Source organism: Tenrec ecaudatus, chromosome 8 (assembly GCF_050624435.1).
Source record: "Tenrec ecaudatus isolate mTenEca1 chromosome 8, mTenEca1.hap1, whole genome shotgun sequence".
Lineage (NCBI taxonomy): Eukaryota > Metazoa > Chordata > Mammalia > Afrosoricida > Tenrecidae > Tenrec > Tenrec ecaudatus.
Genome location: NC_134537.1, coordinates 58,271,442 through 58,413,712, shown reverse-complemented (window position 1 = coordinate 58,413,712; position 142,271 = coordinate 58,271,442). Strand labels below are relative to the sequence as shown.

General features: G+C 40.4%; 1 pseudogene; it reads right to left on the bottom strand.

Annotated features, from left to right (window-relative positions):
• Positions 1 to 33,626: 33,626 nt before the first annotated feature.
• On the bottom strand, positions 33,627 to 59,832 carry LOC142455408 (NEDD8-conjugating enzyme UBE2F pseudogene; annotated as a pseudogene).
• Positions 59,833 to 142,271: the final 82,439 nt, after the last annotated feature.

Below are 142,271 nucleotides of genomic sequence, written 5' to 3'. Positions count from 1 at the left end.
TTGTTCCTATGCATGGGCCCAATGTTGCAGCCACTGTGTTAATGCATCTTGATGAGAACCTTTATCTTTTTCACTGCCTTGCTACTTTAACAAACAGCACGTCCTTCTCCAGGGCCTTGTGTCTCATGACAACACGACTGTGTTAGGCTGGATTGACTACAGAAACAAATCCCTCATATGTGTATAAGAGAGTTTTATGTCAAGAAGTAATTATATACTTGTCCCAGCCCAGCCCAAATAGTTCATAACTCCCTTTTCAGACTCAGGAACTCACATGAAATGATGCAAAATGCAGGCATATTATAGGGTGGTGGGTGCAAAGCTATGTGGATACAATGGCAGTGCTAATATCACAGGGCTCTGGCAGCTCTCAGAGTGGCTGGGAAGCAGGAAGTTGAAGGGAGGGGGAAAGATAGATAGATAGATAGATAGATAGATAGATAGATAGAGACTTCCAGAGAGCTATATATCTCATTTTCACCTCCAAGTGAGGACATCAGGCTGGGATCTGATTAACAGGCTAAAATCCACCCCTACAATTTTATGTATCTTTAATTTGACATGAAACTATGTAACTACCACACAGTACTTTGGACAAATTCTTGTCATGCTTGCCTCTAAGGGGCACTCTAGCCAAATTCTTCCAAGAGTGATTTGTTTATGATTTTAGCAGTCCACGGTATTTCAGTATTCTTTAAAAAAATCATTTTATTGGGGGCTTATACAATTCTTATCACTATCCATACATACATCCATTGTGTCAAGTGCATATGTACATTTGCTGCCATCATCATTCTCAAAACATTTGCCTTCTACTTGAGCCTTTAATATATGCTGCTCATTTTACCCCTCGCTCCCCACTCCCTCTATCTCATGAACCCTTCAAAATTCATGAATTATTATTATTTTGTCATGTTACACTGTCTGATGTCTCCCCCTGACCTCTTCTCTGCTATCCATCCCCTGGGGAGGAGGCTATACATAGATTCTTGTAATCAGTTCCCCCTTTCTACCCCAAATTCCCTCCACCCTCCAGGCATCACCACTCTCACCACTGGCCCTGAAGGAGTCATCTGTCCTGGATTCCTTGTGTTTCCAGTTGCGATCTGTACCAATGTACATCCTCTGGTCTAGCCAGATTTGTAAGGTAGAATTGGGATAATGATAGTGGGGGGTGTGGAGGAAGTATTTAAGAATTAGAAGGAAGTTATATGTTTCATTGTTGCTACCTTGCACCCTGACTGGCTCAGCTCCTCCTCAAAACCCTTCAGTAAGAGGGTGTCCGGTTGGCTGCTGATGGGCTTTGATTCTCCACTCTGCACTCATACATTTGAAATGATATGATTTTTATTTCCTTGATGCTTGATACCCGATCCCTTCGACACCTCATGGTCACACAGGCTGTGTGTTTATTCCATGTGGGCTTTGTTGCTTCTGAACTAGATGGCCACTTGTTTATCTTTCAGCATCCAAGACCCATATGCTATATCTTTTGATAGCCGTGGACCATCAGCTTTAGTCACCACATTTGCTTATGCACACGTTTGTCTTCAGTGATCATATCAGGAAGTTGGGCACCCACTAATATGATTTTTAGTTCTTTGATGTCTGAGAACTGGTCCCTTCTACATCTTGTGGTCAGACAGGCTGGTGTGCTTCTTCCATGTGGGCTTTGATGCTTCTCAGCTAGATGGCCGCGTGTTTATCTTCAAGCCTTTAAGACCCCAGACACTATATCTTTTGATAGGTGGGCACCATCAACTTTCTTCCCCACATTTGCTTATTCACACATTTTCTTCAGCAATTATGTAGGGAAGGAGTGCATCCTGGAATGCCAATGTAATAGAACAACGTGTTCTTGCATTGAGTAAGTGCTTGAGTGGAGGCCCAATGTCCATCTGCTGCCTTAATACTAAACCTATAAATATATGCACAAAGAGCTGTTTCCCAAAACTCTTATATAAATATATTTACATATGTACATTCCAGTCTTTAGACCTCTGTAAATACCCTTTGTCACCTAGTTCTTTTCTCTATTTCCTTTTACTTTCCTCTTGTCCCACTATCATGCTCAGCCTTCATTTGGGTTTCAGTAATTTCTCTCATTTACCTTGCCCTTGATGAATCCCTAGCAGGCCTCTCATACCCTCCTTGCCACTGATTTTGGATCACTTGTTGCTCCCCTGTCCCTAAGTTGGTCAGCACCACCTCCTTACTCACTCCTCCCCCTCTCCCGTGTACCGCCAGAACCATTGGTCCCATTGTTTCCTCCCCAGACTATTCATCCAGTTTATCTTATCTAGATAGCTCTGTAGAGATAATAATATGCACCAAAAATCAAGCCATAGCAAGATAGGTGATGGGTGAGAACACAGCGATGACAACAATAAAGGAAACCAGTTACCCATAGAAGAATAAATTAATTAAAAGAAAATAAAATGTAAAAAGAAAGAAAAAACTGTAAATATATGAAGGTCTGATTTTTGCTCTGTCGCACACTTTCAGTGGTTTGCCTCAGTGTGACAGGGTTAGTCTGGGCAAGTCCCGGCCATGAGTCTCCAGTGTTGTTCCCCTTAGGGCCCTGGGACATCAAGGGATGGCGTATCTCCTAGTGGGATCAGCCATATTGTTCACTCTGTCCATTGACTATTCAGAGCGGGGATTTCATCCTCCAGGCATGATGGGCCAGGCTATGCTCCAATCTCTCTTCCTTCACCTTCATTTTCTCCCATTTGCTCTGATCAAACATGCCCCTCTCCCCTAGCTCGAGCTTCAGTGCCGTCCTCTCAAGTAAATTCTTCTGGGGTGAGGGCCGGTTGTCCATGTTGTTGGTATGGGGACCAAGCCCTCAGGCCCCTCCACTGTCTCCCTACTCCTTGCCAGCACACTGCATTCATCTGGCACTGGCTTTATATCTGGTCCCTCTTTCCCCGTGGAGACACAAACAATACCCTCCCTTTGGGTGGGTCAGTGTCCTATTCCCCCACGACACATCTTTTTTTTTTCTTTCCCCTTTCCTCCCTCCACCCCCTTTTTAGTTTTCTACCACACGTACCCCTGGATTTGGTTTGGACCTCACACCTGGAGTGTTTGTATACAGTGGCTTTTTCTCTGTGCCCCTTTTGCATTTATCTTTGTGTTCACTGTCTCTCTGTCTCTCTGTCTCTCTCTCTCTCTCTCTCTCTCTATATATATATATATATACACACACATATGTGTATGTATACACACACACCCGCATACCTCAGCAGACTCCTGTTATACTTGTACTTTTGTGCTTGACTTACTTCACTTAGCAAAATTTCCTCCAGTTCTTCCCATGCAGTGAGATGTTTCATGCGTTTATCACTGCTTTTTAACGGTGCATAGTACTCCATTGTATGTATGTACCACAGTTTTTTTAATCCATTCGTCTGTTGATGGGTTATTTCCAACTCATTGCAATTGTGAACTGTGCCACAATGAACTTTGGAGCACAGATGGCTGGCCATGGTTTTTTTCTTGCCTCTTCTGGGTATATGTCCAATAGAGGGATTGCTGGGTCATATGGTAACTCAATTTCCATCTGTTTGAGAAATCGCCAAATCAATTTCCATAGTGGCAGTACATACCTACAGGTCCACCAGCAGTGGATAAGTGTTCCTATCTCAAAACAGCCCCTCCAACACTTGTTGCTTTCTGGTTTTTTTAATTGGGCTACCTTTGAGGGTGTTAGTTGGTATCTCATAGTTGTTTTGATTTGCATTTTTCTGATTGCTAATGATTGGGAACATTTTCTCATATGTTTAGTGGCCATTTGGATTTCAGATTCTGTGAAACTTCTGTTCAGATCCTTTTCCCACCTCCTCAGTGGGCAATTAGATTTTCTCTTATTGTAAGCTTGCAAAGTATTGTAGATTTTAATAATAAGGCCTTTGTCTGATGTGTCATTGCTAAAGATGTTTTCCCAGTTGGTGGACTCTCTTATTACTCTCTTGGTGAATTATTTTGATGGACACAGGTGTCTTATCTTCAGTATATCCCTTGTCTATTTGTGACTCCTCTGTATTTGTACCCGTCCCTATTTTTGATAGCCTATGTATTCCCTGTGCCAAGGTTCTCAGGTTTGTCCCAATTCCCTCATTAATGACCCTAATTGTTTGGGGTTTTAGCTCAAAGTCTGTGATCCACGTTGAGTTTATTCTTATGCATGCAGTGAGGTAAGGTTCTTGCTTCATTTTTCTGCAGGTAGATATCCATTTTTTCCAGCACCATTTATTGAAGATGGCATCTGCTTCCCATTTAACATTTTTTGGGCCCTTATCAAAGATCAGTTGCCTGTATGCTGATGTTTTTATTTCTGGGTCTTCAGCTCTTTTCCATTGGTCTGAATATCTGTCATTATACCAGTACCACACTCTTGAATACTGTGGCCGTATAGTACGTGCTAAAATCAGGTAGAGCTGGCCCTCACACTTTGTCCTTCTTCTTGAGGAGTTCTCTGCTAATTCTGGGCTTCTTCCCTCTCCATATGAAGTTGGTAATCTGTTTTTCCAATTCTTTGAAGAAGAATGTTGTTATTCGTATAGGGATAGCATTGAACTTATATAGTGCCTTGGGCAGAACTGACACCTTTACTATATTCAGTGTGCCAATCCACAAGCTTGGGATATTCTTCCATTTGTTGAGGTCACTGTTGATTTCTTGAAGTAGTGTTTTATAAGTTTCCTCATACAAATATTTTGATTTTTTAGTGAGATATATCCCTAGGTATTTCAATTTGTGCTTGGCTATTGTAAAGGGTACTACGTTTTTAATCATCTCTCCTGTGGTCTTGTCTGATGTTTGGAGCAGTCCAACAAACCTGTTTGTTGATTTTGTATCCTGCCACTCCTCCATATTCCTCTATTGCTTCCAACACTCCCCTTGTGGAGTTTAAGTTTAAGGGATCTTCAATATGTAGAATCATATTGTCTGCAAATAATGATAATTATTTCACCTCTTCCTTCCCCAGCTGAATGCCTTTAATATCTTTCCTGTGTCTTATGTTGTTAGCTAGGACTTCCAGTACGATGTTAAATAAGAGTGGGGACAAGTGGCATCCTGGTCTGGTCCCCTTTTTGAGTAGAATTGTTTTCATTTATTCTCCATCAACTATCACAGTAGCTGTTGTTTTTTCATGTATGGCTTGTATAATATTGAGGAATTTTCCTTGTATTTCTATCTTCTTAAGTGTCTTAAACAGGAATGCGTGTTGGGTGTTGTCGAATACTTTTTCTGCATCTACCAATAATGTCATGTAGTTCTTATCATTTTTCATGCCAATGTGGTGACTAATGCTGATGGTCTTTCGTATGTTGAACCATCCCTGCATCTCTGGTATGAATCCCACTTGGTTATGATGAATTTTTTTAAAATATGCTTTTGTATTCTATTGGCCAGTATTTTGTTAAGGATTGCTGCATCGATATTCATTAGGTATATTGGTCTATTGTTCTCGATTCTTGTGGCATCTTTACCTGCTTACATTATCAAAGTTATACTAGCTTCATAGAAAGAGTTTGGGAGTTTTCCGTCTTTTTCTATGTTGTGGAAGTGTTTGTATAGGTGTCAGTTCTTCCCTGAATGCTTGGTAGAATTCTCCTGTGTAGCCATCTGGCCTGAGGAATTTTTTGTTGGTAATCCCTTGATTATGTTGTCTATTTCATTCATTGCTATGGGTCTGCTGAGGTTGTTGACATCCCTCTGGGATAGTCTGGGGAGGGATTGTGTTTCCAAATATTTGTCCATGTCTTCAAAATTGTTGAATTCATTAGAATATAGACCTTCATAGTATGGTGTAATTATCCTTTTGATTTCATTGGGGTCCGTTGTAATATGCCCTGTTCCATCTCTCATTCTTGCAAATGTTGTTTGTTCCTCCCTTTGGTTAGGTTTACCAGAGGTCTATCAATTCTGTTAATTCTTTCCAATAACCAACTTTTAGCGGCATTATTACTTTCCATTAATACTTTTCTTGTTTTCCCTCTCCTGTATTTGGCTTTGAATTTTATTATGTCTAGCCTCTTGCTCTTGGTAGGGTTGTTCTGTTGACTCTGCTCTCTAATTGGTGTAAGTTTTGTGTCCGCATATAATCCATGAGTCTCTCTTCTTTTTTAATGTGTACATTTATTGCTACCTGCCTTTCTCTGATAAATGCCTTTGCTGTATACCACGGGTTTTGGTATGTTGTATTTTCATTCTCATTGATTTCTAGAAATTTCCTGCTTTCACCTCTGATCTAGATCAATATCCACTCCTTTTGCAATAGGAAATTGTTCATCCTCCAATTGTTTACCCTTGTTTTCTTCAGTGTCCTTCTGTTAATTTCCAGCTTTATGGCGCAGTGATTGGAGAGATATGTCTGTATAACCTCTATGTGCTTGAATTTACTCAAGTTCAACTTGTGTCCCAGCATGTCGTCTATTTTTGATTATGTGCCAATTGGCCTTGAAAAGAATTTGAATTTCTTTACATGTGGGTGGAAAACTGAAAATATCTATCAAGTTAAATCCTCCAATTGTGATATTTAGATTTGTAGTCTCCTTGTTGAGTTTCTTTCCCAGTGGTCTTTCTTTTTCAGAGAGTGGTGTATTAAAGTCACCAACTGTGATAGTTGAGTCTATGATTCTTTTTTCATCTTTTGGAGTGTTTCATTTATGAATTTTGCAGGTCTCTCATTAGGTGCATATATGTTTACTATGCTCACTGGTTCTTGGTCTATTGTTCCCTTGAGCATTATATAGTGCCCCTCCATGTCTTTTGTTATGGCCTTTATCTTGACGTCAATTTGGTCAGATATTAAGATTGCTACCCCTGCTTGTTTGCACTACCATTTGCTTGGTATATTTATCTCCAGCCTTTAATTCTCAAACTGTTTTTGTCTGTAAGCTTGAGATGAGTCTCCTGGATGCAGCAGATCGATGGTTTATGTTTCCTGAGCCAGTCTGTTAGCCTCTGCCATTTAATGCCTGAGTTCAGGCCATTGATATTCAGTGTTATTATATCCATCTGTGGACTTGTGATGTCATTTTCTAACTTTTGTGTTGGATATTTTCCTATCTACCTATCTTATCCACTTTTTTTGTATGTGAGTTTTGTTTTCCTTCTTTCCACTGTTGAGCTGACCCTATCCTGGGCACTGTTTCCTCTTTGTCACCTTATGGGTGGAGTTGTTCTATGTGATGGTCTCTTATTTGCCCTCGGTGTGTGTTGATCTTGTGTTCATACTGGATTGGCAAGGATCTTTTATAGGACTGGGTTTCTTTTTATGTATTCATTGAGGTTGTCTCTGTCTGGGAAAACTCTTACTTCTTCATCTATCTTAATACATAATTTGGCTCGGTAAAGTATTCTTGGGTTTGTATTGTTTTCCTTCGATTTTTGGAATATGTTACTCCATTCCTTCCTCTTGTTCATCATTTCCGCTGATAGATGTGAATATACTCTATTGAGGTACCTTTATATGTGACTGTTTGCTTCTCCCTAGCTGCATTTATGATCTTCTCTTTTTCCTCATAGTTGGATAATTTGACAATTATGTGTCCTGGTGACTTCTTCTTGGGGTTCAGTGTGGCTGGTGTTCTCTCAGTATATTGAATGGTTGCCTGATTTCATTTATTCAGCTGGGGAAGTTTTCTTCTAAGAATTCCCTTGCTATTTTTGCTGTTGACTTCTTTGTTGCATCTTGTTCTGGTAGTCCAATTATTCTAATACTGTTTCATTTCATAGCGTCATACATGGCTCTCAGGTTTTCTTTAGTTTCTTTGATTGTCTTATTTGACAGTTTTCCAGTTTGCTGGGGTCTGCTTTGTTATCCTCTATGTCACTGGTGCGATTCTCTGCTTTCTCAATCCTATTGGCAAGGTCTGTCAATTTGTAAATTGATTTTGTTATTTCATTTCTTAGCTCTTGTATTTCCCTTTGGTGCGTTGTCTTTATCTCCTCTATCATTTCATCTTTTTTTCTGCATTGCTTCCCTCATATCCTTGATGAGTTCAAGCATCATTTTGAAAATTCATTTTTGTAGCAGGTCAATATCTGCTTCTTCTATACCTATAATTAGGTTCATGACTTCTTCCGACAATGACTTCTGTTTCTCCAGTATTCTTGTTGAAACTGTTAGAACTGGTTGCTGTTTATGTGCTGTTTTAGAGGAGCCTGGAGCCATCTTCCTGAGTCGAAGATCCCTGGACTCTCTCTTGGGGGGGTTCCTATGAGTACTTGTATGAACTACCTACCGGTAGCTTTACTGAGGGGTCAGGCTATTGTTATATCTTCCTGTGGTTTCATTCCCATCCTAGCTGTCCAGTATTCTGTTACTTGGAATGTGTGTTGGATCTTCCAATCATGTGACACTGTTAGGGTTGTTGTGGGTCCACTAGGTTGCCGCTTCCCTGGCCTATCTCTAAATAAGCTTCACCATTCTTGGAGCACCTCAGCTGGTCTGTGGTGTTTTTCTGTGCAACTGTAGTGCTGAAGAGTGTGTGTGGGTATACCCTCCTTTGTGTAGAGCTCTGTAACTGGCAGGGGAATTACCGTAGACAGAGAGATCATCTTGGAGGTTGGGTGGATGTTCCGCATTAGCATGGAGTCCCACAAGTGGTGTTCAGGCATTTCCCCCAGTCACTTGCAGGGCCTCAGGATTTAGGCAGGGTACACCCCCACTTTTTGTAGGGGAGAACCCCCTGATGTTTGGTGTGTGGAAGAGAACTGGCATGAATTTTCCAGCTGCTTGCCAAGTCAATAAATACGGGTGGTAACTCCTGCAGTTGGGTCTTTAGAGTTTCCCTAGGCAGAGGGGAATGACCTTGAAGCAGCTAGTAGCTTGTGACAGGAAAGAGAGTGAAAGGAGAGGAAAGAGAGAGAAAGTGGGAGACACAGACTGGAACAGTAATACCAAGTACGCTGACACCCATTCTCATACACACAACTAAAATGCGGAGTAAACAAAAGTGAAAACAGTAAAAAAAGAAAACAACTAAAAAGGAGAAGTAAATTTGCTGGGGCTGTGGTAGGAAATAGAGAAGATCTAGAAGAAGAGGAGAAAAGAAGAAATGTGAAAGAACATAGAAAAAAAAGAAGAAAAAAGGAAGATGAAAGATAGAGAATTTAAAAAATATTTAAAGAAAGAGCTGACCCTGTGCTGTGCTGTGTGTAGCACTGACTGTTCCTGTGTGCTGCAGTGTCTTAGGGGTCAGGCTGCCCACTTGGAGGATCGGTTGCCCTAGCCAGAGTGTAGGGGGTCTGGGAACCAGCAGTGGCATGTGAAAAGAATGAGGGGGAGCAGAGAGAATCATACAAGCAGAGAGAGAAGTGAAGAGAACAAAGTCATAATGGAAATAAAAAAAAGAATAAAGAGAAAGTAGGGTTAAAAAACTCATCTGTGTTGACTAATATTGGCTGTGATGGTAAAGAGGGAGGAGAGAGAGTAAGAGGAAATAAAGAATAAAGAGATAGGTGATCCTTGGTTGCTTGAATGTGCAGCCATAGCGGTTTAGACCCTGCCTCACAATGGTATGTTTTTGTGCCCTTTTAATGCTGGGAACCAGTGTTTCTGGTCAGAATTGCCCAAGTTGAAGAGATCGCCTTAGAGGTCTGCCGGAGTTTTCATCAGCAGCATAGCGCGGTGTAGGTGTTTGTTCCAGATGACTTGTGTGGTGTACAGCACTCCCACGGAGGGCAGACTGGTGTTTCTCCTGCTATTTGGGTTGATATGTTGTAAGCAGAGGGTAGTGACCTGGAATCCAGTAGTGGTATATGATAGGAGAGAATAGGAGAGAACAGGAGAAATAGGGAAAAAGAAAAAAAAGAGGGAAAAATAAGAGAGAAAAAAATCCAACACTAATATTAGCTCGATGAAATTAACTGCGGTGGGAAAGATATAAGAGCTAGTGAATAGTGTGAGAAGAAATAGAGTAGTGAGTAAGGAGTTAACTATGACTTGATCACCTGTCCGTGAGGCTGGGGGAGTTCCAAATCTTCCTCAAGGTAGCGGGGTGGTGTACCCATTTAAAAGGGTTCCACAGATGCTGTGTGGGATTACTTCAAAGGCAAGATCACACCCATGACCAGGAGTCAGATGAGTTCTAGATTTCGCTGGTGTACCTTCCTTGTGTTGTATGTAGCACTTCAGCAGGGGAAGCAGGGCTGGGGTGTTCCCACAGCCCTGTCTAGGGCCCCAGGACAGGGAGGGCCTCTGCAGCTATGAGTAGAATCACTGAGAGGGGAGCTGGTCTTATTGTCCTGTCTAGTCTGCTGGTGCTTAATAGATCAGAGGATTTTATTTATTGTTTTTATCCCCTTGGCCAGCTAGAATAAAATCAAATGAAATTGTCTGCCACAGTCTCTGGGCTGCAGCACCATGTTGTTTAAAGCTGACACTTGCTACAGCAGGTTTTTGTTATGCAAAAAGCCACCAGGCCCTCTAGCTGCGTTCTGGCAATCCTTAGCTGGTTTCTTCTTATGCTAATTTATGTTAAGGGGATCCTACCTATGTGCTCCTTGGAGCTTAGCAACCATACTTGGGTTTGAGTTTTAAGCCCTTTTTATATATAGCTTGTGATGTGCTCTTCATGTTCTTCTCCATTTATCATGATGTTATTCATTGGTCCAGTTGGGAGGAATATGGTCTTTATATTGAGTGAAAATCCATACTTAAGACTTAATATTTAACTCATACTCAAGGCAATTCTTAATCTTTATCAGCAAGTGATTCAACTTTCAACAAGTTCTCACTTTCAACAAGCAAGGTTGTGTCATCTGTATATGACAGGATTTTAATAAGCCTTCCTCCAATCATGATGCCTCATTCTTCTTCCAGCTTCTTTGATGATTTGCTCATCATGCAGATTGAATAAATATGATGAAAGGATACAATGCTTTTGAATGCCTTTCTTTGTTTTAAGTCAGGCAGTATCGCCTTGTTCTGTTAACATAACAGCCTCTTGATCCATGTACAAGTTTAGCATGGGTGTAGTTAGGTGTTCTGGAATTTCCATTTTTTCAGGATATCCATGGCTTGTTATGATCCATACAGTTAAATGTCTTGGCATAGTCAATAAAACACAAATAAACATCTTTCTGGCATTATCTAGTATTTTAGCTAAGGTCCATCTGACCTCAGCAATCACATCCCTTGTTCACATCTTCTGGATCATGCCTGAAACTGTGGAAGCTCCCTGTCAAAGTATAGCTACAACTCTTTGATGATTTTTGGCAAAATTTTACTTATATGTGATATCAAGGATATTGCTATATAACTTGACCATTCTGTTACCAAACCTTATGTTAGGCCTGGTTTACTAGAGTAAGAAATCCAGTGACTCATGTAGAAGAAAGGACTTTTCATAAAGAAGTAACTGAAAAGTCTTTTTAAGCATTAAGATGGAGTAACACATACCAGAGGACTCCGCAGAATTCAGCCCAGGAGAGTTGCTTAGAGGGAAATTCAACACTGCTGGAATACAAGAGGAGCACCATAAAGATAAGTAGGAACAGACATGGGGTTTTGAGGGTCTGGGGGCCTTTGGTTAACGTCAGTTGAGACCAGCTGGGGCTTGACCTTGGCCCCGCCACTGTATCTACTGGAGCCTGGGACCATCTGGAGCTTGTAGGGTGGCTTGGTCTCAATGCAGCCACAGTTTGTCACCACTTGCCTCAGGTCAAGGACTGGACCCTTGCACCTCCTCTCTGCCACCCTCCCCCCTTGGTGTTGGAGGGCTGCACAGGGGCCTCTTCTCAACACAGTCACACCTTTCTGCTGCCGCCTAGAAACAGGGACTAAACCCTTGCAGCTCCACTGGTGGGGATCAAGACTCAGCTACATTGTTGCTTTTTTTCCATCTCTTCACTATATCCCCCTCCCCGCAACCCCCACAGACTCAACGGGCTTGTTTTTACCTTTTTTTCCCTCCTCTTTGTCTCTTTCTTGGTCTCTCTCACACTACTGCTAACCTCCAGACCACTCCCCTTATCCTAGGGCGTTTACACCTGCGCTACACCCAGCTAGGTGAGCAACACCCTGTGTAGCTAGTCCGAGGTTTGAAAAGGCCCTGCCGACCCCCACCAGGGGATACTCTGTTCAACATCTTACAGGGGAAGTCCTGCCTGTGTGCCTGGCCAACACTCCTCAACATTCCAAGCTAATGTAGGAACCTCTGCCCAACCTCTGCAACACCAATGCAGGCAACCCACCAGCCTTCTGTGTCACGCCCCTGAGAGGGGAGGCACAGGAAGATAAAGTGGTAGGTTAATTCCATAATGAAATAAGCTATAGGCAGTTTGAAGAAGCACTCCTACAAATCTCCCAGAGAGAGCCAGTTGTCTTTGACTCCCTGGCAAATGGCACCTGGCTCCTCTAAAACAACACAATGCAAACAGCCATCAACCCCAACGACCTCAACCAAAAAAATGGGAGAAACAAAAGGCAATGACAGAAGATGTCCTGAACATAATGACATGCTTAGAAAAAGCAGACATTGAGCTGCCACAGAAATTTTCTAAATGCTACTTTGAGTCATACAGGATATGAGGGAAACAATAAAGAAAAAGGATGAAATGATAGAAGAGGTAAAAGCCATAAACCAAAGAGAAATACAGGTGCTTAAGGGAGAAGATAACAAAAACCAGTAGCAGATTCACAGACCTCAAGAAGTGATTGGTGGAATCAGAGAACCACATCGGTGACTTGGAGGACAGCCAAGCAGACTTAGCAAATGTGAACAATAATCTAATAAGATCATAAGAGAAGCTGAAGATAACTTACGAGCTATGTCTGATGCTAGCAGATCATTAGAAGTATTGGCTTACAGGAGGAAGACACAACAAAGAGGTCATCTGCAACAATAGTGAGAGAATTCTTGGAGGAAAGCTTCCCCAGCTTAATGAATGAAAACCAGGCAACCATTGAGGAGACTGAAAGCAAACCAGCTAGACTAAATTCCAAGAAGAAGTCACCAAGGCACTTAATAGTTTAATTATCCAAGTTTGAGGAAAAGGAGACAATCATGAGAGCAGCTAGGGAAAAACAAGCAATCACAATAAAGGTTCCCAAATAAGAATATGCTGAGACCTATCAGCAGAAACTATGAAGAAGAGGAGAGAGTAGAGTAACATATTCCAAAAACTGAAGGAAAACAATGCAAACCCAAGAATATTCTACCCAGCCAAATTGTCAATCAAGATAGATGGAGAAATGAGAGCCTTCCCAGACAAGGAAAAACTTAAAGAATATGTTACAAGAAACCCAGCCCTACAAAAGATCCTTGCTGACCCACTATGGGCAGAAGAACAACACTCACCAAGCATAAATAACAGACCACCACATAGAACAACCTCACCCAGAGGGGAAAAAAAGAGAAAACAGACCTCAAGATAGCATAGACTTAAATATAAAAAGACTTCAAAGGCTGCTGAGGTAAGCTTTTTTTAAAAAGGCGAAAGGGGCATAGGGGAAAAGGTACGGTATACAAACATTCCTGAGGTAAGGACCAGGTAATTTGGCATGGACCACACCAAATACAGGGATACACATGGTGCACAACTAAAAAGGATGTGGTGAAACGAAAGAAAAATAATAAAAAAGAAAAGGGTAGCAGGGGCACAGGGCACTAACCCACCTAAAGGGAGGGTATTGTTTGGGTCTCCACAGGGAAAGAAGGACCAGGCTTAATTAAACCTGGTGCTCCAAGATGTGAATGCAACATGTGGCTTGGATTTGGTAACCAGTGGAGAGGTCTGGGGGGCCGCCCCCAACTCCAACTACTAAGTGGAAACCTGCCCCTCCCCTCAGAAGAATTTATTTCCAAGGACGGCACTGAATCTACAGTTCCGGAAGAGGGATATATCTGATTGGAGCACATGGGAGCAGATGATGGGGGAGGAGGAGAGGGTGGAGCATATCATGGCACACCAGGCCAGGAGGTCAATGTTCCCAATTTGAGTAGCCAGTCGACAGAGAGGACCACGTGGCCGGCCCCACTATGAGACATGATGTCCCTCAAAGCCCGACCCATAGCCCTACAGGGGACAACACCGAAGACACAGTGTGGGAATTACACCCAATCGGATCCCGCCACACTGAGGCAAAACATTAAGGGGGTGCAACAGAACAGCCAGGGAATGGAGCAACTAGGTCCCCAGGGAATGCTGAAGGTATACTTTGGGGCCAGGGCATGGTGCCCCAACAGACTGTACTGGAAAATACTCCTAACAACAAACAATCCTTGAACTAACTAAAAGCTTTTCTTTCTTGCTGTGTACCGTTTTGTTTTTGTCATTGTTGTTTTGTTTTTGTGTATGTTACTATCTCCGCAGGTCTGTCGGAATAAAATAGGCTGGATGATCAAGTGGAGGAGAAAGCAACGGGACCGATAGTTCCGTGGAGACATGGGAGAGGGGGAGGTAGGGAGAAAAATAGTGGTGTTAATAAACCCAGGGAAAAGGGAACAACAAGTTATCCAAATCGGTGGTGAGGAGGGTGTGGGAGGCCTGGTTGGGCATGATCAAGGGTAATGTAACTAAGAGGAATTGGTGAAACCCTGGTGGGTCTGAGCATGATAGTGGGACAGGAGGGAAGTCAAAGGAAATAGAGGAAAGAGCTGTGAGGCAAAGGGCACTTATAGAGGTCTAGATAAAGACATGGACATATGCAAATATATTTATACATGAGCATGGGGAAATAGATCTATGTGCATATATTTATAGATTTAGTATTAAGGTAGCAGAAGGACATTGGGCCTCCACTCACGTACTCCCTCAATGAAGGAATACTTTCGTCTATTAAATTGGCATTCTACGATGCTCACCTTCCCAACACAAACGTTGAAGACAAAGAGGGTGAACAAACAAATGTGGTGAAGAAAGCTGATGGTGCCCGGCTATCAAAAGATATAGCATCTGGGGTTTTAAAGGCTTGAGGTTAAACAAGCAGCCATCTGGCTCAGAAGCAATAGAGTCCACATGGAAAGAGCACACCAGCCTGTGTGACCACGAGGTGCTGAAGGGATAAGTTATCAGGCATCAAAGAACAAAAATATCATATCATTGTGTGCTCACCTCCATGATATGATCACTGAAGACAAATGGGTACAAAAGCAAATGTGGCAAAGAAAGCTGATGGTGCCCAGCTATCAAAAGAGATAGCGTCTGGAGTCTTAAAGGCTTGAAGGTAAACAAGCAGCCATCTAGCTCAGAAGCAACAAAACCCAAATGGAAGAAGCACACCTGCCTGTGCGATCACGAGGTGTCAAAGGGATCAGGTGTCAGGCATCATCAGAACAAAAAAATCTTACCACAATGAATGAGGGGGGTAGTGCATAGTGGAGACCCAAAGCCCATTTGTAGGCCACTGGACATCCCCTTACAGAGGGATCTTGGGGAGGAGGTGAGCCAGTTAGGGTGCAATGTAGCAATGATGAAACATACAACTTTCCTCTAGTTCCTAAATGCTTCCTCCTCCCCCACTATCATGATGCCAATTCTACCTTACAAATCTGGCTAGACCAGAGGATGTACACGAGTATAGATGGGAGCTGGAAACACAGGGAATCCAGTGAGGATGATCCTTTTAGGACCAGTGGTATGAGTGGCGATGCCGGGAGGGTGGAGGGTGGGTGGTTTGGAAGGGAGAAACAGATTACAAGGATCTACATATAGCCTCCTCCCTGGGGGGTGGATAACAGAGGGGTGGGGGAAGGGAGATGGATAACAGAGGGGTGGGGCAAGATATGACAAAATAATAATTTATAAATTATCAAGGGTTCATGAGGAAGAGGGGAGCGGGAAGGAGGGCAGAAATGAGGAGCTGATGTCAGGGGCTTAGGTGGAGAGCAAATGTTTTGAGAATGATGAGGTAAATGAATGTACAAATGTGCTTTACACAACTGATGTATGTATGGATTGTGATAAGAGTTGTATGAGCCCCTAATAAACTGATTTGAAAAGACCCTCTGCAAGGGCTTCCTGAAGGGAAACATTTCTCACCAACTGGCTGCTGCTGGAAGCAGTACTGTGTGTCCCAGCCTGTGTGCACACCCCACCCACTAAACAAATGAAGCAATGTCTTTCAGAAGAAAAAAAATCCAATCAATAAAACTACTACTGAAATTTATACACTAATCACATGCTAGCGATGAAGAAGTTCTACCAAACTCTTCTTTAAAAAATTGATTCAATTTGAAATCAATATATATTGAGAATTATTGGTGATTTGAAAGCAAAAATTGGAAACAAAGAAGAAGGAACAATAAGTGGATAATGTGGTCTTGGTGATAGAAGGAATATGGAGATTGCATGATTGATTTTTTGCAAGATCAATGACTTGTTTATAGCAAATACCCTTTTCAACAATATAAAAGGTGGCTATCCACATAGACTTCTCCACATGAAATACACAGAATCCAATTTACTACATCTGTAGGGAGAGACAATGAAACTCAGTTTCAGCAGCTAAAACCAGACCAGTGGCTGACTCTGTAATAAACCATCAAATGCTTGTGTATCAGTCGAGGTCAAAGTTGAAGAAAATGAAAATAAGTCCAGGAGAGACAAAATATGGCCTTTAGTTTATCCCACCATAAGTTCTCAAACATCGCACGGACAAATTTGACACATTGAACACTAATATAAAACTATCTGGTGACCTGTGGGAGGACATCATTCATGAAGAACATAAAAGATCACTGAAAAGACAGGAAAGAAATAAAATAGCAGCATGGATATCAGAAGAGACTCTGAAACTTGCTCTTCATTGGGGAGTAGCTAAGGCAAAAGGGAAAGATAATGAATTCCACGAGATGCATTTAAAAACTTAAAGCTCAGGAAGACAGCCAAAAATTATAATGAAATGCGAGAAGATGTATAGTAAGAAATCTAAAAATGAAGAACACACCATAACTGAAAGAACTCAAGAAAAAATTCAAGCCTTGAGTTGTGATATTGAAAGATTTGATGGGCAAAATATTAAGTGGTGCATGATGCTTCAAAAAGAGTTGGAAAGAATACACAGAGTTATTGTACCAAAAATAATGCACCTGCATTCCACCAACTCAGGAGATAGCATGTGAGAAAGAGCTCACGGATGTAAAGAAAGAAGCTCATGCTGCACTGAAAACATAAACCCCAAACAAGGATCTATGAATTGATGGAATATCAATCGAAATACCGACAGAATGCACAAGTTATAGAACAATACCATTGATAACACATGCAAGTAAAATTTTGCTGAAGATCATTCAAAAATGGTTGCAACAGTACATCCATTATCATATTTTAAATATTATTTTTTCCATTTTGTTTGCTGATTATAACATATTCAAAGAAAAACATATTCTATGGAGTTGCACATCCTACCTCACGAAATCAGGGACAATATAGAATTAAAAATTAAATGCAGTTAAACTTAGAGAGCAACAATTAAAAAGAGAGAGAGAGAGAGAGAGAAGCATCCCAGCCTTAGGTACCCTTCAGATTTCTTACCCATCAGACTGGTCTGAGCAGCTATACAAGGAGGAAAAGTAAAAGTGAAACTGACTTAATTTATTTTATGACACATAGGCAAGTTTCAATCAATCAAATAAACAAGTAAAAATAAATAAGAGAAGAAGTAAGAGGTGCAGAGATAGAGGCTAGAGCTATTTCCTTGAGGCAAATAGGTATGTTAGAGCCATAACCAGGGATTGCAAAGACAAAAGCAAGCAAGCAACACCTCAGCATTGTATGCATGGAGAAAGATCACTTCAAGTAGAATTATGGTATTTAAAATGTAAATAGTGATAAATACAGGTAAAGGAGTTTGTGATGCTTTCAGACCTAATTTAGGGCAGTCAGTACAGTGGCAGTGGGAGAAAAAAGGAAAAAGGAAATCGGTCCTGTGGGATCTACCATTCTCTAGGTCAGGCATTAATGGATGCATTTTATTGCTCTCATTAAAGTTCATGATAAAAGAAAAAGGATGGTAGGATGATGGAGTTGGGAGCTTACTAGGACTGTGGTTTAATTCCTGATTTCCATTGCTGGAGAACCTGATTCAATTCTTTAAAAAAAAATAATTTTATTAGGGGCTCATACAACTCTTAACACAATCCATACATACATCAATCGTGTAAAGCACATTTGAACATCATTGCCCTCATCATTCTCGAAACATTTGTTCTCCACCTAAGCCTCTGGAATCAGCTCCTCATTTCTGCCTCCTCCCTGCTCCCCTCTCCCTCATGAACCCTTGATAATATATAAATTATTATTTTGTCATATCTTGCCTTGCCCGACGTCTCCCTTCCCTCACCACTCTGTCATCCATCCTCCAGGGAGGAGGCTATATATGTAGATCGTTGTAATCAGTTTCCCCCTTCCAAACCACCCACATTCCACCCTCCCAGCATCGCCACTCACACCACTGGTCCGGAAAGGATCATCTTCCCTAGATTCCCTATGTTTCCGGCTCCCATCTGTACTAGTGTACATCCTCTGGTCTAGCCAGATTTGTAAGGTAGATTTGGCACTATGATAGTCAGGGAGGAGGAAGCATTTAGGAACTAGAGGAAAGTTGTATGTTTCATCATTGCTACATTGCACCATGAGTGGCTCTCTCCTTCCTGAGACCCTTCTGTAAGGGGATGTTCAGTGGCCTACAAATGGCCACTTTGGGTCTCCACTCTGCATCTGCCGCTCATTTTGTCCTGATGATGCCTGATACCTGATCCTTTCGACACCTCTTCATCACACAGGTTGGTGTGCTTCTTCCATTTGGGCTTTGTTGCTTCTGAGCTAGATGTCTGCTTGTTTACCTTCAAGCCTTTAAGACCCCAGATGCTATCACTTTTGATAGCCGGGCATCATCAGCTTTCTTCGCCACATTTGCTTATTCATCCACTTTTTATTTAGCGACCATATCATGGAGGTGAGCTCACAATTATATGATTTTTGTTCCTTGATGTCTGATAACTGATCCCTTTGGCACCTTGTTATCCCTCAGGCTGGTGTGCCTTTTTTACGTGGTCTTGTTGATTCAATTATTAAAAAAAATCATTTTATTGATGGCTCTTACAGCTCTTAAAGCATTCCATATATCAATTGTATCAAACATATTTGTACATATATTGCTATCAATTTTCAAAACATTTTCTACTTAAGCCCTTTGTATACGCTTCCCCCACCCCTCATGAGTCCTTGATCAATTACATGTTGTTATTTTTTGCATCTTACATTGTCCATTGTCTCCCTTCACCAACATTTCTGTTATTTGTCTCTTTGAGGGTGAACTATATATCCAATCTTGTGATGGGTTCCTAGCTTCCTCCCTTTTCCCCCTCCCTGACCATTTCCCAGCCCTCATAATATTGCTGTTCTGAGGGATTAATCTGTCCTGAATTCCATGTCTTGAGAGCTCTTATCTGTACCAATGTGTGTTTTCCAGTCTAGCCAGATTTGTAAGGTAGGATTGGGTCATGGTAGTGTGGGGTGCCGGCGGGGGGTGGGTAGGGGAGGGAGGATTTGCTTCATCAGTGGCAGACTGCACCTTGGTTGAATCATACCTACCTTATAACCCTTCTGTGTGGGGATATTCAATCGTCTACAGATGGAATTTTGAGCTCCACTCCAACCCCCTGTTCACATCAATATAGTTGCTTTGGATCTTTTGATACCTGAGACTTGATCCTGTTAACACCTCATGATCATACAGGCTGGTGTGCTTCTTCCATGTGGGCTTATTTGCTTCCCTGCTGGATGACTGCTTGTTTAACTTCAAACATTTAAGACCCAGATGCTATATCTTTTGATAGCTGGGCACCATGCACTATCTTCATCATATTTGCTTATGCATCAATTTGTCTTTAGCTATCATGTTGGGAAGTGGAATCCTGATTCAATTCTTGGCCAATACAACTTTTATACATAGTAATGATTTTGAAAATGTAATGATGATGAAAATGTTTCAGTGGCCCTTCCAAACTAAGCAAATGAGAAAGATATGCCTGATGTTCTACAACTGAGAATTAGCCAATGAAAACATTATAGAGCTCACCAGTCATGGGAATGGTTTGCACGACCAAGAACTGCAGAAAGAATCTCTCTTAATAATAGAGTTGCTAGCCATGACTCTGATTTAGACCTGTGTTTGTGACTGCAAGAAGAAACAGAATATATATGAATTCAACCCATAGGATATGTGTTAGTCTGGATAGACTAGAGAAACAAATCCAGAGGCAGACATATGTGTATAAGAAAGACGTCTTTATACAAGAGCAATTGAATATTGAGAAAACATCACAGTCCAGTTCAGATCAAGTTCAAAAGTCTGATATTAACCCATATGTCTGATACCAATCTATAAAATCTTCTTCAGACTTACAAAACACATGTAATGATGCCGAATACAGGAAGATCACAGGCCAGTGGCTGGGAAGTGTTCTGGATCCTGTGGCATTGTAAACATCTCAGCACTGGCAGGGGTTTCCACATGGCTCCTTCAGTTTCCAGGGATGGGATCTATCAGTGTAGTGCTGTACGTCTTGTCAGTAGAGCATTTCTCATGGAGTGAGCCGAGAGGGAGAATGCCTCTCACGTCCAAGGAAGAAATACAGGAATTCCCAGAATCCTCAGGGGAAGGTCATGCCCCCCCCCACAGGTCTCATTGGCTATCACCTGATTAACAGGCCAAACTCCACCCCTTCACTCTTAATCCTGAAATTGACAAACGTTTTTATAACTAGCACATGAGCTTAATAATTTTTATTAGGAATATTGTCAATTGTGATTTGGGATTCTCAAACATGTACATGCCTTAATGTAAGTTCCTTCTTGGTAATATTAAACTTCTTTTTATAAATCCTGTATTTTTGTGCCCATCTATGTCAAAAAACAAAACAAAACAAGTTTGACCACTAGAAATCCAAAAGGCAATCTTAAAACATCTAGGAGATGCTTTCTAACTCAAGCTCATTTTAATATTACATACTTCATAATGAAAGGAAAATATCATGTTCCTATAACAACAACCACCTCTTTGCATATTTTATTTTCTTCCTGAGCCTACTTATTTAGGTTTCAGGGGTTTCTCATAAGCTATATTTGATATGAATATTAGGAGGAATCAATCTAACTTATCATCTGCTTTAAAATCCCTTTCTATTGCATGAAGCAAGTTAAGAATTTTCCTTGAGTACGGTAATCAAGACAATGAAATTTTATAAAGGAAAAAACTGCATTGGGAGGGTGGGGTAGAAAAAGGGAACCGATTATAAGGATCTACATATAGCTTCCTCTCTGGGGGATGGAAAACAGAAACGTGGGTGAAAGGAGGGAGATGTTGGACAGTGTAAGACATGACAAAATAATGATAATTTATAAAGTATTAAGGATTCATTAGGGAGGTGGGAGCAGGGAGGGAGGGGGAAATGAGAAGCTAATACCAAGGATTTAAGTGCAAGGCAGATGTTCTGAGAATGATGAGGGTGACAAATGTACAAATGTGCTTGACATACAATGGATGCTTGTATGGATTTTGATAAGCATTGTATGAGCCGCCAATAAAATGATTTTTTAAAAAACATCTGCGAAGATGTCTTTTCTCAGGAGACAAATTACTTTCCTTATATGATGAGAACATTCCCGGATGCAGGCTGCATTAGTTTTGTACAGAAAATCTATGTATTTTTGAAAGGGAAGAATAATATTATCCCTCAAAGCCAACAACACTAAAACACTTGGTTATTTATAAGATCGTAAATCTTGTTATTTCAACAGCATCATAAAATATAAGGCAGTATTGCTACTTATGTTAAAAATGGTGCATGAAGTAGCAATCATAGGGATTGTCTGAGGATATCAGATGTATGACATCTGTTTCCTTTTAAAAATCAAATTCCATATATGTAAATATTTCAAATGAATAAAATATAAAAATGACTCATATGTCAAGGTGAATGGTCTCTGTTGACTAAAGATGCTTCCTTTTCCATTGAAATTGTGGTTCTTGGTTTTTTTTTCTGTAAACTTTCTCTTCATAATTTGATATATGGATATTTTATAGTTCAGTTTCATTTACCTATGTTCAATTTTACTGATCTGTGACATATTTATATGATCACAGATTATTGGTGTCATTTTTGTATTACTTACGTTTCTATAAATTAAGGCCCTTATTATCAAAGATGGCCCCTGACAATAAGGTGTGGTAGTTGGAAATAGCATTTAATATTTCCTCAACCTTGATGAATTCTCTATGGATTTCATCCTGATGCACTCTCAGAAACCATTGTCTTTGCTGGAAATAATAATAATAAGTCACTCATGAAAAAAAATTTCAGGACTATTTGCAGGCACTTGTTTTTAATCTTCCTAATGATAGCCCTGACAATAAATAGATGGGAGAGGTAATACATGGTTGAGAATAATCACAAACCATAATTTTATCCCTCCCTACTGCATGCGATTAGCCTCTAGCACAGATTTGCCTCATGCATTTTAAATCTTCCCTTTAACTTTGTACAGGAGTATGGTATCTCCACTAAATGATTCTTAAGCAAGGGTTTTATGACAGACATGGTACCTGAGAAGCTTTATCTCCAATAAAACAATCAAACATAATTTACACCAATAAAACAATCAAACATAATTGGTGGCTTTGACATGAAACAGTTTATTTGTGATTCTGGTATACTGCATATCAAAAGTAAGACTCAGTAATTGGGATAGAAAAGACAAAAGGGGAATGATTGTCTCAAACTGGTTTAAAAAATTATTTTACTAGAACCAATCTGGCAGTAAATGCAAGCTGGAACATGGCTTGAATTTGTTTTTCTCTCATCCTACTTTGGTCAAATTATGCAATCTCACTGGTTCTTAACTTTTCAACGAAAAGCTTAATTTATAACTTTTAACTGCTGTTGCTGCAAGATTGCACTGAATTGGCTTATGACTTATGACAGCCCAATACACAATGGAGCAAAACATTGCCTGACCCTCAAGTTAGTCCTATGCTGAGTTAGGAGTCAGAACTTTGTGATCGGCAGGATTTTCCATGGCTACTTTTCAGACGCAGAGTTCCAGTTCTTTATTCTTAGATTGCCTTGGTTCAGAAGCTGTGCTAAATTCTGGTCTACATAATAGACACATGTAAGCCTTCATTGACAAATAGAAGGTAGTTGTGTCTGAGATGTTTGGCCAGGAAATGAACCAATGTTTCCTTCATCGAGAGCAAAAATTCCACTAGTAGGACACTGATTAATTTAAATGTAATTAAAAGGAATCAAACTAAGATTTCCAAACCACACAACCACAACTCATTTATCACTTTATCATACCACGGAGGCTGGCATATTACTGTGATGTGATAATCACAAATTAAAAACCAAACTCACTAGCACGGAGTGGATTCTGACTCAGAGCGACCTTATAGGATAGGGCAGAACTACCTCTGTGGTTAGCAAGCCTATAAGCTCCATCACTCCGGTGGAGTGGCTGGTGATTTTGAACTGCTGACTTTGCAGTTATCAGTCCTAAAAGTAACCACTATCCCACCAGTATTTCAAATACCAGCCAGGTCACCCATGATGAGGTTTCAGAGATGTATCCATGTTTAGACAAAATATGAGTTAGAAGAAGGTAGCTTTTGTCTGGGGTGTGTGGGAGGGAAGCCACTGAAACCTTATCAATAGCAATGCAACACTGCCTGATGTAGTTCTAGAAAAGGAGCCCTTAAAAATACCACTGCTTCTCCAAACTAGAGTCAACCTTCATAACATGGGCCCAGAAAAGCTTCAAAATCTTCACTTGTTTGTTTGGTACTACTTAAAAGTAGAAGAAATAGCTGCAAACATCCATTAAGACTGGAATGAAAAATTCCAGTCTAGTAAAATTGAAAGCTGTCAAAAGTGAAGTGGACGTAGAAAGATCAATATCCTAGGCATTTGTGAGATGAAATGGATTGATATGGGTAATTTAAAATCTGACAATCATATGATCTACTATATCAGAAAAGTCATATTGGAAAGGAATGACATTAGATTCATCTTTGGAAAGAATATATATATATTTTTTATCTTTTTTTTTTTTTAACAATTTATTGGGGCTGATACAATTCTTTTCACAGTTCATACATATACATACAGCAATTGTATAAAGCACATCTGTACAGTCTTTGCCCTAATCATTTTTTTCTCTTTTCTTCTTTTACATTTTATTAGGGACTCCAACAACTCTTACCACAATCCATACATATACATACATCAATTGTATAAAGCACATCCATACATTCCCTGCCCCAATCATTCTCAAGGCATTTGCTCTCCACTTAAGCCCCTTGCATCAGGTCCTCTTTTTTTCCCCCCCCTCCCTCCCCTTTCCCCCCTCCCTCATATGCCCTTGGTAATTTATACCTCGTTATTTTGTCATATCTTGCCCTATCCGGGGTCTCCCTTCCCCCCTTCTCTGCTGTCCCTCTCCCAGGGAAGAGGTCACATGTGGCTCCTTGTAATCAGTTCCCCCTTTCCAACCCACTCACCCTCCACTCTCCCAGCATCGTCCCTCACACCCTTGGTCCTGAAGTTATCATCCACCCTGGATTCCCTGTACCTCCAACCCTCATATGTACCAGTGTACAGCCTCTGTCCTATCCAGCCCTGCAAGGTAGAATTAGGATCATGGTAGTTGGGGGGAGGAAGCATCCAGGATCTGGGGGAAAGCTGTGTTCTTCATCGATACTACCTCACACCCTAATTAACCCATCTCCTCTCCTAAGCCCCTCTATGAGGGGATCTCCATTGGCCGACACTTGGGCCTTGGGTCTCCACTCTGCACTTCCCCCTTCATTTAATATGATATATATATACATATATATACATACATATATACATATACACATATATACACATACATACACACACTTATATCTTTTTTTTTTGCATGATGCCTTATATCTGGTCCCTTGGGCACCTCGTGATCGCACTGGCTGGTGTGCTTCTTCCATGTGGGCTTATTTGTTTCTGAGCGAGATGGCCGCTTGTTCACCTTCAAGCCTTTAAGACCCCAGACACTATCTCTTTTGATAGCCGGGCACCATCAGCTTTCTTCACCACATTTGCTTGTGCACCCATTTGTCTTCAGCGATCCTATCATGGAGGTGTGCAGTCAATGATATGATTTTTTGTTCTTTGATGCCTGGTAACTGATCCCTTTGGGACCACTCGATCACACAGGCTGGTGTGTTCTTCCATGTGGACTTTGTTGCTTCTGAGCTAGATGGCCGCTTGTTTATCTTCAAGCCTTTAAGACCCCAGTCACTATCTCTTTTAATAGCCGGGCACCATCAGCTTTCTTCACCACATTTACTTGTTCACCCACTTTGGCTCCAGCCGTTGTGTCGGGAGAGTGAGCATCATAGAGTTCCAATTTAATAAAAGAAGGTATTCATGCATTGAGGGAGTGTTTGAGTAGAGGCCCAAGGTCCTTCCACCACCTTAATACTTGACCTATAAATATCGACACAAAGATCTATTTCCCCAACCTCCTATATATTTTTGCATGTACATGTCTTTGTCTAGACCTCCATGAATGCCCTTTGACTCCTAGCTCTTTCCTCCATCTCCCTTGACCTTCCTCCTGCCCTACTACCATGCTTCATCGCCACCTGGGCTAGAGTATACCTCTTCTCTAAGCAACCTTACCCTTGATCATTTCCCACCAGGCCTGCCACTCCCCCTTCTCTACCCTTTGGGGTCCCATGTTTTTCCCTTGTCCCTGGGTTTGTTAACACCACTTCCTTACCCCCCCTACCCCCCACCCCAAGTCCCCCCGGAACTGTCGGTCCCGTTGTTTTTCCTCCAGATAGTTCATCCAGCCTGTCCTATTCAGACAGACCTGTGGAGTCACTAACATGCACGAAAACTAGACAGAGGAACACAAAGCAACAGTATACAACCAGACAACAAAACAACCAAAACAAACCACTGAAAAAGAACAGAACAAAACAGTTCACAGGAGAAAAGCTTGTAGTTAGTTCAGGGATCGTTTGCTGGCCCTTAGGAGCGTTTTCCAGTCCAGTCTGTTGGGGCACCACGCCCTGGCCCCAAAGTCCACTTTCAGCATTCCCTGGGGACCTTGCCACTCCATTCCCTTGCTGTTCCGCTGCACTCCCCCAGTGATTTGCCTCGGTGTGGTGGGATCAGGTCAGGTGCAATTCCCACACTGTGTCTCCGGTGCTGTCCCCTGTATCGCCCTTAGTCACTGAGGGGCATCATGTCTGATAGTGGGGCCAGCCATGTTGTTCTCTCTGTGGACTGGCTGCTCTACTCAGGAACATCATCATCACGGCCTGGTGGGCCAGGCTGTGCTCCACTCTCTCCTCCTGCCCCTTCATCTGCTCCCGTGTGCTCTGATCAAATATGTCCATCTCCCATAGCTGCAGGGTCAATGTCGTCCTTTGGAACAAGTTCTTTTTGGGGGAGGGGCAGGAATCCACTTAATTTATGGTGCTGGGGCCAGCCTCCCAGACCTCTCCACCGGTTCCGTCCTCCACGCCGGGATATTGCATTCACACCTTGCGACACTGGGTTGAAGTCTGGTCCCACTTTCCCTGTGGAGATATAAACCATACCCTCCCCTTGGGTGGATTAATGCCCCATTTCTGTCATGCTGATTGTAGTTACCTCAGGGGACTCATGTTGTACCAGTCCCTTTGGGTCTGGCTTACCTCGCTTAACATAATTCCTTCCAGCTCTTCCCATGAAATAACGTGTTTCATGTGCTCATCGGTGCTTTTCAGTGCTGCATAATACTCCATTGTGTGTATGTGCCAAAGTTTGCTAATCCACTCGTCTATCGATGGAAACTTAGGCTGTTTCCAAATCTTTGCTATTGTGAATTGTGCCACAATAAACATTGGAGCGCATATGACTGGTCGTGTTTTATTTGCTGCTTCAACCGGGTATATGCCCAGTAGAGGGATGGCTGGGTCGTAAGGTAGATCAATTTCCATTTTCTTTAGGTATCGCCAGATTGCTTTCCACAGTGTCTGTACAAATCTGCACGACCACCAGCAGTGGAGGAGGGTTCCTATTTCACCACAGCCCCTCCAACACTTGTTGCTCTCTGATTTACTGATCTGGGCTAGCCTCAGGGGTGTTAGGTGGTATCTCATGGTTGTTTTGATTTGCATTTCTCTTATGGCAAGGGACTTTGAGCACTTTCTCATATATTTATTGGCCATATTGATCTCCTCTCTAGTGAAAGTTCTTCTCATTTCTTTTGCCCACTTCCTTAGGGGGTTAACTGTTTTCCTCTTTTTGCAGGTCATGATGGTGTTGTAGATTTTAGTAATGAGCCCTTTGTCTGACGTGTCATTACTAAAAATTTTCTCCCAGTCTGTGGGTTGCCTTGTCACCCTCTTGGCAAAGTCTTTCGAGGTGCACAGGTGTTTTATTCTTATTAGATCCCATTTGTTGATTTCCAGATCACCTGTGTGTGTCCCCTTCCCTGTTGCAGTGAGCCTATGTGCTCCCTGGGCCAGTGCTCTGAGATTAGTCCCAATTCCCTCCTTAATGGTCCTGATGGTTTGGGGTTTGACTTCTAGATCTGTGATCCACCTTGAGTGTATTCTTGTGCATGGGGTGAGGTAGATGTCTTGTTTCATCTTTCTACATGTGGATATCCATTGTTTCCAGCACCACTTATTAAAGAGGGCATCTGCTTCCCACTTGACGTTTTTGGGACCCTTGTCGAAGATCAGTTGTCTATATGCTGATGATTTTACTCCTGGGCTTTCTATTCTTTTCCACTGGTCTGAGTGTCTATCATTGTGCCAGTACCATGCTGTTTTGACCACTGTAGCTGTGTATTAGGCATTAAAATCAGGTAGGGCGAGTCCTCCAATTGTGTCCTTCTTCTTGAGGAGTTCTCTGCTAATTCTGGGTTTCTTCCCTCTCCATATGAAGTTGGTGGTCAGTTTTTCCAATTCTTTGAAGAAGGTTGATGGTAATTGGATTGGTATAGCATTGAACTTGTAGAGTGCTTTAGGAAGAACTGTCATCTTTACTATGTTCAGCCTACCTAACCATGAGCAGGGGAGCTTCATCCATTTGTGAAGGTCACTTTTGGTTTCCTGTAATAGGGTTTTATAATTATGCTTATAAAGGTCTTTAGTATTTTTTGTTAAGTATATTCCTAGGTATTTCAGTTTGTTCTTGGCTACTGTGAAGGGTACTTCCCTCTTAATCGCCTCTTCCATGGCCCTGTCCGATGTGTATAGAAACCCTACCGACTTCTGTTTATTGATCTTGTATCCTGCTACTCTTCCGTATTCCTCTATTGCTGTAAGTATTCCAACTGTGGAGTTTTGGGGGTCTTCAATGTATAGGATCATGTCATCTGCAAATAACGATAGTTTCACCTCCTCCTCTCCCAACTGGATCCCTTTGATGTCCTTCCTCTGTCTTATGTTGTTAGCCAGAACCTCCAAAACGATATTGAATAGAAGAGGGGACAGGGGGCATCCTTGTCTTGTACCCTTTTTCAGTGGTATTGTTCTTGTCTTTTCTCCATTGACTATGATGTTGGCTGTTGGTCTTTCATAGATAGCTTGTATGAGCTTGAGGAACTTACCTTCCAATCCTATCTTCATGAGTGTTTTGATTAGGAATGGATGCTGGATGTTGTCAAATGCTTTTTCTGCATCTATGGATATTATCATATGGTTTTTATCCTTTTTCTTCTCGATGTGGTGTATGATATTGATGGATTTTCGGATGTTAAACCATCCCTGCATCGCTGGGATGAATCCTACTTGGTCGTGGTGAATGATATGTTTGATGTTCCTTTGTATTCTATTGGCCAATATTTTGTTAAGGATTTTTGCATCTATGTTCATTAGAGATATTGGTCTATAATTCTCTACACTTGTGGGGTCTTTTCCCTGTTTGGGTATCAAAGTAATGCTGGCTTCATAAAATGAGTTTGGGAGCTTGCCGTTCTTTTCTATGTTATGGAATACTTTGTGGAGGATCGGTGTCAGCTCTTCCCTGAATGTTTGGTAAAATTCTGCTGTGTAGCCATCTGGCCCTGGGGCCTTTTTCCTTGGTAGGTTTTTGATGACACTCTCTATTTCTTCCTTCGCTATGGGTTTGTTGAGGTTCTTGATCTCTGTCTCAGATAATCTAGGGATAGATTGTTTTTCTAAATATTTATCCATGTCTTCCAGGTTTCTGAATTCATTAGAATACAAACCTTCATAGTACTTTGTGATTATCCTTTTTATCTCGTTGGGGTCTGTTGTTATTGCCCCCGATTCATCCCTCATCCTGGCTATTGATGATTGTTCCTTTCTATCTTTGGTAAGCTTTGCCAGGGGAGTGTCAATTTTATTAATTCGTTCATAAAACCAGCTTCTAGTTGCGTTAATCCTTTGCATTGTTCTTTTGTCTTCCCACTGGTTTAACTCCGCCCTGATTTTTATTATTTCTTTTCTCTTGCTATTGGAGGGGTAGTTCTGTTGACTCTGTTCTAGTTGTTGGAGGTTTTGTGTTAACATATCTGTCATACGCCTTTCTTCTTTTTTCATGTATGCATTCAGTGATATCAAGCTACCTCTGATAACTGCCTTTGCAGTGTCCCATAAGTTTTGATATGTTGTATGCTCGTTCTCATTAGTTTCTAGAAATTTCCTGATATCCTCTCTGATCTGGACCTTAACCCATTCATGTCGCAGGAGAGCGTTGTTTATTCTCCAATTGGTGGCCCTTGCTTTTCTGGGTGCCCTCCTATTAATCTCCAGCTTTATGGCATGGTGGTCTGAGAAAGACGTCTGGATAATATCTATGTGTTTGAATTTACTCAGGCTGGCCTTGTGCCCCAGCATGTGATCTATTCTTGAGAAAGATCCGTGTGGATTGGAGAAGAATGTGAAACCTTTTGCTTTTGGATGAAAGGCTCTATAGATGTCTATCAGGCCCTGTTGCCTAATTACATTGTTTAGCTCTCTGGCCTCTTTGCTGAGCTTCTTTCCCTGTGACCTGTCTTTCTCTGATAGTGGAGTGTTGAAGTCCCCCACTATTATTGTTGTTTCCGTGATTTCTTCTGTCATTTTTTTAATAGTTTGTTTGACGAAGTTTGCCGCACCATTATTAGGTGCGTAAATATTCAGTATGCTTATTGCTTCCTGGTTTACTGAGCCTTTGAGCATTATGTAATGTCCCTCTTTGTCTCTTTTTATGTTTTGGATCTTGAGATCCATTTTGTCGGAGATTAAGATAGCCACTCCTGCCTTCCTGGAGTTACCATTTGCTTGGTAAACTTTCTGCCAGCCCTTTATTCTCAGCATATACTTGTCTGCTTGCTTAAGGTGTGTCTCTTGCAGGCAGCAGATTGATGGGTTATGTTTTCTAATCCAATCCTCCAGCCTCTTTCTTTTAACATATGAATTGAGCCCATTTGTATTCAGAGTGATTATTACAATCTCTGGCTTCATGGTTGCCATATTCTGTTTTGTGTTTTGGGTCTTTGCCTATCTTCCTTCATATCAGTGTACTGCGTTTGAGTGGAGGGTTTCTATCCTGTCCTCTTTTCCATCTGAGACCGTGTTGTCCTGGTACGTGTTGCTGGCATGTTGGCTTCTAGATGGAGATGGGCTATATGGTGGTCTCCTGGTGGTTCTAGTTGGAGCTTGATCTTCTGGCCATAGTGAGTCAGCCAGTATGTTCTGCAGGGTCGGGTGACTTGCAGTATATTTTTTGAGTTCTTCCTTGTCCTGGAAGACCCTTATCTTACCCTCTATCTTAATGGATAACTTGGCAGGGTATAGGATTCTGGGGGAGGCATTTTTCTCTTTCAGTTTTTGGAAGATGTTGCTCCATTCTCTCCTCCTCTTCATGGTTTCTGCTGATAAGTCTGAGCATATCCTTACCTGCGCTCCTTTGTATGTGACTGTCTTCCTTTCTCTTGATGCTCGTAGAATTTTCTCTTTTTCCTCTAAGTTGGATAATTTTACAATTATATGCCTTGGCGTGTTCTTCTTGGTGTTTAGCTTAGCCGGCGTCCTCTCTGCTTCCTGTATGAGAGTCGGATTCTCCTTTGTTAGGTTGGGGAAATTTTCTTCCAGGAATTCCTTTGCTATCTTGGCGGTCGATTTGTGTGTTATGTTGTGTTCCGGTAGACCGATTATTCGAATATTATTCCTCTTCATAGCATCTGTCATTGATCTCAGGCTGTCTTCTGTTTCTTTAATTTTCCTATCTGATTGTTTTTCTCGCTTGCTTCGTTTGGTTTGAGCGTCCTCGAGTTCACTGATACGGTTCTCAGCCTCCTCAAGCCTAGATATAGCTTCTGTGACCTTTTGTGTGGCCTCTGCTACCTCCTCTGTTAGTTTCTGCAGTTCCTTTTGGTGGATAGTATTCATCCCCTCTATTGTGGACTTCATCCCCTCTATTGTGCATTTCATCCCTTCTATCGTTGCATCCTTATTTTGGTTTGCTTCTCTTAGCTCCTGTATTACTGCAAGCAGAGTTCTGAAGATTTCCTTTTGTGGCTGATCTATATCTGTTTCTTCTATGAGTGACGTTAGGTCTGTTAAAGTGCCTCGTTTCTCTGATTTTTTTTGTTGGGAGTGATGTGGTCTGTTGATTTTTCCTTGATCCTTTAATAGGCCCCATGCTTCTGGGAGACAGGAGTAACCTTATTGTGTGGAGGCTCAGGCCACTGTGCCGTCTCCTGGGGTGGCTGGGGCGGGCTGCGGCAGGCTTAGGGCTGGCACTGGGGACCCAACAGGGCCCCAGGTGGTGAGAGCTGACTGGAGCTCACTGACGGCTCCTCAGGGACTGCAAAGCCGAGGCCCAGGCTCCACTGCAGGTGGAGTGTTTGATCTGCCCGGGCTGTGAGCGGGCGCGGGGAGGCCCCTTGGATAGCTGCGCAGGCAGCTGCGGGACACTGCAGGGAACAATAGTGTTCGCTCTCCGCCCTTTTGGCGCGAAACCGCAGGGGGTAATGGCACTGGCAAAGGAGGCTTGGCGCGAAACCGCAGGGGGCAATGGCGCCCTTCCTCAGCTCAGGCTGAATCGCGGCCGCCGGGGTCCCCGCAGCACCCTGGGGAGGGCACCTACTCTTGTGCCTTGCGCAGGGGGGGGCCCTTGGTGGGCAGACTCAGCAGCGCGGGCCGCAGTGCTCCGCGGAAGCTCAGGGTCCGGGACAGGCGCGGGTTGGGCTATGGCTCCTGTTGGCGGGAAGTGCTCAGCGCAGGGTCCCCGCCAGGAGTGGAGCTGGCGCTAGGCTGCCAGGGGCTGGCGGGGGTGGGCGGGGGTGGGAGGCCAGCGCACAGAGGGCAGGTGGAGAGGTCCGCGGCAGCGGTGCGGGTGAATGGTCCCCTGTGGGGGTCGCCAGACAACCCGCGGGTCCGCTCCCCTGAGCTTGGATGAATGGAGGGAGGGACGTGGGCCCGAGGGCAGATCGCTGCCCTGCGGGGAGAGGGGAACTGCGGGAGAGGAAAGCTTCTCTCCCAGTGGGGATCCGCGAGTGGGGAGTGGGGAGTGGGCCGCTGGAGTAGGCAGGGCAGGCAAGCGGCTCTGGGCTGGCGTCCGGTTTGGGGATGGAGCCTAAGTCGGTCGCCAGTGAGCTCACGACAGCTTAGTGGCCAGAGATGTCCCACTAGTCCGGTCCTCTTTCACCTAGACCCCTGCTCCGGACAAATACGTGGGGTAGGACTGGGGTGCTGTCCCAGGGGGATATTTCACTCACCAGACTCTTACTATTCAGCTACCTGGTCACCAATCCCGCTTTGTTTGGAGGAGCTCTCAGAGTATGCGGGTGTCCCTGTCGGCCATCTTCCCCCTCCCATCTGGAAAGAATATTTGAAGATCTATCCTGAAGTTCAGTATGTTTGCTGTCTGTGACCAGATAATATAAATACACCTGCAAAGAAGTCGAGTTAATGATAATTATTCAAATTTACTCATCAACCACTAAGGTAAAGTTAAGATAATGGAAGAATCCCACCAATTTCTGCAAAATTCTAACAGGACACATGAACAATTATTAGTGATTGCAAATTTGGAAACAAACAGGAATACCTATTTTTCTTTTTTTCTGTTCCAAAATATAATACAGTAAATAAAATAAAAACAAACCAAAGCAAACCAAACCAAAGCATCTCAGGAAGGTAAACAATAAATGACTCTATGCCTTTCTGGTGAGCCTAACGACTTGTGAGCAAGGTCCCAGCACAAGAGGGGGAACGGCTTGGAGGCTCTGCATCCAAGCAGAGTCTGGGCAGCGGGTTCTTGCTGTCACTCTGTGGGTCACACGGTACACACCATTAGGGTCACTGGCGCAGGGCGGTTTTCTGGTAAGGGGTCAGCAAGCTCTAGCAGACTATTGGCAGGGATTCCACCAGCAGCCTGTGCGGTATAGGTTCAAACCAAACCCACGTTCAGATTAAAAAGCAGATGATTCTTTAGAACCCAAGACATTCCTTGCTGATTTTATGTTGCGTTCTCCATCTAACTCAAGCAGGTGGAAGCTATTCTTAGGACGAATGTGTCGCTGGCTAGTCCAGCCCCATGGGACAGAGAGGGGCCGTGAGGGGGACGGAAGGAAGCGTACAATCCCGGCTCTGCAGGCCTCCTGTATCATCTGGTGTACTGCTTCATGTAGTCCACTTTATTCCGGAAGTCCTCCTGTTACAAACTCACCTTGTCCCGCAAATGCTATTCTGCAGCTTCAATATTTAGTGGCTCATCAAAATTCAACAGATCAGTAAATATGAAGTTTAATCCCCTAACGACATCCTTTGGCGTCCTTGTGGGAGCCCAGCCAGAGCCTTCAATTGAATGTTTTCTCAGTAAACTCAGACAGATGTCCCCCGTCTCTGTGATGTTGGGGTGCCATATTCTAGTCAAGCACTTCACCTAAGGGACACCATGTTGTAGGCTACAGGAGCTTCAGTTTCAAAATGAAAATTTCCACCTTGGTAGTAACCTTCATCTGGGGTTATGGTTACCTGGAAGCAATGGAGCTTGCTGGGATCAGGACAGTGCACCTTACAGGCACTAGGCAAATTTGCTTCAAGTTCTGCAACCTCTGGGCTCCCTGAGAGCTAACTGGGCTGAGAGGCGACTTTGAGAAGCCGCCCTCCTGGTGGCATCGGCTCACGGCGGCAGACCGGAAGTCCACATTGCTCAACTCTCTATATTAGAGATTTAATGCTAGTATTTTTCAAGACTTCTTTATTGCAAGACTACTTTTTTGCAAATACTTTTCCCCCCAACAATATAAATGGGTATCATATACCATATTAAATGCACAGGAATAAAATCAATCAATCTATGAAAAGAGATGATGGAGAAGCTCATTATCAACAGGCAGAGCAAAACCAGATGGAAGCCAACTGTGCAAAAGACAGTTTCTCTTAAATCAGCAGCTGTTATACAAGTTAAGGTTGAAACTGAAAAAAATTAAAGCAAATTCACAAGAATAAAAGTATGATCTTGGGCATCTTCCACAAGAATTTAGAAACCATATCAAGAATACATTTGATTTATTGAACATTAAAACCAGTGATCAGACAAGCTATGGGGTAACATCAAGTATATCATAAATTAGAAAACAAAAATTACTAAAAAATAGGGGGGGCGGAATAACAAACCGAGTGTCACATAAATTCTGATACTTGCTCTTGAACTTGATGTAGCTAAGGCAAATGGAAAAAAAATGGTAGAATAAAAGAGCAGAACATAAGCTTCATAAGGTGATTCCACAAGACAACTTAAATTATTATAACAAAGTGTTCAAGTCCTAGAGTTAGGTAACCAAAGAAGAAGAATACAATTGGTATTTTTCAAGCTAATAACTGAAGAAAAGTTTAACACCTTGAGGTGTAATATTGAAGAATTCTACAGACAAAATAGTGAATAATTTGATGCAAGAAGCATCAAAAGAAGAAAGAAAGGATACATGAAGACACGGTACCAAAAATAATTGGTTGATATTTACAGGGGTAGCTGAAAATTAAGAATTGATGGCATTGAGGGAAAAATTCTAAACTACACTGATGACACTGGTACAAATCAAGGTTCCAAGTATTGGAAGAATGTCAATTGAAATGCTCAATAAATTGATGGAGGTACTCACTCATCTATGCTATGAACTTTGGACAGGAGCTAATGGGCCAGCTAATTAGAAGGGATCCATATTTTTGCCTACTCCAAAGAAAGACAACCTAGCTAAAGAGTGAAAATATTGAACAATATCATTCATACCATAGTCAAGTAAAATTTTGCTGAAGATAATTTTTAAATGCTTGTAGCTGTACATGAAAAGAAATTTCCAGGAATTTAAATCAGATTCAGAAGGAAAGAGGAATATAATTGCTGGCAGATGGATCATGGTTGAAAGTGGAGAATAATAGAAACATGTTTCTTTGCATTTCATTGACTATGCAAAGGCTTTTGATTATGTACATCATAAACTATTGATGACATTGCAAAGGAGGGAAATTTCAGAATCCTTTATTGTACTCATGGGAAACCTGTACATACACGAAGGGAATGTCATGGGAGCAGGATAAGCAAGTTTGTGTCAGGGTTGTATACCTTTAACCATATTTATGAGATCTCTATGTTGAGCAACTAGTGTTAGCAAGTGCACTATATGAAGAGAATCGGGTTGGAGGAAGGCTTATGATATGCACATGACACACTATTGCCTGCTGAAAGTGAAGAATGCTTGAATCACTTACAAAAGAAGATACAAACTATCAGAATTCAGAAAGATTATACCTCACTCAAAGAAAACATAATCCTGAAAACAGGACCAATAAACAAGCTCTTGATCCATAGTAAAAACATTGAAGTTTCCAAGGGTTTCATTTTACATGGATCTACAATCAACATCAATGGAAGCAGCAGTCAAAAATGAAAACATCTTGCATTGGGAAAATACGCTACAAAAGACCTTTGCAAAATGATAAAGAGCATAGATATCACTTTGAGGATTAGGGTGCTACATCGCTCCCAAGTCACAGTACTTCAAAAGCCTTAAACACATGTGAAAGCTTGATAATAAGGAAAAGAGAAGAGGAAATTGTGCCTTTGAATTATGATGTTGGTGATGTTGTCATGGATTGCCTGAGGAACAAACAAATTTGACTTCAACTAGTACAGAAGAAAGGATGGCAGATCTCATTTCCTGGACATGCAATCAGGAGAGCAGTCCCTAGAGAAGAACTATGGAAAGCAGTCAGTGAAAAAGAGGAAGATTTTCAAAGAGATGAATTTACAATGAGCTCATATATTGGAAAATTTTGAGATTGTTTTAGGATTTAGAAATGTTTTCTTTCATCATACACAGGGTCTCTATGTGTCATAACTAACTGGACAGTATTTGCCAACTTCAACAAAAAGTACGGATTGGCTCATCTTTCATCTAGCACATTGTAACCTTATGTGAAAGTTATAATCTTTGAGAGGACTTCCTGGAAGATGGCGCCGATGTAGAGTCCTCTGCCTAGATCTCCCCTTGTGGGGCACAGAGACCAATAGGTGAGGAGATCAATTTTTGGAATTTAGACATGAGACTCTAGACCAGTGGTTCTCAACCTTCTTATTGCCGTGATCCTTTAATACAATTACTCATGTTGTGGTGATGCCAACCATAAAATTATTTTTGTTGCTACTTCATAACTATAATTTTGCTACTGTTATGAATCATAATGTAAATACTTGATATGCAGGAAGTATTTTCATGGTTATAAATTGAACATAATTAAAATAATTATAGCATAGTGATTAATTACAAAACAATATATAATTATATATGTGAAATATTTATGCATTTTCCTATAGTCTCAGGCGCCTCCTGTGAAAGGGTCTTTTGAACCCCAAAGGGTCTTAACCCACAGGTTGAGAAACCCTGCTCTAAACTCTCTGCAGGCCAATTCCTGGAATTTAGACGCAAGACCTAGAATCAGACCTCCCTCTCCGATTTTCACCCACAAAGTATGCAGTGGTGCTCCTTGTGGTGTCTCTTCTCCCTGGGCAGGTGGTTTCTCTGCGTCCATGATGTAGCAGGGTGGTAAATGCCAACCTCCTTCCCCTCTCCCCTAGTTCTGTGGCTATCAGCCTTCAGGGGATATCCCAAGCCAGACCATCCACCAAATGCAGCCCATGGTCCATGCTGTTGTGGACCTCTGGGAGCCATGGATGCTAGTGCTTGCGGTGGCTTACTGAAAAGAGCTTGCATAGCTTCACTGCCTTACTGCAGTCCCACTCCTCCCCTCCTTGGAAGTGTTAGGGGAGGGGAAGAGAAAGGAACAGGAGGTAAAGAAATGGGAGGGTTTGGGTAGTGTTATTTGGTAGGTTAAAGGAATAGAGATTTGACCCCCCAAAATGCCTCATTTGCAATGATTGGGGAATGGGTACAAAAAGTTGATAGAAAACAAGCCTAAAATCAGAGTCTGTACCAGGCTGTACCTAAGGGATGGTGTGTTAGTTTTGCTGTGTTGGGCTGGAAATACCTGGTCTTGTAACAAGTCAGTCTATTTATTATTTATGCCCACTCCAGGCTCCCATATAGTCTAGCAGTTCTCAACCTGGGGGTCGTGACCCATTTGGGAGTTGAATGACCCTTTCACAGGGGTCATCCAATTCATAACAGTAGCAAAATTGCAGTTATAAAGTAGCAGTGAAAATTATTTTATGATTGGGGAGTCACGACAACATGGGGAACTGTATTAAAGGATTGTGGCATTAGGAAGGTTGAAAATCACTGCTATGAACTTTCTACATGAGCTTCACTCATAGGAGGGTTAGGCTATAGGTGTTCAGGAGTAGATTTTGGGTGTTGATATTAATCATAGGAAGCAATCCTGTCAAGTATAGTTATTTTTTTTATGATTTGGACAAGAGGGTTATAAAAGTTGTGTTGTTACTTGTAGTTTATAAGAGAATTTACTGTGTTTCACTGAGGTGGGAAAAGTGAGATCTTGCCATAATGATGGTTGGGGTAGATGAGAGGTATATTAAGCAGGGTCATTTATCAACCCTGTGTATTATGTAGGGAGAGTGCATACCTTCTATATCATGCAAGGCCCATTTAGTGTGAGTTTTGCACAACTCAGTACTAACCGTTTTCACATGTGGTCCCAGAGTGGAAATAGGCTATTGGAGTAGGTGGAAGGGAGGGGGCACTTCCAATCAGGAGGCAGTCTTGCTAAGGACAGTGTGTCCCCGTCCTCAGCCAGATGCCTATATAGGGGAGGAGGAGCCAGCAAGAAACCTGGGAATGCTGTATTCTGGTTCCTCTGGCAGTAAAAGGAAATTTGTGGTTTTCTTTCTCAAAAAAAAGGGAACAAATCTAATGTATTCTTGAAGCCTGCAGAGGGTTCAAGTTAAGCTCCTGTCTTACCAGAACAGGTCCCTTTCAAGTTAGCTGCTAGTATTCACCTGAACATACATGCACCCAATGAAAGACCCTCAGAAAACATCAATCAAATCCTCATAGAACTGAAAAAGGATATAGACACCTTGACAATAATAACAGGATACTTTAATATACCACACTTGGGGAAAGACAGAACATCAAGAAAAAACTCAACAAAGACACACAAAAGCTAAATAACATAATCAACACAAATGAAAGTTATGATATTTGACAAGGAAACAAGTGGTTAGACTTGTCTACGTAAGGCTTGCAGTTTATATTTCCTATTTGTCACAAACACAATTATTTTCTAAAAAAGACACTTCTGACTGACCCATCTCCTCTCCTAAACCCCTCTATGAGGGGATCTCCAGTGGTCGACACTTGGGCCTCAGGTCTCCACGCTGCACACGCTGCACTTCCCCCTTAGCAAATACACACACACACACACACACACACACACACACACACACACACACACACATATATATATTATTTTTGCATGATGCCTTATACCTGGTCCCTTTGGCACTGCGTGCTTCTTCCATGTGGGCTTTATTGCTTCTGAGCTAGATGGCCGCTTGTTCATCTTCAAGCCTTTAAGACCCCAGACACTATCTCTTTTGATAGCCGGGCACCATCAGCTTTCTTCGCCACATTTGCTTATTCACCCGTTTGTCTTTGGCGATCGTATTATGGAGGTGTACAGCCAATAATATGATTTTTTGTTCTTTGATGCCTGATAACTGATCCCTTCGGGACCACATGATCACACAGGTTGGTGTGTTCTTCCATGTGGGCTTTGTTGCTTCTGAGCTAGATGGCTGCTTGTTTATCTTCAAGCCATTAAGACTCCAGACACTATCTCTTTTGATAGCCAGCACCATCCGCTTTCTTCACCACATTTACTTGTTCACCCACTTTGGCTTCAGCAGTTGTGTCGGGAGGGTGAGCATCATAGAGTGCCAATTTAATAAAAGAAAGTATTCATGCATTGAGGGAGTGCTTAAGTAGAGGCCCAAGGTCCTTCTGCCACCTTAATACTAAACCTATAAATATAGACACATAGATCTATTTCCCCATCCTCATATATATGTTTGCATGTACATGTCTTTGTCTAGACCTCCATAAATGCCCCTTGACTCCCAGCTCCTTCCTCCACATCCCTTGACTTTCCTGGAGATCCCCTCATAGAGGGGTTTAGGAGAGGAGATGGGTCAGTCAGGGTGCGAGGTAGTACCGATGAAGAACACAGCTTTCCCCCAGATCCTGGATGCTTCCTCCCCCCAACTACCATGATCCGAATTCTACCTTGCAGGACTGCATAGGGCAGAGGTTGTACACTGGTGCATATGGGAGCTGGAGGCAAAGGGAACCCAGGGTGGACGATACCTTCAGGACAAGGGGTGTGAGGGGCGATGCTGGGAGAGTGGAGGGCGAGTGGGTTGGAAAGGGGGAACTGATTACAAGGATCCACATGTGACCTCCTCCCTGGGGGAGGGACGGCAGAGAAGGTGGGGAAAGGAGACTCCGGATAGGGCAAGATATGGCAAAATAACAATCTGTGGATTATCAAGGGCTCATGAGGAAGGGGGGAGCAGGGAGGGAGGGGAAAAAAAAAAGAGGACCTGATGGAGAGGACTTAAGTGGAGAGCAAAGGCTTTGAGAGTGATTAGGGCAAAGAATGTACGGATGTGCTTAATACAATTGATGTATGTTTATGTGTGGATTGTGATAAGCGTTGTATGAGCCCCTAATAAAATGTAAAAAGAGAAAAGAAAAGAAAAAAGAAAATGAATAGGGCAAAGAATGTACAGATGTGCTTTATACAATTGATGTATGTCTATGTATGGATTGTGATAAGAGTTGTATGAGCCCATAATAAAATGTTTTTTTTAATATTGTATACTTTATTTATTTATTTTCGTACTCATTATTTATTTATTTATTTATTTATTTACATTTTATTAGGGGCTCATACAACTCTTATCACAATCCATGCATATACATATACATACATCAATTGTATAAAGCACATCCGTACATTCTTTGCCCTAATCATTTTCTTTCTTTCTTTTTTTTTTTTTAATCTTTTTATTGGGGCTCATAAGGCTCTTATCACAATCTGTGCATACATCAAATGAGCAAAGCACCCTTATACATTCGTTGCACTCGTCACTCTCATAATTCACCTTCCACTTGGGTTCCTGGAATCAGCTCGGTTTCCCTTTTTTTCCCCCATCCCCCTCCCTCCCCGATCCCACCCCTGGTCCCTTGATAGTTTATAAATAATTATTATATCTTATCTTACACTCCCCGGCGTCTCCCCTCACCTGCCTCCCCCTTGCCAATCTCCCAGAGAGGAGGTTACACATAGATCTCCGAGATCGGTTCTCCCTTTCTACATGCCCTTCCCTCCTGGTGTCGCCTCTCCCACCCCTGGTGTTGAAGGGTTCGTCTGTCCTAGATTCCCTGTGCCTCCAGATCCCCATTGCACCGCTGTATATCCTCTGGTACAACCAGGTCCGCAAGGCAAGGTAGGATTGGGGTCATGATGATTGGGAGGGGAGGAAGCGTTCAGGAACTAGAGGAAGGTTTTGAGTTTCATTGTTGTTACACTGAACCCTGTGTGGCCCATCTCCTCCTCACTACCCCTCTGGAAGGGGTGTTCAGCTCTCTACAGGTGGGCATTGGGTCCCCATCATGCACTCCCCATCTTTCACGGTGATGTGATTCTCACCACCACCCCACCTTTGATGTTGGAGACCTGGTCTCCTCTGTCCTTCATGGTCACCTATGTTGGTGTGCTGCTTCCGTGTGGGCTCGGTTGCTTCTGGGCTAGATGGCCGCTTGTTTGCTTTCAAGCCTTTAAGTCCCCAGACGCTATATCTCTCAGTAGCCGGGCACCATCCGCCTTCTTCACCACACTTGCTTATGCACACTTTCGTCTTCAGCCATTATGTGAGGAAGATGATCACACAATGATTGTTTTTGTTCCTTTGTATCTGCTACATGGTCCATTCAACACCTTGTGTTCGCTTAGGCCGTGTGCTTCTTCTCTGTGGGCTTTGTTGCTTCTGAGCTAGATGGCCGCTTATTTGCCTTCAAGCCTTTAAGACCCCAGACGCTATATCTTTTTTTGATAGCCGGGCACCATCAGCTTTCTTCACCACATTTGCTTACACACACGGCTGTCTTCAGTGATCATGTCGGGAAGATGGGTATCCTGCAATGGCTGCTTAGCAGGGCGAGGTGCTATTGTATTGGGGGATTATGCATGAGGAGGCCCAATGTCCATCTGCTACCCTACTACTGAACCTATAAATATATGCATATAAATCTATTGCCCCCATAAACATAAATATATTTACATATGTACATGTCTGTATTTAGGCTTCTCTGTATGCACTTTGCCTCCTACTCCTTTCCTCTATTTCCTTTCGCTTTCCTCCCAACCCATTACCATGTTTGGCCTTCATTCTGGATTCAGTAGTTCCTCTCAGTTACCTTGCTCTTGGTCCCTCCCTTCCAGTTCTCCCCTCCCCTCCCTCCTCTGGTTTAGAACCATTCGCTGTTCCCTTGTTTCTGTGTTGGGCGACACCTCCTCCCTTCCCCTACCTCCCAAGCTCTCATGTCCCTCCAGGACCGTTGGTCCTGTTATTTTCTTCTCACATTATTTGTCCAGCCTATCTTGTCTAGGTGGACCTGCTGACATAGTAATATGTGCATACAAATGGATATGACTTTGACTGTACCCAAGTGGCCCATAAGAACATGCCTTTGACAGAAGCAACATCGACACGCTGATAAGCAGAAAAGCCACTAACATACAAAATTTACAAGGTAAAAAACAAAACAAATTAAAAAAGACTAAGCAAAAAGATAGCAAATATTAAAAGAAAAATTGCTAGTAGTTCAAGGTCCTTTCGGTGGCCTGTACACCATCCTTTATATTCCCTCGGGCTCCCTTTGCTCTGCTTCCTCCACTGCTCCATTGCACGCCCCCAGTGTTTGCCTCAGTGGCAAACACTTTTTAAAAAAAAAAGAAAAATGTAATAAAAAAAAGAAAGAGGTAAAGGAAAAAAGTCCACGCAGGAAGTATTTGAAATAAATGTGTGTACTTCAAAAAAAAAGAAAAGACACTTCTATTTTTATTGTGTGTACTTCTCTTATTCATGTGTAGCTACTTAATCAATTTTTGATAAACAGCAACACAACATGATAATGAATATTGTAAGCGGCATAACTCTAAACAAGGGAAAATCTCAATGTAATGTATTAAATTAAGAAACTCCATATGTCATTAAATGTACTTTTGTTCACAATACAGTTTTGGTAGCAAATGAGCCAAACTTCTCTGTTTCAAAATCCTCCACCTCAGTTATTTACTTATTTGTTTTAACAGTTTCATTAGCATTTAATTCACAAACCATATAATTCAATATTTCAGTCATATCCTGAAAAGTTGTATAATCATCGTTATAATCAATTTTAGAGAATTTTCTTCATTCTTATACTGCATTAGTTCTCCATTCCTCCTCAGTCTCTCCTGCAGTACATCCAAGGAATCGTTAATCCATTTAGTGTCTGTAGATTTACCCATTCTGGATTTCGTATACAAAAACACATTTTAAAAAGAAAACAACAAAACCCTAACAACAATAACAAAGCAAAACAGAGAAAAACTTCAATAGAAAAGAAAACAGAAAATATTAAAAATTAGAACAAATTTAAATAGGCCAAAAGGGACACAAGTGATCAAGTGTAAAATTTTGACCTAACACATCTGTTATGATCTGCTTTCCTCAATGAAGGAAGGGCTGGGAATTGTAAAAGCGATTTAAGACTGAGGGAGACAGTGAAGCAGGCGCAAATATGAAGTGTTTGGGGAATAAGATATGACTCCCCTCAAATCCCAGTTCTCCCCTTACGAACCTTCCAAAAACTAAACCAAACTCAATGCGTTAGAGTTGATGCTGACTCTATAAGACAGGAGAGAACTGCCTCTGGGAAGTTTTTTTCTAACTTTTTACAGGGACTTTACATGACAGAGTGGAACTGCCTCTGTGAGTTTTTAAGCTTTTATGAGAGTAGAAAGCGCTGTCTTTCTCCCTGAGAGCTGCTGGTGGTTTTGAACTGCCGACCTTGTAACTACCAGGGTTTTTCTTTAAGCCTTATGACCTTAGAAATGTGACTTAAATTTTCAAGCCTTGGATCCTTTATTTAGTAAATGAGAATAGTAGTACTGAATGTAGCATGAGCACATTTAGAGTAGACACCTTACCCAATTCCATGCCTGTAAATGCTGACCATTTTACTGGGTTGCCCCCAGCCCCCCACTCCCAAGATCCCTCATATGGCAAAGGTTCTTTAGTTACATAAGGTTAAAAAGGAAATAATACTTCACTGAGAATAAACAGAACAGCCCCTAAAATATTAGCAATCTTAGTATTATCAGGACTTTTTACTTTGTTTCCTCCTACCCTTCATTCCATTCTAGAATTGGCTATCTCAGTGGTGCTTCAGACACAGTGAACAGAATGACATAAAGGAAGGGAAGTCAGTTTGAGGAGCCACAAAAAGGGCTAAGATTTTCATTTGTGAATTAGAAGAGAAAAATCTGTGTTAAAAATATATCTGAACGTATTCATTGAAACTGGAAACTCCTGCTGTAGAAACAATGGCAGAACCCTGGTGGTGTAGTAGTTATGCATTCGGCCATTATCTGCGTGGTCAACAGTTCAAAATCCAAACCAGTGCTTTTCAGGAGAAATACTGGACTTTTTACGTTCATAAACAGTTACAGCCTTGGAAACCCATAGGAGGTCACAATGAATTAGCATTGACTCAATGGCAGTGAGTTTGGTTGTTGGTTTTAAAAAATCCTCTATTTAAAAAAAACTCCATTAGACTGTTTTATTTTTCTTTACAATCTAAGATTTCTTTCTATTTTAGATGGTAAATTGAGATGTGCTAGAATTTAACCCTCTGGAATATAAATTAGTATCTACACAGCAGAAACTAGAAGAAAAATGTGTAAAGATATCCTACAATTTGCCTTTAAGGGTAAATTTTAGAAGGGTCGATATGTTTATTGTGCCAAGTAGACCTCCATAGGAACATGTGTTCAGAGTTTAATGAGGTTGCAGCTTGGTTGGAGGGTGACTGAGATAAATGCTTTCTGAGGCCAGCATCCCATGTCTCTTTCTCCCTGGTGATAGGACCTGCATGCTCTTGCTTGAGGCAGTACTTTGCCTCAATCTTGTCCTGCACTACCTGGACCAAGGCAACCTGCGGATTGTGTCATTTTGCCGTGCATCATTAGAGCTTGAGCTCAGCTCCTTGGAGACCTGCTTTGTCATGCTGCTGGTGGATCATGTTACGGTGTGTGTACATTGCTAGAGCTCAAGATCCCTTTGGGGTCTGCTTCGCTGTGCTCCCTGCTACTGACTGTTGCTGACCCACTCTGCTGTCTGCTGCCTGTGGGCTGACTCTGCTGTCTCTCTGAAGTGTGCTTCCATGACCTTGGACACACAGCCTGTGTGAGTTGAAGGACCTTCAGTATATTAACTGCTCCATGAAAGTGAGTTGAACTGAACCCTTTGTATGCTGTGTGGATTAATTAGCCTTTATATTCTTTCTCGCTGTATAAACCTATCCTTTTATATACATATAATCATAAGTGTCCTGGTTTTGTTTCTCTAGAGAACACTGCCTAACACAATAAATAAGTCAGAAATGAAAAGATGATTAATTTAGTAAGTCCATTCCTTTTCATAAATCACCATTCTTTTAATAATATTTTTCCATGAGAATTTATTTTTAAAATCTGATGCGGATTTTGAATTGTGAGTACACTCAGAGCTTCATGGATTCTTGTGGGTTAAATGGAAATGCAAGAACATCTAGTGAGTGAGGGCTTAGGGGCAAACCATCTGGAACTGGAATCTATCTTCGTTTAAAACATGATCTTGCAAAAAATGTGCAAGATATTACATATCAGGCCACTGGGGAAAATAACCCGAGATCAAGCATATGGCATCAGGATAATCTCAAAAACAATTCTAATCATGACATCCTCTATTTCTCTGCATACTGTACGATTCATATGTACTAAGTAAAATATACTAAAACAAACAAGCAAACTCACCATCTTTGAGTCAATTCTGGCCCACAGTGACTATATAGGACAGAGTAGAACTGCCTCTTGAATTTCTAAGACTACAACTTCAGGCCTAGTCTTTTCCCCATGGAGGGGTTGGTGGCTTCAAATGCTGACCTTTAGATTAGTAGGCCAACTCATAACCCACCAGGGCTCTCCCAGACTCTAACAGAATGAACAGAGATTGAACAATAGATGGATAAGTTAAATATATATTCATTGAATCATTCTTTAATTAAAGTGATTGTCATCATTCTGAGGCTGGCTTTCAAGAAAATTTGTTTCACAAGTTTAATTTAAACAATCTCTCTAGATGTTCACCTTTGGTGTTTTTATTTTGATTTGTGTTCCATTCCATAAAGAAAGCTCATATTGAGGTTTATCTCACATGTGTTATGTCATGGGGTCACCCTCTTGAATTTTTGTTATATGTTTCTCTGTTTTTCACTGTATGAAACCCAGGATTGGTGAACCTATAGGCACAGCATGTACAATAAGGGCTTCTGGCGGGGTGTGGGCTGTACAGTGGTGCAGGGGTGTAAAAGGAGCTGATGTCAAGGATTCAGGAAGGAAAAGAATGCTTTGAAACTGATTGTGGTAGCAATTGTACAAGACTGAAGCTCTACAATACTGTGATTGAACTATGGTGTGTTCGTCTGGGTAGACTAGAGAAATAAATTCACTGACACTCATATATGCATAAGACAGAGTTTTATATAAAGGGCAATTGTACATTAAGAAAGCATCCCAACCCAGTCCAGTTCAAGCCAATAAGTCTCATATATCCCATAACAATCTATATAATCTTCTTCAGACTCACAAAACACATGCGATAATGCCGAAAGCAGGATGATCACAGGCCGGTGGGTAGAAAGTCTTTGGATCCAGTGGCGTTGTAAGCATCTCAATACTGGCAGGGGTCTCCATGTGACTCCTTCAGCTCCAGGGTTCTGGCTGCATCAGGATTAGTCCATGTGTCTTCCCAAGGAGGAAAAACCAGATTTCCTAGAATTCTCAGGAGAAAACCATGCCCACACAGAGGCCTCATTGGCTATCTCCTAATTGACATGCTAGACTCCACCCCTCCACTTAATCCTCAAATCGACCCCTGATTAGGAAACTAGCACATATGGAATGATGAATCTGTATTAACTCACAATAAAATCCTTTTGAAGAAAAAAAGAACAGAAATAAGCTTTCAAATCATTACAAATATATTCCAAATTTTTGGAGCCCTGATAGTGCAATAAGTAATGCATTTGGCTGCTTGATTTAGCTACTATTTTCCTTTTTTTAAAAATCATTTTATTGAGCCTCATACAACTCTTATCACTATCCACACATACTTCAATTGTGTAAAGCACACGTGTACATTCATTGCCCTCATTATTCTCAAAACACTGCTGTCCACTTGGGCTCCTGGAATCAGCTCCTCATTTTCCTTCCCCTCCCCTTACCTCTTCCCCCTCCCTCATGAACCCTTGATAATTTATAAATTATTATTTTATCATATTTTACAGCTATTATTTTCTTTTATTAAGTTGAAAATAGGAGTCCTGCTGCTGCTGTTGGGTGAGCTTTGGATTACTAACCACAAGGTCATTGAAGATGTGGCTATCTTCCTATAAGATTTATAACCTCAGAAACCCTATACAGCATTGACTTGATGATGGTAGGTTTGTTTGCGGGGTTTCGTGTGCTGGAAATAGATGGAAAGGAAAAAAAACCTAGAAATGTATGTAATAATTCCGCCATATATATTCAGAAGCCTGTGTAGTGTGAAAGTGAGTTAAAATTAAGATTAGAATTCATATTTCTACTATTTTTATTGGGCAACATGCAACATCTTGAAGGGAGTAGACTCTAATGAGATCATATGGCCTTTGGTCTTCTAAAAAAGGTCCTGCAGTGGGTTAAGCCACAGGTTGCTGCCATAGACCTGCCACTCCTATGACGACAGATGAGGCTTCCTGTTCACAATGGGGAAGTTCTGCTCTCTCCTAGTGGGCTGCTAAGAGTCAGCTTCAAGTCCGGGGCAGTGAGTATGCCTTTGGTTTTCATGTTAACATAATTTGTGCTCTGATCCTTCCACTTTAGCTGGAACACTTGGAGTAAATTCACTTATCCCTATTTTTTCTTTTTTAAAGGATAATACTAACAATATCCAAATTAAATAGTTATGGGTATAAAAATGTGCTATGTGTATAAACAGACTGTCAGCTACTAAGCCTTGAATGAAGAGTTATGAATCATATTGGCAATTTTCAAAATGCATTTAAGTGAGAAAACTTAGGCTCAAAAAATTACACAAATAGAACTATGTCTTTCAGGCAGTGTTAAACATTCCTGTTTGCTTAATTTGCTTTTATTTTCAGAGGAAATGTATTGCTCACTTCATTATAGAGAGCAGAGAAAGGATTCTGGCAGGCAAACACTATTTAACATGTGTTTTTTGGCCTTATCTTATTGACTCAACATGCAAATATCTCAGCCTGAAATGTTCAATTTCACCTCTGTCTAAAGAAGATTTTATATTGGTCTTAATCTAATTAGTTTGAACAATGGTTTGTGTAATGATTCATATCTTGATATAATTAGCTACTGTAGTTCAAGCAGCATAGTTCTGAAATCAAAATCGCTGCTGTGCAGAAAGGCTTTCCTGTTAGGATCTGTGTGCTAGAAAGAGACGTTTCTACACACTGCAAATCATCAATGTCTCAAAACATGTTTGCTAAATGGGTGCAAAATTCTCCCAGAAATGCCATTTGATGTGATGCCAGAATTACTCATGTGCTCAAATCTTGGTCTACTCACTCCATAGCTATGTCACTTATGTCAGGTAATCTCTCTAAATTGCATTTTTTAACCCAAAAATTAGGCATCATGACTGAGGAAGAAATAAGGAGTTACCTAGCCAGTTATGAACATACAAATACAAGGGAATTTTAAGAAGTTCATGGAAAAATTCCATTATGTTTTAATTCCATTTTGTTTTTAAATCATTTTATTGGGGGTTCATACAACTCTTATCACATCCATTATGTCAAGCACATTTGCACATTTGGTGCCATCATCATTCCCAAAACATTTGCTTTCTACTTGAGCCCTTGGTATCAGCTCCTCATTTTCTCCCCTCCCTCCTCGCTCCCCCTCCCTCATGAACACTTGGTGATTTATAAATTATTATTTTGTCATACCTGACTCTGTTTAATGTCTCCATTCACCCTCTTTTCTGTTGTCCATGCCCCATGGAGGAGGTTATATGTAGATCCTTATAATCAGTTCCCCCTTGCTACCCCATTGTCCTTCCACCCTCCCTGTATTGCCACTCTCCCCATTGGTCCTGAAGGGATCATCTGTTCTGGATTTTCTGTGTTTCCAGTTCCTATCTGTACCAGTGTACATTCTTTAGTTTAGCTGTATCTTTAAGATAGAATTGGGAGCGTGATAGTTTGGGGGGGTGTCGGAGAGGGTAAAGCATTTAAGAATTAGAGGAAAGTTGTATGCTTCATCGTTACTACACTGCTTCCTGACTGATTTGTCTCCTTTCCCTGACCCTTCTGTAAGGGGATGTCCAGCTGCCTACAGATGGGCTTTGGGTCCCCAATCTGTACTCCTCCTAATTCACAATGATATGATTTTTTGTTCTTTGATACCTGATACCTGATCCCTTTGACACCTCGTGATCACACAGGCTGGTGTGCTTCATCCCACATGGGCTTTGTTGCTTCTGAGCTAGATGGCTGCTTGTTTACCTTCAAGCCTTTAAGACCCCAGATTCTATGTCTTTTGATAACCTGGCCCCATCAGCTTTCTTCACCACATTTGCTTACACACCTGCTTTATCTTCTGTGATTGTGTTGGGAAGGTGTGCATCGTGGAATGCCAATTTAATAGAACAAAGTGTTTTTGCATTGAGGGAGCACTTGAGTGGAGGCCCAGTCTCTTTCTGCTACCTTAATACTAAACCTATAAAAATATATGCACAACGATTGATTTCCCCCCATCATCATATTTAAATATATTTCCATATGCACATGCCTGTTTAGACCTCTATAAATGCCCTTTGCCTCCTGGGTCTTTCCTCTATTTCCTTTTACTTTCCTCCTGTTCCACTATCATGCTCAGCCTTCATTTGGGTTTCAGTAATTCCTCTTGGTTATATTGCCCTTGATCAATCCCTACCAGACCTCTTACACTCTCCTTGCTACTAATTTTGGATCACTTGTTGTTCTCTTGTCGTTGGGTTGGTTAACACCACTTCCTTTCCCCCACCTCCCTCTCTCCCATGTCCCCCTGGCACCATTGGTCTCATTGTTTTCTTCTCCAGACTGTTCATCCAGCCTGTTTTATTGAGACAGCCCTACAGAGCCCACCCGCGGGTAGGGTACTGTTATCTTCTCAGGGAAAAAGCGATCAGACTTCAACTTGGTGTTCTGAGATGTGAATACAGTGTGCCGGCATGGAGCATGGGTCAGTGGAGGGGTCTGAGGACCTGGCCCAATTCCAACTACGTGGGCAGCTTCCCCTCCCCCCAGAAGAATTTACTTTAGAGGACAGCACTGAAGCTGCAGCTAGGACAGAGGGACATGTCTGATCAGAGCACATAGGAGCAAATGATGGGGGAGGAAGAGAGAATGGAGAGCACCCTGGCCCACGAGTCCTTAAGGAAGATATCTCCACTCAGAACAGCCAATGCACAGAGTGGACCATATGACCAGCCCCACTATGAGACACGATGCCCCTCATGACTCATGGCCCTATGGGAGACAACACTGGAGAAACAGTGTTGGAATTGGCCCAGTGTGGTCCCACCACAGGGAGGCAAACCATTAAGGGCATGCTGCAGAACAGCAGGGCTGAGGGTGGAGAAGAAGAGCAGGGAAGTCCAGAGGGAATGCCAAGCGTAGACTTTGGGGCCATGGTGTGGCACCCCTTTGGACTTGATCAGAGGACACTCCTAGAGGTCAACAAACAGACCCTGAACTAGTTCCAGGTTTTTCTTTTCTCTTTTAAAAATTTTATTTATTTTAAAATTAATTAATTTTGTCTGTTTTTTTCGTTGCTGTCATCGTTTGTTTTTTTTTGCTTTGTTTTGCTATGTCTTATTTTTGTGCATATTAATTCCATTTTACTATGAATTTAATGCTCTCCTTTATTGCACTAATATAGTACTATGAAACTAATATGGCACATGGTGGGTGGAACTTTCCCTTCGTTCCTTTTGTTCTCCTTCTTCTTTGTCTTCACAAGACTGGTGCAAAAGCAGATTTTCCCTTTCTGTATAAATTTTTCACTCAGAAACAGTGGATCCTTTCTTTCTTATTACTCCTTTCTTTTCTCTCTCTTTGCTTAATCTTCATACAAGTTTCCCTATGTCATAATCAGTAAACATGTCAATAAAAGTAAAACAAGTCTAACAGAATTTTGAAGAGGTAAAATTGTATTATGTATTTCTCTAAAAAGAGTAAAGCGCAACCAAATAACTCTTTAAAATATGAAATTTGAGGAAACAGTAGGAAAATTAATCCAAATATGGACTAAAAGCAGGAGAACCTCTGTCAATCAGTGGAAGCAAATTGACCAAATCTAAGGTCAAGGATAGTTTATACCTAGCTCCCTCCTTGTTGTCCCCGTATCACTGATCTCAGAAACACTGGCACCATGTGGACAATTTTAGTGACATTGAAATTTTACTGGTTGGACAACAATTTGATATTTGTTATCATGCACTGTGAGTATTTCCTCTGAATGAATTTTCTTTGTTCCTGTGCTGATGCTCTGTCCTGGGCCTTAGGGGCTCAGTGTTAATTATGCCATTGCTGCCCTTTGAAATTCAGATTAGTCTTCCAGCAGGTTGCTGGATTATAGAAAGCTTTCTCTTTTCCTTTCTTTTTCCCTCCTATAGTCTTTTATCATCATGTCTTGAAAATAGTGGGTCTGCATTTACTTCTTAGCTTCAGAGATTATTTCTGAACTGTGGTTGACTGTTTCCTGGAACACTACGGTTTTGCTTAAGTGAGATGCAATGATAGAAAACTTTAGAACTCCAATTTTGAATGTTAGTTAGTCTGTTAACAGAGACCATAAACATAACTTGTCATTAAAGCCTGGGCATTGATTAAGCCTCCTCATTTTCACCTGTGGATATATGATAATTAATATATTAAATTTAAAGAATATAAATGTTTTAGCTTAAAATCATAGTTATAACAAATATTAATTTCAACTTTCCTAAACATACCCATGTCTGCCATAATTTACAAAATCTTTGGTGTAGTTGAATTTAAATAAATGGTATAAACATTTTAATTACTCAGGGACAAAGTTCATAAGGGTAACAAAAGAAAGAGGAAAGGAACAGGAAATTCTTAGCGGGAGTGTGTTTAATGATTGCAATATGTGATCTAATCAATGACATGGAATATAATGCATGTAGACTGCTAAATGAACAGCAGACTTTTCTATAGACATGCATGCAATTCATAAGAAAAAACTAGAAACAACAACAGCAAAAATGCACAGAGAAACACCAGAAATTTGTGTTACAGGGTATACTCATATTGTGAAGAGAAACAATTAGAATCTGGAAGCATCCTGGTCAGTACCAGAAGGACACTCTGAGAATGGATCAGGGAAAGCAGATTATAGATGTGGTGTCCTGGCAGCATAATCTCCTTAAGGTCACTGGAATTCACCAAATGAGTCCAGTGTACTTGCTGAATTGCTTACTAAGCAATTATTTGAAGATTACTTTTTAAAAAATAATTCCTTTTAGGCTCAAAGTTCAAAAGGACACCAAAGGCATTGGCCTGAGTAGGTCATCACAACATCTTGGACTCAGAAATTTGGATTCTAGGAGAATGAAAACTGTTAAGAATAAATTGTGAAAAAAACCAAATAAAACAAAAAGAAAAATGAAAAATAAAACCCAGAAAATAGTCAAGTGAACATTACAGCAAAGGTCAACCTGTTTTGACACAATTTCTACTGGCTTCCAAACCTTCAGAGATAAGGAAGTTACATAATCAGATTAAATGCACAGTGTTATGGAATGAAATGTGTCCCTCAAAATGTGATGATAGCTGATTTTGTCAAAATGTCCAATGTTTTGGCTACAGTAGTGTGATAAATAATATTTGTGAATCTAACTTTTAAAAACAGTCTTATAGGCATAGGCTTTACATATTATACAATTCATCATCCAATCATATTTTAGAAGATTAGTACAACCACATTTTCACATACTCATTGTTGTTAGCTCCTCATTCTGCACTCTCCCCCAATAGCCCTGTCCAGTTACTGTCTCTAAATACCCACCTATCCAGGATTTTACTCACAAAAAATATACAAAACACAAACATGAAGCAGACAATAAACCTCAACAACAGTGACTAGAAAAAAACAAACCAGAAAAATCTCAATAAAAAAGGAAAGCAGAAAATATTAAAAATAGAAACAACTTTAAAATGGGTCAAAAAGGAGAATAACTGATAAGGTATTATGTTTTAAACAAACTACTTCTGCCAACATCGACTTTACAATTACAGGACTATTCACATTCCTAGACGATGGTCAGAGAGGATTCACTGGACTTAATCGATGTGGGGATCCTGGAATTGGGCTTTGAGGCTTTCACAGTCATTGATCGTCTTCTGAAAACTGAGTGTTCACAATACAAGCTCTGGTTCCGTTCTCTACAGATTTGGGTTTTCTTTTTTACAATCCTTGGATCACACAGGCTGGCGTGCTATCTTCCATGTGGATTTATTGATACCTCATTTAGATGGCTGCTTGTTTGAAGGTAAGCCTTTAAGATCCTGGATGCTAGTCTTTCTGATAGCTTGGCACCATATTGTTTTGTTTTGTTTTTTTACCATGGTTTGTTATAGCACCCATATCTTCAGTGATTTCTTTATGAGGATGAGGAATTGAGCAGGACCATGTCATAAAAACTAAAAGCGGAAAAGTTTAAAAAATACTTCTTTTAGCTTAATTACAAATAATGTAACAAATAAGGTTGGAATATAGTGGAGAAGGGATTTTATAAAGCTCTCCCCTTGCTAGTGTATATATCATCAAACAAATACTAATGTAATTTACAACAATGCTTATTACATACATATTCTATGACTACAATTAATATTGAATATTGCTATATGCTCTGGTATGGAGAGGCAGTCATTGGGGGTATATTGCATTGGTGACACCAATAATGGTACAAATAATACCTCTGTATCATCAACAGAGGTATATTAATTTATTTTAATGCATTATTTTCAGGTACTTGCAAACATTGACACATTAGTCCTAATAAGAGTTATGAGATTGATCAAGATGGAAGAAAAGTATTCATGTGTAAATTTCCTTCAATCCAACCTTATGAAAAGACACAAATAGTATTACATAGCAAAAAACCTACTAAGCATGGAAAATGAGAAATGATGGTTATGTGTAAGTTAGAAAAATTTAAGAATCCTAGAAACTACCGACTAGATGTCTTAGTCTAGATTCTCCAGATAAGCAAAACCAGTGAAACATACATACATATATTTCTCTTTCAATATATGTTTTCTATGTTTACATGCATTTGTAAATATAGAATTTTTTATCAAGAAAATTCCACAGTTAAAAAATAACAGACAGTCCAAATCCAGGCAGAATCCTGGCCTGTGGGACAGAGGTAGGGCTGGATGCTTCTCTTGACTTTAATAATTTCAGGGCTAATGAGCACAAGATGGGCAGGAAGAGCGCAAGGTTGGTATCTTCAGAGGCAAATGACTCCAAAGTGGGCAGATGAGACTTGTTACTGGTGAGGCGAATGGATTCAAAGTGAGCATGACAGATGTCAGATCAGTGTAAAAAACAGAAGTTCAATGTCTCAGAGTCAGATCAGAAAAGAGCAAACATACTTTCCCACAAGGTTTCCTTATATTGGAAGCAAGCCACAACCGAGTAAGGGACTACATCCCATCCTAATCGTTTGTATGTTCATATTGGATCCCAAACGGAGGCAATTGTGTTAGATCACATCAAGGGAAATTACTAGGTCTTAACTGCCAAAGCACTAAGAATCCTGGTTCAATCAAGATTAATACAAAACCTATTACAAGAAAAAACAAGAGGGATGAAATCATATCATGTACTTATACTGCAAACCTCATCTATATACATTTCAAACCTCAGATATATAATTGCTTTAAGCATTTAAGTGTGAGCTCTTAGCATAAGTTGTGCATTTCTTGAATTGACTGTATCACTTTCTTATATCACAAATTTCACTTGGCTGAAAACAAGGCCTTCCTATAAAAGTAATGTGAATCAATATTATATGAATTTTACACATGTTTGCTCTGAATATTGTACCAAGACTTTCCCCCTGGAAACTAACTTTATAATGAGTTTTTCCCTAAATTCATCCTAGCTGTATAAGGGTCAGTAATGAGTTTTTATTTTTCAAAATTCATTTTATTGGGGGGGCTCATACAACTCTTATCACAATCCATATGTCCATCCATAGTGTCAAGCACATTTGTACATTTGTTGCCATCATCATTTTCAAAACGTTTTCTTTCTACTTGAGCCCTTGGTATCAAGCTTCTCATTTTTTCCCCTTCCTCCCCCCACCCTTCCTTACTCATAAGCCCTTGGTAATTTAGGAATTATTATTATTTTTTCATGTTTTACATGAGTTGTATTTTCATGTTTCTGAAAATACCATTTCCCTGGATTGATTGTTGGAAGTGTGGATGTTATATGTTACTTAGAATTCAAAAGTACTAAAAGTATGAGGTATGATTACTGTAATAAGAGGAGATAATTGGCTTTGAATAAGAAGATACCAACAATCTGCTTTGATTACCCAAAAAGATCAGGCATAGTTCATTGATTAGTTTTTCATAATGCTTTGTTGATGTTTAAGAGCCCACCAACTTGCCTTAATGAGCATAATATGTTTGATAATATGCTGGTTAGAGAAACAAAGCTACTGCTAAACAAATACTAATCTAGCCTCTCATGTTGTAAAAGCCAGACATTTCATAAGCATTTTAATATCAACTCTGCCTTCTTGAAGTTTTAAACATATACTATGCATAGATCCTGGATATAATATGCATATATCCTATAAACCTATTTTTCTCTTTTGTTCTCTATTGCAGATGGTACCATCCAGGAGTCATCCTATATTTTGTTCTCTCCCTCCATCAAACATCAAGTTACATTCCTTTAATAAATGCCCTCTTTTTAAAGATGACCACTGCTGGGAAAAAAGGGAACCGATTACAAGGTTCTACGTGTGGCCTCCTCCCTGGGGGACAGACAACAGAAAAGGGGGTGAAGGGAGACGCCGGACAGGGAAAGCTATGACAAAATAATAATTTATAAATTATCCAGGGCTCTTGAGAGAGGGAGGATCGGGGAAGGAGGGGAAAAAAGAAGATCTGATGCAAAGGGCTTAAGTGGAGAGCGGATGCTTTGAAGATGATGAGGGCAAAGAATGTACAGATGTGCTTTACACAATTGAAAAAAAAAAGATGTCCACTGCTATCTTGGATCTGGATTCATCCTTTGCTCTGACTACTTTGATAGCCAGTTAGCTTGCCTTTTTGCCCTTGGTTTTGCCTTTTAAATGAACTCTCCAAACCTCATCTTGGATAATCTTCCTGCGATGCAAATGTTTTAATGTGCTTTAGTGTTATTCCTCCATTGTCTTCGGGGTCAAGTCTCTGACTTCGTGTATAACCAATAATGACTCATCTTACTTTTTACACTTCATGAAAACTAATTGCCATCTTCTGCATACCACCCCCACCCCTCCCAAATACTCTCATGCTTCCATGCCTTACTCAAATGGTTTCTTTGCTTGGGAGCCTTTTTTCCATCCACATAACTATTTTATTGCCATCCATAAATTCTCCCCCCTTCCCCCATTAAGACACAATTTACTTATTTTCAACTCTAGGAAGTTTTCATTGAGCCAAGATGGGATGAAAGTCTGAGTTCTTACAGTTATTTATTCATTCACTCAACATTTGCTATTTTATTACAAAATTGAGTCTTGATGCATTTACATTCTGCTCTGCAGGATGAACTCATCACAGTTTGGGATACATTTCACATAGTTACAAATGTTTCTAGATACTATCACCGTGGTCCCATGGAAGCTGATCTAAGTATTTTGCTGAAATGAAGCACACCGATTTTTAAATAAGTATCCTAACTAGACATAACTTGTTTCATAAAATTGCAAGGTACACAGTGAAGCATTGTCCACAAAATCCTGCATAACAAAACAATCAATTTTCAGATTTAAGAGTCAGAGACACTGAGAATCAAAGAGAAAAAGTGAATGATTTTAACACTAACCTTTGCCAGCCCTGGCCCAACCCCCTTATATCTATCATCTCTCATATTTAGAATAATTTTGTTAATGATTTCTCTTTATAGGTTGGTAAACTGAGGTGCACTCTTGCCTAAGATCTCCTAATGCATCGTTGTCATGTCTGTGGGCCCTGGTCACAAGTGTGTGTTTTTTGTATCACCACAGCAACCTCTTTTACCTCACTTTCCTGACACAGGAAAAATTTAGGGAAATTCTTAACTATTTCTTAATATAATCAGTTTGACTGGGTTTGCATTACTCTCTGAGTAGCAAGCCAAATAAAAAATATACAGCATTAAATAAAAAGCTGAGTAGTAAGGGGACAAATGAACATTTGAAATCACTACACAATTGATAATTTTTCAGGGAATGGGCGTGTAAACTTACTGACAAGACGGGTTCTTCCCAGAAGCAATAAACACTTTTTCTAGAACATCCGATAATATTAGAATCCTGTGGCTTGTCATTATGCATCCTGCCACTGGACTTAAAATGTTGGGATGGAAAGTGATGCCTGATTCTCCTAATCAGGATTTTGTTTGTGTCTGTGATTTGACATAATTTATTATCTGGGTAGGATTAGAACTAAGAAAAGAGATTTTTTTTCTCACAAGGAAGGCAAACATACACTTAACTGAAAGTCAATCTGTATATAATTATGTCAGTAGACTAGTTGAATGAGAGACTGTGATCTTTGGCTTAAAATGGTTTAAGATAGAAATCAGTAATTCAGTTGACTATATAGAGAATTTACCAATGACAAAAACAAACTTTTCAAATATGTACTGCATTCAATTGTAAGCATACTTTTCAAATAACAAAACTAAAAACCACAAGAGCAAAACAGTTGCCATTCAATTGATCAACTAAGTAATAACCCATATGTGTCAGAGAACTGTACTTTATAGTGTTTAAATGGTTGATTTTTCAGAAGTAGATCTAAAATTCTTTCTTTGGAGGTGCCTCTGGGTGGTCTTGAAAGTCTAATCTTTCCGTTAGCAGACAAGTGCATAAACTGTTACAGCACCCATGACTCTTTTTATTTGAAAGACTGAAGAACATTGGACAGATGCTTACAATAGAGATCAAGAGAGATAACCACTGGTGTGCTTTTTTATATCTTAATAGTTCTTTCTCTGCATGCTTTGTTTGCAGAATAGATCTGTATTTATTTCTTCATTCAATGATCATACCAGTCTTGATGTGGAAGCAGCAGCTGGATGATTAGGAAACTATGTCCTTGAAGGCTCATATGTTATTTGCCCAAGCCACACTGACTCAAATGATAGAGCCAGAGGAAGAAACCCTGGTTTATATCTTCTCAAAACACTTAGACTTCAACATGCTCTCTTCTATCCAGGATAAGTTGCTTGTTGGTGAAATATCAATTCTTTACAGGACACCAGGGTATTTCTAAATCCTGAGAGGAAATTATATTTTTGATTGGGAGAGAAAAGAAAGCTACTGACAGGGCATTCTTCCCACTAGTGCATGGAACTAGCACTTCTCTAGTATCTTGATAAATGGCCATGCTGCAAGCATCAGAAATGTCCCCTTCTGATCAGATAAGAATGGTGGTCCCCACTGATGCAATGGATAGAATGTGCCTTCTTCAAGGTACTTGGGGACTTTCAGTCATGAACTCATGGTAATTAGAGTTGAAAGAAATATCAAGGCAGAGGTACATGATAATATTGATATGGATGAAAGATCACAACCTCTACATTTGAGAATATGATATTTCTGTTTTAAAAGTTTGATAAAGGGAAAATATTTGGAGGAAAGTGTCACAACTTGAAACTGGGTAATTGTTATGCCTTATATCTAACCTCATCAATTCTCTTTGGTATATGAAATTTGTTCCATGTCTCCCTATGCAACCTTTCTAGCAACGGCTTTATGATCTAGAAGGAAAGAATGATATAAACTTCAAAAAGGTAAACCAAAAAGAAACTTTTTAATAAAAAGATAAAGGTATATCTGGAAATAGAACAGAACACACAAAAAATTTTAACATAGCTTACTCCCTTGGGCAAATAGATGTTTGTTATATTTTTCCAATTTCCTTTTGTTTCTCCAGACAAATATTGTATTGTTGTTAGATGCCATCCAGTTGGTTGCAACTCCTATGTACAAATGAACTAGCACTGCCGTGTGCTAAGCCATCCTCACAACTGGTTTTATGTTTGAGCCTATTGTTGCAGCCACTGTGTCCATCCATCTTGTTGAGGGTTTTCCCCTTTTTCCGGCCCCTCTACTTTGCTAAGCATGGCATCCTTTTCCAGGAACTGATCTCTCTTGTACTTAAGACATGGTATCAAGAGATTAGTTCCTTTGTGTGTTTCATTTTTAACTTTAGAAAGATCACTAAATATACTTCATGAAAGTGTTGATTTTCCCAGGACTAATGGCAATAGGAATCCTGGTGGCATAGTGGGTTATGTGTTGAGTTGCTAATCACAAGTTTAGTTGTTTGAACCCAACAGCTGCCTTTAAAAAGAAAGATGAGGCTGTCTGCTCCCATAAAGATTTCAGCCTAGGAAACCCGAGCGGACAGTTCTACTCTGTCTTACAGGACTGCAATGAGTTGAAAATTACTCAACAGGAGTGCGTTTTGTCGTGCTTTGTGTTTAGCAATAAAGAAGGATTTATTTGTTCTGTTCTTAGATAAGAATTTCTTAGGCACCGCATAACCATTCCCAGTATGATTTCATTAGTATCAATAGGGGAGCAAAGTTTGGGTTACATGTACATGTGTACACACACACACACACACACACACCGAGGGTGCAAACTTTAATGTTCTTAATTTCTCTATGAAACGTCGGCCGTTTGAGACCACCAGAAATACCTCACTACAGAGGTCTGCCATGCTACGTCTGAAATGCCAGCCATTACAATTCCTATGCAGTTGAGGGAGGGCCGAGCTGGGAGTGAGGGGAAAAAAATGAGGAGCTGATGCCAGGGGCTTAGGTGGAGAGCAAATGTTTTGAGCATGATGAGGGCAATGAATGTACAAATGTGCTTTACACACTTGATGTATGTATGGATTGTGATAAGAGTTGCATGAGCCCCTAATAAAATGATTTAAAAAAAGAAATACCGCCCCCCCCCAAATTCCTATGATGCACAATTTTACTGTGTAACACAGAGGGTTGCCATTAGTCTGAATCAATTTGGGCTTTGTTTTGCTAATCTACTGTCTGTTTATCTATCACCTACCATCCATCCATCATGTGACACATGATGCAAAGTATACATCACAGGCTGATGTATATATTTTATTTACATAGTATATTCATGCTTAATATACCAAATAAGCATTTTCCAACATAATTAAAAATTTCCAAAGCATTTAAATAAAATCATGATACTGTAGACCAGTAGTTCTCAACTTTCCTAAAGTCGGGACCCTTTAATACAGTTCCTCATGTTGTGGTGACACCAACCATAAAATTATTTTCGTTGCTACCGCAAAACTGTAATTTTGCTACTGTTATGAATTGGGTGACCCTTGTGAAAGGGTCATTTGACCCCCAAAGGGGTTACAACCGACAAGTTGAGAACCTCTGCTCTAGACAGATTTATATTTTTCACTGCTATTATATCATTTCATGCTGAAATTTTATATATATTTACTGTTTCTTCTATTTTGTCTTTTGCCCTATAAACTGTTTCTACTGTTGCAATTATTTGTGATGGAAGACTTAAATATTATTTAAAATTGTACTATTAGTTACATTTAAATTTCTGAAAAAACAACCAAACAAAACTTGAGTTTCTATTTCTGTTATAAAGTTCAAAATTTTTTTTACCTTGACTTTCCTAGAAGTAAAATAAGTAACTGATTGTGTTAGGCTGGGTTGACTAGAGAAACAAATCCAGAGACACTCATGTGTGTAAGAGAGAACTTCATATCAGAGTCATTATATATTAAGAAATCATCCCACCCCAGATCAGATTAAGTAAGTAAGTTCGATAATAGCCCATATGTCCAATACTAGTTCATAAATTCCTCTTCAGACTCACGCAGAACATGCAATGATGCCAAATGCAGGAATATCATAAGCTGGTGGGTGGAAAGTATTGTGGATACAGTGGCAGTGGAAGCATCTCAGTGCTGGCTTCTCCAGTTCTCTGAGTGTGGTTTTTCAACCGGAAGGTAAAGCAGAGAGAGAGAGAGAGAGAGAGAGAGAGAGAGAGAGAGAGAGAGAGAGAGAGAGAGAGAAAGAGAGAGTAGTCTACCACCAGGGAGAGAGAAATTTCCCAGAATCCTCACGAGAAGATCATGCCCTCACAGAGGCATTGTTGACTATGACCTGATTGACAGACCAACTCCACACTTTCACTTATAATATCCTCAAGTGGACACTAGATTATGTAACTATCACACTGATCATCCGTTTACATGGAATATTTACATCTGCTAATACAATCTGATATCTTTAATGCAAATAAATTTTGACATAATATTTCTGTATTTTTTTTTTACCAATAATTACCTTTGGAAACCTGTAATCCCTTCTATAACTATATCTAGAAAGCCTTAAATGGTAGTTGAACTAGTATTAATGCTCATAGGAATTATTATATGCTGTTTTTCCTTTGTTGTGTCCATAGTTCAGGCATTTTCTCTGAGACAAAAGTCTGATTGTGAGTCATTTGAATGATTTTTGTTATTTGCCTGAGTTCTTTAATACAAGGATAAGTAAAACAATATTGCTTCTAGGGTTGGCGCTCACTGGTTTATTTCAAACATGCATCTGCCATCCGTGGTTGAATGCAGCCAAGTTCTCATGGAAATATATTTGTCTTGGTCGCATTAGAGTGCTTCCACAAAAATTCCATCAATGTTGGATTCTGAGAGGTTCCACTGGGCCCATTAAATTCAAGACAGATAAGTCAGTCTAGGAAGTGGTGGTTATTGTGTTTTTTGGATTCCAAAGGGGCAATCTCGTAAAAGATTTTTTCCCCAAAAGATTAACATAGGGCTAATTGAGAAGGAGTTTTAAGAAGATTGAAAACTACATTGGTAAAAAAGAAAACAAAACCAAACCCCAAACAAGAAAGTTGTGTAGAGAAAACTTTTCTTTTCTTCTTTTTTAAAAAAAAATCATTTTTGGGGGGGCTTGTACAATTCTTATCACAATCCATACATACATCCATTGTGTCAGAACATATATACATTTGTTGCCATCATCATTCTCAAAATATTTGCCTTCTACTTGAGCTCTTAATATCTGCTGCTCATTTTCCCCCTCCCTCCCTAAGCTCCCTCCCTCATGAACCCTTCATTATTCATAAATTATTATTATTTTGTCATATGTTACACTGTCTGACATCTACCCCCACCTTCTTCTCTGCTGTTCCTCCCCCAGAGTGGCAGCTATCTATAGATTCTTGTAATCAGTTCCCCATTTCTACCCAACATTCTCTCTACCCTCCAGGCATCGCCACTTTCACCATTGGTCCTGAATGAGTCATCTGTCCTGGATTCCCTGTGTTTCCAGTTGCTCTTTGTGCCTATGTACATCCTCCAGTCTAGCCAGATTTGTAAGTTAGAATTTGGATCATGATAGTGGGGGGAGGAAATATTTAAGAACTAGAGGAAAGTTATATGTTTCATCGTTGCTACCTTGCACCCTGCCTGGTTCATCTCTTTCCTACAACCCTTTAGTAAGGGGTGTCCGGTTGACTACCTTTGGGCTTTGAGTCTCTACTCTGCACTCACCCACATTTTCAATGATATGCTTTTTTTGTTTCTTGATGCTTGATTCCTGATCTCTTCGACAGCTTGTGGTCACACAGGCTGGTGTGTTTCTTCCATGTGGGCTTTGTTGCTTTTGAGCTAGATAGCCCCTTGTTTATCTTCAAGCCTTTAAGGCCCCAGACGCTATATCTTTTGATAGCTGGGCACTATCAGCTTTCTTCACCACAGTTGCTTATGCACACGTTTGGCTTCATTGATCGTATCATGGAGGTGGGCACCCATTGATATGATTTTCAGTTCTTTGATGTTTGATAACTGGTCCCTTCTGCACCTTGTGGTCAGACAGGCTGGTTTGCTTCTTCCATGTGGGCTTTGATGCTTCTCAGCTAGATGGCTGCGGGTTTTAAAGGCTTGAAGATAAGCAAGCGGCCAACTAGCTGAGAAGCATCAAAGCCCACATGGAAGAAGCACACCAGCTTGGCTGACCATGAGGTGTAGAAGGGACCAGTTATCAGACAACAAAGAACTAAAAATCATATCAGTGGGTGCTCACCTTACTGAGAAGACCACTGAAGACAAACGTGTGCATAAGCAAATGTGGCGAAGAAAGCTAATGGTGCCCGGCTATACAAAAAAATTCTTCTCTATGAAGGCAACACCCTCATTCTTGGAGGGTAGCAAGGGCGGTTCTACAAGAATTTTGTTGTGAACTCTTACTTCACTGACCCCTCATTCCTGACCTTAATCTTCCATATTATGTTTGTATGTTTAATGAAAAGTTAAAAGGAATATGTATTGAGCCCTTTGAGGATGCCAAAAAATACCATCTGTATTAGAAGTATAAGCAACTGAAGAGCACAGAATTCTCAGGGCAAGGATTAGGGAGTTGGAAGCACCACCTTCAAAAGTGTATAAACCTAGGTGAAGGGTATATTGAGAAACAATAGCTTCACATATTGATATTTTTGTGTAATATACATTTCTATGCTTTGGTAACAATACTTTTGAACTTACCTTTGTTGTACTTGTTCTATTACCTACCTGAATGATTTTTAAGAGTTCAAAATTGAGCTGGTTTTAAATATTTAGAAGTTTGCCAGGAGAAGATAGAAGGTAGGACTATCCAAACAGAAGCAACAGTAACTCCAGAGGTAAAGCGGTAGAAAAGACGCTTGGTATAATATAATAGAGCAAGAAACCAATATATGCATATTATTATGGAATACTTAGAAATTAAAGATGTTACATGAAGACTCTTATCACAATCCATACATCCATTCATTCTGTCAAGCACATTTGTACATTTGTTGCCATCATCATTCTCAAAACATTTTCTTTCTACTTGAGCCCTTGGGATCTGCTTCTTGTTTTTTCCCCTCCCTTCTCCACCCCACCTCATGAACCCTCGATAGTTTATAAATTATTGTCATTTTTCATGTCTAGCACTGTCCAGTGTCTCCCTTCACCTACTTTTCTGTTGTCTGTGCCCCAGGGAAGGAGTTCTATGTAGATCATTGTGATTGGTTCCCCTTTTCTCCCCCCACATTTCCCTTCCCCTGATGGAATCACTACTCTCATTATTGGTCCTGAGGGGTTTATCTGTTCTGGATTCCCTGTGTTTTCAGCTCTTATCTGTACCAGTGTACATCCTCTGGTCTAGCCAGATTTGTAAGGTAGAATTGGGACCACGATAGTATGGGAGAGGAAACATTAAAGAACTAGAGGGAAGCTGTATGTTTCATTGATGTTATATTTCAACCTGGCTGGCTCGTCTCCTCCAAGAGAGCCTTCTGCAAGGGGATGTCCAGCTGCCTACAGATGCTTGGTTCTCCACTCCGCACTCCCCCTCATTCACAATGATATGTGTTTTTTGTTTTTGTACCTGATCCTATTGAAACCTCATGATCACACAGGCTGGGGTGCTTCATCCATGTGTGCTTTGTTGCTTCTCAGCTAGATGGCCACTTGTTTATCTTCAAGCTTTTAAGACCCCAGATGCTATATCTTGATAGCTAGACACCATCACCTTCCTTTACCACATTAGCTTATACACTTGCTTTGTGTTCAGTGATCATGTCGGGAAGGTGAGCATCATGGAATGCCAGTTTAATAGAACAAAGTGTTCTTGCACTGAGGGAATACTTGAGTAGAGGCCCAATGTCCATCTACTATCTTAATACTAAACCTATAAATATATGTACATAGATCTATTTCCCCAAAGTTAAATAAAAATATATTTATATATGCACAAGCTTGTATTTAGACTTCTATAAATGTTCTTTGTCTCCTAGTTCTTTCCACTATTTCCTTTTACTTTCCTCTTGTCCCACTATCATGTTGAGCCTTCATTTGTGTTTCAGTAATTCCTCTCAGTTACATTGCCCTTGATGAAGCCCTACCAGGCCTACACCCTCCTCACCACTGATTTTTGGACCACTTGTTGTTCCCTTCCCTGGGTTTGTTAACACCCTTTCCTTTCCCCTGCCTTCTCTCTCCCATGTCACCCTTTGTCCCATTGTTTTCTCCTCCAACTTGTTTATCCTGCCTATCTTGTTAGACCTGCAGAGATAATAATAATATGCACATAAAACAAGACAGAGCACAATAAAGCAAAAAAGAAAGCAAAATAACAACAAAAAAATCAATGACAAAAAAAAGAAAAGCCTGTAGCTCAAAAACATTTTCAATCAGGATCGAGGAGGGAGGGAGAAAAATGAGGAGCTGATGCCAGGGGCTTAAGTGGAGAGCAAATGTCTTGAAAATGATGAAGACAATGAATGTACACGTGTGCTTTACACAATTGATGTATGTATGGATTGTGGTAAGAGTTGTATGAGCCCCTAATACTATGATTTTAAAAATATTTTCAATCACAGTAATACCAAACCTCATGCACTATTTCAAATGACCGAGCTCAAGAGACTATTTTTAATTTAAAAAGAGTTATGTAATATTATTTTAGTGACAATATTCCAACAGTGGTCTGGAAGTGAAATAATGAGTTACACTTGTGAAGATAGCCATTTGGAAGGGCTTAGAGGAGGGACTTATGGATTCATTATCAGAAAACTGTTTACTGATGGGTCATTATGTTGTAACATTCCAGAAAAGGTAAACCTATCAATAACTGCTAAAATCACAGGTCTTGAATCTCTCAGCACATTCAGGAGAGTGCTCCTCCCAGAAGATGCCATGCAAGCAAAAGTGCATCTTCCCATATTGTAGGCTGACCTTGTAATGGTTATACTCCAAAGTCCTTTCAGGGCCTTTGTCCAAGAGCATGATAATGGAGGTGAGCTATAGCTATGAATTTTATGAACAGTTTTATGGAAGACATAGTTAAGGCTACATTAGGCCGCAAATCAATTTGGGTTGCTAACAGCAATTGACTCAACATGGCTAGTCACTGTAAGTACAAACCTTGGCTGTGCTCTTTGTTGAACATATCTTTAGCTCTCTTGGTAAATATTGTCTTTCAATGGCCACTGAAACCAAACCTCACATATGTGCAATGGCTTCTGCTGTGTACTCCAGAATGCTCAGCGTGAAGTACGGATAGAGCCATGCTCTGTTTAGTGTGCATGTGCTGCGCTGCAACCAGGTTATCTGGTGACTGTTATTGTATCTCGAGCAGACGGCTACGGCTTTCGTATAATCACTCTAGAAGTATTTTCCTTCAGAGTTGAACTACATTTATTAACAGTATGCTATTGGTGGAGAAAAAGATTGGAATAAGGATTTTGAAAGGCCTTTTAAAAAGGAATACACTATGTAAAGCTTGGAAAATATTCATATACTTTGTCAAAATCAATCTCTAGGAATTTACTGTGTGATTAAATCTATAATTTTGACAAAACAATTAATCCCAAACCGCTCCTGTGGAGTTGATTCTGACGTAGCTCCCCTGTAGGACAGACTGGAACTTCCCTATGGATTTCCCAGTCTGTAAATCTTTACAGGAGTAGAAAGGCTCCATTCCCCCTAGAGTGGCAGTTTTAAATGGCCGAGCTTGCAGTAGCAGTGCAATTCAGAACATACTACGCCATCAGGCCACTTAGATAAAACCAGATAGGAGAGATATACATACAATATGATCTATTCATTATAATGGGATTTTTAATATGCTAGCATTCTAGTATAGTTTCCCTTATTATAAGTACTTTGTTTTTTTGTAAGAAGACAAGGGAACCATGATAAAGTATTGAGGAGAGCTGTGACATACTAAGGCATGGCATAAACCCACTGCAACATTAAAAAAAATAAATGTTAAATATAATTATTATTATTGTTTGAGACTTTGGTCAATGGACTGAAGTCTTTCAAAATTGACTACAAACAGAAATTGATGATAATTTGGTTCAGCCTTTTAAAGCTTACATTTGAAATGTGGCAAAACTGGAAGAAAAGAACACAAAAATGTAAAATTCCTAACTGCCCAATATATGCCATTTTTAGGAAAAATGCTGAATTGAAGTATGTGTATTTAAAGAGATTGTTTGATACATTTGTTTGATTGTTTGATACCTTTCACAAAACCAGAAAGTTTTTATTAAGCTAATATTTGAAAGGAGAGAAAAAGTATATTTAGGAAATAATTATCACTACATTAAAAAAGTAACTAAAAATACAATAGAAAATAAATCAAAATAACTTATTGTTGCTTTTCAATGATAGAATTATTGACACCTATTTGAGTTCTACTTTTAATACTGAATTTTTCAACAATACGTATATGACATCAAATATACTCTAAGCTGAGACAGATTTAAAAAATACTATATTACATGCTGAACTCAATTCCATTCCATTTAGTTTTCTAAACTAATAGTTATTAAACACTATTTGAACTAGAATTCAAATAGACATAAGACATGTCATGTCTTACTTGAACATAAAGTGTTGCTAATGCTTTAGGGAAAAGCAGACATGAAATTGATTTAAGTGAAATTTTGTTTGGAAAAGCATGTGAAATAGAAGAAAACTATTTGCTGAACAGAAAATTTCAAAGGGCAATTCAAGAAGACAGTAAGATATAATGAAATATACAAAGACCTTAAGGTAGAAAATGAAAAGTGAACATGCTCAGCATATCTTAAATGGAAAGAACTCAAAAAAAATTCAAGCCTCAGGTTGTAATATTGAAATATTCGATAGGCAAAATATTGACATTTAACAATTTCAGAGGTAGCATATGATTAAGATCCTATGGTGCTGAAGGAAGAAGTCCAAATAGCACTAAAGGCATTACTCCAAAACAAGGTTCCAGGAATTCAGGGAATATCAGAGATGTTTCAATAAGCAGATGAAGCACTGAAAATACTTCTCTCTCTGGCAGAAAAATTGCAAGACAGCTACATGGCCAATTGTCTGAAAGAAATCCATATTTGTACCCATTCCAAAGAAATATAACCCAATAAAATACACCAATTATGGAACAATATCATTAATATCATGTGGAACATTTTGCTGAAGATCCAACAGCGGTTGCAACAGGGAGTTTCGAGAAAGTTAGGCAAATTCAGAAGAGGACTTGGAACAAGGAATATCAATGCCAATGACAGATGGATGTTTGCTCAAAGCAGAGAATACCGAAAAGATGTTTGTGTCTTCTTAACTATGCAAAGGCATCCACTGTGTGAGAATAACAAACTGCATAACCTTGAGTAAAATGGGGATTTCAGAACACTTCACTGTGTCCATGTGGAACCCGCACATGGATCAAGAGACAGTTGTGTGAACAGAACGAAGGAATACTGCCTGGTTTAAATCAAGAAAGAACTGCATCAGGATTTTAGCCTCTCATCATACTTATTCAATCTTTATGCTAAGCAAATAATCAGAGAAGCTGGATTGTATGCAAAAGAATGTGACATCAGCATTAGGGGAAGGTTTAGTATTTCAATATGCAGGTGACACAATCATGCTTGCTGACAGTGAGGAATACTTGAAGTACTTACTGACGAAGATGAAGGGCTGCAGTCTTCAGTATGGATTACAATTCATTGTAAAGAAAATTAAAATCCCTACAACTGGCCCATTGCTTTACATCATGGTAAATGGAGAAATAATTTTAATTGTCAAGGCTTCTGATTTGCTTGGATCAACAATCAATGATCATAAGAAGCAACAGTAAAACAATCAAAGGATACACTACATTAAATAAATCTCATACACATGAGCTCTTTAAGATGTTGAAAAGCAAGGATGTTGCTTTGAGGCCTGAAGTGTGCTGATAAATCTATGGTATTTTCCATCACCTCATATGCTTGTGAAAGTTGGTCATTGAATAAGGTAGACCAAAGAAGAATTGGTGGTTTGAACTAAGGAGTTGGTGAAGAATATTGAATGTATCATGGATTTCCACAAGAATAAACAAATCTATCTTGGAAAAAGTACAGCTAGAATGCTCCTGAGGAGCAAGGATGGAGAGACTTCATTTCACAAAAGGTAGACACATGTAACAACTCTGCTCTAGTAAGAAAGACTCAACGCACTATATTCCTGAATGTCTCAACCAAAGATTGATTCATTGAGGCAAGTGTAGACTAAGCCCACAGCTAGAGGTTGTTTACAGTATCACCATCCCTTTGAATAAAGATTTTATTGAGCTGTTGAAAATATGAAACTTGTTACAGTGAGTGAGTGTATAAAGTTTGCTGGGTAACAGAACAATAGATGAATTTAAAAGGAAAAAGGACAAAATCACCTTACCTTTACCAAATGTAGGTGGAAATTTAGTTTGTTTTCAAAAGAAATAGCTCAAGAAAAAGAGACTTTGAATGTTCCAATATACTCACCCCATACTCTTTTTCCAACTTCATTTCCTTGCACTCACCTAGTATTTTATATTCCCATAGTCCAAATGCTAATAATGTCCAAGCACCTGAGGCTATTTATGCACCCATGACTTTTCATATACTAATCCCAAGGTTTCGAAGGGAGTTCTTGGGTAGCACAGAATATTGATTTGCTTGCCTCTGAAAGGTTGGTGATTTGACTCTACCCAGATGTGCTCCTGAAGCAAGGCATGAGGTGTTTGAGGAATCAGCCACTGAAAACCTCATGGAGCTCTGTTCTACTTTCACATACATGCTGTCACCATTAAGTAGGAGCGACTTGGTGACTTTTCTGTTGTTGTAATGTTTAAATTTCCTCATCTCTTTTGATCCCTTCAAACCATATTAGATATCATTCCTTCCTGGAATCCTTCAGTAACCTCCTAAGAAAGATTATTGTAGTATTTTAAAAATTAAAGTTACAATCTTGAAACCCCACAGTGGCAGTTCTACTTTTCCCCATAAGGTCATTATGAGTTGGAATTGATTAATTGATTTGCTGGCAGTAAGTTTGGTCTTGGGTTTGGAATGCAATGTATTGCCTGAGACATTTGTCTGTGTATTATTCAACCTACTTCTTAAGGCGCACATTTTGTCCCCTACCAAAGAGTCTGACACATTTTAGCTTCTCAATAAAGTCTAATGAATACTTTACACAATCAAGGAATGGGTTTCATTCATAGTTATATCACTTAATATGTTTGTGAATTTTGAGTTCTAAACATTTGTCAGACAGGGAGAATAGTAATATTTTCACACATAGTCATTTTCAATGTGTTTTTGTGTGTTTTAAGAATCCTTCTAGCCACAATTCAGGGATAGAAGAAAAGAGGTCACTGAATGGAGTGCCTCAGTGAGTGGAGCATAGAAGGGAAAAAGCACAAGCCTGAATTCAACGGTTAAGACCTGTCAGCAGATTCCACCTGTGATGCATGCTGGACCTGAGCTCGTATTCAAAATCTTATGTATTGGGGCTTGTATTGTTTTGTTTGTTTTTTGAGTGTACATATTAGGAGCTCTTTCAGGAGTTATGTCATTGGGAGTCACCCTCTTGAATTTGTGGTAATTGTATTTTTGTTTTTGGTGCTTGAAGATCAGGAATGATGAACTATAGAGTCAGTAAGTAGAATCAGGGTTTTGGGGGGGAGGTGGGCACAGAGGTGGGGGTGGGGTGAAAGGGTGATGATGTCAAGGGGTCCATATAGTAAAAGAAAGTTTGGAAACTGATTCTGGTAGTAAATATGCAATTCTGATGAATATGATTGAACTATAGAATGATTTGATATACGTTCTAAGAGATGTTGATATCCATTCAATGTTTCTATTGTTTGCTTTGAGTGAGATATATATATATATATATATATATATATATATATATATATATATATATATATATATATACATATATAAAACAACCTGTCAGAATGTAATCATTTTCATTTTTAATTAATTTTCAGACTATATATATAAGGCATTTCATTACAATTTCATTTTATATTCTTGGAAATATTAATAATAATTTCTTGGAAATATTAATAATAATTTCTTCATGAATAAGTGTTTTTAAGATAAAATGATAACTGCTCTTTGAAAGTAAAAAGATCAAGAAAATGTCAAGACCAACCAGTAATTATGCCTCCCCTGCCCCTATATCTGTGAATGAATTATGAGGTCTGTCAATCTCTAAAAGTTGAAAGCTCTTTTCCTGCAATTGAAAATGTTGTGCCCTTTGAAGATAAGAAATGTACATTAAAAAATTAAAGATTCAAAACTTACAAAGAGGTATACTGGAAATAGCCAGGAATTGCATATAAGAAAGCATAGAATTTTTTTCCTATCACATACTGGGCCAACAATTTAATACTCCTATCTGAAAGATTTCATGATAAAGTGATTTTCCTATTTGTATATAAGTCACTCAAATATTTTAGGGCATCTGTGTATCTTGAAGTAATAGAAAAGTAGTATATCAGAGAAAGGAACATGAACAATGCATTTGAGCTGAATTCTGTGACAAAATTCCCTACGCCTTATAGGAGTGTGTTTCATTTTCTGAATGTTGAAAATATAGCCCTGATCTAGGTAATGAAATGATTTTATTTAGAATAGTTTGAAGCTTAGAAATATACATATGAAATATTTATAACAATATGCTAAAATTATCCATATGTTTATCTCAAACTATTTATTAGATTAGGAAAATAGTTACTACAGAAAGGATTTCGATACATAAAATTTTCCAACTAGAAAATTCTCAACAAAAAGAATTGCATATTTGATTTTTAACTATCAACTCAGAGCACTATTTGACCTATTTAAAAAGACACCCTCCACCCCACAGAGATGAAAACAATCCAGTTTTTGATGCATGAGGAGGAAGAAAATTCCAATATGAACAAAAGGAAGCATGGACTATATACTGTCTCCCGAGCCTCCAGTGTATGGATTATGATTAGCTATGACTCTTGGATATAAAATGCCCTGGCAACTTTGTTTCTTATGCATCATCTTGAAGTAACCAGAATTCAAACTTAATGGAATCCATAGGTTGAAACTATCACCTCATATTAACCCAGATAAATTTCTCGGTAGTGTAAAGAGCTTTGTTGCTTAATACAGTGTATTTTTAGCTGCTGTCTAGTTAATTCAGAAGGAGCTCTGGTGGCATCTTGGGCTATGCATTGATCTGCTAACCACAAGGTCATTAGTTCAAACCCACTACGTGTTCTGTGGGAGAAAGATGAGGCTGTTTACTACTGTGAAGATTTAAAGTCTCCAGATCTATCCTATTAGGTCACTATGAGTAGGAAGTATACTCAATTTTAGTGAGGTTTTTGTTTTGTTCTGTTTTAAGTTAGATTTATATTAGAGAAAATCAAGTTTCAGAATTTAAGCCACTTAATACTACAAAAAGTGCCTCCAGGTTTGCTTGTCTTTCAGGATCCTATTTATATTAATATTCAAAAAAATAATTTAGCTCTGCCTGATTGCAGAGGTCCCATAGTTTCATGGTGCTCCCCTTTCTTCACTTTTTGAGCACTTTCAAGTTTGTGAGAACCCCCATATTTTCATCTGCTACTGATTGAATTGTCTCAGAAAATAAAACTCAACTTGGTTAAGCCATAATTCCCAGTATTGTTTGGTTACCCTCCATATCGGTATGTGTTGTAAACCCTGATACTTATGTGTTAATCATGAAGAACTAGATTGCTACTGAGGATTAGGTAATGTTTGCTCAATGAATGGTCAGGATTTCAGTGGGATGCAACATTCTTACCCAGGAGCAGTCCTGATCCCATCTAAGAGGAGTTTCCCTGGGGTGTGGGCGTCACCACCTTTTATCTTCTAAGAGAGGAAAGGGGAACAAAGTACACAGAGAAGGAGGGATCGAAGTATCACCAAGCAAGAAAAACCAGGAGTGGAACTTGGCCTATGAAACTAGGGCTTCCTAGCTGAAAACCTCTTAGACCTAGGAGATGTTGCCAAAACATGTAAAGATTTCCAAGGAATGTTGGGCCTACATGTTGAAGGAGACGAGGACCCTCATCCAGAACCAAGAGAGAATACACTCTCGACAGCGAGTGCCCTGAATTCAAACTTTTAGCTTCCTGCACTGGGAGAGACTAAATTTCCGTTAAAGTGAGCCATTTGTCGTATAGATAGCTCAACAAATACTACCATCTTAAGGCTCATCTGTCTGAGTTCATGCTGCATGTAGCTCTGGGCTGTGCTGCGATTTACCTGCTGCTTCCAGCACACGCTCTCACGGTGCTCCCAGGAAATACCGTAGCACCATCCATCCTCCTCTGTAGGGCCTTTAAAGACGGATGACAAGAAGCAACTATGGACTTTCTTACACCCTAGTTCAGGCAACAGCACAGCTAATTCTGCACGCACACACCCCTAAAAAGCCTCAGTTCTTAGCTAAGCTATATTTAGTAGGTAACATAAAGAAATTTAATACAGAGAATAAAAAAGAACATTAAACCCTCTTTTGAGCCTGCATAGTTTCTATTTCTCATTGACTGATGTCCTCCTTGGGCAGTTGGTCTATAATCCTATAGTTTTAGCTTCCTTCCTTGTCAGAAGGATTTCCCCTGATTCTGTTTCCTCTTTCCAGCCCTAGATCTCACACAGACTATTTTGAATCTCCCAAAGGAAGAAGAGAAATCCATAAAATCCACTCCCACCCGCCTATACAAAATCTCGACACTTTTATGGCTTATTTCTCTCGCTGTAACATACTCTTCAAACCGCCGAGCAAGAAGGCCCTGGGAAAGGATTGTTCAGGACGGTCTCTTCCTCCTATGCTCGACTAACTTACCTAAGATCTTTACAAACCAAAAGATGATTGTTTTCACAAATGAAAGAGCAGTCCTCCCACCAATCTAGATTATGTTCTCATCCCGGAAATGCAGACAGTGAAGTTTTAAGGTAATGTTCCTTAAACACATAGGAAAATTACATTAACATCTTACAGGATGTGCTTTTGTAAACCATTATCTGCTTTAGGGAAGCTTTTGAAAAAGATACTTAAAAATAAGGCTTACATTTTACAAATTAAGTGTAAGTTTACTTGCCTCTTCTGGGGAGACCAGGCTTAGCATCGCATTTTGTAATAAGAAACCTGAAGTTCAATCATGTTAAATCATATTCCCCAGCACATGGGGCTAATCATGCTGTGAATCAAGATTGTTAAAACTTAGTTCTTGCCGGACACCTAGTCCAGTGCTGTTTTTGTTACTGACAATATCTTAGCCCAGAACAAACCATCGTTAGGGAATTCTAGATAGTAAAGAAGGTCGGTGAACATGGTGTTTCGACCTGACTCGGGAAGCTCTGGTGACATCAAACCAGCCAGAGGCTGGAGTTTGAACCCGTCAATCACTCCACAAGGAAATATGTAGCACTCCACTTTTGGACCAATTTGTGGCCTTGGAAACCCTGAGGACATTCTATTCTGCCCTGCAGCCTATCATTGAATTATAATTAATCTGACTGTGATGGGTTTGGCATTGTTTTAGTTTTCTATTTTCCTAAATTTTAGATTGGTGTCTTTCTATCCACTAAAGTAGCGATGCTGTTTGCTACAGGTATTGGGTAAATGACCTTTCTGCTTCCTAGCGGAAGTTCCTGTTGGGGAAGTGTGCAAAGGTCTCCAAAGCCATAAAGTCTAGTGATAAGTGGACAAGTGAGAGTGGCATCAGTTGGGCTGGTGCTGCCCAGGATGGTAACTCCTGGTGTCACTCCCTTCACCCAAAGACCTGTAGTAGTCCATGGTCCACCAGAGCATAAAAAATCCTTAGTAATGTTTATTATCATTCTTCATAATTATGTGGCATATCTTCATAACTATGTGGTATGTAACTATTGATTACATATAATATTTGTAATATTTCTTTTTCTCATTAAATTTTGTTTTCATGGGTCTCACAATTCTTGACAAAATTTTGGTCAAGTTGTTTTCCATTTAAAAAGTACTGATGAGTGTGGTGGTGGGACAGGAGAAAAGGTAAAAGGAAACAGAGGAAATATCTAGGAAGCAAAGTTATGGATAGAGGTATAAAATTAGGTGTGCATTTATGTAAATATAATAATTCACAAAAATAGCAGTATTGGCCTATGTACATACTATATTTATATTGCAATACATTATGGAAGACAAAATGGGTGCATAAACAAATGTGGTGAAGAAAGCTGGTGGTGCCTGTCTATCAAAAAATATAGTGTCTGGAGTCTTAAAGTCTTGAAGTTAAACAAGAGGCCATTTAGCAGCGAAGCAAACATACCTCATGGAAGAAGCACACCAGCCTGTGTGATCATGAGGTGTTGACAGGATCAGGTAGCAGGCATCAGAGGCCCCAAACAAACAAAAACATATTGTTGAGAATTAGGGGTATTGTAGCAGAGACCCCAAACCCATCTGTAGACAATGGGACATTTCCCCCTCCCCAAGAAGGTTCACAAACCATGGCATAGTACAGCACCAATGAAGCACAACATTCCACTCATTCTTTGAGGTTTCCTCACCTCCCAGTATCATGACCCCAGTCCTGCCTTTCAGTCTGGCTCGACCAGAGCATGTACACTAGTACAGACAGGAGCTTATAATACATGGAATCAAGGTCAGGAGCAGAAAGGGGAGTAGCGACATCAGGAGGGTAGTGGGAAAGTACAGGGAAGAATGGAGGAAGGGGGAACAGATTGCAGTGATTGATGCATACCTCCCCCACCTTTACCCCTTTCCCCAGAGGGGGACAAACAACAGAAATGTGGGTGAAGGGAGACAGTGTTCGGTATACGATATGAAAATTATAATAATTTATAATTTATCAAGGGGCCACAAGAGGGGGTGGGGGGAGAAGAGCTGATGCCAAGGGCTAAAACAGAAAGTAACTATTTAGAAAATGATAATGAAAACATATGTACAAATATGCTTGTTTCATTTGATGTATGGAATATTGTGAGAGCCCCTAATAAAATGATTTTTTTAAAAAAGTACTGATTTTAAAAAGTACTAACCTAAAACAACCACCCAAAAAGGTGACACATGGTCCAAAACATTCCTTTCCTTCTGAAAGTTTTGCAATGCAGTGTTATTATTAACCAGGCTTCTAATATTAAACTTAAATGAGGAATTGAGGTGAACAGTTCTGAGACTGCTCTTCCTCTACTGATTAAGACGGGGGTGGCAGGTGTCATCAGTAATATTCATTTAGTCTTCTGAGCCTTTGGGGAAGACTTGTTGACGTTGCCAGCCCCAGCAGCCTTATCATCCACTGCCTTGATGACACCCACAGCAACTGTTTGTCTCAAATCCTGAACAACAACACAACCAAGAGGAGGCTAGTCAGAGAAGCTCTCCACACACCTGGCTTGCCAGGTATCATGGCAATGATAGCAGCATCTTCAGACTTCAAGAATTTGGGGCCATCTTCCAGCTTCTTGCCAGAACGGTGATTAATCTTCTCTTTGAGATCAGCAAACTTGCAAGCAATATGGAGAGTATGCCAATCCACCACAGGTGTATACCCATCAATGATGTGGCCTGGATGGTTCACGATGATCACCTGCGCAGTGAAGCCAGCTTGTTTTATGGGTGGGTCATTTTTGCTGTCACCAGTCCCATTGCCATAGCGTATGCCTTTGACAGAGACGTTCTTGACATTGAAGCCTACGTTGTTCTCAGTCAGCACTTCACTCAAAGCTTCATGGTGAATTTTAACAGATTTAACTTCAGTGGTAACATTGGAGCAAAGGTGACCACCATGCCAGGTTTCCGGACACAAATTTCCACTTTGCCCACAGGAGCAGTGTCAATACCTCCAATTTTGTAGACATTGTGGAGAAGTAGGCACAGGGATTTCTCAGTTGGGTGAGTTGGGGGCAGAATACAATTCAGAGTTTCAGTCAGTGTGGTTCCACTGACATTGCCTTCCTTAAATGGGTACACTTCCATCCTTTGAACCCAGACATATTCTATTAGCATGTAGCTCCAGCATGTCATCACCATTCTAATCACAAATAGGCACAAATGCACCTTTATATAGGTTCTGACTTTCCTAAAGATTTCCTCATATTTCTTCTGGCTGTAAGATGGCACTTAAGAAGCCATTTTGTTAACACCAACAATTAGCTTTTTCACACCTAGTGTGTAAGCCAGAAGGACACGCTCACGGGTGTGCCCAATCTTGGAGACACCAGCTTCAAATTCACCAACACCAGCAGCAACAGTGAGGACAGTATAGCCAGTCTGTGATGTTCTTGTAATCATGCTTTTAATAAAGTCCCTATGTTCAGGAGAATCAATGATGGTCACGTAGTACTTGCTGGTCTCAAATCCCACAGAAAGATATCAGTGGTGATGCCACATTCACATTCAGTTTTCAGTTTATCCCAGACCAGCCATACCGTCTTTCCCATCTCAGCAGCTTCCAGATCAAATTTTTTTGTGATTCTTTTGCCAATTCCACCACATTGGAAGGTCAAATGGCCAGTGGTGGTGGAGTTGCCAGAACCAATGTATCCAATGAAAACAATGTTGACTTGAGTCTTTTCTTTCCCATTGTGGCTTAGGTTTTTGAGATGGTATTCTAGCAGTAAACCCGTTGAGAAAAAGAATGAAACATTTCTTGAATTATATGAATACTAACACAATTTCTTTGTAAAATGTTTACCCATTGAACAAAATCATTATTAGTTACAATATTTTTAGTAGTTGAGCAGAAACCTTTTTAATTTTTCTCCTTTTATTACCTAATTTTCCAAAAGTTGTTGACATAGGTTTTCATATAATAATGATCACCATGTTATTATTGTTGTTAGCTGCCATCAAGTTGTTCCCAAACCAGGGTGATCCTGTCTATGTACATTGTGCCCAGGCTGGAGCCCACTGTTGCAGCCACTATATCAATCCATCTCTTCCAGGGCCTCCCACTTTTTCGAAGCTCCTCCTACTTTACCAAACATGATGGCCTTCTCTAGGGACTATTCTCTCCAAAGTAAAGACCAAGTCTTGCCACCCAAGCCTTTAAGGAGTAATCTGGCTGTACTTTTTCCAAGATAGATTGATTTGTCCTTTTAGTAGCCCATCGTACTTTCAACTGTCTTCTCTAGCACTACAATTCTAATGCATTGATTCATCTTGGGTCTTCTTTGTTCAATGTGCAACATTCACATGTGTACAAGGCTATTGAAAATACCATGGCCTGGGTCAGGTGCACCTTAGTTCTCAAAATAATACCTTTGCTTTTCAATACTCTGAAAAGGTCTTGTACAGTAGATTTACCCCATCGAACACATCTTTTGATTTCTTTACTACTACTTTCAAGAGCATTGATGTTTGTTCCAAGCAAAACACAACCATTGACAACTTCAAGTTTTCCCCCATTTATCATAACGTTCCTTATTGTTCCAGTTGTGAGGTATTGGTCTTATTGATATTGAGATGTATCCATATTGAAGACTGCAGTCCTTGATCTTCATCAGAAAATGTCTCAAGTCTTCCTTGCTGAAGCAAGCAAGTCTCTGTCATGTTCACACTACAGATTTGTAATAAGCCTTCCTCCAATCCTTAAGTATGGAGTACATCTCATAGTTCTATATGCATATGAAACCCTGGATTCTAAAGCATCACTCTAATTGGGTACTAATGGAAGCACATAGTGTTTTAGCTTTGTAGGTATACTGATGCCTATAAGCCAAATTTATTAAAAACGTTAATGATATTATAATTAATTACAAGCATAGTTTTATAAAAATAATATTTTAGATATAAGTTATTTGGAATCTCACCTGGTTTGATCCACGTATCTCACATCCATTTAGTGATGCCAATGTCTAATAATGTGAGACTTTTCCCCTTTCATTTTCACTTCTAGAAAGCTTAATGAATGTCGTTCTCCTGATGGGACAATAAGAATTGAGGTGGAGAGAAGTTAAGGTCATAACTAATAGAGGATGCAAGAAATAGACAACCTTAGAATTTCTTAGGTAAATGGGACTGTTTTAGAGATGTGGGAAAACAGAAAAGATAAGGTTAAGTACACAGAGACAAGTTTGAGCATTTGGGTTCCAGGCATTTTCTGTGAGTACGGTCTCTTGCTGGTCTCTGTCAGTGGGGCAAGCAAACTTTCCCCAGGTACTTATACTGGTGATGAGAATACCAACTCACTTCCTAGGACTTCTGCCCTCGTTATACATAGCAAACTCTTTAGCATGGTTCACATTTAAATTCCTTAAGTGTGGATTCAGTGGTAGCTTTGAATCACAGTATCAGTGTAACTGAACTACTGTATTGTACCAGGCAATCATATAGGTTGTTGGTCATTCCACAGATTTATTTTACTGCTTTTCAGTCAGACACTTACCTTTGCTACAATCAACTATGGCTCTGTTGGTAGAGTTTCATGATTAAATGCACTATGTGTCAGAAACCTTGCCATGACCGTGCTCATGGAAGACATTAGGCTTCCCATAAGTATTATACTTCCCATAAGAAAGTAATACAACAGGAAAGTACCTGAGTTAACGTGTCAGGCTCATTCAACGAGTAAGGTGAGTGAAAAGGCAAGCAAATAAACAACAAGATCATTTGCTTAGAGGATTCAGAGGAGCACAGAGGGTGACACAAGGCATATGTCAGTCAAGTCATTCAGAAATAAGTTTAGGTACATTACACAGAGAGGTATATTCACCTCCCCTGTGATTCCCAAGAGGACTAAGTGGTACTGAACTGAGCCATGATCACTGATTTTTTTAAGTCACTTATCTCAACATCCGTCTGGCAAATCTGGGAAATTGAAAGATAGAGACTTGCAATTTTTCTCCTTCTGGAGATATGTCATTTTCAGTTACATTTTTGCTAGTGACTATTTATTTTAAATAGAGTTCACCCGAGACACAGAAAAATTGCAGTGTGTAATTGACTTAACCTGAGTATTTAAGCAAATATAGTTTGAAAAAGTTTTATATTTTCAACAAAGGCAGAATATTAGTAAGTGGGTACCACTAGGTTTTCTGTGTATATACTCAACCCCACTTGTCCCTTTTAAATAAGTATGTGGATGAACAAAAAACAGGTATCAGGACTGACTCAATTGTTATTTATGTGCTCAATAGCTTTTGTTCTGACATCTTTTAGTACTGCCAATTGGATTTTCCATGGTGCCTACCTCAAGTACTACAATGACTTATTGTGACTGTGATTGAGTAGGCAGCTGCTACCAATTGTGTACAAATGAAACCCATTAACATTAAATAAGCTTTTACTTAGCTTGATGCTCTGGAAATAATCATTTGCAAAGAGACATGTCACAAAGAACTCATTTGATTGTTCTTTGGCATTCTCAAACTTTTCAGGAGAAGGGTTAGGGGATAGAGAAACTGTGATGACAACGAACTTGGGGAAATACTACAACCTTGGTACTGAATTTCCAATATCTAAAACATGACCAATGAACAGGGTAAAGTGAATCCTGTGGATGAATACTGAATGATAGTAGCATCTGTTTTGGAATGGTAGGTAGAGGGTAGAATATTCACAATACCCTTTGAATAGTTTTTGGTGTTTAGTCAGAAATAATGTTTAAAAATATTCACTGACTCGTTGTTCCCTTGTCCCTGGGTTGGCAAACACCTCCTCTCTTCTCCTACCTCCCACACTCTCATGTCCCTCTGGAACTGTTGGTCCTGTTATTTTCTTCTCACATTGTTTGTCCATACTATCTTATCTAGGTAGACCTGCAGATATAGTAATATGTGCATAAAATTGTGGATGGCTTTGAAAGCACCAAAGTGGCACATAAAAACAAGGCAATGACAGCAGCAACACCAACAAGCTAACAAACAAAAAAACCACTGGCATACAAAATTTAAAAGAAGAGAGGGAAAAAAGAAAGAAACAGAACAAAAAGACAGCAAACAAACAAACCAAAAAACCTGTTGGTAGTTCGAGGTCTGTTTGTTGACCTTTAGGAGTGTTTTTTGGCAGAGTCTGATGGAGTGCCACGTCCTGGCCCCAAAGTCCATCCTTTATACTCCCTCGGGAACTTCTTGCTATGCTTCTTCTGCTGCTCCATTGCACGCCCCCAGTGCTTGCCTCAGTGTAGTGTGGTCAGCTCAGTCGCACATCCCCCACTGTGTCTCAGGTGCTGTCCCGTGAAGAGCCACGGGTCAGTGCAGGATGTCGTATCTTGCCATCGGTTCGGCTATATGATTCTTTCTGTACCTTGGGCCCTCTGAGCTGGGCTATCCTCCTCTGAGCTTGGTGGGCCCAGGTATGCTCTGCTCCATTCTTCCTCCTTCCTTTGTTTCAGCTTCCTTCTGGTTGTGGTGGGGTCAGTTCCTTTCCAACACCAGAAGATCTATTTTCATTTTCTGTCGTACTCCCTTCGATGGTGGGGTGAGGCTAATTCTGGTTGGGGCCGGCATATGGTCCAGTCTTTTTGTGTATTCTTCTGCGCTTTATGTTGCCCTCCTGTTTTGGCGTGTCATGGTGGGATCCATAGGCATGTTCCAGTTCTGTGGGGGACACAATCAATACTCTCCGCCGGGTGGGTTAGTGCCCTGTTCCCCCCATGCTATCCACTAAGAGCTATGTCTGATGCTATGAAGTGGAACAGCATTAGAATTATTGGCCTACCAGAGGAAGAAACTACAAAGAAGTCATCTGCAACAATAGCAAGAGGAATTCTTGGAGGAAAACTTCCCCAGCCTAATGAATGAAAACCAGGCAACCATACAGGAGGCTGAAAGAACACCAGCATGACAGGACCCCAAGAAGAAATCACCAAGGCACATAATAGTTAAACTATCCAACTTTGAGGAAAAGTAGAAAATCATGAGAGCAGCTAGGGAAAAACAAGCAATCACATATAAAGGTTTCCACATAAGAATATGCTCAGACCTATCAGCAGAAACTATGAAAAAAAGGAGAGAGTGGAGTAACATATTCCAAAAATTGAAGGAATACAATGCAAATCCAAGAATACTCTACCCAGCCAAATTATCAATCAAGATCGATGGAGAAGTAAAAGTCTTCCCAGACAAGGAAAAACTCAAAAAATAGGTTACAACAAACCCACCCTTACAAAAGATCCTCGCTGACTCAGTATGGGCAGAAGAACAACACTCACCAAGCATAGATAAGAGACCATCACATAGAACAACCTCATCTAGAGGACAACAAAGAGAAAACAGACTCCAAGATAGCAATGGCTTAAGGATGGAAAGAAGTCAAGAATGATACACACACAAAATACACACTAATGAGAAAGGAAAGTAGGAAAACTCCCAACACGAAAGGTATAAAATGACATCACAGAATTCGCAGATGGAGATAATAAGCCTGAATATCAATGGCCTGAACTCAGGCATTAAAAGACTGAGACTAGCAGAATGGCTTAGAAAACACAACCCATCAATTTGCTGCCTACAGGAGACATATCTCAAGGCTACAGACAAAAATAGAATGAGAATCAAAGGCTAAAGAAGGACCTACCAAGCAAACAGCAATTCAAAAAAAGCAGGGGTTGCAATCCTTATCTCAGATAAAATTGACCTCAAAGTGCAAACCATAAAAAGAGATAAGGAGGGACACTATATAATGCTCAAGGGAATCATAGACAACGAACCACTAAGCTTTGTAAACATATATTTCCCGAATGAGAGACCAGTTCAATATGTCAACCAAACACTCTAAGAGATTAAGAAAGAAATCAAAGACTCGATATTTATAGTGGGCGACTTCAACACACCACTCACTGAGAAAGATAGATCACAGGAAAAGAAACTCAACAAGGAAACTAGAGAGCTAAACTCCTCCACAATTAGACAATTTGATCTGATAGATATTTACAGAGCTTTTCATCCAAATATAAAAAATTTCACATTCTTTTCAAGTCCCCATGGCACATATTCGAAGATAGACCACATGCTGGGGCATAAGGCAAATCTACATAAATTTAAGCACATTGAAATAATGCAGACCTCTCTCTCTCTGACCAGTGTGCCATAAGACTAGAAATCAACAAAAGGAAGACAAAGAGAATAAGAGCAAATAAGTGGAAGATGAATAACTCTCTACTGCAAAAGGAGTGCGTACTGGTGCAGATCAGAGACAAAATCAGGAAATTTCTAGAAACCAACGAAAATGAGCACACGATGTACCAAAACTTATGGGACACAGCAAAGGCTCATCAGAGGAAGTTTCATAGGAATACATGCACACCTAAGAAAAGAAGAGAGACTCATGTTTGATACGGTGACACAAAATTTACAAAAACTAGAGCAGAGTCAGCAGGACAATCCTACTAATAGCAAAATAAAAGAAATTATAAAAATTAGGGCTGAGATTCAGGAGAGGGAAAATAAGAAAACTATGGAAAAATTAATATCGCTAAAAGTTGGTTCTTTGAAAGGATAAACGGGATCAATAGACCATTGGCAAACCTAACCAAAGAAAGGAGGGAACAAATCTCCATAGCAAGAAAGGGATGAAAGAGGGGTCATTACAACAGACCCTAACGAAATCAAAAGGATAGCCACACAGTACTAAGAAGGATTATATTCCAATGAATTCAACAATTTGGAAGACATGGACAAATTCCTGGAACAACAATCCCTCCCTAGACTATCCTTGGTTGACATCAAGAATTTCAACAGACCCACAGCAATAGAAGAAATGGAAAAGGTTATCAAGGGATTACCAACAAAAAAAATCTCCTGGACCAGATGGCTACACTGGAGAATTCTACCAAGCATTCAGGGAAGAACTAACACCAATCCTACACAAACTTTTCCAGAACATGGAAAAAGATGGCAAACTCCCAAACTCCTTCTATGAAGCTAGTATAACTCTGATACCCAAACTGGGCAAGGATCCCACAAGAATTGAGAACTACAGACCAATATCCCTAATGAACATTGATGCAAAATTCCTTAACAAAATACTAGCCAACAGAATACAAAAGTATATAAAACAAATAATTCATCATGACAAAGTGGGATTCTTACCAGGGATGCAGGGATGGTTCACCATACTAAAGACCATTAGTATTATTCATCACATTGACATGAAAAAGTATAAGAATCACATGATAATCTCAATAGACGCAGAAAAAGCATTCGACAACATCCAACACCAATTCCTGTTTAAGGCACTTGCAAAGATAGGAATGGAAGGACAATACAGGACAATGCAAGCTATATATGAAAAACCAACAGCCAAAGTGGTAGTCAATGGAGAAAAGACTAAAACAAACCCACTGAAAAAGGGGACCAAACAAGGATGTCCCTTGTCCCCAATCCTATTTAATATCGTGCTGGAGGTTTTAGCTAACAGCATAAGGCAAAGAAGTGACATCAAAGTATTCGTCTGGGGAAGGAAGAGGTGAAACTATCGTTATTTGCAGATGATATGATTCTATATATGGAAAATCCCAAAAGTTCCACAAGGGGAGTACTGGAAGCAATAGAGGAGTTTGGCAGAGTGGCAGGATACAAGATCAACAAACAGAAGTCCATCGGACTGTTATACACATCAGATAAGACCACAGAAGAAGAGATAAAAAAGGTGGTACCCTTCACAATAGCCAAACACAAATTGAAATGTCTAGGGATACACCTGACTGAAAAAACAAAAGATCTATACAGGGAAAACTATAGAACACTATTACAAGTCGCCAAGACAGACCGCAACAAATGGAAGAATATCCCATGCTCTTGGATTGGAAGACTTAATAAAGTTAAGATGCCAGTTCTGCCAAAAGCACTATATAAGTTTAATGCCATCCCGATACAATTACCATCATCCTTCTTCAAAGAAATGGAAAAATTGATTACCAACTTCAAATGGAGAGGGAAGAAACCCAGAATTAGCAGAGAACTCCTCAAGAAGAAGGACACCGTGGGAGGGCTTGCTTTACTTGACTTTGGCACATACTATACAGCCATAGTTCTCAAAACTGCATGGTATTGGTACAATGACAGATACTCAGACCAATGGAAAAGAACTGAAAACCCGGAAATAAAAGCATCAGTATACAGACAGCTGATCTTTGATAAGGGTCCCAAAAATATCAAATGGGAAGCAGATGCCCTCTTTAACAAGTGGTGCTGGAAAAAATAGATATTTACCTGCAGAAAAATGAAGCAAGACCCTTATCTCACTCCACGCACAAGAATAAACTCAAGGTGGATCACAGACCTTGAAGTTAAACCCCAAACTATTAGGGCCATCAATGAGGGAATTGGGACCAACTTGAGCACTTTGGTGCAGGGAATACACAGGCTATCAGAAATAGGGAAGGACACAAACACAGAAGAGGCACAAATTGACAAATGGGATATACTGAAGATAAAACACTTGTGTACATCTAAAGAATTCACCAAGAGAGTAATAAGAGAGTCCAGAGCCTGGAAAAACATCTTTAGCAATGACACAATACTCTGCCAGCTTTCAAAAGAAAAAAGCTAATAGCCCACTTGAGAGGTGGGCAAAGGACTTGAACAGAAGTTTCACAGGGGAAGAAATCCAAACGGCCAACAAACATATGAGAAAATGTTAACGATCTTTAGCCTTAAGAGAAATGCAAATTAAAACAACAATTAGGTACCACCTGACACCCTCAAAGGTAGCCCAATTCAAAAAATCAGAAAGCAACAAGTGTTGGAGGGGCTGTGGGGAGACAGGAACTCTCATCCACTGCTGGTGGTCCTGTAAGTATGTACAGCCACTATGGAAATCAATCTGGCGATACCTAAAACAGATGGAAATAGAGTTACCATATGACCCAGCAATTCCCCTACTGGGCATATACCCAGAAGAGGCAAGAAACAAACCAAGGCCAGACATCTATACTTCAATGTTCATTGCGGCACAGTTCACAATTGCAAGGAGCTGGAAGCAACCCAAATTTCCATCAACTGACGATTGGATTCAAAAACTGTGGTATATACATACAATGGAGTACTACGCATCACTAAAAACAGTGATGAACTTATGAGGCACATAGGTGCATGGGAAGAACTGGAGGAAATCATGCTAAGTGAAGTAAGTCAGGCACAAAAGGACAAGTACAATATGAACCCGCTGAGGCTAAGTATTAAAAAAATGCAAAAGTGGCTTAGGGGAAAAAGCTACTGTGTACAAACATTTTTGGGGTGAAGACTGTGTAATATGGCAGAGACCAGAGATGCACATGGTAGACAACGGTAGAGGAGGTGTGGAAAGGAAAATGAAAGGATGAGTATAAGGAAGAAAAGGGGAGTGGGGGTTTGGGGCACTAATCCAACCACGGGGAGGGTATTGTTTATGTCTCCACTGGGAAAGTGGGACCAGACTTCAACCCAGTGCTGCAAGGTGTGAATGCAATATCCCAGCGTGGAGTAGGGAACCAGTGGAGAGGTCTGGGAGGATGCCCCAGCACCAAAAATTAAGTGGATTCCTGCCCCTACCCCGAGAAGAATTTGTTTCAAAGGACGACATTGATTCTGCAGCTCCAGGAGATGGACATATCTGATCAGAGCACACGGGAGCAGATGAAGGGGGAGGAGGAGAGAGTGGAACACAGCCTGACCCACCAGGACGTGAGGATGATGTTCCTGAGTAGAGTAGCCTGTCCACAGAGAGAACAACATGACTGGCCCCACTATGAGACATGATGCCCCTCAGTGACCAAGGGTGATACAGGGGACAGCACCAGAGACACAGTGTGGGAATTGCACCTGATCTGATCCCACCACACCGAGGCAAAGCACTGGAGGAGTGCAGCGGACCAGCAAGGGAATGCAGTGACAAGGTCCCCAGGGAATGCTGAAAGTGGACTTGGGGGCCAGGGCGTGGTGCCCAACAGACTGGACTGGAAAACACTCCTAAGGGTCAACAAATGATCCTTGAACTAACTACAAGCTTTTCTTTTGTAATGTGTTTTGTTTTGTTCTTTGTCAGTGGTTTCTTGTTGCTGTTTTGTTGTCTGGTTGTATACTGTTGTTTTGTTTTCCTCTGTCTTGTTTTCGTGCGTGTCATTGTCTCCACAGGTCTGTCTGAATAGGACAGGCTGGATGAACTATCTGGAGGAAAAACAACGGGACCGACAGCTCCGGGGGACTTGGTGTGAGGGGAGGTTTGGGGGGGGTATGGAAGTGGTGTTAACAAACACAGGGACAAGGGAACAACATGGGAACCAAAATGGTAGTGACAGAAGCGTGCAGGCCTGGTGGGTAATGATCAAGGGTAAGGTTGCGTAGAGAAGAGGTATAGCGGTAGCCCAGGTGGCGATGAAGCATGGTAGTAGGGCAGGAGGAAAGTCAAGGGAGATAGAGGAAAGAGCTAGGAGTTAAGGGGCATTTATGGAGGTCTAGACAAAGACATGTACATGCAAACATATATATATAGATTTATGTGTCTATATTTATAGGTTTAGTATTAAGGTGGAGGAAGGACCTTGGGCCTCTACTCAAGCACTCCCTCAATGCATGAATACTTTCTTTTATTAAATTGGCACTCTATGATGCTCACCCTCCCGACACAACTGCTGAAGCCAAAGTGGGTGAACAAGTAAATGTGGTGAAGAAAGCTGATGGTGCCCGGCTATCAAAAGAGATAGTGTCTGGGGTCTTAAAGGTTTGAAGATAAACAAGCGGTCATCTAGCTCAGAAGCAACAAAGCCCACATGGAAGAACACACTTGCCTGTGTGATCACGTGGTCCCGAAGAGATCAGTTATTAGGCATCAAAGAACAAAAAATCATATCATTGACTGCACACCTTCATGATACAATCGCCAAAGACAAACAGGTGCATGAGTAAATGTGGTGAAGAAAGCTGATGGTGCCTGCCTATCGAAAGAGATAGTGGCCGGGGTCTTAAAGGTTTGAAGGTGAACAGCGGCTATCTAGCTCAGAAGCAATAAAGCCCACATGGAAAAAGCACACCAGCCTGTGCGATCATGAGGTGCCAAAGGGACCAGGTATAAGGCATCATGATATATATATATATATATATATATATATATATATATATATATATATATATATATATATATATATATATATATATATATATATATATATATATATATATATATATATATATATATATATATATATACCATAGTGAATGAGGGGGAAGTGCAGAGTGGAGATCCAAAGCCCATTTTTCGGCCATTGGAGATCCCCTCATGGAGGGGTCTAGGAGAGGAAATGGTTCAGTCAGGGTGCGATGTAGTACAGATGAAGAACACAGCTTTCCCCCAGATCCTGGATGCTTCCTCCCCTCCACTACCATGATCTGAATTCTACCTTGCAGGACTGGATAGGGCAGAGGTTGTACACTGGTGCATATGGGAGCTGGAGACACAGGGAATCCAGGGTGTATGATACTTTCAGGACCAGGGATGTGAGGGGAGATACTGGGAGAGTAGAGGGTGAGTGGGTTGGAAAGGGGGAACCGATTACAAGGATCCACATGTGACCTCCTCCCTGGGAGACGGTCGGCAAAGAAGGGGAGGAAGGGAAACTCCAGAGAGAGCAAGATATGACAAAATAACAATCTGTGGATTATCAAGGGCTCATGAGGGCGGGGGTAGCTGGGAGGGAGGGGGAAAAAAAAGAGGACCTGATGCAAAGGGCTTAAGTGGAGAGCAAATGCTTTGAAAATGATTGTGGCAAGGAATGTACAGATGTGCTTTATACAATTGATGTATGTATATGTATGGATTGTGTATGAGCCCCTAACAAAATGTAAAAAAAGGAAATGTTATGAGCTGTAAGAGCCCCCAATAAAATGATTTAAAAATTGAAAAAGGAAAGAAAATTAAAAGGCACTTATATAGAAGGTGGAAGAACAATTTAGAGTGTTGAAAATGTAAGACAAGACTTCATAGCAATTTTTATAAATATCCCGATGATCTAAATCTTTCTTAAAATTATGCAGTAACATTTCAGAACATATTTTAATATAAGGAGTGGATGGATAATTTTTGTTCAATGTTTCAGAGGTGATTGTGACTCCAACATTCTTGATAAGAAAAATTATGGGTTTTCTTTTAAGAGTTTCTGTGCACAGGTAGTGAAGTTGTGCCATCTTATAACAAGACTGGAACATTTAAGTTTTCATTAAAAAGACCCACTTTGGGTATTTGAACATTGGAACTTCCATTTATTGTACCAAACATAATACCAGTCTGTTGATTGTGGCTCATAGACACCCTGTAGGTCAGAGTGGAATTTCTCCTAGGGCTTCAGAGGCTGTAAATCTTCAGGGGAGTAGAAAGTCTCATCTTTCTCTTCCAAGTGTACTTGAATAACTGACTTAATGGTTAGCAGTCAAACACATAACGCACTAGCTATCAGGGATCCTTATTTATTGTCACATAATTCTTATTTATGGCCCCTTTTAAAATAAAAAAATGGAACTGTCTGCTACTCAGTTCCTAATAAAGGTGAAGTGATAGTTGGGGAATATTCAAAATTCATATAATTTGCACTTTTCAAATATATCTTTGCATTAAAAAACACCAAATGAAGTTTAATTTGACCTAAATATTAGTACTACACAAACTGCTTTAAATAAAGCAGGGTGTAGGTATTCTGTCTCAAAATAGCTAACACAATATTAAAATATCTTGAATTTTTTAATGAGTGAATGGAGTGAAGAGTGGTATATGGCTAATGGTATCTCAATAAAAAAGAAAGAAAGAAAGAAAGAAAGAAAGAAAGAAAAAAAGAAAGAAAGAAAGAAAAGAAAGTTGATGTCAACTTGGGGATCAACGGGTCATTTATATCCAGAAACAATTCTAATATCAGAGGCACTAAAATGTGTTTTGGCCAGTGCAATAAAGAGCTAAATTTGTATATCTTTAAAAGGAACATGCATTCTTCTGAGTCTTGCTGTTTCTTCCTTGTTGATTTATATCTGTCTGTATTTCCCTTGCCTAGAGGCTAACTGTCAATCTCTGGGTTGTGTTCTCATGGATTAGAAAACATTTTGAAAGTCAGAAATTCTAGGTTTTGTATAGCCCAGAAAGCATGTAACTTGTACAGAGAGCATAGGCACTCTTGGCAAGGAATATACCTTGGCTTTCAGTACTTAGGTAGCTTTGGTCAATTTAGTTAATTCACTCAGCCTTGGTTTCTTCATCTGAAAAGCTTACATAGTATTTTGGGGAATTAAAAATATCAAATGATGGATAAAGCCTAACCTATGGCTAGCTTGTAGTTGCTACTCATTAATAGCATTCATCATTCCTATTGCCATCAGTGCAGTTCAACATATATTGAGCATATAATATGTTGGTTGTTGATATATATGGTATTGAACTAATGAGAAATATAATTATGACTTGATTTTCAGCCATAGTTTTTACTGACTTCCAAGGATTTAGGAATTTATGTTAAAACCCTGCTAAATGGGAGCAAAAGGAGTTACCTTAATGGGCCTTCTGATCCAGTTTCTCATTTCTGTGATCTCCCCTGGAAATGGCATTTTGCCTTGTAATGAAGAGGCATTTTGGTTCACACTCTGCTTCTTGTCTGGACAGCATATGTATAATTAGCTCATTTTCCTCTATGGTTCTTTGTTTGAGAAGGTCTGGTAGATTTTCTAATTCAGTTGCTTATGTATAACTCATCATGCAGTCAATTACAGGAGTCTTTGAACAGCATTATTGAAAGCGTGTTTGGCTTAATCAGTTTTGACAGCGTGGGGATGGGTTGTGAATCAGCACACCACACAAAGGCATGCTGCTAATGGATTGGTTTAAGGTACAGATCTGTCTCTCTGTTCCTTTTCAGAGTGATTGGCATGATAAATGACACATGTCTCTTATAAACGACTCTGGTTGCCTCTGTAGCAAGGTTATATGTGTGTGTATATACAAATTTTAGTAATCCAGAGAAGTTTCACTAACGTTTAACTACACCAACAATCACATCACGCAGAAAAGAATAAAAGAAAAGAGTTAGGCTCAGGAGTCAGACTATCAATTACTTTGCAGTTGATTTTGACTCCAAGTGACTCCATTAGTATCTGAATATAACTATGCTCAATAGAGTTTTCACTTTTGTCATGTTTTGGACAAAGATTACCTGGTCTTTCTTAAGTACCTCTGAAGGGTGTCAAAATAGCAACCACCTATATCCTCTGCACCTACTCTTTTGCCCCACACAGTGAATCCAGGTTACCTGGTTCAATTATAACTCACACTACCTACCAGATGTGTATTTTGTATTAATTATTTAACCTCTCTGTGCCTCAGGTTCCTCACCAGACAGTAAAATAATCACCAAAAAAATCAATGAAATAATTATAGAAGATGCTAAAAATGGTGTTAACAAACCCAGGGACAAGGGAAAAACATGGGACCCCAAATGGTAGAGAAGGGGGAGTGGCAGGCCTGGTGGGAAACGATCAAGGGTAAGGTTGCTTAGAGAAGAGGTATACTCTAGCCCAGGTGGCGATGAAGCATGGTAGTAGGGCAGGAGGAAAGTCAAGGGAGATGGAGGAAAGAGCTAGGAGTCAAAGGGCATTCATGGAGGTCTAGACAAAGACATGTACATGCAAATATATATAGGAGGATGGGGAAATAGATCTAGGTGTCTATATTTATAGGTCAAGTATTAAGGTGGCGGAAGGACCTTGGGCCTCTACTCAAACACTCCCTCAATGCATGAATACCTTCTTTTATTAAATTGGAACTCTATGATGCTCACTCTCCCGACACAACAGCTGGAGCCAAAGTGGGTGAACAAGTAAATGTGGTGAAGAAAGCTGATGGTGCCCGGCTATCAAAAGAGATAGTGACTGGGGTCTTAAAGGCTTGAAGATAAACAAGCGGCCATCTAGCTCAGAAGCAACAAAGTCCACATGGAAGAACACACCAGCCTGTGTGATCGAGTGGTCCCAAAGGGATCAGTTACCAGGCATCAAAGAACAAAAAATCATATCATTGACTGCACACCTCCATGATAGGATCGCTGAAGACAAATGGGTGCATAAGCAAATGTGGTGAAGAAAGCTGATGGTGCCCGGCTATCAAAAGAGATAGTGTCTGGGGTCTTAAAGGCTTGAAGGTGAACAAGCGGCCATCTAGCTCAGAAGCAAATAAACCCACATGGAAGAAGCACACCGGCCAGTGCGATCACGAGGTGCCCAAGGGACCAGGTATAAGGCATCATGCAAAAAAAAAAAGATATAAGTGTGTGTATGCATGTGTATATATGTGTATATGTATATATGTATATATATATATGTATATATATATCATATTAAATGAAGGGGGAAGTGCAGAGTGGAGACCCAAGGCCCAAGTGTCGACCAATGGAGATCCCCTCATAGAGGGGTTTAGGAGAGGAGATGGGTTAATTAGGGTGTGAGGTAGTATCGATGAAGAACACAGCTTTCCCCCGGATCCTGGATGCTTCCTCCCCCCAACTACCATGATCCGAATTCTACCTTGCAGGGCTGGATAGGACAGAGGCTGTACACTGGTGCATATGAGGATTGGAGGTACAGGGAATCCAGAGTGGATGATACCTTCAGGACCAAGGGTGTGAGGGACGATGCTGGGAGAGTGGAGGGTGAGTGGGTTTGAAAGGGGGAACTGATTACAAGGATCCACATGTGACCTCTTCCCTGGGAGAGGGACAGCAGAGAAGGGGGGAAGAGAGACTCCGGATAGGGCAAGATATGACAAAACAACGATGTATAAATTACCAAGGGTATATGAGGGAGGGGGGAAAGGGGAGGGAGGGGGGAAAAAAAAAGGACCTGATGCAAGGGGCTTAAGTGGAGAGCAAATGCCTTGAGAATGATTGGGGCAGGGAATGTATGGATGTGCTTTATACAATTGATGTATGTATATGTATGGATTGTGGTAAGAGTTGTATGAGTCCCTAATAAAATGTAAAAGAAGAAAAGAGAAAAAAATGATTAGGGCAAAGACTGTACAGATGTGCTTTATACAATTGCTGTATGTATATGTATGAACTGTGAAAAGAATTGTATGAGCCCCAATAAATTGTTAAAATTAAAAAAAAATACACCTGAAGCACTTAATCTTGGACCTGACACAGAATAACCAATTCATAAACTGAGATGTCACTCTTATTCTCTTGTGCCAGACTCTGAGCTCCTTCTTTCTGTAGGTTAGTATTTACACAAGTGTTTGCGAGTATTGAGAAATTAATTTAGGCCAGGAGTTTCTCCAAGTGTTTTACACATTCTAACTCATTTGATATTCAGAACAATAACTCTATAAATAACTGAATAAAAATAACTCTTTCTGTTTCTTATAAGATAAAACTGATTACCAGTAAAACCTATGGTTTAAGCCAGATTTATGTGATTACAGTCTATATGGTGTGTACCCTGCTTCAGAGTAATTTAAGTCATAAGTGATTAGTTTGCCATCTTGTTCTAGCACAGAAGCTTAAATATTCCTGAATATGCGGAGAGGGGAAAATTGCCTTTTAAACATTTTATAAAATAGAGATTGAGGCAGAAATGTATACTTGCTTATAGTTTCCTGACAAATATATAAAATGTTTCATACATAGTCCTTTTGTTGTTGCTAGGTGTCAGTGAGTCAGTTCCCACCCATAGAAACTCTATGCACAACAGAACAAAACACTACTCAGTCCTGCACCATTTTCACAATTGTTCCGCTGCTTGAATTTATTGTTGCAGCCTCTGTCAATGTATGTCATTGAGAGATTGCCTCTTTTTCACTGCCCCTCTTCTTTATGAAGCATGATGTGCACCTTCTGGGACTGGCCTCTCCTGAAGACATGAATGAATAACATAAGACTTGCCATACTTGCCTCTAAGGATCAATCTGGCTATGCTTCTTCCAACACAGATTTGTTTGTCCTTTTAGCAGCCCATGGTACTTTCAATATTCTTAGAGAGTACCACAACTTAAATGTGTCAATTCTTCTTTGGTTTTCCTTATTAAATGCCCAACTTATTAATTGTCTGGAACATCTTAGTCCTAAAAATAAGCTCCCTGCTTTTCAATACTTTAAAATGGTCTTGCGCAGCATATTTTCCCAATGCACTGTCATTTGATCCTCAACTACTGCTTCCGTAAACATTGATTGAGGATCCAAGCAAGACAAAATCCTGGACCACTTTAATCTTTTCTCCATGTTCTGTGATGTTACTTATTGGTCTGATTGGAATGATTTGGGTCTTCTTGACATTGAGTTGGAATCCATACTGAAGTATGTAATCCTTGATCTTCATGAGCAAGTGCTTTAAGGCCATCTCACTTTCAGCAAGCAAGGCTGTGTCATCTGCATATTGCAGGTTGTTAATAAGCCTTCCTCCAATCCTGGTGCCACATTCCTCTTCATATAACCCAGTTTCAGGGATTTGCTCAGAAAAAAGGTTAAATAAGTGTGGTGAGAGGATACACACCTTTCCTCATTTTCAATCATGCAATATTCCCTTGTCCCATCCTCACAACTGCCTCTTGATAAATGTAAAGTTTTACATGAGCACAGTGAAGTGTTCTATCCATCCAAATTCCTTGGAATAGTCAAGAAGATATAAGTTTTACTGTAAAAAAAATCCCTTGGCATTATCAAGAAAACACAATCTTTTGGTATCCTCTACTTTCTGTCAAGATCCATCTGACCCCAGCAATGATAACTCTTGTTCCATGTCCTCTTCTAAATTCAGCTGGAACCTCAAGCAGCTCTCTGTCAATGTACCTTTGTTGGATGATCTTCAGCAGAATTTTATTGGCATGTTATATCAATGATAGTGTTCAATAGTTTGAGCATTCTGTTGGATAATTTTCTTTGGAAGGGGTACAAATAAGGATTTCTTCTAGCCATTTGGCTAAGTAGCGATCTTCCAGATATCTTGCTGTAGAGGAGCGAGCGCTTCCAGTGCTTAGTTAGCTTATTGAAACATTTTAGTTGGTATTTTATGAAACCCTGGAGCCTTGCTTTTGTATAATGCTCCCAGTGCAGGCTTACCTTCTTCCAGCACCATTGGTTCTCACTCATATGCTAGCTCCCGAATGGTGGAATGTTGACTAGTCCCTGTGGCACAGCGACGCTGTGTGTTATTTTCATCTTCTTTTGATGCTTCCTGCATTTTCCAATATTTTTCACGTAGAAGCTTCTAATTTTATAACTAGAGGCTTGAAATTTTTGCTTGAGTTCTTTCACTTTAATATGTACTAAGCACTTTTGATGATGTAGGTTTTTGCAATTCTATTATATTTTACTTTTTCTTCTTCAGCTTCCCTTTGAATTTTCCTATTCAGCTCTTTTACTTCATCCTATGTTCCACTTGGTTTAGCTACACTACAATTAAGAGAAAATGTCAAAATCTCTTCTGACCCCCACTTATATCTTTTTTCCTTCTTGTAATTTTAATGACCTTTTGCTTTCTCTAAAAATTATGTTCTTGATGTTCTCCCTCAGCGCATTAGGTATTCTGTCATTCATGTTCAATGCATCAAATCGCCTCCTGAGATGTTCTCTAAATACAGGTGGGATAGACTCTATGTTGTATCTTTGCTCTTGTGAAATTTTTAACATTTTCTTCAGTTTCAACCTGAACTCAGATATGAGCAATTGATAGTCTGTTTTCCAATCAGTCCCTGGCCTGTTCTTTGTTTCTTTCTTTTTATCATTTTATTGGGGTCTCTTACAGCTCTTATCACAATCCATGTATACATCCATTGTGTCAAGTACATTTGTATATATGCTACCATCATCATTTTCTAAACATTTCCTTTCTATGTGAGTCCTTGACATCAGTTCCTCATTTTAGTCCCCTGCCCCAGCCTACTTTCCCCATGAGCACTTGATAATTTATATATATATTTTTCATGTCGTACACCGACCACTATCTCCATTCACCCACTTTTCTGTTGTCTGTCCCCCTGGGAGGGGGTTAAATGTCAATCATTGGGACTGGTTTCCCATATCTCTCCCCACCCTCCCCTTTACTCCTGGCATCACTCCACTCATTATTGGTCTTAAAGGGTTTATCTGTCCTAGATTCCCTATGTTTCAAACTCTTCTTATCTGTACCAGTGTACACGCTCTGGTCTAGCTGGATTTGTGAGGTAGAATGGAGTCATGATGATAGTGGGGGAGGAAGCATTAAATAACTAGAGGAAATTTGTATTTTTCATCAGTGGCTATACTACACCCCGACTGGCTTGTGTCTTCCTGTGACCATTCGGTAAAGGGATGTCCAATTGTCTACAGATGGGCTTTGGGTCTCCACCCTTCCTTCTCCGTCATTCACGTCAATATAATTTCTTGTTCTGGGTCTTTGATGCTTGATCCCTGATCAATCGAAACCTCATGATCACACAGGCTGGTGTGCTTCTTCCATGTGGGCTTTGTTACTTCTGAGCTAGATGACTGCTTGTTTACCTTCAGGTCTTTAAGACCCCAGACATTATATCTTTTGATAGCTGGGCACCATCAGCTTTCTTTTCCACATTTGCTTAGGCACCCATTTGTCTTCAGTGATTGTATCAGGGAGGTGAGCACACAATGATATGATTTTTTTGTTCTTTGATGTCTGATAACTGATCCCTTTGGCACCTCATGATCACACATGTTGGTATGTTTCTTCCATGTGGGCTTTCTTGCTTCTCAACTAGAGGGCTACTTGTTTACCTTGAAGCCTTTAAGACCCCAGATACTCTATCTTCTGATTGCCGGACACCATCAACTTTCTTCACCACAGTTGATAATGAAATCATTTTGTCTTCACTGCTCTTGTAGGGAAGGTGAGCATCAGAGAATGGTGGGTTATTAGAACAAAGTGTTCTCGCATTGAGGAAGGCTTTGAGTAGAGGCCCAATGTCTGTCATCTACCTTAATACTAAAATGTAAATATATGTACATAGATCTATTTCCCAATCATTATATATTATGTACTTGCCTGTATTTAGATTTATATACATGTCTTTTGCCTCCTAGTTCTTTCCTCTATTTCCTTTTACATTCTTCTTGTCTCACTATTATGTTCGACCTTCAATTGGGTTTCAGTAATTCCTCTGAACTACAATGCACTTGATCAGTCCCCACCTGGCATCCTACGCTCTCCTTGCCATTGATTTTAGATCACTTGTGGGTTTGTTGGCAACTCTTTTCCTTTGCTCTGCCTCCCCCTCTCCTGTGCCTGTGCCCCCGAATTATCAGTCCCATTGTTTTTGTCTCCAGACTGTTTATCCCTCCTATCTTATCTAGATAGACAATCAAGAACAAAAGTAACCACAAAAACAAAACAGCAAAAGAAAACAACAACAACAACAAAAATAAAAGCATATAAATAGTTAGAGGTCTGCTTATTGACCTGTTGAGTATGATGGGGTGCCATGCCCCGCCCCCAAAGTCTATGTTTGGTATTCCTCAGGGACTCCATTGCTTTGGTCCCTTTGCTGCTCTGTTGCATGCCCTTAGTGTTTTGCCCTGGTGTGTTGGCGTCAGATCGGACACAATTTCCACAGTATCCTTGTCTGTTTTTATCTGCTGATAGATAGCTCCTCAAACATCTCTTCCCATAGATGTCAAGTTGATTTTCATGTATTTTATCTTGGAAGCCCATGTGTATAATCACTATTTGGATTATTGAAAAATATACTTGCCATGAAAAAAATCATGGGTCTTTCAAAATTCTGTCATGTGATCTTCAGCTTCATTGCTTTCACCAAGACCATAGTTTATAACTACTGTTCCTTGCTCTTTGTTTCCAACTTTTGCATGCTAATTGCCAATAATTATCAATGAATCTTAATTACATGTTTGGTCAATTTCAAACTGAATATGATAGAATTCTTCAGTTTATTCATCACTAGCTTTCACGGTTGGTACATACATTGGAATAGTAGTTGTATTGAATGGATTTCCTTCAAGATGGAGAAGTAAAATTCTAGTACAGACAGCATTGTACTTCAAGATACATCTTGAAATGTTCTTTTTGACACAAATATAATGTCATTCTTCTAGATTTTGCCTGTCTTGCCATAGTGAACCATATGATTTTCTGATTAAAAATTGCTAATACTGGTCCATTTCAGATCATGAAATGATATGTATGCATTCTATTGTGTTTTTGATAACTTCCAATTTTCCTAGATTCTCCCTGCTAAGTTGCAAGTTCAAATTATTAGTAGATTTTTAAAGCTGTCTCTTCTCATTTTGAGTTGTGCTGCATCAGCAAATGAATATCCCAAAGTCTTTGTCCTACAAATTTACACCATTCACATCACCATTGCCAACTCTACTTTGACCAAACAGCTCCTACTCAGTCATATTTCGAGTGCCTTACAACCAGGGGGCCCATCCTATTACTTTCTCTGACAATGTTCTGCTCCCATTCATTAGGCCTTCATTTCCATGCTACGCATAGAATGTCCAGTGGCTACTTCCTCTGAAGTGGGCAGTCAATTCCTTTGTTATTTGTGCTTAGTCTGTAAACTCTGCTGAATCCTGTTCACTTTGGTTGACCCTGCAGGCATATGCCATACCGGTGACACAGCTTCCAGCAGCATAGCAACAAACAAGGAACCACAGTGTGACAACTCGATAGACAAGGGTGGTACATAGTCATATAAGCTAATAAATAAACATTGCTTGGTTTGGGGCCAATATGTTTGATAGATATATCTTTTCTTTAGAGTTTAATTCTTTTCACACCAGACAGTCCTTTTCCCTCCTTCTTCTCCCCCCTTCTCTTTATTTTCCTTCTATTTCTTGTTTTCTAATTCTTTAAAATTAATTTCAATTTTTACTCACTCCTTTCTTAGCTTTATTTTAAATAATCAACACTTTGGGCAATCTGCTTGGTAAGGAAGCTACAACCTTGTCACCTAAAATGTGGCCCACAGATTATCAACATTGGCATACCCTAAGAGATGATGAGAAATACAGAATTCTAGTTTACATGCTAGTCTCCTACTGAACCACAGTCTGGATTTTAACAAGATCTCTAGGTGATTCATGTGCACATTACAGTTGGAAAGGCTGAGAACATGGGTTTGGGCATCTGAAAAACAAGGTCATCAATTCCAACTGTTACATTTATATGCATACTGTCTTGGTGAAATTGTGTGACCTTTCTTAAATAATTTTCTTATCTATAAAATAAAGTTAATATTTTGAACAACCATTGTAAGAGTTGGTGATAATAAAATTAAAATACTTAACCTGTAAAAAAAGGCAAATGAGGAGCTGATTCCAGGAGCCCATGCGGAAAGTGAATTTTGAGAATGATGAGGGCAAGAAATGTATAAGTGTGCTTTACACAATTGATGTATGGATTGTTATAAGAGTTGTATGGGCCTCAATAAAATGATTTTTTTTAAAAAGGAAAAAATAAAAGAAAAAGTACTTAACCTGTGTATTCTTATTTAGTTTCCAAAGCAAAGCTATTAAGAAGATCCAAGAATGTCTCTGTAGGTACAAATGAAGAAACACAATCTCAGAGAATGAACCTGATGCTCAAATGCACAAGTAACTAAGTGGTAAAATCAGCACTTCCCAGAACTTTGATGTTCCTTAAACATAGAGGTGATTATTGTTGCAATTGTGCCAACCAGAGGGAGAGAGGACTGGAGCTTTGCCTTTTGAAATTTTCCTTTATTTTTGTCTTGAACCACCATTTAAGTGATTTCGCAATTTTATTGCATTCAACAGACGGAACGCAATCAGTTAAGTGTATTTGTGGCAATGTCCCATATTAAAGGGAAGATAAGTTTTCTCAAAGCGCACTAGGCTGTGAGTGATATGACTACCAAGTATGAAAATAAGATGACCATTTTTACAGTCATCTTCAAGGGACCAGTCCCTGATGTTATACACACTCTCCTCTCAGGCCGGTTGGAAAAGACTCTCCTCATCTCCTCTGAGATATGATCCCTTCAGTACCTGCCTAAACCAGGGCCTCTCCTTTTGCTCTTCTGGGTGACTATCAAGTGAGTATCCTGAATGTAGCCTTCTCAGCAGTGCACTCTACTGAGAAGCATGTACATGAGAAACCTCTATAATCATTCTCTCAGAACTACCTAAGAAGAGTTTTACCCAGAAAAAATACCAAGTTGGTTGAGTTATAATTTCACTAAAAGGAATTTATTAATGCATTACTTGGGGTATGAAACTTTTTGAAGTATTAAAAATCAATAGGTTTAAATATTTTCAAGGAATAATAAAATCATCATTTTATAACCTCTTTTTAATGAATAGTGATGCGCGCTGAAATGTGGAAAGAATGGAATGTTACTGGGTCCATTCTGAGCTGTTTTTTCAGTGGGAGTGACTAGAAGAGGCATTTTACAGAACAGCCATTCTAGGTCACATGATCAGAACTAGGAACCGTTAAAGTTTTGTAGGAGTCCTTGAGTGATGAAAATGGTAAATGTTGGTTGGTGGTTCAAATCTACCCAGAAAGCCTCCGTAACAGGTCAGGTGATCTTTTCCCACAGCGTTGAAAACCTTACGGAGTGCAGTTCTACTCTGCAACAGGAATTCCACCAAGGCCACTGGTTTGGTTGTTTTATTGCCAAAACTGTTATTTAAACATATATAGCTTTCATATATTGATAAACATTTGACCCTATATTGGTGATTACATAATCTGGTGTCAACTTGCGAAAGGGTGGAATCTAGTCTGTCAATCAGGTTACAGCTTCATGACCTCATTTGGAGGCCCACAGAGATAAATAGCTGACTGGAGGCTAGCTACACACAGACACTCTGCTTGTCTTCCTCGTGATAAGCCACACGGAGACCCCTGATGCAATCAGAGCCCTGGAGCTGGAGGAGTCACATGGAGACCCATTCCAGTGCAGAGGTGCTTCCACCGCCACTGCATCCAAAAGACTTTCTACTTACTGGTCTGTGATCTTCTTGTATTTGGCATAATTACATGTGTTGTGAGTCTGAAGAGGAATTTATAGACTGGTATCAGACATATGTGATAATATTGGACTTATGAACTTGATCTGGATTGGGCTAGGATGTTTTCTTAATATACAATTACTCTTTGATATAAAGTTCTCTACTATATACATATGAGTGTCTCTGGATTTGTTTCTCTAGTCAGCCCAAACTAACACAATATGACACACAGAAGTATATTTGGAAATGACCAGATATTTTCTGGAAAAGCAGAGATTTCTTTTACAGAGATTTTTCTATTTTTAATGATAAAATCTTCCTCTATTTTCCAGGAAGGGCCTCAAATAAAGTATTAAAAACAGAATTCTCTAACTTTTATATGAGAATTTTATTCTCTTGTTCAATAGTAAATTTTGTTCTCTTTAGAAAATGTAATCATTTTTTAAAATGAGAAAATATAGGTGGCATAAAAATAAAAAATATGAATAGTAATAATGATGATGACAATTAAAGAAAATATCCACCAATTTCATAATCAAATTGTTAAACAATAAAGTCTCTTGGCAAATATCTCCCCATTCCAGCGTGGTTTACATTGCATATGGTTTTGTATCTTAGGCTGTGTACTCTAGAGGAGCACAATTAGTGAAGCATATATATAAGTGAATGGTGTTGCCGTTGTTAGTTACTGCCAGTTCAGTTCCAACTCATAGTAACTCTATATACAGTAGAATAAGAAACTGCTGCTGTTACATCACCCTCAGATTTGCTATATTTGAGCCCATTGTTGTACTCATTATGCCAATCCATCTTGTTGAAGGTTTTCTTCTTTTTTAACGACCTTTTAGTTTACCAAGAATGACTTCTTCAGGAACAAATCACATGTGATAGCATGTGAAAGTACATAACGTCTTACCTTCTTGATTTCAAGGAGTATTCTGGCTGTACTTCTTCCAATACAGATGTTTTTTATTGGTAGTCCATTGTATAATAAATATTCTTTACCAGTACCACAATGAACATTCTTCAATTCTTCTTCACTCTTCCTCATTCATGGTCCAGTTTTCACAAGCATATGAGGGTGCTTTGGTGGCGTAGTGGTTACTCGTTAGACTGCCAACCACCAGGATGGCGGTTTGAAATTACCAGCTGCTCTATGGGAGAAAAATGAGGCTGAGTACTTCTGTAAACAGCTTCAGTCCTGGAAACCAGAAGCAGTTCTAGCCTGTCCTGGAGGGTTGCTGTGAGTCAGAATTGACTCTATGGCAGTGACTTTAAGTTATTATGAGGCAGTTAAAAATGCCTGGCTTCAGTCAGACACGTCCTTGTCCTCAAAGTGGGGTCTTTGCTCTTTCATCTTTTAAAGCAGTCTTTTGCCACAGTTTAGTCTTATGCAATCTATCCATTGAGTTATTGACTGTTGCTTCTTTGGACATTGTTTGTGAATTCACACAAACCAAAATCCTTAACAACTTCAATTTTTTATCCATGTATCATCACATTGATAAACAAATGTAGGAAGATTTATTATAAGGCTATAGGTCAAGCATTATTCAGACAGGCAAGTCCCAAATCCAAGTGCTATGCAGCAGGCTAGTATCTTCTCCTGATGCATGTGGTTGCAGGAGCTCATGAATCTAGTGTTTCACATTCTATTTCATATCATAAATGCAGGTAGCACTCCCAAGGAAAGGTTTCTTCCAACTGACTGAGTGCTTTTCACATCATATGAAAAATGGGAAGTGATTCATAATGCCTGGCAAATGCCTGAGAAGTATAGCCTACCCAAGATGACATGTCATATCAACCATATCACTTTATTATGTACTTTTTCATTTAAAATATATTTGGGTAGCTTTCCATACAATAATTCTTCTGTACCATAAGTCAGTTAATGTTTTGGGGATGAGATCAGATAGAAATTTAACTTTTGTCACAATGAATCAAGCTCTGTTTTTGGAATATGAGAACACCTTAAATAGGATGTAACTATTGGGGGATTGTGTTATAATCAAACGCAATTTATGGATAGCATAATTTAAATTTCATATGATTTACATACAGCATGAACTATTCATTTTAGTTTTCTTTTTCAACCACATAAATATGTAAAGACCATCTTAAATCATACAAAATAGTCCAAGAGACATATTTGGCATATAAGTTGTAGTTTGCTGTTTCTTGCTCTGCAGCAGGATTTCAAATGCTCGTGGTATTTTATTCACTGTACGTTACTTACTTATGCAGTTTCATAATATTATACATGGAGCTTATTTCCATATTTTCACTCTTTTAACTATTAACATTAATTAATATCCCTATTATAAAAATGTATATGCGTTTTTAAATGACTCTGTTTTATGGCTCCAGTTTGCCAAAACACAACTTTTTACAAACCTAGAAAACATTGAGGGAGAAAGGAAAACTCACCGACTGGAGAATTCTGTGGAAAGCGAAGGCTGTGGTCATCACCAGTCATGATGTCTCCCATGAAAGGAGAGAAAAAGGAGCAAAGAACCAACTCTCAGGAGAGAGGATGTAGAAAAACTGGGTCAATTCTCTTCCTCTCATAAGTATATCAAATTTATGGGATTGATTGTGATGGATTAGATTATGCCACACTGTCCCCCCATATGTTGTCAGCCTCATTCCTGACACCTGTGAACATAAACATCTTTGGAAAGAAGGTCTTTGAAGCTGTTATTCATTAAATGATGTGAGGTCGTTCTGGAATATAGATCCCAGTCCTATGTACCTGGTGTTTGTATTAAAGAAGAGAAAAGATACAAAGATAGTCAGGTGGCAGATGACCATGTGGAGGTAGAAGTGAGTTTATGTCTCAGTTGCAAGCCAAGGAATGCAAGCAAGGGCTATTAAAAAACAGCTGAGTTTTGGAAACATTTGGAAACCAACAGAAGGATAAGCACATCTAGTTCCCCAGACAAATGCCCAAAGGAGCCTCCTCTGCAAGCAAGTCTACTGTGCAAATACTCACCGTTCTCACTCCACAGACTGAAGCTCTGTCTCTTACCATTTTCTTGGTTCTGCTGTCTGTACTGCCACCACTTCTCTGCTGCAAGTTTTGCCATCCCGCACGGTCCTTGGTGCTACCGTGCTCGGTCTCCTGTATCAAGGAGGTTCAGCACAGGGCTCTTTCTTACAGTTGTTGTTAGGTACTATCAGGTCAGTTCCAGAATCTAGTGACCCTTTATAATAGAACGAAACATTTGATTATTCTCACAATCATGTTCTGTTTGAACCTATTGCTACAGCCATGAGGTTAATTCAAATTTTTGATGATCTTCCACTTTTTGTGCTGTCCTCCTACTTGACCAAGCATGGCGTCTTTTCTTAGGGCTGAACTCTCTTGATAAAAGGTCCAAAGTATGTGAATATACTTTCTTCTTCTTTTATTGGAGGCTCTTACAGATCTTATAACAATCCATACATCAATTATATCAAGCACATTTGTACATATGTTGCCATATCAATTTCCCAAACATTCCTTTCAACTTGAGCCCTTGGTATCAGCTCTTCTTCCCCCGCCCTCCTTCCCCACCCTCCCACTCACCTTATGTACTTTCTTTTTTTTTTTGGCAGTTAAACACTTTAGTCCCTGCAGCAAATCAGGAAGATGCCAGCCAAGTGATTGGCTGGTGACCATGCTATGGATGCAGATGAAAATGTTCAATTCTAAGGGAGTGAGTGAAAGTAATGCACACTCTGGGTCACAGGTACAGTGGGACAATTGAAAGGGAAGAGGGGTGGGGTATGGCCCATTTTGCTACTTGTTATCACACAAGCTAGAAAACCCTACCCCTCTCTCCTGAGGGCAAAACTATATCCCACCCATTTCCTTTGCTTATCAATATCGTATATTCCACCCGAAAAGAACTGCGGTCCTGGCTAGATGCTCCACTCCAGGATAAGGCTGAGCAGCCCTGGCACCAGACTGCCATGTTTATAAAGACAGAAGGAGAGTCAGTGGGGATGGTGACAACTGAAGACTTTACACACATGCAGCACCAGCAACCAGTCCTTGCATCATCTCCCCTGCCCCAACAACCCCCTCTGGGGAAGGTCGACAGAACTGGGACAGCTCTTTCCTGGCAAAGTCTCTTGCTGGTCCCAGGTTGTATGACCCAGGCAGTAAGGACTTATGTACTTTCTTGATGACAGTGAATCTTCATTTGCTGCCCCTTGATCAGTTGTTTTAAACCTAGCAGAATGACAAAACTGACTAGTTAGAATTCTATGCACTGGTTTTGCAGTCCCATCCCACAAGAGTACCACGCCTTTTATTTGTATATTAGCAAATGGTCCAATCATTTTAGTAGGCCACAAGGACCTAACATTTGCAAAGTTCTACCCAATCATTTGTTAGGAGTTACAAAGACTATATCTAAAAGGGCCATGTAAACCAATTCACTACAATTTATGTATGAAGGTCAGTGTGGTTGGAGGGCAATGAACAAGGGAAAAGCACATAAGAAATGAAATCAGAGCATTGCCAAGGATCTGGTCACATGGAGTCTTGTAGAGCAGGTTACAGATTTTATTCCAAGTGTACTAGTGACAAATTACAGGGTTGAGAGCAGAGTTTTTTTTAGTTTTTTTCTCCATTAGTGTTTGTCTTTATTATTGTATTGTATGTGAAAATATATACAACAAAACAAATGTTTGTTCAACAATATGAATATGAATAGACCGATGCCATTGGTTTCATCCTCCATGTTGTTTCATCATTATCACTATTTCTATCCACATTATTTTGCCACCACTAAATTTTACCTTCTACGCCCCTTAAAGTTCTCATCCGTGTTTTGGAGTTACTGCTATAAATTTTATGCATATAAATGATTCTTCAAAGGAGAAAAATTTCAAAGTCAATATTTTTCATCAGTTGAGCTAGGTGTTGAATTATGTACCATTGTCTTCATAGTATACCTCTGATTCTATTATTGAAATGACAATAAATTCAGGAATACCTCCAGATTCAATGGATGCAGTAAATCTGATTTCCATAGGAATATGATGCCTGTTTTACATTTTTTACCTGGACCTATCTACTGGTTAGTGAGCCCTGGTGGTATTGAGTTGGGCTGTGATCTGCATGGTCAGCAGTTCAAAACCACCAGCATCTATATAGGAGAAAGGCTGGGCCTTCTACTTCCATAAATAGTTACAGTAATGGAAACCCTCAGGGTGTCACTATGAGTCAGCATTGACTCGATGGCAATGAGTTTAGTTTTGGACCGATTGACTCCTTGAACAAATATTCAGGAATGGTTTCTGGACAACAGCCATTTCTTCTGGTCTCAAGGCAAAAGAGGTTCACAAAGGCAATTAACCTTTGTACTAATGAGTACATTTTTGCCCCGATTTCAGGATCCTCTTCTTGCTCTACAGCTCTAGGAGAGTAGCGACCAGTTATAGCCTCTGTGGTTGCTTGCAAGCTTTTTAGACCTCTGATGTTACTCACTCCAATCTAGGAGATAGAATAGAAATTCTAAAAGTAACATCTAAAAAGTGCATGTTTGGATAGATCTACAAAGTCATGACCGTACCTTCCAATCTAACCCCATGAGGCACTTATTTGTAACTAAGTAGTAACTAAGTATCTCCAAGTATAGACTTATTCTCTTCCTTTCCCCCTCTTTCTTCCTTTCTGATGCTGTTATTTAAAATTATGTATAACTTCATATTGGTCATTTAAACATATTTTTTCTGGGACACGACTTAGTTATATATTAATTGAGTTGTGTAATTATTACCTTTAATAGATGCCAGACTTTCCAATACTACATGATATAGATTGAATTGGCTTGACCACCTCCACCTCCAATATCTTTCAATTTGGTAAGCTCTGATTGTCTGTATTATGTCTGCATATAATTATCCTATGAGTTGCAAATTCTAACTTTTAAAATATTACTGAAGCAAAAATAGAGACAATTATCTTCTTGAAATAGGACACAATCTACAAGATTAGGCTGTATCTTGATTGAAATATATATAAATGAGATTAAATAAGTCATCAAAGAGAGGTACCTATCTGGTCCCAGGTTTCTGCTGTGAGCACTTTCTAGACCCGGGGAATGCAATGAGATCTCTAAGGAGCACTAGGCTCACAGGTGGTGAAAAGAGTAAAAGATCGCCCACAATTGACAGAGGGACAAAGTGGTTCCCTAGAGCTTGTACCTTGAATTTGGATTTCAAGCCTCTTAAACGGTGAGAATAAATTTGTTTATTAAAGCCACTTACTTGCAATATGCAATAACATACATAAGAAACCATGATAAGCACAGCTTTCCCCCAGATCCTGGATGCTTCCTCCCCGCAACTACCATGATCCGAATTCTACCTTGCAGGGCTGGATAAGGCAGAGGTTGTACACTGGTACATATGAGGGCTGGAGGCACAGGGAATCCAGGGTGGATGATACCTTCAGGACCAAGGGTGTGAGGGGCGATGCTGGGAGAGTGTAGGGTGAGTGGGTTGGAAAGGGGGAACTGATTACAGAGATCCACATGTGACCTCCTCCCTGGGAGAGGGACGGCAGAGAAGGAGGGGAAGGGAGACTCCGGATAGAGCAAGATATGACAAAATAACGATGTATAAATTACAAAGGGCACAAGAGGGAGGAGGGAACGGGGAGGGAGGGGAAAAAAAAGAGGACCTGATGCAAAGGGCTTAAGTGGAGAGCAAATGCTTTGAGAATGATTGGGGCAGGGAATGTATGGATGAGCTTTATACAAATTGATGTATGTATATATATGGATTGTGATAAGAGTTGTATGAGTCCCTAATAAAATGAAAAAAAAGAAAAGGGAAGAAAAATAAATAAAGAAAGAAAAGAAAATGATTAGGGCAAAGAATGTACAGATGTGCTTTATACAATTGATGTATGTATATGTATGGACTGTGGTAAGAGTTGTATGAGCCCCTAATAAAATGTTTTAAAAAAAATCTACTCTCCAAAGAGTCATTCCCTTTCTTTGCCCCTTTTTATCTCAGGAAACCATCTGGCAATCATTGTCTCTATAAAAGGGGCTTTAAAAATCTGTGGGAAAAATGGAATTAAAAGATAATAAATTTTTTAAAGTAAAAAAGATTTAGAAAGATGAAAATATACTTATATAATAGGTAATTTCATATGTGTGATGATGCAAATTTGTTTCTTTTGAGACTGACATTTCTCTCAGCATAACGTCCTTGCAGTTTATCTACAATGTGGTATATTTCCAGATACTATTTTTTAAAGGCTTAGTAATATTTCATTATTAAGTCAAGAGGACTTAAAACACATGTTGTTGAAGATCCAAGAATACAGACTTTGGTATAGATTTCACCTCAGATTGAAGAAAATAAAAATGGTAATAACTTAACCAATACACATGATGATAAATGGAGAAAATTTTGAAGCTGCCAAGAGATTTCATTTTTATTTGGATATGCCATGCACACTCATGGAAACAACAGTCAAGAAATCAAATGGTCTAGTACGTTGGCATATTGCAAACCTGTTGCACAAGGCCTTTCTTTAGTCCTGAAAAGCAATGATGTCTTTAAGGAGTAAGGTGCACTGGTCCAAGCCAGGATATTTTCAGTATGCCTGTGAAAACTGTACAATGAAGAAAAGGCTTGGAGAATAATTGATGCATTTGAATTATGAGCCATTGAAGATCATTTACTATTCCATAGACTTCCAAAAGAACAAATAAATCTGTCTTGTAGGAAGTACAAGTTGATGCTTCTTAGAAGTTAAGAGGTGGAGATTTTGTCTCGTGGTTTGGATACATTGTCAAGAGGAGTCCGTGCCTGGGAAAGCATATCCTGCTTAGTGAAGTAGAGGGCCCATGGAAACAGGGATACCCTCAAAGAGATTGTCTTTACTATTATTATAAAATTATTGTTAATATTGATTGAGGTCAAGGCACTGTTCTCTGACTGACTCTACCAAAAATGAAAGATACGTTTACTTATGGCCCAAATATTTCACTCCCAGGTATATATTCTGTTGTCTTCATGTACATTCTAGTCAATTTTGACTCAGAGCAATACTATGGGGCTGTAATCTTTATGGCAATAAATGTTTGAGTCTTGTCTATTTTTTACTTCCTAGTGGCTTTGAATTGCTGACCTTTCAGTTTACACCTGAGAGCTTAACCATCGCACCACCTGGTACCTTGGAATATATGATACAAGGCTAAAAGTAGCAACTCAAACACATAATGTCCATTGAAGCATGATTTACAATAGCAGAAGGGTGAAAACAACTCAAATATCTATCAGCATATGAATTAATAGAGGAAATATGGTTCAAGCAAGTGTTGCTGTTAAATGCCTGTGAGTCAATTTCAACTCTTAGCAACCTAGTGTACAGCAGAACAAAACACTGCTTAGACTTGCACCAATCTCCCAATCATAAAAACAACCCATCGCAGGAATGGCTCAGGGTCAGGAAGTATTTTATACAGTTATGCATGGGGTCACCAGAAGTTGGAGATCAACTTTGCTGCAACAGATCCCTATCTGTGTTTTGGCCAAGACATGGCTCATGGGTGGAGACAGAGGTGAAAAGAATGCTACTGAAAGAAGTGCAGTATAAATACCTGCATTAAATATATATAAATCATTCTGAAGACATTTGTTGAACATTTCTTATTGGCTATGTGGCTGGTTGCCTCAAAAACATATATATTTTTTTCTTTTGTGCAGAAAATACTCTGACTACAGTAAGTTATTTTCAATAAGGTCTTCATAGTTCCAGTAAGAACCACCTGAAAGTTACTTTCAGTTGGGAAAATGTGAGCTATGCAAGCCTGGCCCTGGAGCAAGGGTGTTACAAAGCCATGTGGTGCTGAGAAAGAGCTTCCGGGCTATCAAGAGATATAGCATCTAGGGTCTTGAAGCCTTCAAGGTAAACAAGAGGCCATTTAGCTCAGAAGCAACAAAGCCCACATGGAAGAAGCACACCAGCCTGTGTGATCACAAGGTGTCAAAGGGATCAGGTATCAAGAATCAAAGAACAAAAAATCATATCATTGTGAATGAGGGGGAGTGCAGATTGGGGACCCAAAGCTCATCTGTAGGCAATAGAACATCCCCTTACAGAAGGGTCTCTTGGAGGAGATGAGCCAGTCAGGGTGCAGTGTAGCAACAATGAAACATACAACTCTCCTCTAGTTCATTGGTGTTTCCTCCCCCTAGTATCATGATCCCAATTCTACCTTACAAATCTGGCTAGACCAGAGAATGTACACTGGTACAAATAGGAACTGGAAACACAGGGAATCCAGGACAGATGATCCCTTCAGAACCAGTGCTGAGAGTGGTGATACCGGGAGGGTGGAGGAAAGGTGGGGTAGAAAGGGGGAACTAATTACAAGGATCTGCACATAACCTCCTCCCTGGGGGGTGGACAACAGAAAAGTGAGTGAAGGGAGACGTCACACAGTGTAAGACATGACAAAATAATAATAATTTATAAAATATCAAAGGTTCATGAGGGAGGGGGTGTGGAGAGGGAGGGGGAAAATGAGGACCTGATACCAAGGGCTTAAGTGGAAGGCAAATGTTTTAAGAATGATGATGGTGACAAATGTACAAATGTGCTTGACACAATGGACGTATATATGGATTGTGATAAGAGTTGTATGAGCCCCGAATAAAATGATTAAAAAAAGAAAGAACTTCCCCATCTGGGGTCTTAAAGGCTTGAAGGTAAACAAGCGGCCATCTAGCTGAGAAATAACATCATATCATTGTGTGCTCACCTCCCCAGTATGATCACTGAAGACAAAGTGGGTGCATAAGCAAAAGATATAGTGTTTGGGGTCTTAAAGACTTGAAGGCAAACAAGGGCCATCTAGCTCAGAAGCAGCAAAGCCCACATGGAAGAAGCTCACCAGCCTGTGTGATCACGAGGCATTGAAGGGATGAGGTATCAGGCATCAAAGAAAAAAAGAGCTTGCCCTCACAGGACTCCCTTTGTCTGCACAGCTGGTGTTCTGAGAAGGGGGACACAATTACATGCAATAAATGTGACTTCTGGGAGGTAAACGATTGAGATCTTGAACCTTTCCACGTTCTGGTTCAATATTATTAGTAATATTTGGGAAGACCAAGATAAACTATCAAAGGACTCATGATAGGAAAGAATATCAGGGTCCCACTGTGTAAATCACTATGACCGTAAACAGTGTTTGAACCAGTGCTTAGTTTCACCATCAGAGATGGGTGCCTTTTGAAAGTCCATTGCCCAACTTTTTCTCTTCAGCCTCCATTCTCTCTCTTCTGTTTGGATGTACTTGTTTGTAAGTTGGATATATAAACTTATATCACACATAGCACATTACAGAGGCTTTTAATTCTCCACCAGATTAAATTCTGGTGTCATCCTTCCTTGAAAATTTTCCTCACACGGAGCTAAGGGGCCTGCTTAGTGTTTTTGTTTTGTTTTCCGAGCTGCAATTTTAAATAAATATAGGTAGGTATTTTGATTAAATGCTTATTAAAATCCTCTTATACCTGAATCAAAACAGTATAAAGCTCTTGATACACCATTACAATTGTTTTCTGAAATTGTGTAAGTGAAGCAATTCAACAGGATGTCACCATGCTTGAGTGTCTCCTAGAAATGAAGAGGGAACCATACAACAAAGGACACGTTCCAGTCTGTGGGGGAAAAACCTATCTAACAGAAGATGTCTGGGTCAATGGCTGTGGCTTGTTTTGGATGAAAACATTTGCTGGAGTGAAATTTCAGTGCTGTGCCACACTTGTATGAGGTGCTTAGTGAATTATAAATGGGTTTTCCCAGTAAGAATTCTATAATTAGGGTGAAAGTTGCTCAATTAGTTCTGCAAAAGATATGAAATGGTCACATTTTTTATTTTTAATGTCTGCTACTTTAGATCTATGGATTCTCAGATCAGTTCATAAACATTCTTTTTCCTCAGGATCATATTTGGAAACTGGCAAGACATTCCTGGTGACACTGTTTTCCTCAGCACTTGACAGAATGTGCTGTGAATTTCATCCTAGGGATAGAGAGCAAAGGTGTTGAATAGTCACTCATTTGACAAGCATATATTGATTCCCACTATGAGACAAGTGACAAAGCTACAGAGATCAAAGTACACATTCTGTTTCATTAAATAATGCTGCTGAGAAAGACAGGCAGGCCAGTATAATACAGAGTGACTAGGACTCTCTAGGCTGTATAAATGGTTAATGCATGCAGTTGCTAGCCAGAATGTTGGAAGTTCAAGTTCATCTAGTAGTGACCCCTTGGAAGAACAGTCTGGGGATCTGCTTTAGAAATCATCAGCCAATAAAAAGTCTGTGGAGCACAGGTCTCTGACACACCGATTGTCACTAGAGTCAAATGAACTGTACAGCAACTGGTTAAGTTATTGATACCGAAAGTTCCAAGCAGTGGTAAGACCTTCAGAAGAGAAGCAATATAATGCACAGGAAATGGGGAGAGGTCAGGAATGAGTGCTTGGGGGAGGCAACCACTGAACTCAGTTTTGAAGCGAAGTAAGAGTTAGGCAAGGGAGGGATGGCCAGTGGACACTGACAGCAGGAAGAAGAGGGCATAAAACCACCTAGAAGTGAAGATGGTGAAACTCTATCTCATGCACTTGGGACATGAAAGAACTTGCCAAACTCACTGTCATTGAATTGATTGTGACTTAATAGTCGCCTAAAAGACAGAGGAAAACTGTGCCATGGGTTTTCAAGGCTGTAATATTTATGGGTGTAGAAAGTCTCACCTTGCTCCCATGGCAGGTTTGACACCATGCTTGGTAAAGCAGAGGGTCAGTGTAAGAAGAAACCTCTGGATGAGATGGGTTTACACATGACTGCAACGATGGGTTCAATATAACAAAATTGTGAGGATGACACATAATCAGGCAGTGTGTTGTTCTGTTGTACGTGGGGTGAATCTGAATCAGAGCAGCACCAAAAAAGAAATGAAAGAGGGAACTGAAATTAATTCCACATGGATAGAGAGTGAACCACATCATATATCAAACTATAAGGTTTACAAACTTTTTAAAGTAATGCTAAAAAGCAAAACAAGAAAAGGTATTCAATATCAGAGGCTTATTTGCTTACTAGTGACACTTGACAAAATGGATTGACACTGTGCTGCATTGATGGGGTCAACAATAAAAAGATCCCCTTACAGAAGGGTGGCGGGAGGAGACGAGCCAGTCAGGGTGCAGGGTAGCAATGATGAAACATACAACTTTCTTCTAGTTCCTAACTGTGTCCTCCACACCTCCCCACCCCAACTATCATGATCCCAATTCTACCCTACAAATCTGGCTAGATCAGAGGATGTACACTGGTACAGAGAGGAACCGGAAACACAGGGAATCCAAGACAGATGATCCCTTCAGGACCTGTGGTGAGAGTTGTGATACTGAGAGGTGGAGGGAGGGTGGGTGGAAAGGGGGAGCCAATTACAAGGATCTACATATAACCTCCTCCCTAGGGGATGGACAACAGAAAAGTGGGTAAAGGAAGATATCGAATAGTGTAGGATACGACAAAATAATAATTTATTTTGGGAGGGGGGAGCAGGGAAGGAGGGAGAAAAATGAGCAGCTGATGCCAGGGGCTCACGTGGAGAGCATGTTTTGAGAATGATAAGGGCAATGAATGTACAAATGTACTTTACACAATTGAGGTATGTATGGATTGTGATAAGAGTTGTATGAGCCCCCAATGAAATGATTGAAAAAATGTAAGAACAGTTGAGATGATGGTGCAGGACCAAGAAATATTCCTTTTGTATATTGGGTTCCTATGAGTTGAAACCAACTCAAAGGCGGTGAAAAACAATAGCAGCCGAAGCAGCAATGACAACTTCTCTTAAGGACCACATCATGGAAACTCAACCTTTGTCATATAAAATACTCTCCCAAGTTCCTTGCAGGACCAGATGGAAGCATGCACATTTGGCTTCTCCTGACATGACAATCCTGCTCTTTCTCTTGCTCAACAGTTCCTCTTGTGAACATATCCTTTAGAAGTCAAAGGACAGGGTCTTTTTTTAAGGAACCAAAATAAATTCCTTTGTATAGCTCAAAAGAGTTTTCTAATGTGGACACCAAATTTGCATCCTACAAAGAGCCATAATGTTCTTTGTGAGTCACAAAAACGAATCTTTTGAGCATGCAATGATTTGAAAAGAACTTTCATGTTCTTTCTATCTTCGAAAATTATGATCAGGCCTACAGACCTAGATTTTCTTTAAACACTAGAGGAATTTAAACAGTTTGTGGAAAAATGGAATTAAAATATAATGCATTTTTCTACAATTGTTTAGAAACCCTCGTGTACTTTCTTCATATATTATAGTGTTAATATTTCTCCACCACCAACTAGAGCCTCTTTTTAAACATATATTTTTAAATTAAGGATAGTTGTTCCTTTCCTCGCCGTTTTATCATGTGCATGGAGTCTACCGGTCATGTCTTGCTAGGCTAGCACAATGGTGAAGACACAAATTCAGGTGTTCTGACCAAGCCTCAGTGATTTCTAACCCATAAATACTGAAACATTTCTAAGCTCATTTTTTCATTTGTAAAATGTGGAAAATCATAAATGCCATCTTATCTCAAAGGTTGTTCCTTCCTCTCATGTATTAAATCCTATTCATCCTTTCAAGTCATCTCTAGTGTCTCTTCCTCTAAGATCTTCCTAAACTTATGAGGCACTGAGCTAGATTTGCCCATGATCCTTCATTCAGATCTCTGTTGGTGCAAACTTGTTTAGCTGCTTTAAAATAATTTATATGTCTTTCTCTTTTGCACTATATCATATTGTGGGCTCACTGAAGTCTCATTCATTTTTATATAGTTTGTATGTTTTCTAGAATATGGAACATAATAGGTACTCAATACATATTTGATGGGAGAACGATATTAGTTGTAGGTAGACTCATAAGAACATTACCTCCTCAGGGAAACTAATATAATCTTCTGCTTTCTTTGACAGAAAAAAAAAACTAATCTAAAGAATTGTCTTCTACAGGCTTATAGTGTTTTAACAGTAGCTCAAGGAAAGCATCAAGGTCTTGTATGGTTCTTCTCCTTAGCATTGCATTCAACTTATAATGAGCCTAGCACGAATTTATTGACAACAGACCCAACGCCTCTGTTGTCCTTCAAAAATAAATCGTGAACATCTTTCTCTAACACATATATTACAATAATTATTGAACAGAAATGCTGGAGGCTGATTAAAATATCCAAAAGCCACCGCAAACCAGCACTGGATTCAAAAGTTCTGTACCTTCCCATCCCTTGTAAGAATTTGGCTTTTCACAATTATGTGTCTTTCTTGTGGATGGTGATTTACAATAAGAAATTGTGACTTATGGATCATAGGAGCTAGGCAATGTAACAATATTCTTTCAGCCCAGAAGCAAACCTAGGCGAAATGATTTTTCATAATTTGCAGCACCGTGAGAACTAACTTTGAATGTGCAGCCTATAATGTAACTCCTGCATTTTTAACAATCCCATTACACATTATGGGGCAAAGATCCTCCCCATGATTGCAATATTATTGGTCAATATCACAATGATTATTATTGGTCAATGATTATTATTGGTCAACTTCTGCTGCTCAATGTTTAGTAGAATGTGTTGTAGAAAACAATACAAAATAAAAAATAGCAGACAACGAATATGGAGATTTGACTCAATAAGAGCTGTGATAAATTATAAATTATTATTATTTTCATATCTTACACCACCCGCTGTCTCCCTTCCCCCACATTACTGTTGTTTGTACTCCAAGGAGGTGAGAATTATATGTTGGTCATTGTAGTCCATTCCCCATTTCTTCCCCTTTCCCTCCCACCTTCTCCCTCTACTCATGGTATCGCTACTCCAATTGCTGTTCCTGAGGGGTGATCTGTCCTGCATTCTGTGTTTCCAGAGCTCATATCTGTTCCAGTGTACATGCTCTGTCCAGATTTGTAAGGTAGAACTAGGGTCATGAGTAGGGGGTGGGGGGGAAGCATTAAATAAGTAGAAGAATGTTGTATGTTCTGTCAGTGCTTGTGCTTTCCTTATGACCCATCTGTGAGGGAATGTCCAATTATTTACAGATGCGCTTTGGATCTCCACTCTGACCCATCATTTGCATTGATATATTTGTTTATTTGGGGTCTTCTGATGCCTGTTACCTGATCCCGTCGACACCTCGTGATCACACAGACTTGTGCGCTTCTTCCACGTGAATTTTGTTGCTTCCTGCTAGATGGCCGCTTTTAAAACTTCAAGCCTTTAAGACTCCAGATGCTATATCTTGTAATAACTGGGCACCATCAGCTGTGTTCACCATTATTTGCTTATACACTCATTTTGACTTCAGTGATTATGTCGGGAAGGTGAGCATCACAGAATGCCAGGTTTTCAGAACAAAGTTTTCTTGCATTGAGGCTCAATGCCTGTTTGCTACCTAAATATTGAACATTTACATATTTGTATATATCTCTATAATTATATATCAATGTATTTACATATATGCATGCCTATAATTTCCCACTATAAATGGCTTTGCCTCTTAGTCCTTTCCTCTAATTCTTTTTACTTTCCTCCTGTTCCACTGTCATGCTTGACCTTTATTTGAATCTCAGTATTTTCTCTTAGCTACACTTCACTTCAGTAAACTCCATCAGGCATTTCACACTCTCCTCACCATTGATTTTAGGTCTCTTATTGTTCCCTTGTCCCTGGGTTTGTTGGCTCCCCACTCCCTTTCTCTAACTTTCTCCTTTCCCATGTCTCCCTAGAGCTGTCGGCCCCATTGGTTTCTCCTTAGAATTGGTTATCTTGCCTATCCTATATGGATAGATATGAGAAAAAGAAAGGACAAAGAAATAAAAGGCAAAAAAGAGAAAGAAAGTAGAAAGAAAGAAAGAAAGAAAGAAAGAAAGAAAGAAGAACCAACCCTATAAAAATATCCAGGTCTGCCTGCTGACCCTTCTGAATGTTTTCCAGTCTGATCTGATGAAGTGCCATACCAATTCCGAGGTCTATTTTCAGAATTCCTTGGGTACTTCATTCTTTTTCTCCCCTTACTGCTCTGCTGAATCCTCTTCATGTTTTGCTCCAGTATGGAGGGGCCAGACTGGGCATAATTCCCACTCTGTGTTTCCAGTTATGTCCCCTGTAACCTTGTGAATCAGTGAGCAGGCATTGTGCCTAGTGGTGGGACCACCCCCATGATCTTCTCTGAGCAATGGGAAGTGGATGCCCTCTTCAACACATGGTGCCTGAAAAAAATGGATATCTACATGTAGAAAATTGAAGTAAGACCCTGATCTCACTCCATGAACAAGAATACATTTAAGGTGGATAATAACTCTCAAGGTAAACTCTCAAATCATTGGGGCCATCAGTGAGGGAATTGGGACAAACCTAAGAACTTTGATGCAGGGAGTACATAGGCTGTTTGAAATATGGAAAGACACAAACACAGAGAAAGCACAAATTGACAAGTGGGATATACTGAAGATAAAACACCTGTGTATATAGAAAAGACTTCACCAAGAGAGCCCACAGAATGGGAAAACACCTTTAGAAATGACACATTAGACAAATGTATTACTAAAATCTACAACACTCAGCTAGCCTACAATAAGAAAAGTAAAAAGATCCCATTGAGGATATGGGCAAAAGTCGTGAACAGAAGTTTCACAATGGCAGAAATCCAAGTTGCCAACAAACATGAGAAAATATTCCCAAACTTTAGCCATAAGGGAAATGCAAATTAAAACAACTATGAAATACCACCTGACACCTTCAAATATTTCCCAATTAAAAAACAACAACCAGAAAGCAACAAGTGTTAAAGAGGGTGTGATGAGATCGGAACTCTCCTCCACTGCTGGTGGATGTAGATATGAGCAGCCATTTTGGAAATCGGTAAGGTAATACCTAAAACAAATGGAAATGGAGCTACCATGTGACCCAGCAATTCCCCGACTGGACATATATTCAGAAGGGGCAAGAAACAGTCCACGACCACACATCTGTGCTCCAGTGTTGATCGCAGCGCAGTTCCCTATCGCAAAGAATTGGAAACAGCCTAAATTTCCATCAACAGATGAATGGATTAAAAAAACGTTGATATATACCTACAATGGAGTACTATGCATCCCTAAAAATCAGCAAAGAATGCATGAAGCACATCGACTCATGGGAAGAATTGGAGGAAATTATGCTAAGTCAAACGCAAAAGGGGCAACAAGTCCCTGATCTAAGCTTTTAAAAGCACAGGGGTATAGGGGAAAAGCCTCCAAGCACATAAATTCTTGGGTCAAGGTCTAGGCACCCTAGCTGGAGTAGACCCAACCCAGGGATGCATATGGCAGCCAACTAAAAAGGAGGGGAAAAGGGGATGGAGGGGGATGTGAATAGTCGGGGAACAGGGCACTAACACACACTGAAAAGCAAGGATGTTATTTTGAGGACTAAGGTGTCCCTGATTCAAACCACGGTATTTTCCATTGCCTCATATACATGTGAAAGCTGGACATTAAATAATGAAGAGTGAAGAAGAATCGCTGCACATGAATTGTGGTCCTTGAGAAGAATATTGAAAGTACCATGGATGGTTGGAAGAACTATAATCGTAATGCCCCTTAGAAGCAAGAATTGCAAAACTTTGTCTCGCGTGCTTTAACATGTTTTGATCAAGGGCATGATATGTTAAGTCAAGATATGCTTTCTTGAGAACATCTATTGGCCCTCATGATGCGCTTTACAACCACATGGATCTTTGAAATTCTTTGAGATGGCTCTAGATACCTGAAAACAGCTATCCATTCATGCCTCAGTAATTTCACCTATGCTAATGACCCCATATCTAGACATTATATTGTCTGCTATCTAGCTTATATTTCTCTTACCAAGTTAAATAGAATTCTGTGGGGGTTTGACATATACATGGAAGAATAAACACAGTCCTTATGTATTAAGTGAGGTCAGTAGATTGAATTGATTGACCTTTTCTTTATCCTTAATTGTATAATTAATTTATTGGTAATTTGGTAGTTTTCTAATCATGGGATCTGGATTTTTCCCCCCTTAGGATAAAAAAAACACTGATTTTTTTCCTTGAAAACTCAGCAGTTGGAATAACTTAGGCCAAGGACGTTGCAGAGTGGACGCTTGGGTGGGAGGAAGGAAAATGAATTTTGGTCTTTACACCAAGGCCAGGCTTTTTCTCATTTTACTAATGGAACAGTGAAGACTGTTTAAATGTCAGAAAAGTTTGAAAGTCATTATGCTTCTCAGCAGATCTTAAAGTTTTCATGCTCAACATTGGTAAAGTTTATCCATATTTTCATCCATGTGCAGACAGTCATGTGTAAAAACACACACACACACCTTTGAGAATAAGCAGTAAAAAGTTGGCTCTGATATTACTGGTCATGCCTGCAACAACTCCTATATTTCTGTCAGGTGACTTAGAGCAGATACTACATCCTTTAGCAGTAAAGGATACATTCTGACATAAAAAATAAAGATGGTCCATTTATACTTTCTGAAACGGCAACTTTCTGCTAATGCTTACAGATTAAGGGTGTCTATCACTGCCTACATGAGACTGTACAAAGAGTATAGCCCATCCTATGGATTTTAGAGTATGCTTTACAGAAATGCAGACACCAAGCCAACAATAAGGAATAGACACTCTGTTTGTAATCCTTGTCTAGTCAGTGTGCAAATCTGAATGTACACGAACTGCAAAATTTAGTCATCCACGAGTCATGGGATAACAGTGCTCTTATTTTACCAGGTCATGGGATGGTGCTCCACTGACATGAAGTATTTAAAGTAAATTTGCTTTTCTGAGCTGGAAAACATGTCTCTGTTCAAGCAAGAGTTGTGTGGAAGTTGTTTTGTTTTTTTAAACTTCCAGAATGTAACTACCATTTCAGTTCCTTCCATGAGATCTCATTAGAGAATTGTGCACACTGATTTTGAATACAGAAATGGAAAATACCATTATAAAGTGTATGGTTCAACCTTCCTAGGGATCTCAGACTCTCCAGCACACTTCTGTCGCATCAAGCAGTGAAGCCCAGGATGGCGTTCTCCTTCAACTTTCATCCATAACTGCTTCCTGGAACTTCACCAGTTGCTTGTTACATTTGAAACCTTTCAAATAGCTTTCCTATATCTTTAGATATTTACTCATTCCCAGATACTATGCTTTTCCCCTTTGGCTAAATAGCAACAGAGCATAAACGATTCAAACACAGTGAGTATTCAGTCCTTTCTTCAACAATACTAGCCAATAAAGAACATGGGAGTCCAGGAAGATGGCCGACAGGGACACCTGCATACTCTGAGAGCTCCTCCAAACAAAGAGGGATTGGCGACCAGGTAGCTGAATAGTAAGAGTCTGGTGAGTGAAATATCCCCCAGGGACAACACCCCAGTCCCACCCCACGTATTTGTCCTGAGCAGGGGTCTAGGTGAAAGAGGACCGGACTCGTGGGACATCTCTGGTCACTAAGCTGCCGTGAGCTCACTGGCGACCGGCGTAGGCTCCATCCCCAAACCGGACCCCGGCCCAGAGCCGCTTGCCTGCCCTGCCTAGACAGGCGCAGCAGGTCACGCTCCCCTACACCAGTGGCCCACTCGCGGATCCCCACTGGGAGAGAAGCTTTCCTCTCCCGCGGTTCCCCTCTCCCCGCAGGGCAGCGATCTGCCCTCGGCCCGAGTCCCTATCCTCCATTCATCCAAGCTCAGGGGAGCGGACCCACGGGTTGTCTGGCGACCCCCACGGGGGACCATCCACCCGCACCGCTGCCGCGGACCTCTCCACCTGCCCTCCGTGCGCCGGCCTCCCACCCCCGCCCGCCCCCGTCAGCCCCTGGCAGCCTAGTGCCAGCTCCACTGCTGGCGGGGACCCTGCGCTGAGCACTTCCCGCCGACAGGAGCCATAGCCCAACCCGCGCCTGTCCCGGACCCTGAGCTTCCGTGGAGCACCGCGGCCCGCGCTGCTGAGTCTGCCCGCCAAGGGCCCCTCCCTGCGCAAGGCACAAGAGTAGGTGCCCTCCCCAGGGTGCTGCGGGGACCCCGGTGGCCGCGACTCTGAGCCTGAGCAGAGGAAGGGCGCCATTGCCCCCTGCGGTTTCGCGCCAAGCCTCCTTTGACGGCGCCATTACCCCCTGCGGTTTCGTGCCAAGCCACTACGGTCCGCGGGGTTCTGAGCTCAGAGCAGGGCGGAGGGCGAACACCATTGTTCCCTGCAGTGTCGCGCCGCTGTCTGCGCAGCTGTCCGGGGGGGCCTCCCCGCGCCCGCTCACAGCCAGGGCAGATCAAACATTCCACCTGCAGTGGAGCCTGGGACTCGGCTTTGCAGTCCCTGAGGAGCCGTAGGTGAGCTCCAGCCGGCTCTCACCACCTGGGGGCCCTGTGGGGTCCCCAGTGCCAGCCCTAAGCCTGCCTCAGCCCGCCCCAGCCACCCCAGGAGACGGCACAGTGGCCTGAGCCTCCACACAATAAGGTTACTCCTGTCTCCCAGAAGTATGGGGCCTATGAAAGGATCAAGGAAAAATCAACATACCACGTCACTCCCAACAAAAAAATCAGAGAAACGAGGCACTTTAACAGACCTAACGTCACTCATAGAAGAAACAGATATAGATCAGCCACAAAAGGAAATCTTCAGAACTCTGCTTGCAGTAATACAGGAGCTAAGAGAAGCAAACCAAAATAAGGATGCAACGATAGAGGGGATGAAATGCACAATAGAGGGGATGAAGTCCACAATAGAGGGGATGAATACTACCCCCCAAAAGGAACTGCAGAAACTAACAGAGGAGGTAGCAGAGGCCACACAAAAGGTCACAGAAGCTATATCTAGGCTTGAGGAGGCTGAGAACCGTATCAGTGAACTCGAGGACGCTCAAACCAAACGAAGCAAGCGAGAAAAACAATCAGATAGGAAAATTAAAGAAACAGAAGACAGCCTGAGATCAATGACAGATGCTATGAAGAGGAATAATATTCGAATAATCGGTCTACGGGAACACAACATAACACACAAATCGACTGCCAAGAAAGCAAAGGAATTTCTGGAAGAAAATTTCCCCAACCTAACAAAGGAGAATCCGACTCTCATACAGGAAGCAGAGAGGACGCCGGCTAAGCTAAACACCAAGAAGAACACGCCAAGACATATAATTGTAAAATTATCCAACTTAGAGGAAAAAGAGAAAATTTTACAAGCATCAAGAGAAAGGAAGACAGTCACATACAAAGGAGCGCAGGTAAGGTTATGCTCAGACTTATCAGCAGAAACCATGAAGAGGAGGAGAGAATGGAGCAACATCTTCCAAAAACTGAAAGATAAAAATGCCTCCCCCAGAATCCTATACCCTGTCAAGTTATCCATTAAGATAGAGGGTAAGATAAGGGTCTTCCAGGACAAGGAAGAACTCAAAAATATACTGCAAGTCACCCGACCCTGCAGAACATACTGGCTGACTCACTATGGCCAGAAGACCAAGCTCCAACTAGAACCACCAGGAGACCACTATATAGCCCATCTCCATCTAGAAGCCAACATGCCAGCAACCCGTACCAGGACAACACGGTCTCAGGTGGAAAAGAGGACAGAATAGAAACCCTCACCTCAAACGCAGTACACTGATATGAAGGAAGATAGGCAAAGACCCAAAACACAAAACAGAATATGGCAACCATGAAGCCAGAGATTGTAATAATCACTCTGAATACAAATGGGCTCAATTCATATGTTAAAAGAAAGAGGCTGGAGGATTGGATTAGAAAACATAACCCATCAATCTGCTGCCTGCAAGAGACACACCTTAAGCGAGCAGACAAGCATATGCTGAGAATAAAGGGCTGGCAGAAAGTTTACCAAGCAAATGGTAACTCCAAGAAGGCAGGAGTGGCTATCTTAATCTCCGACAAAATGGATCTCAAGATCCAAAACATAAAAAGAGACAAAGAGGGACATTACATAATGCTCAAAGTTTCAGTAAACCAGGAAGCACTTAGCATACTGAATATTTACGCACCTAATAATGGCGCGGCAAATTTCGTCAAACAAACTATTTAAAAAATGACAGAAGAAATCACGGAAACAACAATAATAGTGGGGGACTTCAACACTCCACTATCAGAGAAAGACAGGTCACAGGAAAAGAAGCTCAGCAAAGAGGCCAGAGAGCTAAACAATGTAATTAGGCAACAGGGCCTGATAGACATCTATAGAGCCTTTCATCCAAAAGCAAAAGGTTTCACATTCTTCTCCAATCCACACGGATCTTTCTCAAGAATAGATCACATGCTGGGGCACAAGGCCAGCCTGAGTAAATTCAAACACATAGATATTATCCAGACGTCTTTCTCAGACCACCATGCCATAAAGCTGGAGATTAATAGGAGGGCACCCAGAAAAGCAAGGGCCACCAATTGGAGAATAAACAACGATCTCCTGCGACGTGAATGGGTTAAGGTCCAGATCAGAGAGGATATCAGGAAGTTTCTAGAAACTAATGAGAACGAGCATACAACATATCAAAACTTATGGGACACTGCAAAGGCAGTTATCAGAGGTAGCTTGATATCACTGAATGTATATATGAAAAAAGAAGAAAGGCGTATGACAGATATGTTAACACAAAACCTCCAACAACTAGAATAGAGTCAACAGAACTACCCCTCCAATAGCAAGAGAAAAGAAATAATAAAAATCAGGGCGGAGTTAAACCAGTGGGAAGACAAAAGAACAATGTAAAGGATTAACACAACTAGAAGCTGGTTTTATGAACGAATTAATAAAATTGACACTCCCCTGGCAAAGCTTACCAAAGATAGAAAGGAGCAATCATCAATAGCCAGGATGAGGGATGAATCGGGGGCAATAACAACAGACCCCAATGAGATAAAAAGGATAATCACAAAGTACTATGAAGGTTTGTATTCTAATGAATTCAGAAACCTGGAAGACATGGATAAATATTTGGAAAAACAATCTATCCCTAGATTATCTGAGACAGAGATCAAGAACCTCAACAAACCCATAGCGAAGGAAGAAATAGAGAGTGTCATCAAAAACCTACCAAGGAAAAAGGCCCCAGGGCCAGATGGCTACACAGCAGAATTTTACCAAACATTCAGGGAAGAGCTGACACCGATCCTCCACAAAGTATTCCATAACATAGAAAAGAACGGTAAGCTCCCAAACTCATTTTACGAAGCCAGCATTACTTTGATACCCAAACAGGGAAAAGATCCCACAGGTGTAGAGAATTATAGACCAATATCTCTAATGAACATAGATGCAAAAATCCTTAACAAAATATTGGCCAATAGAATACAAAGGAACATCAAACATATCATTCACCACGACCAAGTAGGATTCATCCCAGCGATGCAGGGATGGTTTAACATCCGAAAATCCATCAATATCATACACCACATCGAGAAGAAAAAGGATAAAAACCATATGATAATATCCATAGATGCAGAAAAAGCATTTGACAACATCCAGCACCCGTTCCTAATCAAAACACTCATGAAGATAGGATTGGAAGGTAAGTTCCTCAAGCTCATACAAGCTATCTATGAAAGACCAACAGCCAAAATCATAGTCAATGGAGAAAAGACAAGAACAATACCACTGAAAAAGGGTACAAGACAAGGATGTCCCCTGTCCCCTCTTCTATTCAATATCCTTTTGGAGGTTCTGGCTAACAACATAAGACAGCGGAAGGACATCAAAGGGATCCAGTTGGGAGAGGAGGAGGTGAAACTATCGTTATTCGCAGATGACATGATCCTATACATTGAAGACTCCCAAAACTCCACAGTTGGAATACTTACAGCAATAGAGGAATACGGAAGAGTAGCAGGATACAAGATCAATAAACAGAAGTCGGTAGGGTTTCTGTACATATCGGACAGGGCCATGGAAGAGGCGATTAAGAGGGAAGTACCCTTCACAGTAGCCAAGAACAAACTGAAATACCTAGGAATATATTTAACAAAAAATACTAAAGACCTTTATAAGCATAATTATAAAACCTTATTACAGGAAACCAAATGTGACCTTCACAAATGGATGACCCTCCCCTGCTCATGGTTAGGTAGGCTGAACATAGTAAAGATGACAGTTCTTCCTAAAGCACTCTACAAGTTCACTGCTATACCAATCCAATTACCATCAACTTTCTTCAAAAAATTGGAAAAACTGACCACCAACTTCATATGGAGAGGGAAGAAACCCAGAATTAGCAGAGAACTCCTCAAGAAGAAGGACACAATTGGAGGACTCGCCCTACCTGATTTTAATGCCTACTACACAGCTACAGTGGTCAAAATAGCATGGTACTGGCACAATGATAGACATTCAGACCAGTGGAAAAGAATAGAAAGCCCAGGGGTAAAATCATCAGCATATAGACAACTGATCTTCGACAAGGGTCCCAAAAACGTCAATTGGGAAGCAGATGTCCTCTTTAATAAGTGGTGCTGGAAACAATGGATATCCACATGTAGAAAGTTGAAACAAGACGTCTACCTCACCCCATGCACAAGAATACACTCAAGGTGGATCACAGATCTAGAAGTCAAACCCCAAACCATCAGGACCATTAAGGAGGGAATCGGGACTAATCTCAGAGCACTGGCCCAGAGAGCACATAGGCTCACTGCAACAGGGAAGGGGACACACACTGGTGATCTGGAAATCGACAAATGGGAACTAATAAGAATAAAACACCTGTGCACCTCGAAAGACTTTGCCAAGAGGGTGACAAGGCAACCCACAGACTGGGAGAAGATTTTTAGTAATGACACGTCAGACAAAGGGCTCATTACTAAAATCTACAACACCATCATGACCTGCAAAAAGAGGAAAACTGTTAACCCCCTAAGGAAGTGGGCAAAAGAAATGAGAAGAACTTTCACTAGAGAGGAGATCAATATGGCCAATAAATATATGAGAAAGTGCTCGAAGTCCCTTGCCATAAGAGAAATGCAAATCAAAACAACCATGAGATACCACCTAACACCCCTGAGGCTAGCCCAGATCAGTAAATCAGAGAGCAACAAGTGTTGGAGGGGCTGTGGTGAAGTAGGAACCCTCCTCCACTGCTGGTGGTCGTGCAGATTTGTAGAGACACTGTGGAAAGCAATCTGGCGATACCTAAAGAAAATGGAAAGTGATCTACCTTACGACCCAGCCATCCCTCTACTGGGCATATACCCGGTTGAAGCAGCAAATAAAACACGACCAGTCACATGCGCTCCAATGTTTATTGCGGCCCAATTCACAATAGCAAAGACTTGGAAACAGCCTAAGTTTCCATCGATAGACGAGTGGATTAGCAAACTTTGGCACATACACACAATGGAGTATTATGCAGCACTGAAAAGCACCAATGAGCACATGAAACACGTTATTTCATGGGAAGAGCTGGAAGGAATTATGTTAAGCGAGGTAAGCCAGACCCAAAGGGACAGGTACAACATGAGTCCCCTGAGGTAAGTACAATCAGCATGACAGAAATAGAAGAATAAACATCCATCCCACAATAAACGGGAGGAAGCATAGATAGTTGGAGGGAGGACAGGCCACACCTAGGGAGGTACATGAGAGCCCAGCATAAAGAATGAGTAGTGGGGTAGAGAGAGGGAGAACCGGGACGGGGAGAATCTGAATGGATGGTATGGGAGGGGGCAGGGTACTAACCCACCCGGGGGAGAGGATCGGTTGTGTCCCCACAGATCTGGAACATGCATACGGACCCCAACACGACACACCAAACAAGGAGGGCAACGCAAAGTACAGAGGTCTACACAAAGAGGCTGGACGACAAGCCGGCCCAAACCAGAATTAGGCCGACCCCCACACTCGAAGGGAATACCACAGAAAACAAAAATAGATCGTCTGGAGTGGGAAAGGAACTGACCCACCACACCACATCCAGAAGGAAGCTGAAACAAAAGAAGGAGAAAGGACATAGTGGAGTATACCTGGGTCCACCAAGCCCAAAGTCGATAGACCAGTTAGAAGGGCCCGTCATACAGAGAGGACCATTCAGCTGACCACACTACGAGATACGACATCCTGCACCAACACATGGCCCTACATGGGACAGCACCTGAGACAAAATGGGGGATGGGCGACTGAGCTGACCCCGCCACACTGAGGCAAACACTGGGGGCGTGCAATGGAGCAGCGGAGGAAGCAGAGCAAAGGGAGCCCGAGGGAGTATAAAGGATGGTCTAAAGGCCAACGAAAGGACCTTGAACTACTAGCAATTTTTCTTTTAATATTTGCTATCTTTTAAAATTTGTTTTGTTTTTTACCTTGTAAATTTTGTATGTTAGTGGCTTTTCTGCTTAACAGCATGTCGATGTTGCTTCTGTCAAAGCCATGTTCTTATGGGCCACTTGGGTGCAGTCAAAGTCATATCCATTTGTATGCACATATTACTATGTCAGCAGGTCCAACTAGACAAGATAGGCTGGACAAATAATGAGAGAAGAAAACAGCAGGACCAACGGTCCTGGAGGGACATGAGAGCATGGGAGGTAGGGGAAGGGAGGAGGTGTCGCCCAACACAGGAACAAGGGAACAGCGAATGGTTCAAAACCAGAGGAGGGAGGGGAGGGGAGGACTGGAAGGGAGTGACCAAGAGCAAGGTAACTGAGAGGAACTACTGAATCCAGAATGAAGGCCAAACATGGTAATGGGTCGGGAGGAAAGCAAAAGGAAATAGAGGAAAGGAGTAGGAGGCAAAGTGCATACAGAGAAGCCTAAATACAGACATGTACATATGTAAATATATTTATGATTATGGGGGCAATAGATTTATATGCATATATTTATAGGTTCAGTAGTAGGGTAGCAGATGGACATTGGGCCTCCTCATGCATAATCCCCCAATACAATAGCACCTCGCCCTGCTAAGCAGCCATTGCAGGATACCCATCTTCCCGACATGATCACTGAAGACAGCCGTGTGTGTAAGCAAATGTGGTGAAGAAAGTGATGGTGCCCGGCTATCAAAAAAAGATATAGCGTCTGGGGTCTTAAAGGCTTGAAGGCAAACAAGCGGCCATCTAGCTCAGAAGCAACAAAGCCCACAGAGAAGAAGCACACGGCCTAAGCGAATACAAGGTGTTGAATGGACCATGTAGCAGATACAAAGGAACAAAAACAATCATTGTGTGATCACCTTCCTCACATAATGGCTGAAGACGAAAGTGTGCATAAGCAAGTGTGGTGAAGAAGGCGGATAGTGCCTGGCTACTGAGAGATATAGCGTCTGGGGACTTAAAGGCTTGAAAGCAAACAAGCGGCCATCTAGCCCAGAAGCAACCGAGCCCACACGGAAGCAGCACACCAACATAGGTGACCATGAAGGACAGAGGAGACCAGGTCTCCAATATCAAAGGTGGGGTGGTGGTGAGAATCACATCACCGTGAAAGAGGGGGAGTGCATGATGGGGACCCAATGCCCACCTGTAGAGAGCTGAACACCCCTTCCAGAGGGGTAGTGAGGAGGAGATGGGCAACACAGGGTTCAGTGTAACAACAATGAAACTCAAAACCTTCCTCTAGTCTCTGAACGCTTCCTCCCCTCCCAATCATCATGACCCCAATCCTACCTTGCCTTGCGGACCTGGTTGTACCAGAGGATGTACAGCGGTGCAGTGGGGATCTGGAGGCACAGGGAATCTAGGACAGACGAACCCTTCAACACCAGAGGTGGGAGTGGCGACACCAGGAGGGAAGGGCATGTAGAAAGGGAGAACCGATCTCGGAGATCTATGTGTAACCTCCTCTCTGGGAGATTGGCAAGGGGGAGGCGGGTGAGGGGAGACGCCGGGGAGTGTAAGATAAGATATAATAATTATTTATAAACTATCAAGGGACCAGGGGTGGGATTGGGGAGGGAGGGGGATGGCTGGAAAGAAAGGGAAACCGAGCTGATTCCAGGAACCCAAGTGGAAGGTGAATTATGAGAGTGACGAGTGCAACGAATGTATAAGGATGCTTTGCTCATTTGATGTATGTACAGATTGTGATAAGAGCCTTATGAGCCCCAATAAAAAGATTAAAAAAATGATTAGGGCAAAGAATGTACGGATGTGCTTTATACAATTGATGTATGTATATGTATATGTATGGATTGTGATAAGAGTTGTATGAGCCCCTAATAAAATGTAAAAAAAAAAAAAAAAGAATACTAGTGTATTCAATAATCAAAAGGCTCCATCTTACCTCTCATATTCAGATCCAAACTCTTATTGTGGCCTAACATGGCACTTACCTGGCTGGTAACTAAAAGGTTGACAGTTTGAATCCACCAACCACTCAGCAGGAAAAAAAAAAAAAGATGTTACTATTTCCTGAAGATTTCGCACTGGAATCCTTATGGGACAATTCTCCTCTATCCTAGAAGGTTGGCATAGTTGTTATTAGTCTGAATTGATGGCAATGGGTTCATTTTGAGTTGACCCATCCTTCTAGGTTATTTCAAAAGGAGCCCTGGGTGGTGTTTTTGTTACGTATTGGGCAGTGATCTTCAAGGTCCGAGTTTTGAAACCACCAGCCACTCTGATGAAGAGAGATGGGATTTTCTACTCCCATAAGCAGTAACCTCAGAGACCTCAAAAGGTCCGTTGTACCCTGTCTTATAGAGTCCCTATGAGTCAGTTTTGACTCAATGACAGTGAGGTTGACTTTAGTTACTTTCTCTCCAATTCACTGTGTCCTGCTCCTGTGAAGCTTTCTCTTTTCCAATCCAAGTTTATATTTTTAGATTTCATTCAGCTACCATGTTTCCTTCAGCATATGTCCCCCCCAACTCCAAATCATTTTATTAGGTGCTAATCCAGACATGATATCATTTCACAGTTCAACCACATGAAGCAGTATTTTACATTTACTACCACTATCAGTTTCAAAATATTTCTTCCTTCTTGAACTGGTTGATATCAGCTCCCTTTCCCTGCTCCCCCTCCCAGGAATCCTTATTCTGGATGTTTTCTATATAGGTTCACCAATCCTGGGTTTCATATACAAAATAACAGGCATATCTTTTAAGCAGATTTCTTTCAGCGCTATTACTGATTTCCAGTACATTTAAGATTCATCTAACAGATATTGAATGCCCAAATTTGACAAGCATACCTTCTATGTATGTCCATAAGATACCTGAGATGCATGTAGGCTTCTAATAGATATCAGTGGTTGACATAAGCTTCTGTAAACTAAATTATGATTTTTGACTGGCAGTATATGTACAAAATGCTTTATAGGAAAAGATAATGGAATTAAAATATAAAACTGTATTTCCTAGACACAACTCAAACTCATTACCACAATTAGTTGTGACTCATAACAAACCTAGAGGACAGAGTGGAGCTCCCTTTTGGGTTTATGAAGCTGTAAGTCTTGACAAAAGCAGGAAGTCTCCTCTTTTTCCCTAGGAACTCCTGGGGCTGTCAAAGTGTGGACAAACAGCTCAACACATAACCCACTGGGACACCCGGGATCTTTTCCCTACGCATCAACAACAGTTATGTTTTAGTGCTTCATATCTAACTAACTAACTGCCATGAGAAATTACTTAGACATGGGTATTCGAGTCTAGACTTCACATACATGGTTGGGTGGCTATGAGTTGGAATTGGCTCAATTTAGTTGGAATTGAGTTGGTATCTGTGAATTTTGGGCAAGTCAGTCTTTGGTACTACTTTTTCTTGATAGAACATGTAGGTAAAACCCTCAGTCTGTCTTACATGAAAAGTTTTATGAATAAAGTATGCTTTCTTAAAATATATACATTTCAGAAATGACTACGAGACAATCATTAATTTCTTTTTGTTTCATAATGCATACACATCAAAATGTTGGAAAGCTTCTGCATGCTTATCTGGAAAATGTTCTGGCTATTTTATGTGTGCTTTGTTTATGGTTTTTTTTTTTTTTTTAGATTGCGAGTCTTAAGAATGACTTGTAGACTTGGCAATTCATATCCTATTTTTAATACCTTCTGCTTTAAGGTTTCTGTTGCAGGCAAGAGACCAATATAGTAGGAAGATCAGACTAAGTCCTACAAGCTCATGGTGGCACAGTGATTTATTCTAGTGTTATTTAGAAACATTATTGAGTCAATATTACCTCTGATACATATATCAAATACAAAATTGTTTTATTCCCTTGAGTCAGGTTTATGATAAATTAAGTAAAAACTAGAGTTCTGTTAGCATTAGCAGAAATGGACTACTTTTACTCTCACTGTCCTTAGTCAAAAAGGGGACCCTTTGAATGTTCTGGTGAGTATAAATAAATAGCTGATAGCAAAGTGGAAAGCATGCTAAGACTAGCAACGTTCTGTAAACTACAAATGTCATTTTAAAAATAAGGCTGTTGAGTTAGATGCTTCTCCGGCATGATAACCCTGTGCTATAATTAACATGATTGCATATATAGTGCATTGATCATATCCCTTAGAAATTTCCACTAAAATTGATGAGAGTGAGAAAGATCTTGTTTCTAATTTAATAAGGCGACTTCTCAGTGTTTGCCTGTGGGAATACTGGTCTAGGGTGACGAAAGAGAGGTTTCTTGCAGACCTATGCTTACTGTGTTGCCTGTATTCATGGCTAGTATAGTCCTCCTCCATATTTTTCTTCCTCACTCACTCTCTTTGCAATAATAATGAAACACTGTAAAGTAAGGATCATTTCCAGTGTACCAATCAGAACACGGTGACTTGGAAAGTTTATTCGATTTGTTTAAGATGATGCAACTTGTAGAGTTCTCACCTTATATTTGATGGCAGAACAGAAGAGGAAGAATGGTGGATTATCAGGGGGTGGGGGGAAATGGCCAAGTTGTTTTACATCTTGTTTTTACCAATAAAATAGTATAAAAGTGATACTTTTTCCTGGGCAGCTTCTGGTGATTTTAAACTGCTGACCATGCAGGTTTCAGCCCCACATGTAACCACTACAACCCCAGGACTCCAATATAAAGGACTATTAAGCTGTAAATAATTACAGGAACAGATAGGCTCACCTTTCAGCTGGTGCATTTGATCACCTACCTGGCTGTTGGTCCAAAGTTCACAAGACAACATTGCTGGGGCTGTTATGTTATGATAGATGTGTTATGTTAGATGTTATGATATGTTTTGATGTGGATAGGTAACTAAAGCAGAGACATGAACTACTTTTCCTTGCACCAATATTTGAGTCAGAATCTAAAGCATTGTCTCTATGTAACTTTTGACAGATTACTTAGCCTCTATGGACCTTGAGTTTCTCTTAGATGTAATGAGAGTGTCCAATTGGGTGAAAAATATTAATACCAGATGAAGGTACAGTCTCTCCTAATGTTCTCCTTTGGAAGAATGCGGTTATCTGATTATTGCTAAGCCCTAGTTAGTTTCAGTTTTGACCTCTATATTAACGCAAAATTCCAGAGAGAAGGAAGTATCAATACTAATAAATTTGAGTTAGTATTTGTTATGGAATCCAATTGAATGAATTCAAAGTTTATTTCAAATGTTGGCATTTCTTGTTTTGAATTATCTTTTAGTATTATGTAGATGCTAGAGAGAAAAAATCTCAAACTTGCCTTCATTAACCTATAACCATCACCAACTCCAAGTTTGCTTTTCTTGATGGTGTATTATACTGTGAGTTTTGTGGAAAGGCTAGAATCAGTAAAATCCAAGCTCAAGATCCTTAAAAATCTTCTACCTCAGAGAGTATCGGTTGTGTTCCCACAGAACTGGATCATGCATACAGACCCCATCATGACACACCAAACAAGGAGGGCAACGTAAAGTACGGAGGACTACACAAAGAGACTGGACGGCACGCTGGCCTAAACCAGAATTAGTCCAACCCCCACATTCGAATGGAATACCGCAGAAAATGAAAATAGATCATCTGGTGTGGGAGAGAAACTGACCCACCACACCGCATCCAGAAGGAAGCTGAAACAAAGGAAGGAGAAAGGACATAGTGGAGTACACCTGGGACCACCAAGCCCACAGGACGATAGCCCAGCTTGAAAGGCCCATTGTACAGAGAGGACCAGATAGCTGGCCACACTGCGAGATGCGACATCCTGCACCAACACATGGCCCTACATGGGACAGCACCTGAGACACAGTGGGGGATGTGCGACTGAGCTGACCCCAACACACTGAGGCAAACACTGGGGGCGTGCAATGGAGCAGCGGGGGAAGCAGAGCAAAGGGATCCCAAGGGAGTATAAAGGATGGACTTTGGGGCCAGGACATGGCACCACACAAGTTTCATCTGGAAAACACTCCTAAAGGCCAACAAACAGACCTTAAACTACTAGCAATTTTTCTTTTAATTTTTGATATCTTTTTTTTGTCTTTTTTTTAACCTTGTAAATTTTGTATGTTAGTGGTTTTTCTGATTATCAGAGTGTCGGTGTTGCTGCTGTCAAAGCCATGTTCATATGTGCCACTTGGGCACTGTTAAAGTCATTTGCATTTGTATGCACATATTACTATATCAGCAGGTCCACCTAGACAAGATAGGCTGGACAAAAATTGAGAGAAGAAAATAACGTGACCAACAGTCCTGGAGGGACATGAGAGCGTGGGAGGTAGGGGAAGGGAGGAGGTGTCGCCCAACACAGGGACAAGGGAACAGCGAGTGGTTCAAAACCAGAGGAGGGAGGGGAGGGGAAGACTGATAGGGAGTGCCAAGGGCAGGGTAACTGAGAGGAATTACTGAAACCAGAATGAAGGCTGGACATGGTAGTGGGATGGGAGGAAAGTGAAAGGAAATAGAGGAAAGTAGTAGGAGGCAAAGTGCATACAGAGAAGCCTAAATACAGACATGTACATATGTAAATATATTTATGATTATGGGGGCAATAGACCTATGTGCATATATTTATAGGTTCAGTAGTAGGGTAGCAGATGGACATTGGGCCTCCTCACGCATACGCCTCCAATACAATAACACCTCACCCTGCTAAACGATCATTGCATGATACCCACCTTCCTGACATGATCACTAAAGACAGACGTGTGTGTAAGCAAACGTGGTGAAGAAAGCTGATGGTGCCCGGCTATCAAAAAGATATAGCGTCTGGGGTATTAAAGGCTTGAAGGCAAACAAGCGGCCATCTAGCTCAGAAGCAACAAAGTCCACAGAGAAGAAGCACACGGCCTAAGCGAATACAAGGTGTTGAATGGACCATGTAGCAGACACCAATGAACAAAAACAATCATTGTGTGATCACCTTCCTCACATAAACGCTGAAGATGAAGGTGTGCATAAGCATGTGTGGTGAAGAAGGCTGATGGTGCCCGGCTACTGAGAGATATAGCGTCTGGAGACTTAAAGGCTTGAAAGAAAACAAGCGGCCATCTAGCCCAGAAGCAACAAAGCCCACACGGAAGCAGCACACCAACATGGGTGATCGTGAAGGGCAGAGGAGACCAGGTCTCAAACAACAAAGGCGGGGTGGTGGTAGGAATCATGTCACCGTGAATGAGGGGGAGTGCATGATGGGGACCCAATGCCCATCTGTAGACAGCTGGACGTCCCTTGCAGAGGGGTAGTGGGGAGGAGATGAGTCACTCAGGGTTCAGTGTAGCAACAATGAAACTCAAAACCCTCCTCTAGTTCCTGAACGCTTCCTTCCCTCCCAATTATCATGACCCCAATTCTACCTTGTGGACCTGGTTATACCAGAGGATGTACAGCGGTGCAGTAGGGATCTGGAAACACAGGGAATCTAGGACGGATGAACCCCTCAACACCCGCAGTAGGAGTGGTGACACCAGGAGGGAAGGGGGTGTAGAAAGGGAAAACCGATCTCAGAGGTCTATGTGTAACCTCCTCTCTGGGAGATGGGCAATGGGAAGGTGGGTGAGGGGAGATGCCGGGGAGTGTAAGATAAGACATTATAATTATTTATAAACTATTAAGGGTCCAGGGGGAAGTGGGGAGCGGGGAGGGATGGGGAGAGGAAAAAAGGGGAAAAAGCTGATTCCAGGAACCCAAGTGGAAGGTGAATTTTGAGAATGACGAGTGCAACGAATGTATAAGGGTGCTTTGCCCAATTGACCTATGTATGGATTGTGATAAGAGTTGTATGAGCCCCAATAAAAAGATTTATTAATAAAAAAATCTTCTACCTCAGAAAGACACTAAAGCTCTACCTGTCAACTGTACTATGCTGGTGAGTTAAACTTTGACCTCAGAAACTTTCTCAATACAAAATTCCAGAGAAAAGGATATATCTACAGTAAAAAGCCTGAATTGTAAAAATACTTCTTTCTGGACTCAGAATTAAGAAGAAAGAAATTAAAGTACAGGAAGAGAAATAAGAATGGGAGTTATGGTGCGGCAAATAAAAGGGGCAAGCAGTCTGTACCAGCTACATAACCAAGTTTATGAGGCAGCTCCATGTTGTTGGATTTTGTTTTTAGTTTTGATAAAAGAATATAACTTTTTTTTTCTGTAGTGTTATAGTCTTTTCATAATAGCTCAGCTAAAACCAGATAATGCTGGAGTCATTTCTTCCTAAGAATTAGTCTTTTGAAACTGGCCATTGATATATTTTATAAGTGTCATAGAGTCTAAATGAATTCTTCTTAATGGTCTCCCAGGGATGAACATGTGATTGATAGAGGGTTAACTTCATCTCACCGCAGTGATGACGTTATATTGCTTTAAACAAAACAAGCTATTCTGTATTTTCTAACTGGGGTTTGCATAATTTCACTGGAATGTTGTACAAATCCTCCACTCAAAAATGACCTGTTTCCTGAAGCTAGACTGAACCTGTATCCAGACTCTGGCTTTTAGGAATGCCCAGCATGTCTAATATCATCCTCTAGGAAAACCGGAGTTGTCCTTCACCTTCTCGTACAATTACTTTTGCTGGTAATGTTATAGAAATGTGCTGCTGTAGCAGAAACTTTATAAAAATGTGCTGTTGTAACAGAAAATTTACATTTCTATATGAATTATTGGTTTATGGAAGGGGTAGATATATGTAGAGCTGCTTGCATATATTTTCATTTCAAAAATTCAAACAGTCCTATTGCCCATTTTACCATAATTTGTTAATCATTACCTTAAAATTCTTCCTTAAGGATCAAATCAGGCAGTGAATTCTCAAAAATACAAAACAAAAACTTTTCTAAAGCTCACTGGTACTGAAATGGTGAAGTGCTCAGTGGATAACTGAGAGACAAGTAGTTCAAACCCACAAGCATCTCAGTGGGAGAAAAGAACTGATTATCATTTCTGGTAAAGGTTAAAAAATATGAAATCCTGTGGTTTCTTTGGGTTTGCTATGAGTTGTAATAGACGTGATGATTAACAACAACAAAATAGCTACCTCAACTCACCTATGCTGCCCCTTCTTGTCATTATACTGCCCCCTATCACCCTTTGATATCTATTATGTAATATTGTAGCTTATCACTAATGTTTCCTCTACATTGTTGTTGTTGTTAGGTACCATTCACTCAGTGACAACCCATATCAACCTTGTGCACAAGTGAACAAACCATTACTTGATCACACACCATCCTCACAAGTTCTTATGCTTGGGCCCATTGTTGCATCCATAGTGTGAATCCATCTCCTGAAGGTCTTCCAAATTTTTTGTGCCCTTCTACTTTACCAAACATGATGCACTTCTCCAGGTACTGGTCCTTCTTGACAATATGTCCAAAATATGTAAAACTAAATTTCACCGTCCTTGCCTGTAAGCAGCATTCTGGTCATCCTATTCCCCTGACATATCATTAGTCCATGATAATTTCAACATTCTTCTCTAGCACCACAATTCAAATGCATCAATCTCTCTTCAGTCTTATGTATTCAATGTCCAACTTTCAAATGCATAAGGAACTGTTGAAAATATGATGGCTAATGTCAGGTTTGCCTTAGTCCTCACAGTAACATACTTGCTTTTCAACACTAAAGAGGTCTTGTTCAGCATGCTTACCCAATACATCTTGTCATTTGATCTCTTGAGTACTGCTTCCAGCAACGTTGATTGTGGATCCAAGCAAGACAAAATCCTTGACAGCTTCAAACTTTTCTCCATTTATCATGATACTACCTGTTTTTCCATGTGTGAGGAGTTGGATCTTCTTGACATTGAGTTATCATCCAAACTGAAGGCAGCAATCCTTGATCTTCATCAGCAAGTGCGTTAAACCTTCTTTGTTTTTGGCAACCAAGGTTGTGTCATCTGTATATCAAAGGTAGTCACTAAGCCTTCCTTCTTCCAGTCCTGATGCCACATTCTTCTTCATAGAGGCCAGCTCTCTGGTGGTTTGCTCAGCACACAGATGGAATAAATATGGTGAGATGATGCAAGCCTGTTGCATACTTTGCCTGATTTGATGCAGTAGTTCCTTGTTCCACTTGAACAAACACCTTTAATCCATGAAAAAATTCTGCATGAGCATGATAAAGTGTTCTGAAATTCCTATTCTTCTCAAAGCTATCCATAGTTTGTAGTGATCCACACAGTAAAATGCCTTTGTATAGTCAATAAAGTACAAATAAACATATTTCTAGCATTATCTGCTTTGAGCCAACATTCATCTGACATCAGCAATGATATCCCTTGTTCCACATCCTCTTCTGAAATGGTCCTGGACCTCTAACAGCGGTCAATATACTGCTACAAAACTGGCTTGATGGTCCTTAGAAATATTTTAATGGGACATGACATCAATGATATTGTTTTATACTTGAGCATTCTTCTGGGTCATCTTTTGGGGGATGAGTATTGAAATAGACTCAGTTGGCCCCGTTGCTGTCTTCAAAATTTCCTAGCATAGAGGAGTGAGTGATTTCGGTGTTTCATTAGCCTATGAAATATTTTAATTGCTATTCCATCAATTCCTGGAGTCTTGCTTTTGCCTAATGCATCCAGTGCAGCTTGAACTTTTTCCTTCAGCACCAGTGGCTCTCGCCACTGTGCTACCTCCTGCAATGGCGGGACGTTGACGAGTTATATTTGGACTAGGGACTCTGATTATTCTACTCACCCTCTTTGGAAGCTTCCTGTTAGCATTCAATATTTTGCCCATAGAATCTTCAAACATTGCAACTAAAAGTTTGAATTTTTTCTTAAGTTCTTTCAGTTTCACCTTTTGCTGAGCGTATTCTCTTTTGGTTTTCTAATTCTAGATCTCTGCACATTTGGGGGGGTTGCTTTCTCAAACTGCTTTTGAAATTTTCTATTCAGCTCTTGGATTTCATCATTTCTTCCATTTACTCTAACGAGGCTAAAATTAAGAGTAGATTTCAGAGTCTATTCTGACATCCACTTTGATATTTACTTTTATTCCTGTCTTTTTAATGACCTTTTACTTTGTGAATCATGTTATTGATGTCTGCCCACAGCTCATCAGAACTTCTGTCATTAATGTTCAGTGCTTTGAAACTGCTCTTGGGGTGTTCTCTAAATTCAGGTTGGATTAACTTAAGGTCTTTTTTTTTGGCTCTCATGGATTTTTTTCATTTACTTCAGCTTTATCTTGAACTTTCATATGAGCAATTGATAATCTGTTCCACAGTCAGACCCTGGCCTGGTTTTAGCTGCTGATAACGAGGTGCTCCATCATCTCTTTTCATTTTGATTTATTTGTTTTCCATCTAGAGAATATCATGTATATAGTTGCCTTTTGTGTTGTTGAAAAAAACTATTTGTTATGAGCAACTCCTTGGTTTTGAAAAATTATTCAATGTGTTCTCCAGTTTTATTTCTATCACCAAGTTCATATTTTCCAACTCTAGTTCCTTTCGCTTTGTTTCCAATTTTTGCATCCCCATCTCTAATAATTATCAATACATCTTGATGGCTTATTTGATCAACTTCCTACTGAAGTCCTTGGAAGAATTCTTCATTTTTTTTCATCACTAGCTTGTGATTGTTGCTTAATTTGTATAAAGGTTGTATTAATTGGATTTCCTTAAAGGTGGATAGATATAATCTTATCCCAGAAAGCTGTGTACTTCATAACTATTTTGCAAATTTCCTGGTTGACAATGAATGCAATGTCATTCCTCTTTATTTTGTCACTCCTGCCAAAATAAATCAGATGGTTTTCTGATTCAAAACATCCCAAACCAATCTATTTCAACTTACTAATGCCTAGGATATTAATACATTCCATTTTGACAACTTCCTATTTTCCTAGATTCATACTTGGCAATTTCCAAGTTCTAATCATTAGCATATTTTTTTCAATTGTTTCTCCTTACCTTGAGATGTGTCTCATCAGCAAATGAAGGTTCTGAAGGATCCACTCCTCAGGCTTCACCTGACTCATGTCCCCATGTTTGCCTTCACTCTGAGAAATCAGTTTCTCCTCAGTCACATTTTGACTGCCCTCCTATTGGCACAGCCCATCTTCCCACAGTATCTCAAACAGTGTGTGTGTGTGTGTGTGTGTGTGTGTGTGTCTCATAGGTAACACTATATTATGAGGTATGACAATGTTTCAGAGCTATACATAAGATTTTCAGTAGTTCCTTCCTCTGAAGTGGGGAGCCAAATCTTTCTTCATTGTCTGTTCTTAGTCCAGAAGCTTTGGTGAAACCTGTTTCTTTTGATTCCCCGGCTGACTTTTGAAATACCAGTGACATAGCTTTCAGCAACACACAGCCACTACAGTACAACAAACTGACAAACAAATGGTGGTCCTCTCCTTTAGATCGGAGATATGAGTGGAACCCTTCTTTTCTATAGAAGCTTTTGAGTAGAGCTTTCATATCTCACATTTTCCTTTCTCTCCTCAGTTCATTGCAAATAATTGACAATCAATACATACATGTTAAGAAGTTACAGAGACTGAGCAAGAAGGTGATGCACATGGGTCAGGGAAAATAATTCTATCCACCTAAGTAGCTCACCTTCTCTGCACAATTCACTTTCCCTTTATCTTGGTTTTCTCTTTTGGTAAAGGAAAATGAGTTATACACAATGAGGTTGAAGGGTAGGTATAATTGTCTTCTCCTCAATTTGGTGCTTATGGAGCTCTAGTGGTATTGTGGTTAAGTGCTCCACTGCTAACCAAAAGGTTGGTGGTTCAAACTCCCCATCCACACCCTGGGAAAAATATGTGGCATAATGCTTCTGAAAATTTTACAGCCTTTAGAACCATATTGGGCTATTCTACTCTGTCTCATAGGGTCATAATGAGTTTTGAATAACTGAGCAGGGTTTAGGGATGGACTTGGGAACAAGCTGAAATAGTTCTTCTACAGACAGGACTTTGGGCAGTCCTGTACTCTTGGAGAGTCCATTGCATAATTTATGTTCTCTTGTATTTTCTTACTCTTACATTCACACAATACTTTGGCTAGAGATGTGGAATGGCAAAGTCACATTTTTATACTGAGCACTTTTAGCTTATTCTGCACTAAGGGAAATTTTAGTTATCTTTTTATTTTACATTTTATTAGGGGCTAATACAACTCTTATCACAATCCATACATATAAATACATCAATTGTATAAAGCACATCTGTACATTCTTTGCCCTAATCATTTTCAAAGCATTTGCTCTCCACTTAAGCCCTTTGCATCAAGTCCTCTTTTTTCCCCTCCCTCCCCGCCCCCCTCTCCCTCATGAGCCCTTGATAATTTATAAATTATTATTTTGTCATATCTTGCCCTATCCAGCATCTCCCTTCACCCTCTTTTCTGTTGTCAGTCCCCCAGGGAGGAGGTCACATGTAGATCCTTGTAATCAGTTCCCCCTTTCCAACCCACTCACCCTCTTTTCCCCCAGTATCACCCCTCACATCCCTGGCCTTGAAGATATCATCCACCCTGGATGGATTTCCTGTGCCTCCAGCTCCTATCTGCACCAGTGTATAACCTCTGCTCTATCCAGACTTGCAAGGTAGAATTCGGATCATGGAGGGGGTGGGGGTGGGAGGAAGCATTTAGGAACTGGAGGAAAGCTATATTCTTCATCCGTGCTACATTTTACCCTGACTGACTCATCTCCTCCTCTAGACCCCTCTGGGAGGGGATCTTCATTGGCCGACAAATGGGCTTTGGGTCTCTACTCTGCACTTCCCCCTTCATTCACTATGGTAAGATTTTTTTTTTTAAGATGCCTTATACCTGATCCCTTCGACATCTCGTGATCGCACAGGCTGGTGTGCTTCTTCCATGTGGACTTTGTTGCTTCTGAGCTAGATAACCGCTTGTTCACCTTCAAGCCTTTAAGACCCCAGACAGTATCTCTTTTGATAGCTGGGCACCATCAGCTTTCTTCGCCATATTTGCTTATGCACCTGTTTGTCCTCGGCGACTGTATCATGGAGGTGTGCATCCAATGATATGATATTTTGTTCTTTGATGCCTGATAACTGATCGCTTCGGGACCACGTGATCACACAGGCTGGTGTGTTCTTCCATGTGGGCTTTGTTGCTTCTGAGCTAGATGGTAGCTTGTTCACCTTCAAGCCTTTAAGACCCCAGACACTGTCTCTTTTGATAGCCAGCACCATCAACTTTCTTCACCACATTTTCTTGTTCACCCACTTTGGCTTCAGCGGTTGTATCGGGAGGGTGAGCATCATCGAATGCTAATTTAATAAAAGGAAGTATTCGTGCATTGAGGGAGTGCTTGAGTAGAGGCCCAAGGTCCTTCTGCCACCTTAATACTAAACCTATAAATATAGGCCATAGATCTATTTCCCCATCCTCATATATATATTTGCATATGTACATGTCTTTGTCTAGACCTCTATAAATGCCCTTTGCCTCCTAGCTCTTTCCTCTATTTCCCTTGATCTCCCTCCTGCCCCACTATCATGCTCCATCCCCACCTGGGTTGCAGCTATACCTCTTCGATAGTTACCTTACCCTTGATCCTTCCCTACCAGGTCTGCTACTCCCCACTCACCACCAATTTGGATCCCATGTTGTTCCCTTTTCCCTGGATTTGTTAACACCTCTTCCTAACCCCCCACCTCTCCTTATCCCAAGTCCCCCCGGAACTGTCGATCCCGTTGTTTTTCCTCCAGATAGTTCATCCAGCCTATCTTATTTAGACAGACCTGTGGAGATAATAACATACACAAAACAAGACAGAGGAAAGCAAAGCAACAGTATACAACAAAACAACAGACCAGTGACAAAGAACAAAACAAAACACATCAAGAAAGAAAAGTTGTAGTCAATTCAAGGATCGTTTATTGGCCCTTAGGAGTGTTTTCCAGTCCAGTCTGTTGAGGCACCACGCCCCGGCCTCAAAGTCCACCCCCAGCACTCCCTGGGGACCCCGCTGC